This window comes from Crassostrea angulata, chromosome 3, assembly GCF_025612915.1.
Source record: "Crassostrea angulata isolate pt1a10 chromosome 3, ASM2561291v2, whole genome shotgun sequence".
Lineage (NCBI taxonomy): Eukaryota > Metazoa > Mollusca > Bivalvia > Ostreida > Ostreidae > Magallana > Magallana angulata.
Window position 1 is genome coordinate 31,671,919 of NC_069113.1, and position 144,179 is coordinate 31,816,097.

The following is a 144,179-nucleotide window of genomic DNA, read 5'->3' on the forward strand; positions in this document are numbered from 1 at the left end:
CTTTTAGATTTTGATCACAAGAAAATTACTATAGACAAGACAGTAAGCGCTGAAATATCCAGACTCCGAAGTCATTGTCAAATAGTTTATAAGCAGTTGCCTTCCACAAAGTCAAACATCTCAATTGTGTGCCACAATGCCAGATCACTTCACAAACATATTGATGAGTACAGAAATGATGCTCGCCTCCAACAAATAGATTTCATCTTTATACTGGAGACATGGGCTCAGCGCTGTGATCCTTTGGAATATTACAGACTTCAGGGATTTCATTCTATTGAATTCTATTCCAATCAACAAACTCCTCATAGACCACATTGTGGAATATTTGTCTACATAAAAAATGACAAATCTATTGACAATTATCAGTTCATTCAGGCAAAGGGAATGGAAGGAATAAAGATTACTCTACAGAATTCAGATAAACCTTTGGTAATTACATGTGTGTATTGCCATCCAACTGCTAATATTGACACCATATGTGAAAAACTTAACTCTATAATCTCACCTGTGAACACCAATGTTTTGATTGGTGACTTCAATATTGACCAGTTGAAACAAACACTGCAGCTTAAAAAACTCCTTTCTACTACGAATAATCTTCAGCTTGAATCAGTTCACTCTCGGGAGACAACAGACTACCATTCCTGCATTGATCACTCTTATATTACTAAGCCCCAAAATTATGAATATGGACTGTTAGAATGCTATTGGAGTGACCACAAATTACAGCACCTCTTTATTTAAGGTATGTAGGTATGTGCAATAAATGATAAAATAAGAAAATAAAATCTTTCCTTTTTAATATGAATATGGAACTAGAGTGTTCAAAGGCATGCATGTGTTGAGAACCCAAACAGTTCCATCTAAGGGGTATGGCACTTGCACGACAGCATCTTTAGGTCTCCTGCTTTAAAAAACAAAACTAGGTTAAAGGTCATGATCTCACAAACCAAAGCCCCCCCCCCCCCCCCCCGAAGGAGAGGGGTGATACTGTTTTACCCTTGTGTGTCTGTCGTTCTGGCAAATGCTGTTCACACAAAAGAAAACCCGGTTTGCTGTCACATTGACAGCTTTCCTCTTGTTAAAATATGACCTACATGTTACATGATGAATTTTTGTGCATAATTCAATAACTCTTGAGATCATGCTTCATTGTATTAATATTTGGCGGTTGAATATTTGGATCTTGTCGTGAGCTGAAGCTCACAATAGGAAAACCAACGTGCAAAGGTATAAATATTTCGGTCTTTTTAATAAGTTTAAAACTTGTTTCAAAAAAAAAAGTTTGACAATTTCTTAAAGGCTGGGTCTACCAAAAATAATTAAATTTTTAAGGGGGACCAGACGGACCCCCCCCCCCCCCGATCCATGAATGATATGTAGTACGTTGATTAAATTACATACTGATATCTATTTAGTGTGTATGCATATGACTACTGTTTAACTGATTAACTGTACATTTGTAGGAATAAAAGAAAACGCCTATAGTATCAAATAATAATCGTAGTTTCAACTAATACTGATTCGATATACCCGGTGTAACGACGAAAAGTGCCCCTGTAGAATACTGACCCGGGGGTCAAATTTCTACGGAGAAAACTGACCCAGGGTCAGTATTCTATGACAAGTAGGGTCCTTTTTCTACAGTAGAAAACCATTCCAGACCTGTATATCTACGACCCCCACACGCTGAAAACTGGCCCATCAAATTTTGACTTCGCTTAAAAACAACATCAAAAAGTTTCTACTTGAGAAAAAAATAATTGCAGAGACCAGTTAGTGTATTCCAACAAACACGAAAGGTCGCAAACTGGTGTGCTTTGTTCAAATTCTTATATCAAATTTTCCCCCATAGGAGAAAACTTGTTTCCTTAATTTACAAACAACACATGCAAGAAACTTAATTCTGATCAAAAGGTAACGATTAACGCATCGCTGAAACAAGTTATTGGAGGATGCAATTTTGCAGTGATTCACAAATGACATTATATTATGCTACTGTAAACGTATTATATTTGGCGTGTAAGATATTTGGCGGAAATTAGTTTATGAACAAGTCGGTGTAGATTTGAATTAGTGTATTCCTGAATGTGACTATTCTTTTACATATATGTACGACATTTAGCGATGTACTTGATTTAGCGGAAGCTGCATTCCGCCAAAAACGCTAAATAGAATACACAGCCAAATGTAATTACGTTAACAGTATATACATGTAATATTTCACATAATGAAATATTGTTCAAATTATTAAACATTATACATGTATGTATTAGACCGAATGCTTTTTACCTGACAGATCATACATTTTGCCTCAAGTAAACTGTAAAGGATTTCCCTTCCGGACTTTCTGTATGCAACATGTTGACGATGACTTAATTTTTTACTTATCGGCAAACATATCTCAATAGATGATATACTTTATTAACACTCAGTTAAGAGTTCACTTTTTCAAGAATATTAATAAAATAACCGCTGTTTTTTTCTAGATATTCTAGATTGAGTATAAAAGCCTGGAACACTTACATGTGTTTGCTAAATCAAAGGAGAGTTTAATGTTAAGTCAGAATATGCCGATATTAATTGCTAGATTCAGATGTCGTTTATACATGTAAGTACCGTGGTTATATTCAATAGGAGTCAAAGTCAATGTAAGGCCCTTTTTAGTGTCATTGTTACTTTGCGATTTGCTATCACTGTTATATACCAAAGTTTGCAAGTACATTTTAATTTTGATTACGATAGTGATCGATTTCAAACTCACACAGAATTATCTGTAAAATATTTTGTTTCTTTTGTTCAATTCTAAATTCGAAGTTTTGGAATTTGTGACGTTTATATTGACTGTATTATTATATTATATCAAGCACTGTATTTGTCTAACATATAATCTTCTTAGTAAACCTGTTGTAGCAAAAAAATAATTGTTCTTAGAAAAATCAAAATGGGATGATGCATGCAATCGTGGATTTAAGGAGTGGGGGAATTCAAACGTTTTAAGTTCACTCATCAAATTGACCGATAATAGGCATAGAGCCCCCCCCCCTTTGGCAAATATAATTATCCCTCGGATCCCCCTCACCCACCCATTTTTACCTTTCTGGTTTTTTTATGCATACAATAAGGGCGTGTTTTTTATTCATTCAGATTGATATCATACCTTTTCAGTCATGGTTTGACAATGTAAACATATGTCATTCCCCCCCCCCAACTCCCCTAACCTTTTAATTTTTTTTTCTCCTAGATTTGCACCTGTTTTAACTATCTATTTCTCTAAGGTACGTCTTTTTCTTCTGTTGCCTTGATTTAATGTGAGGGAAACATTTTTTAATCAATGTACTTTAATTAACTAAACGTGACTATATCTTTCATTTTTAATTTGAAAAATTAAATAACAGACTAAGATAACGATGATAAGCAATAACAGGTGATCGGAAAAGCGTACTCAAGCTGGTTTTTCGAACAATTTAGTATAAAACAGGCAATCCCTCACCCCCCCTCCGCCGGCCCAGCACCAACACCATTTTTCTACAACTTTTACGGAGAATAATGACCCACAGGCCATAATTCCTATGATGTAATCCAAGTATTCTACAACGAAGTGGGTCATTTTTCTACGTAGAAAAATGACCCCCGTCAATATTCTATTGGGGTCACTTTTCGTCGTTACACCGGCATTGCTGTCGCGTAACATATATCTTTTCCAATATGTGTTAGGTTTTTAATGGTGATTTTGGATTATATACTTGAATGATTATAATTGAGCTTCAAATAAGATTAAGAAATATAAATTTTAACTACCATTAACATATTTTGCAATACGGTATACAAAAGGATCTCCGGCACTGTTTTTTCATGGCAAACCATAGCGCGTTATCAAATAGGAGTTTCTTCTCTTAATTTTACTTATGACAAAAAGAAGGTACAACTGCCATAACTCAACTATAAACATATCAATTATAGACTTACGTCAACCCAATAGTAGACGTAAACTTACGACTGTTTTTTGACGTAACGTCATACGTACGATATTTTGTGAATAAGCAAAATCTTTCGAAAAAATCTTACGTCAAACTTACGTCTGCGATTAAACGTACGATTTTTTGTGAATAGATCCCCTGTTCTCCTGCCATGAATCAAATCTGATTTCAAAACCTGTCACACAGATTTCTCCCGCTTGCAATCAGAGATGTTAACAAAGGCCCACATCCTGAGGAACATCATTGATGATGTACTATATGATCTATTGAACAATGTGTTTTGTGGCTTTAAAGGGGCATTGTAAATTGTAAATAATATTAAAATCATTATAAATAATAAAAGCAGAAAAATAAAATTTGACCAAAATCGTGACCATGTCCCTTTAATTTCAAACACAGATGTTTAAAACAGAAGATAGAAATGATCAAACATAATGTCAGCCTACAGAGATATGTACACATATATGAACAGCCAGCATTCACATTCAGTGCGCTTCAATTCCTCTCATCTATAAAGACAGCACACCCCCCCCCCCCCCCGATACATCTTACACTCCACACCAGCCAGCTCTCCATGACTGAGTCACTCAACAAAGAGGATGTGATAGAGTCACTGAGTGCAAATCAGATCACAGATAGAGGAAACCAACGCGTAGGAAACCAAAGTCTGTTGAAACTGATGTCTGGTGCCGAGTTCCACCAATCCTTCACAATGTCAGGTGTTGTTCTTTGTCATCACATTTCCTGTGTGACATCAGACCGGGTCTGGGTCAGTGATAGAAACAATCTCACCTTGACAAACACAACAGGTGTCCCTCTACATCGTGTGGAGGATTCATGCAGTAATGGATCGCACACAGTAAAAAAAGATAATGAACTTATTTATATGGATATGAATTATGTATAACATCAACAAACTGTCAAACGATATGAAAACAACCACCACATTTATAGAGACTCTACATGGAAACCACGATGTGTGTTCTGGTCCCCGTCCACTGGGGATCTTATGGTCGGGATGTATAATAATGATACAGAGACAGGCAAGGTAAACCGGTACGACCAGATTGGACAACTAATACAAACCATACAACACGACAACACAGGACTGGAACTGTATAATGAACCTTGCTATCTAACAGAGAACAACAATGGGGATGTCGGGGTGTCTGACTCTGACATTGACTTTTTCTGTGGTGCTGTAGTGGTGACAGACCATGTAGGAAGACATCTTTTCTCCTACACAGGACATCCATTAGGACCACGACTATATCCACGTGGAATCTGTACTGACGCGCTGTCACACATCCTGGTGTGTGATGATAGAACCGTTCCTGTCACATCTACTGATAAGACCATCGGGATATCCTCACCACACAGCCTTAGTTATGATGTCAACACGGATCATTTGACAGTACGGTGGTTATATACAGGTATATCACCAGACAGGACGCTCTGACAGGTAAGTCGGAATCAGTATCATTACTTTTTGCATAAAAAGGAACCATTTGTTGTGATACAGATAAATTGCATGCTTTGTTGCTGACATTTGTAAGTGAACAAGAATGGCAAAACATTTTTTTTGGATGATAGTTTTTATGTGTCAAAATCTGACATCGCGAAAGAATTAATCATTGTGAATTCAAACACATTCATGAATTGTAATACAATATGTACATTAGGAGAATAAGTTAATAAGCAAGTAAAGTCGTTAAAAAGTCTTATATATATTTGACCGTATAGTACATCATTGTTTAGTATTGAATAGCAGAATATTGTAAAAAGTCTATTGAATGAAGTAATTGATACTTCAATTAAGATATAAAATAAAACTGTATATTTTACACTTCATATAACATAATATGATAGACTGTGTATTTATGGTGTTTGCAGATCAGAATCCAGCCGCTGCTGATGCGATGAAGTCACTGAATAAAATTCAAACCACAGAGACAGAACAAACACAGCAAGGAAACGAGTGTCTGCTGAAACTGATGTCCCCCCCCCCCCCGAGTTACTTCACTCTCTCACAGTGACAGGTGTTTATGGCTGTTTTCAAATGTCCTGTGTGACATCAGACCGGGTCTGGGTCAGTGAAAGAAACAATCTCATCTTGACAAACACAACAGGTGTCCCTCTACATCGTGTGGAGGATTTATGTAGTCATTTATATACAGGATCACACACAGTGAACAATGAGAGTGAACAGATTAATATAGATATAAAATAGAACATCAACAAACTGTCAAAGGATATGAAAACAACCACCAAATCTATAGAGAGAAAAGACTATACGTGGGTACCACAGTGCGTGTGCTGGTCCCCGTCCACTGGGGATTTACTGATTGGGATGTATGGAAAGAAACCAGAGACAGGCAAGGTAACCCGGTACAACCAGAGTGGACAACTGACACTCACTATGCAACATGACATATAGGACTGGGACTGTATAGTCTACCTATCTATATAACAGAGAACAACAATGGGGATGTCGCAGTGTCTGACTTCTCTGGTGCTGTAGTGGTGACAGAATGCGGAGGAAGACATCGTTTATCCTACACAGGACATCCATCAGGATCAGGACTATGGCCATTGGGAATCTGTACTGACGCGCTGTCACACATCCTGGTGTGTGATAATAGAACTAAAACAGTACAGATGAATGACAGGGACGATCAGTTCCTGTCACATATACTGACAGAATCACAAGAGATGGGTGAACCATGTTGCCTTAGTTATGAAGCCAACACTCACCGGCTCTGGGTCGGATCAGAGGGCAACAAGATATTTGTCTACAAGTATATATCCAGACAGGACGCTCTGACCGATAATTCTGAGTCATTATCATCAACATTGATTAAATATAGATAACTACGGCACACAGTCAGTATTAATTATAAATCAATAAGATACACGTACGAGACTTTTATCTATGGTATTTTTTTTCAATGTTCCTCCATTCTAATGCTGTTGTTTTAAGCTAATTAAAAATCAGTAACAGGTCATTGTAATTGATTACCTCAAATACACCAGTAGATAGATAGATAGATAGATAGATAGATAGATAGATAGATAGATAGATAGATAGATAGATAGATAGATAGATAGATAGATAGTGACATTTATGTGTAATCAATGTTTTGTCAGATGTTATTTGAATTAATTTACTTAAAAGCATGGTCAGATATACTAATGTAATCAAAAATATATGCAGATATAATAATTTGATTAAAATCAAATACAGATATAATAATGTAATTAAAACAATGTAAAAGCATGTGCAGATATAACAAGACTAGTTAAAACTTTTTCATTTTAATATATTCTTAAAATATATTTCTATCATATTAGTACATTGCATGATATCTATTAATTAACAGCTAACTGATGACTTGTTGTAGAAAAAACCCACACCGTCCTGATGGGGAGTCCATTTCCAACTAAACAACAGCCGTAGAATGGAGATACATGTAGCTTGGATATTGACAGGTTGTAAATGTTTCTGTATAAATCTAGTGTGCTCTCAAAATTACACGTTTTTGTCACTTTGCTCAACATATACAGCTGAAATTGACATGTGTGTAATTCACATGGAATGTAATAATGACGCCTGTGTATTTCAAACTTTTGGATATCCAAACAAGGGTTTATGTATATATATATATATATATATATATATATATATATATATATATATATATATATATATATATATATATATATATATATATATATATATATGAAATAAATAAATAGTTAAATAAGAACTAAGGATATCGTATTAATGCATGTCACTCTAAAATAGTTATTAATTAAAGAAAATTATGGGGACATGAACATTTTTTTCAAAGTTGAAATGTTTGTGATTAACAAATTAAGCAGTATATTTTAATTTCAATTTGATTAATGAATGTTCATGCAAACTTAAGATAGCCATTGTTATAAAGTTAAAAACCAACCTGTTTTTTAGATCAACTATGCCAAAGGTTTAACTGAGCTTTTCAAACCAAAATTTGTTCTATGTTCTTGTCGCTGTAATGTAACTTTTCACATTTTTTTTCTCTAATGGCACTGCACAAACTACAACTAAACTTTACAAAAATTATTATTGGGTAAAGAGGATTCAATTTTGTCACATGAAGAGCCAAACCCTCCTTAAAAGGGAATATAATTTTGAATTTTTGAATAGTTTCTGGCATTAATAAAACATCTTCTTCTTAAGAACAATTTTGTTCAAAACAGCTGTAATTTAGTAGAGTTAGTGTAAATTCATTTTTTGTAATATAAATCCACAGAGGTAGGGTTGAAACACAACGGAGGAAGTCAATTTTTTTTTACATAGAAATGTATAGACAAGTCTTCTATCCAATACGCCATAAAAGCAGTGAATTTTGTTGAACGTTCTTAATGCGTGTAGATTTAATATTATTCAAATTATGATCCCCATGGTACATGTAGGATGGGGCCCTAATGGCACAGGGGCAAATTTTTTACACAGGAATAAATAAAGAAAAATCTTTAAAAAATTATTTTCTAGAACTGAAAAAAAACAATTAGAGCTTAATGATCAACTTAAATAAAAGGTTGAGTGGCTTTGAAAGTCAAAATATACTTTACTAGTTTGTCTAAATATATCCGATATGGTACTCTAATAACAATATTAAGCTTTTTGTTGGCTTTTGCTGCTCAGGTGAGCGATCTGGCCCCTGGACCTCTTGTTTTATTTGCATGCTATTTTAGTTTTAATCACAAATCATTTATTGATTTGTCCAGTTTTTTTTTTATTATAGACATTTTATTTTTTTTTTACATTTAAAATTTGATGGACACAAATGACGAAAATCTCTTTATGAAGTGCCACTATTTATCTCTTGGATGTGACCACTATCAGGATTATTTGTATATTTCATGTTATGTCAATACAAATAATCATAAATACCGCTAGAGAAAAAAACCCCTGAAAACTATCAAGACCAGAAACTTATTTAAAACTGTATCGTTGATGTTTAAAAAACGAGGGGAAAAATTCTACAAAGTGACCAATATCACGACAAATTTCTTACAAAGGTATATATATATATATATATATATATATATATATATATATATATATATATATATATATATATATATATATATATATATATATATATAATGCCACAGATGCCGTTTACAAACAAAAGTGTTGTGTGATGGTAACTATTTGCGAATGGATTACATGTTTTATTTTTTGCTTTAAATACCTCTTACAGAAGATTGGCAGAGAGTTTCTGTTAAGCGACAAATAATTAAACCACTTAAAAGTAAATAATAAATGCCATGAACGCCATATTCACCGCTCTAGGAGAATAGACAAACTTTTCCTGGAATGGATCATCATAGAAGTCAATCATTTTTTGTGTCATCAAAAGAGTGTTTTTTATCTATGTACTTACATGTGCATTATGTTGAAGAGTTACATTAATTTCTTATCAACTTTATCTAAGACTTAATCTAACTTTATGTATTGCTGTATAACTTTAGATTGATTTTTATTTGATTGTTTATACATATACTCTTTTGTCTACTGTTTAGTCCTTCATAATCAAATTACTATCGACGTATTTACTAATAGTTAACCCTAAATAAAGCATAGTGATTGGTCAAATATGTTCTATTTAATTGTTAAATTGGTGTATATGTAACAAAAATTTTGATTATTATTTATGTTTATTTATATATGTTACTAACATAAGACTAGTATAATAAACAATACAGCTTTGATATTCTTCTTAAAAAGGGGAATAACTTAAGGGTTTTTTAATAACAATCGATTGTACAGATTTGATAAAGTGTGTACCTTGTGTTTAGTTTTGTTGCATTTCACAGTAAGACAGCGCTGAAATAGTTGGTCTTGTTTTCCGAATCGTGTTCGTTACAGGTGTTGACAAATATTAACAGTTGGAACAATTTAGGTCTGCTCCGTGTTTGAACTGATATGGTCAACTATAATAGCCAACTTATTGGTTCAAAAGTTAATGAATACAAAATCTATACAAACGATTTATTATAGGATTGACTCTATGTTTTTTGTTTTGTTTTGTTTTTTTGTTAATCGAGAAATGAATCTAAAATACGCATCGTGAACTTTATAAAAGCTTTCATTAAAAAGTATGCGATGCGGGTTTAAGTTTCATTTCTCGATGAGCAAAAAAAAAATATATACTGCCAATATTTATGATTCAATGTTAACACAAATAATGTATATTCAAGCTAAGCTTATTGTAAATGAGAATAATGTCTATTCAGCCTCTTTTTCTTGCTTTTGTTGGAAAGGACTTTTTAATTCAAACTATAATCTACTGCTTCATACACTTCTGCACTAAACAAATTCTAAAAATTTACAAAATGAGCAATAAAACGAAACCGAAAGTGACGACGTAAAACAATTCAAAAATTAACTAAGTTAAAATCACATCTTGTGTTTTATTTCCCGAATTTGTCTGGGGGAAAAAAATATAAATATATATATATATATATATATATATATATATATATATATATATATATATATATATATATATATATATATCTTTCTTTTATTTTACTACATTATTTGAGTCGACGTAAGAATGGAAGTAACAACTATTAATTGATAATACGTCGTTGAAATACCTGGAGTTTGAGTTGAAGACGGCGAGTGTTTTACTTTTTCACGTGCAAGTTTATGAACAAATTCTGCTTCATATGGTTATGAAAATAGAGGGATATAATCAACCATAACAAACGGGGAAATGTGATTTTTCATGCTAGTTGTCACCAAAAATTAATAATGTATCTGCGCTCTTCCAATTAGTCAAATAAAAATACTGTAGATTTTACAATTTAAAACTGATTGAATTGAATAGGAAGCAATAAAACAAGCTTTCTTGTAGTAAAAATTCAATATCAAAATTCAAAAATAGCAATTCATCAGATTATACATAAATGTATTTCTTAGCATAAGCAGCCTATAGTATTAAACAAATAAGATACATGTACAACAGTTACTGTAACTTAAAGGTTGAAAATTTAAATTTCAATAGCTATTAATTAATACGTCTATCCACCGATTAATCTACATTAATGACCTTCTAGTACATTTGTACATATTGCAACAAGTATTAAAATAACACATTGACTTTCTTTAACAGTGATTGTTTGCACCATAAAGAGTGTGAAGAATTAAATTATTAGTCAAAGGAAATTATGAAGCAGCTTCTTTTTTTAATTTAAAGATTTTTAAAAAAAAGTTTCATGTAATTTAAGGTTTGTTTCATTGATTTAACATAATTTATCCTTTCCTGAAAAAGTGATGGACTGTATCAAAAGTCCAATAATAAATAATACTTTGTGTCGCTGGTCATTTAAAGTGTTCTACACACAATTTGCTGGCAAAACAACTACATTTTTAGTTTCCTCTACTAATTGGTTGTAAAGTGTGTCAAGAGAGACAACACAGTTACATTTATGTTAAAAAATCAAGCAAACATCTGGTTTATCTTTCTTAAGAACAAGATATTTTTGATGGCGAAATCTTTAATACATTGAATGACTGAATAAAAAAATGTTTTTCAAGGTTTTTGAATTTATTTTATATGATTCAAAATAAACGAAAAATATCAAAACTTATCAAACAACATCCTCAATTATTTTTGGTAAACATAAATTAAAAGCTACGTATTTTTTTTTTATAACATTTCACAGAAAAAGATTTCCAAAGAAAGTTCTAAAACGCGTTTTAAGAACATATATATATATATATATATATATATATATATATATATATATATATATATATATATATATATATAATACTTTAAGATAAATATACCTGATCTGTGCTTAGTCATTAAAGTTATCTCACAAATTAAATGTTTTCGCATTAAACAACATATCCTACTGTTTTGTCAAACAGATACTCATTATTAAATCAATAACAATAACACAAATATTTATATTTTACAAGTACATTGCATATCATTATTGCAAACAACTGACAATTTTGATTAAACTGTTTCTCCATTTGTATTTTAATTTTTAAAATCGTTAGCTTCTTTTTGGCATTCATATCTACTCAGTCTCACAAAATGGACTTCATTTCATACATTGATAGACCATTTTCATCATAAACATTGTCAAAATGAATTGAGATTTTTTATCTCACAAATAAAATAGTACAAATTGAAGAAATTGTTAATTAAAGAAATACAACAGCTGCTCTTTGAAAGACATATAGTAACATGTTAAATATTACGTAGATCCATGCAATGGTATGTTCCTATGATCCATGTGGATACATCATGTCAACATATTCTAAAAAAAAAAACAAGTATCAATTACAATTACATTTATCAAAATAATCGAAAGTTTCTATTAATTTCACCAAAAAAATGCTTACCATCGTAATCTATTTTTCCGTCCCCGTTTTTGTCTGCTTTTTTCATCATTTCATCAACTTCCTTCTCTGTCAGTTTTTCACCCATCTTTGTCAGAACTTTTTGTAATTCTTCTCTAGATATAAAGCCATCCCCGTTCAAGTCAAAGACTTGGAAGGCTTTCTTTAAATCTGATTTGACTTCATCTGGCTTTTTGTAAGATTTCTTTAAGAATGCCATGAATTCATCAAACTCTATCATTCCATTTCCTTGAAATAAAAAAAGAATATTGTAACAACATTTAAATTCCATTAAAAACTTATTCTAAATGGAACTTAAGAGTAAAAAGTTATTTAAAGATTTTTTTCCCGGGGGTGGGGGGGCTGACGCAACAAAGCATTAAAGTACAATGTCAATATTAGTATATGTTGCTTATATGTATAGGTACACCATCTACAGGTCTACTCAAAACATTTAAATCCACAAATTTAAAGCCTTATCTTAAATCTTAGTCAGGTCGAACAAAGTATTAAAACATGTGTAGTAGGGAATAAAATCATTCCCCTCAAAGAGTATTTAATCTCTTTTCTTTATATAGTCCACTGGTATCTATGCACATGCCTTTTAATACACAAGTGTACGTGCACTTAATTGAGACAACAAATCTTATACAAATTCTGAGCGATATTGAATTATTGACCTTTTTTTCAAAATGCGCTATCTTTACCTACCGTTTTTGTCGATTTCATTTATCATGTCTAAAATTTCCTTTGCTGTCGGATTCAGACCAAGCAAACGCAATGCTGTTCCCAGTTCCTGGGCGCTTATTTCCCCACTGCTGTCCTTGTCAAATTCATCAAAGACACTCTTTGCTTCTGCAATCAAGGCTGCGCCAAACAAAAAAGAAATAATAACTTTAAAGATTTGTAAAATTCAGTTTACCATGCTAACTTACAAAGAACATGTAAACACATAGGGTCAAAACCTGTAGCTGATTGGTGCGAAGAAATATCTGACAGATCCAGCGACATTTTTGAATCCTGAAAATACAATCAGTATATCTACTGCAGAGTTTGCATTTTTAGTGAGTTCAGTGTTAAATTAAAGTTTATTTTTGAAAACTAATGCTTTAACGTTTGTTAAATTGAAAGTTATGAACATAACCAAATACTTACAGTTCTATTCTTAGAATCCTCATTAAACTTTCAAAGTTAACGCGTCCGGTCGAGTTGTTTAGTCTATATAAATTGCATAGAAAACGTCGGTTCCTTCATCATTTAACTTTTTTTTACACACAACCTGCTATCATTTACTAGTATATAATGCCTACCAGCTCTATTATGAGCAATTGTTTTCCTTATCAATTTGTGTTATGGATTGAAAGAACGATAAATATTAGGACTGCTCTACTTTGGCGTATTTAAAAGCCGGGAAATATGTAGTCTACTTTAAATCTCCCATGTTTAAAGTTCCTTACATCGTTACTAAAGTCAGTGTGATCGCATTGATCGTGAAGTCTAATTACACGTGTTTTCGCGACATTTGAATGTGAAAAATATGTCAAACGCATTTTAATTGAATAATGAATCATTTTTACACAAGGATGTGCTTTGAAAAAGTTTTTATCGATTAAAATTAATTTGTCAATATGATCAATTCAACTATAGTAATGAATTAGACATGTGACAGTAATACATAAATAAACTCAATGACACGATTTAACATCATTAAACATTGCGATTTTTTATATTGAAGCATATCCGAAAATTTGAAGCAAGTGTGACAAATCACTATGATAGGTAAAATATAGCGTTTTGTTTTGACTTGCAATTTAATTTACGTTATTTTTCGGGAATTGCCATTGCCAATCATTATAGATCCAAGTATCGAAAAAACATCTTGCTGAACAAAGGTTGATCTTATTCTTCCTTAAATAATTGAGCATCAATTTTAAGGATTTAAGCGACAAATCTCACATTTATTTGTTACGAAAAGCTGAGAAGCAAATATTTTAAACGAATTTACGTAACCAAAATATTCTTATGACATGAACACATATCAATTTAAGGCGTCCAAAAATCTACAAACCAAACATCATTCATTTACAGATAACACTACTCAAATCATTTACTTCGCAATCTTATCATAATCATTTATTCATATTTTGATGCAATATAAACTTCTATAAATCATATACAACATAAAAGAACTTGATTAAAGGTCTAATTATATATTATTAGAGTTGATGATTATCAACAAGTCAGGCGGTTGGTGAGACTGTACTTTGACATTTAAATGTGACGTCATCAAAATGGTTATATATCATACTTAGTATGCCCGAATCTCTTCTTGGAATGATACGTTTGAATTTTTTCTATCCTTTTGGATACATAGTATCTACATATTCTGAAAACCAAAAATGGGAGTTAGAGAAAACATTCTGGAAATACTCAACCAAAAGCAGCTATCAAGAAACAAGAATGCAACAAACCATATAACTTAATATTTGTTTTAACGTTACAATGACTTTGATTTAAAAACTTGAATGAATTTAACAGAATTCTATGAACATATCAGTTGAAGGTATCATAAGTGATACTTTAATCATAATTATTATTATAAATATTTATATAAAAATGTCAGTTCAGGGTAAAATATATGGTCATTTATTTAAATCAAAATAAATTTAATGGAATTACTAGTGTATGAAAACCATCCGTTGATGTTTTTTCTATGCACGCTGTTAGAAGTAGCGTAGATAATTACTTACAGTAACATTTTATACCAAAATGTAGAATTCCAGGACATACTAAAAAAACTTTTAGAACTTTAATCCCAGTTACCGAAATATCTGACGATAAAATTGTAGCTTCCTCATTTCAGGTATAATAAAAGTTTCAGAATAGATAGATAGATAGATAGATAGATAGATAGATAGATAGATAGATAGATAGATAGATAGATAGATAGATAGTAGGATAGGTTAGATTAGATTAATTAAAACAATGAAAATATTGTTTTCTATAAGACTTTAAAACATCGCTTACCTTCGTAATCTATTTTTCCGTCCCCATTTTTATCTGCCTTTTCCATCATTTCATCAACTTCCTTCTCTGTCAGTTTTTCGCCCATTTTTGTCAAAACTGATTGTAGCTCGGCTCTGGATATGAAACCATCGTTGTTAAGATCAAAGACTTGAAATGCTTTCTTTAATTCCATCTTCACCTCGTCCGGCTCTTTGTAAGACCGTTTAAGGAACGCCAAGAATTCATCAAAATCTATCATTCCATCTCCTATATATAGAGTATTTATGAATTTATCTATCTAAAATTAAATGCAATCATATTTCCCGTATTCTTTAAATTAAAAACGTTTTATAAACCTGTAACACCTCAACCATACAGCTCAGTTAAATAATGAGGATTAAAAAAAACCCCGAACACTTGAATCCTTGATAATTTATAAAACAATTAAAAAAATATATAGGTAAGTTTAAAGTTGAAAACGCACCATTTTGGTCAATTTCGTTTATCATGTTTTGCACTTCTTTCATCGTTGGATTCAGACCAAGCATGCGCAATGCCGTACCCAGCTCTTGTGCACTTATTACCCCGTTTTTGTCCTTGTCGAATTCACGAAAAACACTCTTAGCTTCAACGACCAAAGCTACAAAACATATGATTTGGAATCGAAGTGCAAATAAAAAAAAATCATATAAACGTTATTACAATAAAGATGGTAACAGCGAAATTAAGAAAGAATAGGATAAAATACCTTTGGCATTTTTGGATGAACAAATGTTTGACAAATCCATTGGCATACTTGATTCCTGGAAGTACAATAGCAATATGTATGATAAAAGTAAGTTTTAGATGTGTTCATATTTACAGAATAATTGTATTCATGATATTTAATGAGTATTAACTGATTTCTTAAAAATATAATTCATTTCATATATTATAGCATACTTGAGAAACATTTCTATATCATTTACTTTATCTAGATTTCTGTGAGATCGTCTGAGGAAACCCAGGAATTCGTCAAACTTTATCAATCCATCTCCTTTTAAATGAATAAGAATTATCATTTTGAAAATGTTATCTTAAGATAAATTCGGTTCTTTTTGCCGGTAGTAAACCTTTTGAACAGTTGCAAATATTACCACAAAAGTCATTCAAAGTTTTGTTAGATGTGCATCATTGCTTGTATACTACTTTAATCATTTGACAAGGCTTTGCTTTTTTAAGCTGCAAACAAACTTAAATTTTGCAAGAAAAATTTGTTTGAGAGGTTTAATCATGAACAAAAACATGTCATTACATGTAGTTATAATTGTTATCGTTCGGTAAATGAATAATCACTCAACATAACTATAATATATAATATCGTATATAGAATTTCATATAGCACTTGAATTATTTCAACTATCCAGTCACATAAATGGCCATAACGCAAATGCATTATATGTACACGTGCACTAGAATGATTATACTTTCTGACCTGCCAAATTAAAACAAAACTTCTGGGGTTTGAAAAATTACACGGTCAGGAAATATGAGGACACCTAAACATAAATGTGCGTTATATGTATATCCTTGTCTACTTTTTAGGCATATGGAACGCAAAATGAGGGAATATTATTACTATGGATGTATGGAATTGGATTGTACAGTATTGAAGAAACGGCTCAAGATAATTGACAACAAAATCTTTTTGGCAATAAATTCACTATTGATCATATGATACTAAATGTGAAATTGATTTTATTGGTACATAGTGTATGTTGGCATTCATATCTATATTTAAATGCACAAGAATCACTATTGGTCACAAAACTATAAGTATTTCAATGGAATAATCGGTAGTTTATATCATCGGATGTTAATGTTATGCTAAAGCACTAACGTATATGCAATAAACAAGATAAATAAAATACATCGCACAGTTTTGTTGATTTCCCAAATAGCAAGACATGAGTAAGCTTTACTTTTAGCAACCGCATTGTATTTCCGATTTATATTCTTACGCATAGGTAAAGAAAAGCGTAATTTGATTCATTATGTATGTCACTGTATGAATGTTCTACTTTCTGAGTTCAAGGCAAACGCATTCGAATAACGTTCTAGTAATCTACATGTAATCAAAGACTTACATGAGGACGTCGTTGCATAGTAAATGATATAGTGCAAGGCACAATGTGTGCGCACTTAGTAAAATTTGCCGGAAGCCTTATATGGACATAGCTGTGAAAGACCGAAGCCGATTAAAAAATAGTATTTGCAATAAACGTTTCAGCACATTATTCTTCCTTTTGAGTTAACCCTTTTAATTTCATTTCCAAACGCACCTTTTTTGTCAATTCCAATCATCATGGTCTGTACTTCCTCCCTCGTAGGACTCAGTCCAAGCAAACGCAGTGCTGTACCTAACTCCTGAACACTAATTTCTCCGTTTTTGTCTTGATCAATTTTATCAAAGGCACTTTTTGCTTCTATGATCAATGCTTCAAGAAACAAATATTGTACAAAAATTAACATTAGTCTGACTCAATATATCCTAAGGCGAAATGGTGAAGTAAGAGCAGAAAATACCATTGGTTGATTGGGTTGAAACATAATCTGACAGGGCCATCTTTGCTTTCGAATCCTAAAAGCACAATTGGTTTGTATATGTTTTAGATTTATCATAACAAGCTGATTACACTTATTCAGGACGGTTAAATATCGACAACTTTACAAATGTATCGTTAATACGGTTTGAAGACTTTTTGGCATTATAATAGTAAAAAACATTACTTTTTAAATTCAATTTGTATTTTTTTAAATAAAATGTTACTTCGCCTTTCTTCTTATAAGACCCTTTGAGAAATGCCAGAAATTCGCCAAACTCTATCGTTCCATTTCCTTAAATAAATACATAAAAAAAATACTGTAGTATAAAAATCATATAACATGTGTGTATTGATAGTATTTAAAATTTCCACGTTGATTGTTATAATTGTTTATTCGTAATCTGCACTACGTATAATTGGCGATTTTTCCCGAATTTAGCACAATGCCAATTTCATTACCATTTAGTATTAATGCTAAAGGAATGTTGGTCATATTAACTATTTGGTAAAAAAGTACTAGCCTTTGCATTTGTAAAAGAAATAAAGAATCTGAAGAAAAAATAATCGTGTTCAAAGAGCGTTTTATTGCCCAAAATGACGAAAAAATGTTATCAGAGTTCTTATTTTGAGTCGTAAGAGCCGTTTTACGTTTTTCTACCAGCTAGTTCAAGCTACCTGCGAGAGCAAAAATATTTGTGTGTTTTTATTTATGAATAATATTAATTCATTGCTAAAAAACATCGGAAGTCAAACGAGTACCCTGGCAACTGGATCATTTGCATGTTTTTCATTCATATGTTCATAAACTGATAATAAATCCATTTATTGACATATATATATCCTAAAGTATTGAAAGGGAAATGCGTACCTCAAAGTGTTACAAAATGACATGAAGATAATATTGACGAATTTATTCTACTTTTAAAACGCACCATTTTTGTCAATTTTCTTTATCACGTTTTGCAATTCCTTCATCGTTGGATTCAGACCAAGCATGCGCACTGCTGTACCCAACTCCTGGGCACTTATTTTTCCACTTTTATCTTTGTCAAATTCATCAAAAACATTCCTTGCTTCCAAATCCAAAGCTGCAAAAAAAATGGATTATTTGGTATGTATTAAATAAAATAACAAAGCATCTTAACTTTGGAATGGTAAAAGAAAACGTGAAAGAAGAAATACCGTTGGCTGATTGTGGTGAAAAAATGGCTGACAGATCCATCGCCATTCTTGAATCCTGAAAGTGCAAGCAAGTAAATGTATCTTACATATCAACCGTAGCGTGGTGTTTACATATGTAGTAATTCTTATCTGCGTTGATTTAGTTTTGTCAAAAACGAAAGTTCATTTTTCAATTCGCCCCAAACATCATATAAACCCTAAGAGTTAAAATTTTCAGTTTAATTAACTCTTAATCAAAGATACATCATACATAAAAATCCTTTAGTTTTACACATGCATGGAACTCGTAAATGTCGTAGTTTCATACTTACCAGTACTACTGTGCACTCCGTATCAATTCCATGTCAATTTACATGAATCCCTTTAAGAACGGATAATTTCTGTCAATTTTTCCATGGTTCTATAAAACCAGGAACAAAATTATGCTTTTCAAATCATTTAAAATCCTTTAAATTGCTTTGATATGCAATGTGTACTGTGCCCAAGGACGCTTAATCTCTCTCTATGTGTAACGTACATGTATTCAATAGCAAAGATAAAGTAAAATAAAAAACTCTGCTTCAATATTGATCGTGTGAACAAGTGTTTTGTTCATATTAAAGGTTTTTGAAAGGTTTGCAAGCAATATGTGTTCTATCCAAGCTCTTAAATGTTAGGCTTTACTTTTTAAAACGTATTGATTTATAACAGTATCCAATTCAATATCTCCTAACAATAAGAACCGCTTATGTGCCAACATTCGACCGTTAGTGTCGGTGAATGCCGTGTGTACATTAATCAGCCAATCGACTTGAACAGACAGCGATCATTTGGAAGCCAGTAAAAGGTTTGGAATGAAAAAAATCAGTTCATGAGTTGGGGTTTTTTTGCTTCTTTGTTTTGGTTGTACCAACCATCTGAACTTTGAAAAATTCTTCATTTGCTGATGCATTTGACAAAATATATCAAAATATATCTTAATATATATGATTTGATATGGCGTGTTATTTGATTTCATATGTATTAACTTAACCTCTCATTGTATTGAGTTAAAGGAAATGTGTGTTTCTGAATCTATTTATCCAAAGCTCACCGTGGTATATAAATGCATCTAAGATTTCGGTATAGTGCTACAAACACTAAAACTCAAAAAGAAATTCTTTGTCTATAATAGAAAGTTATCTAGAAAAAATGAGGTGGAAAATATATGTATATGTATAAAAAAAAATCTTACTTTCATTTGAATCATAAGTATTTCATTGACCTGTATGAAATAGTTGGCAATATCATCTTTTTAATCATAATTATAATGATATGTATGATAAATAATGTAATATGGTACGATATAAGTAATATATAATTTATATACAGATGCATTATACAAAATGGCCTCGGTGTAGTGGCGGTTTTTTTTTCTTTGTTTGGTCAAAGTCATATTGATTCAAGATTATTTAAAAAACAAAACAGACAATAATTGATTTTTATATCCTTTTTATTCACAAACATATTTAGAAATGTATGTATATTAATTCAAAAACATTTCAAAAGCAATTTAAAAACTTAAAACAAAAATTCTAACAGTTCTTGAAGATGAGTTCTTAATTCGTTATAGTGTGGGTGAAGTTTATTAAAAGGTAACAATTGTTATACTAGTCCATATATACATGTACATACAAATATATTACAACGAGTGACATGCATGAAGTAAATTGGAAGTGTAAAAAAAGATTTTAAGGAATCTGTTACACATTACTGCTATGCATTTAAAATTAAATTAATGTTTACTTTCATAATTATGACTTGATCCAATTGAGAAACCATTTTGTCCCATCAATGCTTAAAACACCCAATGAATGGCCAGATGCAAACAAATTCACTAAATGATCAATCATTTAAAATACCCATATATGTAATGTTTTAAAAAATAGACCATATGATAAATCATTTCATAATCGACGAAGTTAAAATTGATTGCAATTTGCAAAATTGCTATCCATCTATTCGGTCGATTGACACATCATGTTGACATATTCTGAAAGAAAAACAGTGAAATTATGGCACTTAAAAAGTCATTTCAGTTCTGTCTGAAAACAATGGACTATAAATTCAGTTGTGTTAACATTATAAATATTGGTTAAAGTTTTTACTAATGAAAAAGTCAATCCACCTAAAAATAAATTATTAAATTTTCATTTTACCATTTTTCATTCTTTTTCACTGTACAACCAACTCTGAATATATTCTCGTATATTTAAAATCACATTAAACTGTAATTTTAATGTTATTTTATCCAGATTTTTAAAAATATTGTTGTCCGCTGCCCAAACCTATTTTATTGTTAACACCATATTTGATCATATTTGATACGCTGACATTTTTTTATTGATTTAAATAAATGATCATTGCATTTTTTTAAAATGGAATTCATGATCTTTTTATTGGATAAGGTTAGAAAGTCAAGCAGACATAAATATTTTTTACCTTCATAATCAATTCTCCCGTCTCCGTTGCTGTCGGCTACTCGGACCATTTCATCAAATTCCTTCTCAGAGAGTTTCTCACCCATTTTTGTCAGCACTTCCTTAAGTTCCTCTCGAGAAATGAAACCGTCTCTATTTGCATCAAATACCTTGAATGCCTCTGTGAGATTGCACCTTATTTCATCGGGATCTTTATAAGTGTGTTTTACATATCGTAGAAATTCGTCAAAATCTAATTTTCGGTTTCCTGCAAAAAGAATTAAATTAAATAATGAAAATAACAAAATTTTGTCTATAACTTTTGTACACTAGCTGTATATAGTGCAATATTCTTCAAAGGAGACAAACATCATGATTCATGCATATTTAGAGATTACACATTTCATTTCATTGCATTCATTATCACAATCAATGGAATAAACCTAATAGAAAAATTATACTAATTTTTATATACCATACTCTGTCAAATGCATATCAGATCATACCTACTTCCATTAAATAGTTAAATATTTGTTTTACTTAGGTTTTTAAACTTATTATATTTCTGGCAGATATGAAAGTTTTCAATACAAAGAAATATAGTTCCATTACCATCACTGTCAACTTCGCCGATCATCGATTGAATTTCTTTGAGGGAGGGGTTTAAGCCTACTCTCCTGAGGGCTGTCGCCAGCTCTGACTCATCAATAAAACCGTTCCCGTCTCTGTCCAGATCACGAAACACTTCCTCAGCTTCTAATAAAGCAGAGAAAAGAAACCATTCAACGGATCTACAAATGAATATTATTTTCAGTGTAATCCTTTTCTTTTCTTTTTTATAAAAAGACGATTGTTCAACGCTGTTTTGTGAAAAATAGGATCATCAATTCTTTAAAAGAATACACATACAGTGAGAAAGGTATTCTCAAGAGAACATTTGTAAGTTACAACTTTTAGAACCCACAAAACCTTTTTTTAAACGAAAAATGAAAATGGTCGAAATATTTTTCCAGTGAATTATAGATAGAAAACTATTCTGCCCAAATGCCCTTATGTTTTTCTTTAACGGGGACCAAATTTGCAATTTCATTTTAAATCTTCAGTGTGTACATGTATATATGCCATGCTGAAAATTAGCATCGTTATCATTTGACATCAGGGACGACCCAATGGAGTAGTAATATTGCGACAAATATACTAAAAGTCTTATAGCTATAGGTCGAGAGGAAAATCAAATCCATCGGAAAAAAATCCCTTACCTTGTTGTTTTTCAATGTTCAAGCTCATTATATCCTATGGACACCACATATACCGACTTTTAACTTTGAAAATCTCTTCCAGCGAATTCAGAGCCTGCTGAAATATTTATTTCCATGTAAAGGATGTATCCAAAACAAATGTTGTTGAGTTAAAAATACACATATCCTCAATCATTACGAGTACTTACCACTTTATTGTTTGCACAATGTATTGAACCTGTCTGTTTTTTATCATGCTGGTCTTATATTATCGGATGGCTTCATGTTCCGCAAACAAACGAATTTTATTGTGGTGACGTCACTAACAACAGGCCCATGTTAGCAAACTAATCCCTTGAGTTTGGGATTTAAATTTTCGCTCGACCTTTTTTATCCATTTACCTGGGTGTCTTTTCATTAGTGAAATGTATACACTTTTAAATTGACTAAATATCGGAAACGTAATAAAAAGCATAGATGTACTTGCATATACACTGTAAGACATTGAACCGGCTTTTTAAACAAATTTATTGCTATCACAATTCATATTGATAATGTTTATCATGGACAGAGTACAGTGTCAAGCAATAGAAACACGGGCATTTACATTGGATTAGGTATTTAATTCCGATTTAGAAAATATTAGGTATTTTTAGCTCGATGCAGTTATATTCCTGCCATATATGTATTTACACGATTATGTAAAAATCGAACCCATTTTGCACTGAACTTTTCTTTAACCATAAGAAGATACTATTTCCTCTAGCATATCAATTTTTAAATTTAAATGCGGTGCATCGCCTGTCACTTGATAAAAGCAGTTACATACTATACTGTCTTTCATTTGGCATCTAGTGAAATTTCAGGATACTAGGTCTTCAGTTAAAAATACAACGAACAAGGGTGGTGATAATTATAGATATTCGTACTAACAAAAATACATGTATTTGCGATGTTGTAAAATTTAAACTCTAATTTAAGTCGTTTGAATTTGAAGTTAAAATAATTTGACAAAGGTATATTGTAGAAACAAAAGTAGTACAAATATTTTTTATAGCTGTTTAATTTGTGCCAATGAATATCAAGAATTTTTTTTATTTTCTTACAATGTAAGATATTTAAACGGACAAGGAAGCTTTCACTAAAGTTACATGTAATTGTTTAAGAATTTAAAAAGGTCCTAGTATATCAATTGTACTTGTGCTCAAGAGTATATGGTGTAAATGAAAATGAAATGAAAACTAACAGAAGCTGCTGCAAATAAAAACCAAACAATACAAAGATTTTTTTTTATTGTTATAGCATGAACAAGGTACATGCATCTGATCGGTTCGAACAATTTATGCTATGCAACTTAAGATTCCGTTTATTCATTTGTAAAGTATTCACCTCTCGGACATCATTCTGCAGAACTCTGGAATTATAAAAAAAAAAAAGAACTCATTTAAATTAGTCCTAATAACGATAGCTTACTTACTACAGCTAAGACAAGTTCATGTTGGTCTTTTTTTAACAGTTAGACAATGAAAATTTACTAGCATTCCTATTTCAATCAGGCACGTAGCATCGTTTTTGGAAGTGGGGGGGGGGGGGGGGGAGACTCGTCCGAAAATTCTTGACGAAAATAAAAAAGAGGAAAATTTACAAAATTATAAAATATGAAGAAAAGGGGGTATATCGTTACTTCAGTTTCAATGTTGAATTCCTCATTTTCATTTCAATTTATTACATTCTCCAAAATAAGTAGAGGGCAATCTCCATGATACTTCAATTTTTCCTATGTAAATTATGGAAAAAATGTATATAAATTTAAGAAGAAAATGCCTGATGCAAAAGTGGGGGCCCTTGTGATGTGTCAAGCAAATGTAGAAATTACTTTTCATTTCTAATGTCATACCTGCAATGCATGTAGCCTTCACAAGCGATTGTGACTCGTGGTATTTTTGTGTCCAAATTTTTGCTTGAAATTTGACGTGTAAAATGTAATAACATTAATTTGCCGTAAAGTACATGTATATTATGCTCTTTAACCCACGGTCGTAGTGCACCTCTTCTGGAGTTGAGGCAAAATGTACATGTTTTGCAGTATAAGACTATGATTATCGTTTCGAACAAGAAACTGGAGAGTAGTTCTAGAAAAAAGCAATATAATAACCTTGAGAAAAAACATTTCTGCAATGCTAGCTATCTAATATCCGTATGAAACATTGCACTTTTCAAGTTTACTGAATCATGTTATGAATTATCCGTATATTAAAAACTTTTTAAAATATTTTGAGGGAATACATAGTGGAAAAGTGAGATTCAGATCAAAAGTGAGCTCGTCTCACTTTTATGGCTCTTGGGCCAAGTTCTCTTAACTCTGACATAAAAAAGACTTCTTCTTTTTTTAAAAATTGTTCATTTTCCTCTAATGCGCTACGTCCATGAATTACATGTATAGATACATTTATAAATAAATATCAACATGAATTTCGCGTGAAGATCAGGACGTGATTTGAATGCCCACTCTACATGAACTTCGTGTGTGCATATAATGAAAATGTTTTACTATGCTAAATTTAAATCTGATACAAGATCTTGAAATAAAGCATGTAGCATTCAGTACCTTCATAGTCGATTTTTCCGTCCCCGTCCGTGTCTATTGCCTTCATTAGTTCGTCTGCTTCCTCGGGTCGTATCTTCTGACCCGTTTCGGTTAAAATGTTCCTTAACTCGGTCACTGTAATGCATCCATTATTGTCTTTATCAAACAGTTTGAACGCTTCACGAATTTCATCTTCTGTATTCGTCTTTTCCAATTTCTTTGCCATCATTAAAACGAATTCTTCAAAGTCGATGGAACCATTCCCTATAAAAGTGAAAAATTTTCATTTTTGTAATGCATATACCTATATACATGAACTTTTTAGCTGGATGTATCATTTAAAATTCAAAACAAAGATGCAGAAAACAGCGGTTAATCATTAGAATTTACATCTACCGAGTACAATTCCCTCTATTTTTTAAGGAAATTTATTGTTAATAAATATCTCTATAGAAACGTACAGGACTGAAATCTACACGCCCCGTTTATCGACTGGTCGAAACCTACAGCGACTGAAACTGACAGGATTAATATCTAATGCAACCAAAGAAAAAAATCACGGACTGCACGAAATACATGTTATCATGATAATTTTATACTCGATTTCCATTGGAGACGATTTTGCTGTTTCTTTTAGCTAAAACTTACTGATGCACGTATGCATTAACGGTAATTTAGTTACTAGTAATTCAATTTACTTTTCACAATCAATTACTAATTTGTTAAAAAAAATGTAAATATACCTAAAAAAAAATGCTTAATTTAATGATCACGTGTGTTGTGGGTTTTTTTCTGCAATGTCGCCACCTTCATGTTCCGCATGGATCACCAAAGAAAGCATTTTATTGTTTGAATATTTACATTTTTTCAATGTCTTTGTCTGTGATAACACTATAAATCAATATTGTAACAGATAGTCTAATACAGTCCATATGCATCAATAACTTTTTTATTTGTAGGTTCCGCACCATTGCTGAAAATTATTGAAACAAAAAAATGCTTTCTTTGCTGCAAATAAGTTTAAATTTACACAGGGTCGTTTTTTAAAGTGGTGGGGGGGGGGGGGGGGGGGACTAATCCCAAAAAAGGGAAAAGGTTACTTTCCAAAATCCTGGAAATCCTAATCCGTGAGGGGGGAGGCAGGTATACTTTTCACTTCAATATCACGGTTTGTTTCCTTAATTTTCAATTCAATTTTACCTGGTCATAGAATAAATTAAAGAAAAATCTTTGCTGCGCAAAAAGGTGGGGTGGGGGACAACCCCTCCCCCCTCCGATGCTACATGTACGTGCCTGCTACATAAATGAATTCTTCCGATAAAAAAGACGGACTCTCTTACCGTCTTCGTCTACACCCTTGAGCATGTTTTCTAGTTCAGCATCGGAGGGGTTCTGTCCCAATGACCTCATCACCATCGCCAGCTCATTGGTGGATATCGTCCCGTCCCCATCCTTGTCGAACAGGTTAAAGGTTTCCTTGAAATCTACAGGGAAAATATTAGATCAAAAAATAAGGTAGCTTTTACATTTTGACATATTCCTCTCCCTGTCTGTCTGTCCGTTCATCTCTCTCTCTCTCTCTCTCTCTCTCTCTCTCTCTCTCTCTCTCTCTCTCTCTCTCTCTCTCTGTGTATTCGTGTATACATATAATTTAAGAGGCTTTACTAAGTCTTTTAAGTCTTGCATGAAGCATGAATGAAGTAAACTGAAATAAACCTTTCCCTTTAAAAGGCTGAAAAGAAGGACAATTTCAAACAATACAAAGCCATACAAAGTTGCATCATTAGTTCATAGTATCATTTGATCGTATGTGAACCTGATGGCATGCAAAGGTCACCATTAGGTCAAAATCTATTTTACCTTGAGTCATTGAAGATGATTTCAACAGATGTTATAAGGTTTCTGTCCGCAAAAGTTGTGCATTTAAATTTATACTCTCATTCCTAATATATAATTATATATTTATATTATCGGGTTTTTTTCTGTTTATCATTTCACTATTGCAATAAACAACATGTACGTATAACAAGTTCATTTCAGAAGAATGTCTTAATTTAAAAATTCTTACCATTTTTAATTTCTGCCGATAATTGATCTACCTAGAAATACAAACGATGTAGAAATGAAGTGAATATCAATGATTCTGAGAAAACACTGCATATGGATAAACGCATTTTAAACAACATGCAATCAAATGAGTTCTCAACAGATGCTTACCATATTAAACGCATTTATACTGGCCTTCTTCCACCAAAACAAGATTTCGCAAGCTCATAAGAATATAGAAACTTAACAAAGGTTCCTTTTATCTGTGCTATTTAAATAGTCTTCTATAGGAGAATATATATCTTGAATGACACAAAATTCTATTTCTATTTAAATCTTAGCTTAAGTCCTTCGTTTCACCTGAAATGATACTTGTTGATTTCAAAATCCTCTCGCAGAGCGTCTGTTCACGTGTAAAAATATTTACAAATACGAGAGACCCACAACTGGTGGCTAGCTGTAATTGTTACATTTTCTGAGATTCTCAACTTTTTTTAAGTGGATTTTTAATTTGTAGGATCTATAAGTTAAATTCATGATATATTGTTTGATTAATTTATGAGAGTTTTTTTTAGGGAGGTGGTTCCTTTTTTTTTAGGGGGGGGGGGGGTGTCATAGCTGCTAAGTATACAGAATTTTAAAGCTCTATAATTGATCTTACAAAAGCGTGTAATATTATAGAAATCAATATGATTATTATATGAATTAATCTTATTATCATGGAGTGAAATTTGAGTAACTGTTATCTATTCATAAATATACCTTTCCCTTTGTACAAGACAATAATTCACTTCAGTTATAATTGCTTAATTACTTTATTAACTCTTACACCTCACCTTTGATTTAATTGACTCACTCATATTGAGGTTTTACTCTATGACATATGTCACTCGTGCTTAAGTGCTAATTTCTATTGTTTTCAATTCTTATTTATATTGTGTTATACACCATTGTCGACAGAGAGGGATTAGGGTATTTTACCCGGGACTGCTACATATACTTTGTAGCAGTTAGATCCTGCGTACCAGCAACCGAGCGAGTTTTCCAAGAGCATCAACAAACGCCGATAATACAACCCAAGAGCAATAGATTCAGCCGCCTTTTACGACCATATACCAACGTCGCTGCTTTTCGAGTTTTGGACATCCCAGGACTTGCACGGACATACTCTACGCCTGGATTCCATCCAGCATGTAACAAGAGCGGGATGACGTCATCCTACGAACACTTGTTCTCGTTCTGTGTGTTTCGTGTGTGGATTTCTTTGCCATTATGCTAATATGTTCTTTTAAGCGACCGATTTATTGCATTCGAATCCTAGGAATATTTTCCTGGTGTGGGGACCGACGACAAAGGTTCGTTTTAAATATGGTTCAGCCCAGAATGCCGTGTTGCAGTTGTGGATCTCCGCAATGTAGAACACATTTTGCATATTCCGGCCAAGACCTAAGCAAACGACGCTGAGATACAGACCGCACATTCCCTACAAATCATTCCGATGATTTTTAGACGAGGACGTCTCATTTTTCGAAGCGCGAGGGAATTATCATGGAGTGAAATTTGAGTAACTGTTATCTATTCATAAATATACCTTTCCCTTTGTACAAGACAATAATTCACTTCAGTTATAATTGCTTAATTACTTTATTAACTCTTACACCTCACCTTTGATTTAATTGACTCACTCATATTGAGGTTTTACTCTATGACATATGTCACTCGTGCTTAAGTGCTAATTTCTATTGTTTTCAATTCTTATTTATATTGTGTTATACACCATTGTCGACAGAGAGGGATTAGGTTTCGGATTGTTCGGGTGTAGTTTTTGGATTCCCAGAAATCACCCATACCGACCTAAAGTTCAAATAAAGTGTTTTTTTTACCATCTAAAGCATTTCAGTTTTATTGTCGCCGGATATATAGAAACACCATATTTTCCCCGGTGATATTATTACAAAGATTTTTCAGTTACAAATCTTTAACCGTACTACATGTATACCAGCCAATTAAGTGTAAACATCCTTTATCATTTGAAGTTTGATACTAGTATCAAAATATACCACCACGAAACCATTTTCAAAGGGAATCAATAATAAATATACATTGGCGTATGTAACTAAGTGAACTTTGCATGCATGCTGGCGCGCGTAATTTGCACGTGCAATGAAAGGCTTGGTGAGAAATGATATATCAGGGCTCTCAAAATAGTTACATTTTTACTTTGAAGCTGTTGAGTAATAAAAGAATGATATCTCTTTGTTGAATAACCTCGTCTGTTCGCATTTCAAAATCGGTTAAAACTCATATTTAACAACAACAAAAATAAACCAAAAACATCGGTTATTAATGTTTGTGTTGTGTTAAAATTTACGGACTTGGTAATTGCAAATACACCATAATCAAAGTTATATTATACATCAAAATAAGAGGACATTTACCTAGTAAATCCAACATCTATAATTATGATATGACATTAATTTGAATGCCTACATTGTGTAACAGCCACGAGTTGCGCTCATAATGTGATTGCATTTCCCCATGTATTAAGAGTATCTATTGAAAATGTAGTATGAAATTTTTTATTACAAATACCATTTTGTGTACAATAATTGGTGCATATCATACACGCATGTAGCATCCGGGGGTCCAGCCCTCCTTCCCCCCAACGTTTTTCTTTAGCAGCAGACATTTTTCTTTTTCATATAAAAATTGAAATATCATGGAGACCCCCCCCCCCCCCTTTCGCGTTTTCGGGACTATGTAATAAATGGAGGTTAAAATAAGGAATTGAAATTGAAGTTACAGAGAATACCCCTTCCTCCTTAGAATTTTCATGATTGGACATATTACCCATTTTCCCATTATTTTTCTTTACTTTTTTACTGCTTGTGAAGATTATTTGAAGGAGACTGCTCCCCCCCCCCCCACACACACACACATTCTACGTGCCTGTCATTATATCACTGAGGAACAAAAAGAAATAATCTAAAACTTGGTTTGGTTGATGTAACACCCGATCCTTCTAACAAAGGTTGGAAGAAAATTTGCAACCATATGATACATATAGAATGCTGTTGCCCTTTTCACAAAAAAGCATTAGTTTTTTTTGTGAAAAGGGCTACTGGATATTTCCATTTCCTTCGCATGATACTATTACACGAACCAAAAACCAAACCAACGTTGTTCAAAACATAAGAGCATCAAACATACATATAGACATGCTGTTTAAAATCGTAATCAAATAGTTTGAAATTTAAGTGTTTGTGTAGTTTTGTTCTGTTTGTGACCGAGAAAAACTAAATTCGAGACACAGAAATGTATACGGTACATGCCTGCATGCCCGTATTAGTCTGAAAACGTTGCCGTCTGTATATAAGTCGATGTAAATCAGCCCCAGTGACTATTCGGTCTCTGGTGTATGGCAATAGTTTTACCACATAGTATACACATAAAACTTGTGTCTGAGTTTGACGACATTATACTAGGTGTGGTACAAGACTCCAGCGACCCGCCAGGCCCGGGCAGGGCTGGGTTTACGCCCTCGGCCCGGGCGAAAATACGTGCCCTGAATAGTCCGGAGGTTCTTCCGCATAAGCTGGTGGCTTTTTGAGGACTGGTTTTAGTTCTAAGGGGAATAAGTCACATTTTATACCTTCTTTGTCAGATAGAAGAAAAGAAAATTTGTTTTCCAACAGCAGCTAAATTGAAATTCCACGTTAGGATATCCATACGCAGAGATATGGATCTGGTAGCAGGTCACAACAATGAAAGCCGGAGTACGCACAAGTGAAGTACGTTGAAATGGTTACGATCACGGATTTTGTTTATCATTGGAGAATGAGCACATGGATCCAAATCAATCGCCGCTATGCAGAGACTTTGATTGAAGGCAAATTGTGAATCTGAATCAGTTGCAACAAACTGCGCAGTGTACATTGACGCTTTTTGTTATAGCCCTTCTAGCTTCAGCTTGTTTAGTTACGTTTTTAATTAAATTTTCATATTTATTTGCACTCTTTTTTCTTTGAAAAGATTTTTTGTTTAGATTTTTTGCTTTCGTAGTTTTGTTTGCTTTATGAAAGTGTTTTATTTTGCAGATCAATATTTATGTAGAAGTTAATTCAATGTGCTTAATAGCTTGTTAATGTACTATGCCTGTATTGTGCTTTTTTATATCTAATTTGACTACATTTATTTTTATCATACTACTTTTTTCAGTTTTGTTTAATTTTTTCTAAATTTAAGATTTATTGTTTATTCCATGTTTCATCAAAATGAAAGCACTTATTTTTGTTACTGGTAAACTTATATTATACTGTGAAATGTACAAAAGGAATGTCGCTTTGTGCTATCTGGACAAAAGACTTTAGAGATTGGACGAAATCTTAGAATGGAATTTGCGGAGGGCGAAGGAATTTGGAGCACTTCTAAAAAAACGGAACAAATTTCATATTAATGCAGCACTAACAATTTCCAATTCAAGGGAAATACAGGATTGCTAGCATCCAAGCACATGTGGACTGTATATTAGTGCCAGTTGTCAGTAAATAAGAAAGACGATAAATAAATAGAAAACTAGAATGTTTTTGTCTTATTGCTTTTGCTCTATTTCAAGAGTTACTTGTATTTATGTAATGATTTGCTTGTATATTTGTTTTTGTTTTCATTTTTTATTTGGTTGCTTTTCTTCTCGGCGGTGTTTGCTATTGATAATAAACAGTGTAGCACTTTTCAAGTTGGTTTTTTTTTCCTTCCGTTTTAAATTTCGATCAAACTGAAAGGATGGATTTTGTAGACTAACAGAGAAAGAGAGAGAGAGAGAGAGAGAGAGAGAGAGAGAGAGAGAGGGGGGGGGGGGTTCCTCAACAACTAGTGGATTTAGCTGCCAGGAATTAATCGGCAAAGAAATTGCAGTGCAGGGGTACTTACATACTTATAATTTCTCCAAAAGGTTTCATATCAACAAGTGGAACGATAATTATTAAAGAGCCCCTTATAACATCCGCCATCAAATTTTGAGAGAGAGAGAGAGAGAGAGAGAGAGAGAGAGAGAGAGAGAGAGAGAGAGAGAGAGAGAGAGAGAGAGAGAGAGAGAGAGAGAGAGAGAAATATAACTTAAAAATAACTATAACGTGCATCTGAATTTATTTGCCCTTCTGATTGGTTATTACAGTATGAGTCCAAATTTACAAGACAAGATGACAGTATTGTTTTTATACAGGTAAAATACTAGTAATTTCCGCAGGCTAGATACGAAGCAAATCTTGACAGCTTGAACATGTTTAATATCATTTTTCAAATTTTTCGTCAAGAGGTTTTAGAGTTAGATAATTGATAACTGTGTTTATAACAAAAACTTCAATTGCTTAAAGGCAACTGATTTAAGTGCAAATACAGGTTCAATATTTTAACATAATTTTTGCGTGTTTTATCACTATCACTATTTCAAATTAGATCTTGGACACTGGTACATGTAATAATAGGAAGTAACTAACACTAAGGTTTTATTTATTATTTATCGGCGATTATGAAATTTGCCGGTATTTTTTATTTTACTACATGTATATATTATCGGGCACGGCATCCCGAAAATATAATCGGTGTAAACAATGGCTGTGTTGGGGTGATACTAAAACAAGTCCCACGGAGAAAACAAGTCCCACGTAAGTCCCACGTAAGTCCCACGGCAAATGCGGCTATATATCGATATAATTATGATTGATTATGATTAAATATGATAAAATAATATTAATTCACTCAACAAAATATTTTTATAAGCTTTTATTACGGATTTATCGATGTTGGTAAAGATAGATAACTCGTACGTAGAATTCGTACGACAGTAGAAGAAATCTATATACCCGCCGTTTATTGATGGATAATTTAAATTTTCTTCAACAAAAAAAAAATCAAATAGCAATAAAAATGACTTTATATTCATTTCATAACACAAACTAAGTAAAAGTTGGGTAAGTAGACAACTTCACGCAGAATGCATTCGCCCGCCGAGAAAAGAGCACACCTGCCGCTTACCTGATGGGCGATCTTAATGTTTTACTTTTATTTTCTAACTTAAAAAATGATCATATTAATATTGATAAAAAAAAATACCACATTAATTGATTAACACTCACTAAATTAGTAAAAATCATGAAAGTAAAAAAAACTTTACGCAGAATCCATAATCTAAACAACTAATTGCTAATTTTTTTTATTTTATTTTTATTTTTTTGTATGTTTTGTATGTTAGTCTTTTATTTCATTGTACTTAAAAATGCATAGATAAAATTATTAATTTCATAACGCAAATTTAGAAGAAAAAAAGCGCGAATGACTTAAAAATAAAGGGAAAACTCTAACATAGAATTCTTACGACTGTGGGTTTAAAATGCACGCCTGCCATTTATAGTTGTGTCATTTTATTTGTAAATTATTTCAGATGGCTGTAAAGTTAGAATTCTGCCTTATGATTATGTTCAGAAGAGAAGTTTACTTATTGCTGTGATTAATTTATCATATTACATGAAGTTGGGTGATACGAGTTTTATGTATTCCGTATAGCACTCCTTTTAAGTTTGACCCAGTTCTGTTCTCTCTAAGAACTGTCATATGTTGTAAATTTTGAATTTACTGGATGGGTTTAAATACAAAATTTACACATGTTGGAAATTTTGTATTTACACCCACCCAGTAAATTCAAAATTTACAACATGACAGAACCATGCGTTCATTCAGAGTATTTTTTGGGGGGTAGGGGGGTATTCAGGTTTGTCGGGGGAGGGATCGAGGCATACTTTTGGTCATTTTACGATGAAAATTTACGAAATTTGATTTTTTTTCCAGGGGGGGGGGGGGATTCCACCCCATCCTCCGAATCCCATCTAGATCAGCTCATGAAAAGTCTGTTAGTGGTGAAAATCTTCCTAAAAGTCAAAGAAAAAATCTTGCATCTACTCCAAAAGAAAAAAGAAAAAAAAAGAATGATGATTAAAATAAATATTTGATGGAAGTTCATGAGTTATACTAACATATACATGTAGTGTTATTAAATTGTTATTGTCAGCAAGAACATTCTAGTCTACGGCAGCTTACCGTTCACGAGACTGTTCCACGATCTTTGGGTCTAAAGACCAACTCCGTTTTAAATGTTTTTTTTCTACATAATGAATGAAAAATCGTGTTTCAATCATAGAAACCAGCAGAGAACGTCATATTTTTCGAAACACTTAAGATAAAAGAGAAGGCTTTGAAAACATGTATAAATATATAGTTGTTTGCTTGTCAATTTTCAGCAAGGAATCAAACTGTTTTCTCGAGATTTCCATTATATTCCCCCATTTTATTCGGAAACCTATGGAAATCTATACATATGTTAAAAGTAACTTTCTACTGAAATAAATGTTTTCGACTTCTTATTTTATCGAATTATTCATAACTGCTAGAATCACTCAAGCGTATATGTATACAAGTATGTATATTTATAAACATGCATTTCTTTCTCTCTTTCTTTGTCTTCCCTCCTTCTTTCACTTCATCTCTTTCTCCGTCTTCTCCATCCATCTCTCTCTTTCTTTCTCTCTTCATGAACGGAAAAACCATACAAACATCGAGAGAGAAAAATACTTATATATATATGTAGTTGAACCTGAGTTTAACTGTTCTAGTAAATGTATTTTTTCAATACAATTAAATACATTTATAGAGAAAACTATCAAGCAAACGGGATTGAATGTGTAGGAAAATAAATAAATAGCTATAGACATGCACAAAAAAATCTGTGCCAATATATCAATCATTTTCAAACTGATAGACATATTTTAATATTTTTGTAGAGATTCAGTAAGAGTTCCACTGCAACATTCACATTCTAAATGTTCGAAAAGCAAAATGTCGTTCCGACAATTTTAATGAATCACACTGAACAGAATGAATCGAAGGTCGAGAAATGTTTTACATTTGATAAAAACAGGGACGTATATACTAAGTATATACGTCCCTGATAAAAAGAAAGTCAAGAATAATGCAAGAATAATGAATGGCTGCATTACCAAATATTATTGATTTTTTAATGTATATACATGTATTTATTGACATGTGCATATGTTTTTCATACGACAAACAATCATTCACTTCACTTTCCCTCAAACGGTTACACGCAGAGTTTTGTATAAAAAAAAAAAAGAAGAAGAAGAAGCGGGGGGACCATTGTCACAATCTGAACACGAACACGAATGAATGTATTTTTTATCTCTATAAATCATTTACTTATTACAAAATAACTTGCTCATTATTTCCTTTACTACTTTACTATAATATTTGGGGCTAGTGGAAGGGGGGGGGGGGGGCTACATGTCCAAAGATGATTGGTGATCGTTGGCTCTACCTATACACGTGTATATATACACTATATACACGTGTTAGTTTCTTGTATATTCTGTGTGAATTGAACGGTTTTTTTGTCGCTTAAGAAACAATAGACCTTTACCTACCTGTATATTGGGAGACGACCGTGAAGCACACCGTGTACACAACCCCCACCCCACCCCATCTCTCTCTCTCTCTCTCTCTCTCTCTCTCTCTCTCTCTCTCTCTCTCTCTCTCTCTCTCTCTCTCTCTCTCTCTCTCTCTCCTTTTCTCAAATGTTTTAGGTGACTAGGAAAAATAACAGTTATGAACGAGTAGATCTACGAAACACATAAAAGTTATGTTTCAAAATACTATGCAGTCCACTTTTATTATTCCCGTTGATAGAGCAAGGTTGCTACATGCAACAGAATTATCAGAATTTCTGACACCCAATTAAAACTTATATGTAATCTTTATTTAATTGAAGACGAATAACACTCAATCCTTATATATCTCATGTACACTTACACTGAACACTTAATCAAAAAATATTATAAGCCATCAGTGTTTTAACTAGTCAAACTTAAGTATAATTTCTACAGTACATTCATAACCGTAAACATTTAAACATGTGTGTTACTATCTTCGAGAAGCTTATAAAATACAGAAAAACAAAATTGTTTTTGTAAAGGAAAGTATAATTCATTATTATTTACGAAACAGACCAGACATATATTAACCACGAAGATTGCCATACAGCTTAATTATTTGATGAATATGCTTCACGGAGCATGTCAGTTTTTTTTTTTAATTTTTTATATTTTGTACGCATTTTTCCTTATTAAGAAAATGTACCGTTGAAGTGCATAAAAATAAACGATATTTCATATGACATCACAATAACTTATGAGGGTAATTTTATGAAAGTTTTAAGTTGAAGAATTTCTAACCGTTTTATCGCCGAACTTGGACGAACAACGCTTGAAAAATGAGTCAAAAACTTTGACGTCTGTTATATTTATGGACATCTTGGAGCACCGGGCCGTCATTTAATTTTGTGTGCACGCAGGAAAATCTCCGATGGAGATCAAAGGGTTCTTATATGAATGCTACTATATTTTTTTTTATAGGAAAAACGTTTACAACTTGAATCACAGAGGTTTAAAGATGGAAAAACTGGGTTTTTTTTAGCCCTTGCAGCACCCCCCCCCCCTCCCATACAGCCGGGATCTTGCACTTATAGATTTCGCTTATTTACCTCATCTAAAGTCGAAACTGCGTAGACAGAAATTTTTGGACCTAAATGATTTACGATATGCCACAAAAGGCATTATACAAAAGCTTGACAAATAGTGGTATGAACGTGCATTTTATAAATCGGTTAAATGTTTTAAAAAGTGTGTGGAACTGAAAGGTGTTTACTTTGAAAAAGAGTAACATGTTTAACTTTCAGTTGTTTGACGTCACCTGACTTCGTGGAAATATGAAATGTTGCTCCATAAATCTAATTCACGCAAAGTAAAAATCGCTGTATCTTTTGGAGAAAAAAATTAAATTCATATGATTTTTTGCATACTTATTTTCAAATGGTAGTCATTTAATAAAACATACGCCATCCTACAAAGTTCACAGTAATTTTGCCGTAAATCACTGTCTGCGAAGTTTTCTAACAACCCTCGTACAGTTGATTAAAAAAAAACTAAGGTAATGAAAAAATCATATCCATTGATATAGGTAGGTATTCGACAAGATTAATTTAAGCGTACACATGTACATTCCTTCAGGCTTGTGTGTTTGATTTGAACATATCTTATTGTATACATATATATCAGATACATATACAAATGGTTTGGACACAAGTTCTGACAACTTACTAGGTCTTTACCATTTTTGTGTGTTTCGTATAGACTAGTTCTTAAATCTTTCACTGTATTATAATTTATCATAAAAGCCATAGTGACAGGCATAATAATTTTTTGTTTAAAATATGATCATTTTTAAGTTAGAAAATATAAAACATTAAAATAACCCATTAGGTAAGCGGCAGGAGTGCTCTTTTCTCGGCGGGCGAATGCATTTTGCGTAGGAGTTGTCTACTTACCTGATTTTTACTTAGTTTGTGTTAATTAATGAATATAAAGTCAACTTTTTACTGCTATTAGATTTTATTTTGTTGGAGAAAATTAAAATTATCCATCAATTAAACGGCGGGCATATAGATTTCTTCTGCTACCGGATGAATTCTACGTACGAGTTATCTATCTTTACCAACATCTTTGATTTTTCGTCGATAAATCCGTTATAAAAGCTTAAAAAAATATTTTGTTGTGTGAATTAATATTATTTTATCACATTTAATCATAATCAATCGTAATTATATCGATATATAGCCGCATTTGCCGTGGGACTTACGTGGGACTTACGTGGGACTTGTTTTCCCCGTGGGACTTGTTTTAGTATCAGCGCTGTGTTGTGACTGCGAATCGGATTTAATGTGAAACTAGTAGATCATATCGTCACAAGCTGGCAACGATGCAGTTACAGTCAAATAGAGTTTTTTGTTTTGTATTTTACATCATTCTCCAGTTTAAAAATTCTGCAGCGAGTGACCTTAGATGCGAGGACTTGTTAATGGGACAATTCTATTGTAAAGATCCAGTGATAGACACGGAAACTCAAGTAAGGTGATTTTTGAAAGTGTGTATGTAATTGGGTTATAATAAGTTGTAACTTTGTAAATCCTTATTTTCATGTGATGATGAAATCTATAATGAAAAAAATAAAACACATTGTATTATACTTATATAAACAAATAACCTCTCTCTTTCTCTCTCTCTCTCTCTCTCTCTCTCTCTCTCTCTGAGAGAGAGCTTTTCATAACAAACTGAGAAGATATACTGGTACTATCATCAGTATAAATTTAATTTTATTCTTGGCATTTTCAGGCAGAAATTAACTGTGATCCAGAGAAAAAGACCACACCAACTGAATGTGTTGTCGCAGAAGGAATAACCTGCATTCCCCAAAATTCAAACACACTTTACACATTCAATGGAACAGAAGTTGGCTTCTACAAGGAAGCTCCTTGCAGATGGACGAATGGTTACAAGTTCGAGACAGCATTACTCCTTTCAGTCTTTCTTGGGATGTTTGGGGTTGACAGATTCTACCTTGGGTATCCCGCAATAGGACTTTTAAAGTTTTCTACTCTGGGGTTTTTCTTTCTTGGACAATTGATTGACATCCTCCTGATAGCCCTTCAGGTAGTGAAACCTTCGGATGGATCCGAATATATCATGAACTATTTCGGAGTTGGTCTGATTCATATTCAGGCAAATAATGACACATATATTAAGCCTGACGAGTCGTGGAATATGTCATGATACCAGTTGAAATAGATTCACTTAATATGTAATATATTTTCCCTTTTGAATGCTGGTTACATCAATAAGAGATTTTTTTTTCTCCAAGAATATGTGTACTTTACAATTATTATGTAACATTTGATATTTTAAAGGAAATCCTGCATAGTTCTATTTTGATTTAAGCAATGTAATGTAATCAACTTTTATTTGTGTTGGTTTAAATTCAACAAAACAAAATTTGAGACAAAGACTATATATGAATTTCAATTTCCAACAATTGGATTGTTTTGCAGCTAGATAGATTTGTGATGAAACTGTTCTTGCAAACATAGAAAATTTAATAATCTCAGAAATATAACTTGGTATGCAATTATCAGATATCGTACTGCATGATAAGTTTTGATGGTTCTTAGCTGAGAAAATTGATGTGCGAGTCTTTTTGTCAGTCATAATGCATTATTCCTTAACAATGAACATTAGTAACTTTAAAACTTTAGTTAAGATATTATCTTAACGAAAGTTGATGTGTAGTATTTGTTGGATAAGAACATGTATGAATTATGAAATTTGTGATCCCCACCAACATATATTTGCATTAAAAAAAGTGTAAAACTGAGGTTGATTCTCTTTCTCACTGCTTGGGCATCCTGCACTGTACAGACTCACAAAGTACATGGAAATGATGAGCAGAAAATTTTTTATTAAAATTGAATTGAATTTTATTTCCATAGGTTTGAGCTATGTCAATCATATCGTGAATAGACATGTGTTACATTAAAAATTTAATTGAAAATCAAAGTATTCGGGACTTGCCCCAAACAGTTAGTCAAGAATACTTTGATTTTAAGACTGTGAATAAAATATTATAAAAATAGTCCACTGAAAATTCGTTTGAGACTAGTACAGTGCACGTCAGTATTGTTAGTACTAAAATACCATTCTATGAATCCTTCACATGGCTGCATTTTTCTCAGGTGACTACTAAAGCTTATGGTTCTTCTGTAATTAATAAGCTATTTTTTGCATTGGGGTTTTATAAAAGAACATGTTTTTATGGTTGATAAATATTGTAATGCCTTGGGAGATATAACTCAGTATATAATAATAGTACACGTATACACGATTGGCAATTTCTTCTTGCTTCTTAAAACTGATGTTTTATGTGAGTATATGTAAACTTGTAATAAAATGAAATGAGGAAATCGAAGTTTGATAACTTGTCAATATACAAGCACAGGATAATTCACAGAAGAGTTTTCGTTCTTGGAAAAAGAATTTTACTGTGCAATTTATCAGAGATGTCGAAACATGTAAATAAATGCAGAATTTTCTTCTGAACGTTCGAGTTATAAAATTTAAAGACCTGCACGGGGCTAAAGTGCAAGTATACACAATGTCATCATCGTGAGGCCTTTAAATAAAACATCTCCAGGTTTTTATACCTTCATCGTACATCTGCATTGCAATGCTCTGTTGTATATTATCAAACTGTTCCTTGCTGTTTATAATTCAACACGTTCATGCATTGTTAAAGTGTCAACATTGTTTGTCATTTGTCTAATAGACATGTACAATGTACTTAAAGTATACACTTACAAGAATGCACTTATAAAAATACCATTTTTATAGGAACAATGTTTCTCCGGTTGTCACTGGCTCAATAGTTTCTGGAGCTTTATTCTGTCCCTTGTCGCCGTGTATTTAACACATAATTTAAAATTCCAAAAACCTAAGACCATTACAGACGAAGGCTTTATTAGTGCGACAATTCTACCATTATTCATGGCCTTTTGATATCGTATTGCAAATTAAAATGGTGTACAGTTTTCTAAGTTCTTAATTGAAACCCAAAGCTTTGATATACATGTATTTGGAGGGCTTTAAAATGTTCACACTATGCACCAATGCGACAACTGATTTTCACCCTTTTCTTTGCGAAATAATATTGTATCGCTAACTTTGATTTTTTTTCAGATTGCGATATGTAAAGGGAACTTCACGATTTTTTTTTATGAACTTACGTATCCGAAAATACAAAAAAAGTCTGTCAAAAATGTAAACTTCGTTATTAAAGGGGGGGGGGGGTGTGCTTGCTTTTTCTGTAGTTTCAAAATCAACAAAGGTTGATATAGGGGTGCCCAAAAATCATCAGACAGAAAGAGAAGTATCGCAAATATTTTCAAACTCGCTTTGTAAGATATCGTAAGTTCATAAACGACGCACATAACAATTAAAAATTTCGGTAGATAGACTGATTGTATTTTGTTTTGGTTGTATGGTTTTTATTTAAGATAACACAAATCCATACACATTTTTGCATTTGTCAAGTATAACAGGTATAAAAGATTTCAAAACGAAATAATATTCACATTTGATATACAAAACAGCAATTAACATAATTGATGTTGGGTTTTTTTTCAATAATGCATTGAAATGAAATAATATGTCTACGGAGGCGTCAGGGTATGTAAAAACATGCGTTAGTTGAATTAAAAACTCTCTCTCTCTCTCTCTCTCTCTCTCTCTCTCTCTCTCTCTCTCTCGTTATTGGGGTTTCATGCCACCTGCCAACATGGCCGTAAATTCTGAAAAAAAAAAACGAAAGAAGACCAATGTCAACATTAACTGCAAATACAATGTAACTATAAATTCATCGCTGATATGAATCTAGCAATGCATGGATAATATAATGGACTGAAGTCTTATTTTCCAATATTCTTTTATCAATTCATCTAGCACATAAAGCACAAATCTTAATTCCCATGAACATGCATATATAAGGTATAAAAGCATTGAAAACAAATAATGTAAGGAAAAAAAAACACAGTCCGTGGTAAGTACACTATAAACGAGAAAAATATAGTTATTTAATTTATTTATTCAATGTCAAATTTAAGATTCAAATTCTTCATCTGGCAAAACGTACAAATAAATTTTTGAATTAAAATAAATACATTTATATTCAGTTAACCTTTAGAGTACTTAGGAGCAGATTATACAGATATTGTGTCCTATCCTTTTTGACATGTATTTTTTATAAAATAAGATGTGGATTTCTACTCCGTAAAAAACCACAAGTGCATTTTAAAAACAAGATACCCTCGTAGTCAATCTGTCCGTCTCCGTCTCGATCCGCCTCCATTAACATCTCGTCTGCTTCGTCATCAGACAGTTTCTCTCCCAGGTTCGTCATGATGTGACGTAATTCTGACGCCGTGATGTAGCCTTTGTTTTCTTTGTCGAAGACTTTGAATGCCTCCCTGATGTCATTTTCAACGTCCACCTCTTGCATTTTTCTAGCCATCATTTGTAGAAATTCATTGAAATCGATTATTCCATTTCCTGATATAAAAAATCAATATTGGTAAACTTTTTATCAGTAATTTGGAATTTACCTTCATTTCTTTTACATATACATAAACAACCCTGTTTTTTTTTAATCATGTCATCAAAAATTCATTTATTCATTTTGTAGGTCTCATGTTTTCAAATTTTATTTCAAAAGCTGAGTGTAGATCGAGCATATCAATTTCAATTTTACTTCCTAACATTTTGGACTAAATATATAAATTTTTAAATGGATAGGCAATTTATATATTTTATATGTCAATGGTGTGGACATTTAACACAAATGCAGCTTAGCTTCAGTACGTAAAAAGTAAAACCCGATTGCATTAAGACATGTACATGTATCTGAGAGTGGGGTAACAGATAGATATTGATTGGTTATAATACTTCTTGAAATATGACTAGAAGTTATATTGAAAAAAAAAACAGGACATGAGTTTAAATTTTGCAAGTGGAGAAATAATCCAAGATATCTACTAGATCTACCAGCAGTTTCTTAATGTCTATATTTAAATCTAATCACCATCAACATCAATTGCTTCCACGAGGTCATCGAGTTCCTCGGGGGACGGATTTTGCCCCAGGGACCGGAGAACAACCCCAAGTTCCTCCGTGGATATAGTTCCATCACCATCTTTGTCAAACACACGAAAGGCTTGACGATACTCTGTTGAACAACAATTAATCAACTATGTATAAATATACTAGAACATATGGCTCATTTCAGACAGCTAGAAAATGCCATTAAATTTGGACACTTTTTAAATAATTTACAGCCGTACAAAAAATGAAATCAGTATTTACCTTCTACTTGCTCCTTGGTAAATTTTTCCTTAACAAAAGAAAAGAGAGATCAATTCATTAAAATGAATTTGCAAGCTGCTAATTGTGGACATGTTAGTATTTTTGAAATAATTAAAAAACAACCAAAGCAGAGTATTATGGAAATAGCATCCAGTTTTTGACACGAACTGGAAACAGAATGAATTGCGAAGGATGTAAAACACGAATTTGTTTATTTTAAATCTAAAATACGGCAAGTTACTTGAAAATTGCATATATTTGATGCCATCCTTTAAAAATGTTTGTTTGGAATTGGCGCCTGTGGTTTTCTAGACCAAGGAGGAGGGAATTTATATACATATTTTTGTTTTTCGAAGTTTAACTACTCAAAAATTAGTAAAAAATAAAACTCTCAATAAAAAAAAGACTCCATTTTTTTGCTAATAAAATTTTACCAGCGGGGGTATTACAATGTGGCGGGAGGCAATTTCAAACAAACAATAAAAATCATTGTGGCCTGACTTGATTTTATACCTGATTTGTTTTGAACTGTCGAGGATAGATATGTATTTCAAACCCGAGGAAATTCACGTGAGACTGACACGACATTGAAGCTAATTAGTAGCGTTTCACGTATATAAGTTGAAATTTATGTGGATTGCTTGTAGGGAAATAACCAAGCGACTGAAGTTTAAAAGGTTTAGCATTCAAGTTTGAATAAATTTGCTGTAATAGAAGTACGCGATAATTGTACACAAATTATAATTGCCTCGTATTCTTGAGTTTATAATAATGTTCCGCTTTAAATCCTTTAGGTATCTGGGACTTTATCATACCCAATGAACTTAAAACACTGGTTTCTTTCATAAATGTTAAAAAATTTAACTGTCGAGGTATCATCTCTATTTTTCTTCGCACATTTCACAAATTCTCACCACACAAGAAAATATTTATAAATCGAAAACAAAATTCAGTCTATATAAAATTGACGAATTGCTACAATAGAGCCCCATAGTGTTCTATAAAAAAAATCAACGAGATTTTCAACTTGAAATGTTTTACTGTTTTTACTTACAGGATCGTAGTCTTCCTCAATTTCCTCACTTTTTTGAGCGCTCGACATATTCGCAGTGCGCGAGATGAAAAGGGGGGTATAATTTTAACCATAATGAAAGTTTTCATAAAAGATTTTTTCTTTTCCCATTGAATTATACACTTGTACCACTCCAATCGATCAGTAAATCAGCCAAAATAGCCATGCATTCAAATCTTATTTCGTACAACAAAAACACATAAAATAAAGAAATGGCGGTCGGATGAAAAAAATAATTGACGTTACTTACCATTTTGAATAGCTATATTGAAGGTTAAATCCCGAGGCACCCTGACTGTTTTCTTTTGGCATTAAAATTGGCCTATATATCTACAGCGAAAATGGTCTGTTACTTCATTAACAGATCGAGTGATATACGTGATTTTTTTCTCCTTCACCCCTCAGTTCTCAATAAGGGCCGATGATGAAAATTATATCTTTTTCTTTCTTCTCTCTCTGTCTCTTTAATAATTTTACATAACATTTAACAACGTCATGTTGTTTCTTGAAAGGTGGCGCATTATATTATCAATCGCTGTGCTTGGCGATGACAATCTACGTTTCAGAAGACTTCGGAGATTTACAGAAAGATTTAAAAAACTGAAAAATAAAAATGTATACCCAGTCCAGCCCACCGAATATATTTTACTTTTCAAAATGATGCCAAATTAAGCAGAAGAAATTTGAACATACAATAGGAGCGATTTGAAAGGGGAGAAATCATAAAAATATTTGCTCTCCTTCCTGTGTCTCCAGCGAAACTTGATTTAAACAACCTCAGTTTGCAAATAAACAAGGTTTGTATTAAATATTCAATGCACACTTATTGTTTACATTTGGGATGAAGCTATTGTAAAAGGATCTCGCTGTTTCGTTTTAAATGAATACATTTTAGAGATTGTTGCACCAACAAAGCGGCTGGATATATATTAAAGTCAAACCCATTTGCTTAAGGATTAAAATTTCATTTATAAAGTACTTTTAAAGTTTGGTGGTTTAACATTGTACATCTGTACTACAGATGGTACACATTGCAAACGCTCATACATGTATCTACATTTTGCACATGCAGGTCGGATAATTTAAATATCTAATAAAATGATTGATACTGTGGGTTTTTTTAGGGGTAAAAATCCCAATAAAACCTTATATGATTAAAACTGTCATTCGATCACAACTGTAAATGACCTAGCCTGGCCATTCAGCCACATTTCCAGTCATTTCAATCCCATCCTGTCCGTGAAATGACAATTTTATCTCGTTCAATCGTCATCCCCCCCCCCCCCCCCCCCCGAACAACCCAGTTAAAACACTACTAGTAACGTGAAACAAATACAACAAGGAAGACATGATCGAAAACATTCATTTATAACATGATTCCGGTTTGTATTATTGATAAATAGGATTCTTTGTTTCACTTCGATTTATAATGCAACATGTTAATACTGTAATGATCCTTCCATGGTGTACAAAATACTAGTATTACACGCAATCTGGACTTAAAATTTCCCAAACTTTTGTCATTGTCAAACAATTTTGATTAAAATTTAATGTTCAACACAATAACAATAATTGTGAAACTGTTCTGTATAAACCAGGTAAGAAACACTATACATATCAATACATGTTCATAAAAAGATAAACAAACCGAACAGAAAAAATACGATTAAGATAATTATATGAAGTCAATGTGGCATGGTGATAATTCTGTTGATGTTACATATTTCTATTAAACCTCTTCTTTTTCTTCTTCGAAATTTTTCTGCATCATACGTTCAAACTCTAAAATATAGAAACATTATGATGAGGGGTAAGACCCGCTCTGTATAACTGGCCAAGGGCCATAAAACTTATACGAACTAACTTTTGATCCCAGTCTCACTTTTACAAAGGAGCATAAATGAGTGAAAAAGATAAGAATGAGTTCAAACGTAGGTTCGTCCGCACCAACACAGACTAGATGTATTTAAAAATATCGTGGGTCATTTAAACTTGAAGTGAAAACCGACCCTACAGTACAGGCAACGCGGATCCCGTATTGGCCCGCGTTACCGTCACGGTATTTTTATCGTTCCCGCGATACACCATCGCGGTTTTTGATCGCGGTATGGATTGCGACCGTGATGACCCCGCGATGGTGTGATTTACCGTTATTCCTGGTGCTGCTTGTTGTTGTTACTTTACCTGTACTGTACATTACAGGCAATGCGGGTCGCGTAAATCCACGTCAAATATGCGACTTCAGATTTGAGCATAACAGCTGCATTGTAAATAAATTGTGGTCCATATTATTATAAAATTAATAAATTATATTTAAGAAATAGAATTTCATGAAATCGGAAACTACATTCGAATTACAACATAACATGATTATTACGCAGTTAAATTTTGTGATGTGTAAATAAGAACACACATCTTTGTATTTGACGTGCTTATTTCAGTTATTATTTCTATTAGTTAATAATCCTGTTTTTATAACAATCTTAAAATTAAATATTTTCATTAGATGAACTCGTATCAAGGCAGAGCAATTTCATCTTCTCGTTTTATAAGTTGACACGCATAGCGCCGTAAACTGTCAATACTTGTGTATGTTTTAAATTTAGAAATGAACAAATGTCGGGAATCAACTAACAAATTTATTTTTCCATTCAATGATAATATTATCATTCATATATAAAGTTGGTGCTGCGTGAAAGCACATGGAATCATAACGTGTTATCAGTATGCGTCATATAAAGTTTAAGTCACGATCATTTTCTGTGTATACATGTAGTGATTAACAAACTCAGGGTAGAAAACAACATGCCCTTGAGGGTTTTCACACCTATTCACGACAAAAGAAAAAGTCTATATCGCGTACGGCTTCGACTAATCGCACAACACCTTACAGGAGAGAGAGAGAGAGAGAGAGAGAGAGAGAGAGAGAGAGAGAGAGAGAGAGAGAGAGAGAGAGAGAGCGTTTAGGCGTAATTTAACGTACAATTATGTGAAATATACTAATATCCAATACTAAATATTCATAAAATTAGTATTCATAAAAGAATATATATGGTACACTGTGATTGAATCCATCATGCAATTTCAGATTTGAGTCCACGTGCTGCACCTGTCAATCAAATCAGCCCGCTAGCTCTACCACGTGTTTTCTCCATGATAAAGTTTCGTTCTATTAGTTTTATTTTTTATAAAGAAAATATGAAGTATGTTTAGCAGTTAAGTTTTTTTTTTACAATGTTCGTGATGCATGATATACTGTGTTTGGAAAGTTTATTTCGTTGTGTTTTTTCTCTATCGCTCGTTTAGTTTATAATGGAGGATTTTTGCGGGAAGGAACATCTTCAACACGTTTAGCGGTTAAAGAACGCTGCAAAATGAATTATTTATTTGATTTAACTATTAGTAAAATTGTTTGATATGCATGTAGAAACCTTCTTGGTCAATCGTAACACAGATTATCTACCTGCCTCATTCCTGTGTATTCTGTGCGTACAAGCGTAGAGTGATTTCCTGTCAGTGCGACGGTTTCACACCTTTGTGTAAAACAGTAAAACAATTAGGACTAAAGTCAAATAAGTTAACTTCGACAGTCATAAAGCGGTGGGGGGAGGGGGGGGGGGGTAAGGTTACGATAACAGGAAACGGGTTTACATATTTGTAGTAGCTTTCAATAAGATTACATGTACATGCACACATAAATTTTTTTTTTATCGGCATGAAATATCAACAGCAAAACTTTCGAACTATGTTCTTAATTTCTTTGAAATGTGTAAGAACATAAGAACGGTTTAACAACATTTCCTTCTCAAAAAAAATTATTCAGTTATTCTGTTAAGAGAGAGAGAGAGAGAGGGGGGGGGGGGGGGCTCGGTCGCGAGCGAACGCTAACCTCCGTAACGGCGGGTAGCTGGTACACCATCACGACACCATGACATGGGATACCCACAATATCTTTCGATTACATAATTTTATGTAACTCTGGGTATCTCTAAGGCTCCTTACTCTATTTGTTATATTTCAGTTCAGAGAGATACACGTTAATTAGATTTTTCGCAATACAATGGGGCGTATTCGAAGGTGGCAAAGAAGTTGATGAGAAAGGAGAGGCTGGTAGACACTCGGTATCTTCCATCTCTCGCAGCTTGGCCCTCATGTCCTGCTCACATCCAGCATGCAAGACCAAAGCTCGATCGACTACCTCAGGCCGGCCCCACTGAACGTCATACTTATTTCCACACTGAATATTCAAGTTAGACTAAGTCTTGAAGAACACACGGCTTTAAAGATTGTCGTCGCAAACGTAACGCTCTAAAAAGTGGGAATCCTCGCGCAATGACAAACGACGAGTCATACATGTACCTAAAGTAACGCAACACAAATTCACTAAAACGTGAATTCACAAAAATGTTCTTTACACGTAGAAGACCTTGTAAGAAATGAACGGTACGTACTAAAAATACCGGGTTGGTAATTTTATAGGAAGCCCTAATTTTTAATCACTTGCTCATCATTAGTTGACACGCATGGACTTCAACAACAAACAATACAAATGTAGGCGGACCAATTAATTGTTAAGAAAACACAATCACACTGCGTACACATTTATAATTATATTGGCAATTAAAATCATTTCCTGATAATTTTTGATTTAACGACCTTTTTAAAATATGATAATGGATTCGAAAATATTTTATTTGCAATTGCTGCACAAGTATTGAATTAAATACTTTTATAATTTATTTAATAGCTATGAAATAAAAAAAAATAGTAAAAAAGACTCCAAGTATTTCGATTATAATCCCTGTCAAAATCTGGTTAAATATCGTCATTAAATATAAAGAAACATGCAATTTATTTGTCACTCGGGGAGATAACTCCCGCTTGTATACGATACTTTTCCATCGATAATTTTACCGTGGCGGGGACAGGTAGATGATGAGTTTACCGTGATGGGAACGCGGTATACCTGTCTCACCTGGCCGATCACCTCGATGTGTTTATACCGTGACGGGGCGCGGGAAACACGGGATCCGCGTTGCCTGTACTGTAAATCGTAATTTTAATTTTGCATGGTATTAATACCTTACAAGGAAGCGAACAGAATTCATTTCTTTCAATTTAAAAACCAGGTAAAAAAAGAGAGCAAACAATTCAAGAAAGGAAGTCACACAAGATTGTTCATTAACAAATTTAAAATGCAAAAAACGGGATTACTTGTATGTCACTTATATTGGATTGAAAAACTGAGCAAATTGTCGTGAAAAAGATTCACTTTTTATCACTCAGCCAATCAATGAATCGATCAATCAATAAATACCTGCGTAATTGATCCTCCCATCTCCGTCTAGGTCTGCCTCCTCCATCATTTCGTCAATGTCAGAGTCTTCCAGCTCGTGTCCGACCAGGTTTTGCATTCCCATTTTAAGTTCATTCCAGTCAATGAATCCGTTTTTGTCGACGTCAAAGGTTTTAAACATATCGTTTACCTCACCGACAGCAGCAGTTTTTATGGTCATCAGATTCATAAATTCGTTCATGTCCAGATGTCCATTTTCTGTGATTCAAATTGGATATCTCTATGGTGGGTTTTTTTTTTCTCAAAAAAGAATCTTCTTTATATACCATTGTAAAATTGAAATTACTCAAGAATTCTTATTGCTGTCTAAGAAAATTACCGTACACGTTAATATGTTTTCAACTTATGGTTTAGTTCAAAACATGTCAATTGATGAAATGAAAATCCAACAATATTTAAAATAATCTATAAAATAATACAAACCGTCCTCATCAACTGTTAAAATCAAGTCACGAATTTCCACTTCGCTGGGATTGTGACCCAACTTCCTTAGAGCAATTCCTAGTTCTCTCTCTGACAGAAATCCATCGCCATCTTCATCAGCCTCACGGAAAGCATCTAAAAAAGTTGAATGACGTCTGAAACTGTGTATGGATATTCAATATAAATCAAAAGAAGGAGGGAAACATTTTGTTGAATTTTGTTCATGTTTTTATTGTTAATATTTTGAATCTACCTCATGTACATACCAATGTAGACTTCTTGTGCAAAATTATCCGTCTGTTGAAAATAATCAAAGAAAAAATGAATTACTTACTCAGTTAAACTATTCATTAATCATACTAATGTACCCAGATTTATAAAATGATACAAACAAATGTCCAAATACGATGTAAATGCAACTCTTTGAATCTTCGATTAGACCACATTGAAACAACATGAACAGATTTTATACTAAAGTGTAGACGACCTTACTATTTTGATAATTCCACTCAAAACTATAATATACAACATACATGTTTTACAACAGTTTTATTCAATACAGTTATATAAATCATTACTACACGTGTACGGACGTTGATCTCACCTTATTTTTTTTGGCAGGGAAGGTTTTTTTAAAAGCTGTTAATCTGATTATCCTTTGACTGTTAAATGTTCGACAACTAAAGACACTCTATATAATCGTTTCAGGTATTTTTTTTTAAAGAAATAACTGAAATTGTGAGGGATTTAATTAGGGAAACATTTTTTGGTTTAAAATTAATACTGATACTTGTTACATAACAATACATACTTATCATCATTTAACATTTACAAAATGCCTATAAGCAATCATGCAATTTGCTTTTATTTGATGGATTTCAATTTTCCCAAAACTTTTTTTTTTTAGTTTTTAAGTGGGAAGGAAATTAATGTAATTGTTGGTACAATGGTAACGTTAAAGATAATTATTGGAATTTTATCAACAGGTCGTCAATACTTACATCATTTTGCTCCTATATATGAAAATATAGCAATATTATATTTTTGGATTACATTAGAAAGATGTTTATTGTACCTTACCAATACACTTCAACAAACTGTAGTAGCAAGTTTTAAAAGTAAATTAATTTATGAGGCAAATATTCAACTACTTATGCACACAAATGTACAGAGAAATATTAACAGCGGTTTTTGCAACTATTCAATGACATTTTCTATTCAAAACGCGTACACTGTTATGCTCTAGTCTCCCCCCAGTACTAGTATACATTGGATAACTTGATTCATATCCAGAATTTATAGAATTTTAAAACATTAACAACAAAGTTAAAACAGGACTCTTTGTATATCAATATAAATTGTAGTATCAATGCATTAATCATTTATTATATCTTCTACAAAACTGGTTTTTCATTCAGCCAATAGGAAGGTCAGCAAACAAACATTAATAAGAATAGGGAATAGTAGGGCTACAGAAAAGGAATACGATTTGTTAAAAACAAAAGTAAACGGTTATTGTAATATAACAAAGGTTTATTGTAAACAAGGACAAAGTGAGAAAAATAAAACATCAAATAAGGAGTATATAACTCACGTCTAAGTTGGACTGATCCTGCAAAATTGGGACATTTGCATTCAGTTAATTTGTTCAATATTTGAATATTTTAATACATTTTCTCCTATAAGATACAATATCTAATTTTAAAATTATACTTAGATAATAAATTAGATAAAATCATCAGAGTTTGCATGTATTCTATTAATAAGAATTTTGAACATTTTTGAATGACACTTCCTTAGGCTATTATATAAATTTTCAAAGAAAAAAATATCAACCAAATTATAGCAATATTAGGAGGTTGCTGAGGGAATGGCTACATATAATGTTATATAAAGACAATTAAGTTTGGAATCGACATTGATCAATAATAACATTTTACATAGTATTATTATATTAGTGTTTTGCTTCAAATAAGGCATATTATACTGTAAGTTTATAATTAAGATTCATGTATACATGCTTATTTTTATTAAGGACGATCATAAGAAAAAAACCCAGGAATTTCATAAAAAGGAGAACGACTTGTTAGACGCTTCTTTAGACTCACTTCAGTGGGATTTTCGACCTTAAATCAAATTATTACCATATTAAGTACATGTATGTTACATTACAAATGCAAGTGATAATAGAAACAAGATAATTTCAATTAATGTATTTATATTAAATTGTTGACCTAGCCTTTTTTAAAAACACATTACGTTATATTATATTCAGTGGGTTGTTTTTTTTTTTACCTTTAAATAAGTTTAGAGATATAAAATTAAAGCTTAGTTTAAAACTTTTAAAATAGCATTAAGATTTTCAGTAGTAAATTCAATAACAAAAGATACTGGTTATTCAAATTTTGTGTTAACATTCTTACTTTATTTCAAAAGACAAAACACACTTGTTACACAAAAAATGACGCACTACATGTATTAACATAATGACAAGATTTTGGCCTCACTTGAGTTTGGTTTTCATCCTAAAGAAATAAAAATAATAATGAAAAAATGAGAGAGGAAGTCGTGGGTCATTATTGATTATTCCCAATAATGATTAATCAATGTATTATACCTTAAGCTTTGCTTACTTTAAAACAAATAATACTAAAAAAGAGAACTAATGAGAACTAGTAAATTTAGTATTCCATTGATGTGATTTTTATAATCACAAAATGATTGAAGCATAAGATAATAATACATAAAATGTGGAATAGTTAACGAAAAACATTTTTTTAAAGTGGTGAATATGGATGAACATGCATATGCACATAGGAAATTGCCACCGGTAAAGAAAAATGTCACCTCAAATGATTCTATTCGAGTTCAGTTGGTGAGAAAGTGCATTTTCAATAAATACCCTAATCTGTACACTGACACATAGAAGGCATTTTTACCGTCAGATAAGATAATAGACATAAAGATCATTCTCTGAATAGAATCAAGTACAGACATACTACATTCTCCCCCAATACACGTTTAAAGAATAGTAACAGAATGCGCATTGAAAGCCCTTAGACTTCGAGGGTAGATGCTTTTTACTTACGAGAGTAAGATACCCCTCCTGATTAAAGATAAACGACAAGCAATTACATAAAAACCATTTTTTTTAAAAATCCCTTTAAATTTGAAACGACCTTTGTGATATGACATTGTGACTACACTTTAGTGGCTATAAAACACTTATTATTATAAAGTTAAATTGACCTACCTTTTTTATACAGTTTGTGCTTAATCCATCTGTGTAGCATTTTATGGCGTGATAAAGAGATTAATCTTTAATCACTTTGCCAAACCTATCCACATATATCTAGGTTTATTTCATAACTTAGCATGAAATATTTTTATGATATTTGAATGCTTGAAGAAATACCAAATAAAACATCTTTGTCTATTATTTCAAGTATCGGTAAATATTACAGAAAAAAATCTTAATAAAAATTCAGATGATGATTAAGTTTATTTTATTTGATATATTTTGATAGCATGTGGGCATTTCATCTGTGATAAAATGTTCGATAAAAACTTTGTTGTATTTCTTTAAATATTTAATAGATTTGTTTTACAACATAAACAAATAAATATAACAAACTTTAAAGTACAGTTAATATGAAGCCGACCCAAGTTTTATTAAACAATCTTTCTCATAACCTTTATATATATGTGAATAAATATGCATAATAATCATTATATAAACTTGTACTCACCATTTTCACGACTCAGTCCATACCATGGTATCGACGACTTCGTGCTGGACTGAGACAATGTAGGTCGAGGGAATTAAACCCTTACCACGCGGTCTAATTCGGCTTAACCTGGAGTATTTTTATGAAAAGCTATACCGGTTTTGTATTAGTATGTTCCGGAACAATTGGAACCTTTCCATGAGCAGTGTCTACCATATGTTTGTTTTCATTTGCGATCAGATAGATCGACACTGTTTCTTTGTTATTATAAAACAAATAAATTTGAAGTACATAATATCTGTATCGTCTTAATAAATTCTAATGCGATTATTGTACAATAAATCTCTTGGATTATATGTATTACAATCATCATATTGCACATGTGCATGTATTTCATCTGATTAACTTATAAATAGATAGAATCATTTTTTTGTTTAGGTCTTTCTTAAATATTTAAGTGCTTATTATATTTGTAATTATCCACAGTTGAAATTGTTTAATTCAGTTTATTCTAATTTATCTCTTAGCAAACGATTTTTAATTGTCACATTCTACCCCATTAAATGTACTACAATAAAGTTTTACTGCAGGTTTTGATATACAAATAAAAGTAAGAGTTTGATTTGTTTCTCCATCTTCAGCTTTTATATCAAGCACTATTAATAATAAACTACTCTAGTAATTCCATAATATTTTGAGTGATTAATAGAAATACACAAGAAGTACAATTAAAATCGGTGAAAGAGGGAAAATCCACTTATAATTTTCACACGGAAAAATTATCAAAAAACAAAATCAGATTTAAGATTTATAATGGGAAAATCAGACATTTTAACCATTTGGAAATCATAATACCTGGCACAATTTTTCAACTTTAACATCCGGATACTTCATGTCTGTTGCAGAGCACATTACCTGTGGACTTTTCATCTTTAGTTGTGAATTGAAACCAAGCTAGAGGCGACGTTTCACAGTGGAAATCTTGGGATTTTTTTCATACTTTGAATGTACATCGCTTAAACCCTGAGGTATTTATGAATTTCAAGCACTTAAGCAAATCGTGCATCGAAGATATTTTGGGACAGACTATATTACTATGGCATAATATCTTTATATCTAAGTATGGTTGTACCAATAACATTATTATTTTCAAAAATATTCTGGTTTATACTTTAAAAGTAATGCTTGGTGGCAAAGTTTTGTATTTTGTATTTTCTTGGGTAAAGCTCTGTTGAAAGACTGGTCGCCAATAGGAAAACATTTACACCTTTATAATTTTAATCTGTTTCTCTTACTCTCATTTCCACGTTTACTTTTCTTAGTTAGGATGCACCAAATTACAGTTGTCTAAGATGTGGGTGTATTCTTATTTTTTTTTATCATAAAAGGTTATAGATAGATGACGTCATTTTATATACTAGTATATGTCCTAATTAATAAGATATAAATATGAGGCATTGAAATATACATGTCTTTTACGGATACCAAACTTGGGAAAATGAGTCAGACATTGTTCGCACAAGTCATCTGAAATCTAAATGCAAGTTAAATTAAAATTGCATTTGATGAGGAGTGTACACATTTATACAGGTTTTCAGGCTTCGCGTGAAAAATACAATGAATAAATGAATAAATAAGTAAATGAATATAGTTTATTGATCATTTGATCATAAAAAATAACAATAACAAAGTTATTCTTATAACACATATACAGATACCTTGTTCTATAAATCGAATAATTATTACGTATATATAGAAATGAAATACAAACACCAAGACCTTTGCTTTTTTACTCTTTTGTTAATAATTTCACAAACTCTGAAATAGAGAAAAACACCAAAAATTATTTTTAACACAACACAAAGAAATTTAGCATGCACTATATTTTTAAAACATTTTTCAACAACTTTTTGTATTTCAAACTTTTTATGAATAAAACCTTAACAAATATGAGGGAAATTTTCAGAAAGCGTTTATCCAACATTGCAGTTCTACATGTACCCGGGTTCTAAATATTGTACACAACTTTTTTGATAGCTTGAACTTTTCAAAACGCCCTTTAACAACAGAAGCTTATATGACTTCTCAGTCTCTGTTTGTTGAAGCAGAACATACCTTTGTATTTGACTTTCCCGTTCTTTCCTATCCCCGTCATTGTCATCATTTCGTCCACGTCACTATGAGACAATTTCTCTCCTAATGTTGTCATTACAGACCGAAATTCCTCCATTGTTATGTATCCCCTTTTTTCATCGTCAAAAATCTGTAAATGAAGAATTTCAATCAGACATTTTGATATTTTTTTTATTAAATTCTAGTAAATACTTTAAAAATGTATTAACCGATTAAAATCCTTGATGTATCAAGTATAATGAACTTCGACCTTGTCAGTGAACGGACAAGTGGTTTTGTAAGACAAAGAAAAACTGTTTACCTCAAATGCCTCTATCAATTCTTGTGGCGAATCTATTGGCTGATTCATCCGATTAGCCATCATAGTGCAGAATTCTTCAAATTCAATCTCCCCACTTCCTAATACAATATGGAAAACAAACAGTAGCCTGCATGTCAAAGGTGTTAACGGTTTAGCATACTAGGATTAATTAGGTCTTACATTACAAATGCATCGGGAGACCGTTAAAGGATTTTAAGATTGCTTTTGGTTGGAAACTCAATGACAAACCCCTTTTAAAGACTTAAATGCAATCAAGTGAAATTCAATATTCTTTTCCTTTTCTTTCTTTGTTTATTGCGCTTAGTTTTTAATACGTAATGAACTATGTAATATTGCTTAAGCCCGGTGTAACCTGACATGTTCTTATAGAAAACTGATCAGCTATGAAGTCGTAATTAAAGACCACCGCCCCAAGACATTAACCTGGCATTTAAAAAGGTGTACTAAATGACAAGATAAGACGTTCTGATATTAAATTCCAAAGAAAAGCATCTTACGACTGATATGATAAGATATAATTTATCTACCATGCAGTTACTTACAGAGGGGTCTAACTTAAGACGTAGAAGAAATGGATTTGTATTTTCTTTTGAGATTTCCAAAACCGTAATATCTTAAATGTTCTTGCCTATCTCATATGATATTCATGACAAAACTTAAAATGTATTTTCCCCGAAAAAGTCATTGGAATCAATTCATTTAATTCGTATTTATTCATTTATTGTACATGTACATTGAATATACAGCCAATTCAGGAAATTGCAAACTCAAGCTATATACATTCTATCATAACTTAATAGGAATTTTCGAAACTTACATGACTTAAATGAAATCTTCAAATGGTCGTTTTTGTCACTACATTTACCTACCATCTTCATCTACCTCTGCGATCATTTGCCGGAGTTCCTCTTCTGAAGGTTCCTGTCCAAGTTGCCTCATCACCGTCCCAAGTTCATCACTGTTCACTGTACCATCTCCATCCTTGTCGAAAAGGAGAAAGGTTTCCCGAAGTTCTGCATCACAACAGACACGTTGCATGTAGTACAGTGTACAAAATGTAATCAGGTATATTGTTAAAGTTTTAGGGAAAATAAAAACTATGGTTCCCAATTCGGTTTTACCGGTAGAGAACTTAAAGCCATTTCGGGAAAAGTTTCAAAAAGATGCAAACTTGTGGGTTAAAGAACATTAGGTAACGTTATCTTAACACCAGGGCCATAAAACTTAAATATGGTCATTTTATATCTCAATCTCACATTAACAAAAGGAATATAACAGAAAAGTGAGACAGGATTTGAATGTTTTCTCTGTTTTATGACCCCATCCCAGTAATTATACTGGTCAACGTAATGGATCGTACAGAATTATTGATTTATGTTCCGTTGAATTCTTTGATCATTAACAAGTATAAAAACAAAATGAGGCATATTTTCAATGATCATATCTGATAAGGAAAAAAAAGATTTACCTGCGATTTGTTCTGCTGTAAGAGTGTCCTGTTCGTAAAAAAATAAATGTAACATGAATTTGATTAACGAAGTTTTTTTAGACATAAAACTATGTCAATAGATATTACAAACTATCACAGATAATCTACCTTAACTTTCTTTTTCTTTCGACCCGACGCCCTATACGACATGTTTCAACCCAAGGAATATAAGTAAAGAAAACTTCTGCCGATCTTGTGGACAATACCTATTTCCCCTACCATCCTAATGCAATTGATTCGTTGTCGTTTGACAAACCCTCGCTAAATTTCAATATCCTTTGTGAAAACACGAGAATTTATTCGTGTTTATATTGGTATCATCTTTGTTTTTGTAGAGATAAGAATTTTTACAATTGGAAACTATGAATAACTTAAATAAAAGAAAATTCAATTGGGGGCTTAGAGTAACTTGAATGCTCATCAAAATATTATTGCAGATTTAATACATGTAAAATTACTTACCATGTTAGATGTTTTCAGGACAATTCTTTTTTATGTAGCTTCATTTCACAAACTCTGTTAGGATTTGTTTTATGTCTGTGTTAATAAAAAAAAAACCGGTTGCCGCTGAGAAAACTTCACAGTTGAACAGTTCTGATTTACTCCTCTTTTATCTCCAAGAAGAATTTAAATGACTCTATCAATACACATGTGTATTTCACTAGCGCCTGACCCGGTGTAACTTGATAGACAATTTGTAGCTTTTGTTCCGTCGATGTTGATTTTGCAAGCAAACGAGATTAACTCTTAAAGTCTTCTGACTGCACGGAGCGTAAATCCATTTTAATTTCCTATTGTTATTTATAACCCCTTGCACACGATGCATGCATGTTTGCCTTCTGGTAGAATATGCATAGAAACCTTACCAGCTGGTGGTATACGTATATGAATATCGAATACCAATTGTTCTCGAGTTTTTTATTACTTCAACACGCTTCAAGATATCAAATATTGATATATTTTCGATTTGTCGGAAATATATAATGTTTCGATGTCAATATTATCGATCAATGTGTTGTAAATCCAATATTTCGCCAAAAAAGTATGAAAAATATTAAACGGCAATACATGTATTTACATAGCGTTCAGATTGATAAATAAATGTCTACATAACTATTGTCCATCCAAACAAATACATGTTCGAAGTTTTGAAAATCACAGTCAGTAAATGATATATTTATACTTAGAACCATTTTAACAAGGCCTTGGACTTTCAGTAGGACGTAGTAATTTATTTCTTGCGTCAAAACAAGTTCAAAATGACGCTAGTTTCAAGCGAAATATACACCGATTGCGTAGTCTTAACTCTGAAGCCAGACAGATCTTGTTGATTTCAAAGAGCCACGGCTAAGAAGCTAGCAATGAAATAGACATGCCTACGTCACATTGCTGTTTGACACAGTTACCCAAAGTCCAAGCCCCTGTTAAAATGGTTCCATTAACTATCAATACGTGGATCACAGGAGCATGTGCCGACACATACTGTATGTCTTTAACGCCGATATTCCATTTCAGATAGCAAAGGGGACAGTCTTTTGATACGTTCTTAATACTGAGTCCCATGTTCCATATATTGTCTTATAAGGACGTTCACGGCACTGCCCGCTACAATCCCTTTACTCTCACACTTTATGTTTGGAAATAAGCAGCAAATGTGATTGAGTAATGAAAGAACGAGTCAGAATAGGTAATAAGTTTGTTTTTATGACGCATTTTACTTGAAACAGTAATAAATAACAAAGCACTGCATAAAAAAAAAACCATGAAATAATTTGTTGATGGATGTAACATAGACATGATTTTTTGGAAAAGTATAAAATGGAGACTTCTACAAAGCTTGTTAAAAGTAGATGCTAAAAGGTTGCTTTATCACAAGCATTGCAGGAAATTTGTTATCATACAGTCATCCCTGCACGCTTTTGAAAAAATCCAAAATCATTTTATCCTCTCTCCCACGGCTGTTATAACACAGTCGTCATTTTGATGTTATATGCTTCACAAAATCTGGAAAATAAACAAATTAAACAAAAAATAAAAATAAAAGCTAACAAAAAGGTTGAAAAGAGTTATCCTTCTTCAATTACTCTTCCATTTTAAAAATCATTTCATATGAGCATGTTCAGTAAAAGAAGACTAGATAACAATTTTTTTTATCAGACGGTTTATCTATTTATAATATATTGATCCACAATTGCAGATCAAGAGATTTTTAAAAGAAATTTGTTGGGAAAATGAAGGCAAATTATATTTGTAATATTGTATAGCATAAGAGTTATTAATATCTTATCTCTATGTTTATTATGGTCGTTTAATCAATAAAATTAACGCTGGTATTCAAGATACCTTTGTACCGAATGTAACCGTTGCCTCCGAGTCCTGTGTCAGCGATCATTTCATCGACGTCATCGTCCGTTAGTCGTTCTCCTAAAGTCGTCATTACGCTCCGGAACTCAGCCACGGATATGAGTCCACTTTTAGTCTCATCAAACACTTGGAAGGCCTCGATCAGCTCATCAGGAGAATCCGTACACTGCATCTGTTTGGCCATCATTTGTAGGAATTCGTCAAATTCCACATCACCATTTCCTGAATGAAAAATATGACATTGGATAAACCATCTTTCATTAAATATTTGGGATATTCCTTTAAAAAACATTTCATGATTTATTGTTGTTGATAACAATTTTACAATATGACCTGCGAAAAAAGAAAATTATTTGATTTATTTAAACCATTTCAATACTTAGCTCTTATTCTAGATTCTAGTCTTCAACAAACTTTTAATTTCAAAATGGATCAAATATATAGTATATAACCGTTTCCTAGTTTTTAAATCCCGAAAGAACAACGTTAATGGAAGTAAAAATCGATATACGAAATCATTTTTTCCAAATTATATATAAAAGATATTAGATATTCTTCTTGTACCATCTACATCAACTTCAGCAATCATGTCCATGAGTTCCTTCTCTGTGGGATTTTGTCCCATTGATCTCATGACCTCTCCCAGTTCTTCCGTGCTGACCGTTCCGTCGCCATCTTTGTCAAACACCAAAAACGCTTCTTTGATATCTACAGCAAGAAAAATGAAAATATTGGTTCTAATGGAGGTTCATCTATTTCATTATCATTGATTGCTGATGAGCGTTTTCCCTTAAATGTAGTATCGTGTGTTCTGTAAACTGCTTATGTACGATTGTTCTTATATACTCTAATATAAAACATCTAATGTGTGTTGTTAATATATTCTCAGAAATAATTATTGTCATAATATGAAGTATAATGGTAAACAACAATCTTAAAATTAAAATCAACATATTTGCATACGTATATATTGAACATTCAATCTTATATTGCTGGGTTTTTTCTAATGTGTGTGTGTGTGTGTGTGTGTGTGTGTGTGTGTGTGTGTGTGTGTGTGTGTGTGTGTGTGTGTGTGTGCGTGTGTGTCGGTTTGATTTTTTTTATTTTGGCCTTTTTAAAAAATATTTTTATTGCTTTTTAAAATTCTTTTTGTATAGCGTATAACAGTAAGTCTCACTATTTGACACTTTTAAGTAGCCACATTGTAACAGAATCAAGAATTCATTCCACATTCAACAGGAAAAAAATCGCTCAGTTTGCACGTCGATTAACTATTCCGTGAAAAACATGGTAGTTTTTTTTTCATGCAATTATGGTACTTTTATATGAATTTGATGATTTTGCAAATATTGCTTTGTTATAAATGAGGCTCATAGAGAAGTGCTTGCAGGCTACATGACGTCACAAATATCAAGGACACATACTTTGGTTGAGGTTTTGAAAAGACTAACATTGACTGAATAATTGATAGTTTACCTTTTTCATCAAAGCCACCTGTGCCCTTAAGTCAATATCTGTTGCACGAAAAGCAACAAAGAAACAAAGTAAAAGCATTAAAAACACCTAGAACAAAACCGGGTTTTTTCTGTGCCAAAGCAATAGCAATAAGTCAAGTTTCATAAAGAGATTTTGTCTGGATTTGCATGCAATACTCGTACGGAACTGCAAGAATTAAAAATCAGACTTGTTTGTAGCTATAACGTGATCACAAGATAAACTGGTCTGTAAAGTGTCGTATACAAATAAGGGAAATGTTAAAGAAAAGATTTCCAAATATTTGTGATGGGATTTGATACTTATACTCTTTTGTAGTTATCTGGGTTTTGTTTTTTGTCGTCAGATTTTAAATACAGCTTAACCTTTGTGACAACGTGAATGATATAGAACATTTGACAAGTCATTTTAAGAAAGAATCTAAATGCGTATTTCATGTAATAAAACTTTATGGAACAGAAAAGTGTTTTTTATAATTTCAACTGGAAATGCATGTGACGTGAAATTCCAACAAAAAAGCTGTGTTAAAGCAATGAGTATATTCGTATTTTATGAAAATAACGTAATCCCTGCCAAAAGTTGACTGAACAAATTATGAGAAATATCATATTTACACGTGTTTGAGACATATTCAGGTAGAGGCCCCACTAACCCCTCCTCCCCAACTATTGTTACATTCATGTCAGGCATTTCAATCAAGTGCTTAAAACATATTACCATTTATCTGTTCTTCTGTGAGGTTCTCTACCTGAAATATAAGTCAAACAGGTTTAATAGTATTCATGCAACACTACTACTCAATACCAATATTTCAAATGGCACAAGATATATTTTGTTTAACATATGTAGTACATGTGTAAAAAAGCCACCTTTTAAGAATATCGCAACATGACATTTTAAAGTTACACCAACAATTATTTTTCACACATCAATACTAGAATCAATGTTGAAAATATGTATTAAGTTCACAAGAAACACATTTAAAAATTTTGAACTTTATAGTACATTGAATATACAGAGCCTGTTTGTGTACTATTTAATTAACCACTCATATTTGTGGCGAACGTTAGAACCTAAGCTATTAGTTAATATTTGCAGTTGTGGTAATGGTTCTGAAATATGATATCCGTATGCATACCTAAACATGTTTAAGAATAATTACATGTGTAAAATATTTAAAAATGAACACCGACAACTGCAATAGAAATTTATACTTACCATGTTATTGGGTTCATTTAGTATCCCAGCTAAGAGATTTCACAAATACTTTTTTTCTGCTAAATGTTTATTAACCGATCAATGGCAAAATAAAACTAGTCGTCAATTCTTTTTGTATATTTTCCTTTCTCTCAGCAATCGATGACGATTCATTTATAAGTACGGAAAACCAAATAAATGTTAACGAGGGGTATCACAAGTGAGAAAAATCAATCTACCCTCTTCTGCCGCCGTTGCTCTCTCAAATGGTGCCATATCCATTCTGTATTACAACTTTCCGATACAAAAGCATTATCAATATTTTTCCGAACGCTTTTCCGAGTAACACAATAGAAAATGTATTGACTCGGTTTAATTGATCATTTAAAGGCACCGATGAAAAAAATTAAAAATAAATTCCTCAATATTGCATTAAATTGAATGATTTCAATCCGAGGATTGTGCCACCAAGAAAGAGGAAATCTAAAGAAAATTGCACTGGTCATAAAAGTGCATACAGTCTAACAAACATAAGAGGTTCTGTCTCGAACGTTTACTCGTCTTAATTCGTTGGCAAACATTACCCAATAGCTTGTTCACCAATGTATGCAGGTATAACAAAAACTGTAAAGATTGTCAACATTTATTTTCAATAAACATATCATTTGACATCTTTTATCGTCAATATTCAATTACGCCACTTTTATTCACATTGAAAGACATTTAATACCGGTATTGCATTGATTCTATTTCCTCTTTTTTCTCTGCATATATTTGTCACAGATGTCATTTTTTTTTCTAAGCCTGTGTAATCAGTTTGGTGTAATCTGTAATGTAAAATTAATCAGATTATATCTCGAAGGTTGGTATGTCTGCCAAAACATGCACAACAGGTGGAGAAGTATCATTGTATTTAGGGAGCACCAGTATACAACATTCTGAAAATATCTAATCAGTCGAAAGTTACGTTATTATATACAGAATACTACTAATTTCTGAAAATTTTCACATTTAGCATTTAATGACCTGATTTTCAGTCGACTTCATGGCAAATGGAGGCACCAAGCTTGCAAGTACCAGAATCTGTGCTTTGGTACACAACAACTTTTTATTGTGCATTTTTGGTTAAAGTTTGAGTTTGAGTCAAAAATGTTTAGAGAAGAGATAATACGCTCCTGACAACGCTTTTACTTATATATGATTATGCTACCTTGATCTTGGACCCAAAAAGTTGGTCTTTGCATAATCTTTATTCATTAACACTCTTTGGATGCAGTTTGGATTGGGTTAAGAGAAAAACATGAATATGACAAGGTTTTCACACATATATCTTTTACAACATTGTCGAAAAAGCTGGAAGTATTGGTCCAGATCATTGCACACATTTTCTTTAAGATCTCTTATGGTGATTCGGACACAACAAATAATAAAGAAATGATTGTGTAAAAATATCTTGTACAGTCTATAATATTGATTATAAGATTCTTGATTCAAGCACATGAGCCTTTGCCTTTTTGTCGACTGAATGTAAACTGAAAGGTCTGAAAATGTGACTGAATGACTGATCATGAAGTATGCAATTCAGTAACCATTCAGTCACCGTTGAAGTTGATTGAACGGCAGGGCTTCGTCCTATCAAGATAACTACACACATTTACAAACAAAAACTGAATAGTTTTACATGAATAATTTCCCAGATGTGGTCAAGGGGAGAGACGTACGGAGACTGATCACTTCAAGAATCTTTTCATCAAAGCAGATTTATAGTTACCATAAACGTCTTTATTATCATATATGTATATCTAATGAGCTTTCTACCTTCCAATATAATAACTTCATTGAACAAAAGTTAAAGCATATAGAAAGTAAAAGTGCTTTGATGCATTGATTGTCAAGATCACCCGAACTTGTTTTATTATTACCGTGAAAATCGACCTTTCCTTTACAATCTAGGTCGACCTCTCGTATCATTTCTGTCACCTCCTCCTCTGTATATCGTTCTCCTAGATTGGTCATCAAATATCTCAGCTCCTTCACCGTAATGTATCCGTCGCCATCCCTGTCAAAAATCTTGAACGCCTTCTGTAAGTCTTCTTCTAAGTCGGCCTGTCGCATTCGAAAAGCCAAAACCGTCACAAAATCCTCGAAGCCGAACTCACCTATGTACGTCAAGTAAAATTTAAATAATAATCTTATAAGTGGGACTTTTTTCAGGCAAGCTAGGATACATCCCCTTTCGTTTGTTGTAGAATAATTTTTTTTCTAACTCAATATATATGTATGCATTTTCAAATTTTTAATTAAATTTCATTTCTTTAAACTCTTTGCATTCCGTACTCTAATGGACTGGCAATATGGTGATTTCTGTTATTCTTTGTGAGTGGCGTGATCATATTGCAGTGGAAATGGCTTTCAATTTCAAATCTAGTTTACAGACTTGACATACATTTTGTGTGATAGCTATAGAAGCAACTTTTAAACGAGATTTTTGTTGTTTAGTCTGTTTTATCACGTGGAATGATTATTTATCATTGGATATAATTTTTATTGAGTAGTGTGTATTTTAACGTTTATTATTTTTTAACTTTGCTGCACATTAAAACGTTTTTAATTACACGCAAGTTCATTCAAAACAAGATTTTAAAAAGACCTACAGGTATCACAAACCATTTTATTTATATTAACGATTATATGCTCTCAGCCTACCATCTTTGTCCAATAGTTTCTTCATACTGTTGATATCTGAGCGTTTGGCCGTGGGGTCTATGCTTTTAATTATCCCTGAGAGTTGGTTTATAGAAACCTTTCCTGTTCCCTTCACGTCTAACATCTCAAAGGCGGCTCGAAATTCTAGATATCAATGAAAACACTTTGCTTAGCTAGGATTAATTAAAGAGAAGTTCAACTTTTTATTTTCAATTTTGAATTTCAAGAGTTGAGCGTCTCAATGCGAATTGTGATTTGTAATATTGAAGTATTTCAGAATTGGTTTAAAAGGTCAACTTCAGTCTCTCTAATTTTCCTTTATGAAATTGAAATAGAATTCAAATCTCATATTGTACTTTTGAATGCATAAATTACATAATATACTGCAATTTTAAAACGATAACTTTATAATATAAGTAACCATGAAACCATGTACATACAAAAACGTACTTTGTATACCTCTGATTTAATTGATTTCAATTGTAAATACATTTTCCATAAGGGAAAAATAACAGTCTATATAGATTATCAATATTTGCTAAAAGAAATTCAATTAAAAGCTAGCATACCTTCAACTTGTTCATCCGTTAATATTTCGGGCCATATGTTTGCCTGCAATGGTAAAACAACAACTAAAACATGTTTGTTGCATATTTACACAATTCATTAACTATGAACACAGGATTCAAATCAATATAATTGTAATGATCCGTTGACAAATTATGTCTTACCATTTTTCAGTCAATGAAATGTACCTTGCACCCCTCTCTATCTCATGTCTGATACCAAGGTCATTGTTCTTTGACTGAAGAGGTGGGTAATCCCAAACGACACACAACCGGAGAATCTTGTCAAACCAAATGAGGAATTTCGAACTCTCCAACTCTACATGTACACTATTTATTTACAGAGAGCACCATGCTCCACGGGTATTTAATCATGATGATTTTTAATCAATTCAATTTGGCTTTTGCAGTCTCGACGACTTGCAATGAATTTTTTTTAAACCCAAAGTTTTTCTTACATCTTGAAAAGGGTGTGAAAGACGTACATGAAAGATCGCCGGTGAAAGAGAATAATCAATAATAGAGGGTATTTATTCGGGACGGTCGCAAAGTTAAACAAGATCTGTCTAAATTACAGGGGGTTTTATTTCGAATTGATCCTCTCCAAAATCCCGGTAACGTATCGCTCTACAATTTCAGTTGATGATAAATTTGAAATATTGATTGTTATTAAATTTTTGGATCTAAAATTTGACACGAACTGAACGTATTTATTTTCTTATCTACAAATGACTGCAATATCATGTCTGCAAGCGCAAATGTAACATATCATTTACTGGGTTTTTTTTTTAGATCTGCATATGTTTTGTTTTTCAATTGTCAACAGTACCACAAGAATATTTAATCAAATATTGTCAATAATGTCGGATGCAAAAGGCGATTGTGTTTCAAGGTAAATTACTAAAAGAGATGTAAGGAAATCATTTTTTTTTCTATACAGATAAAACAAACCAACAAATATAAACTTAATGAGAACAGATAGCTATATACAATATTCCCATTGCTGTACAGAAATATATAAGTTCTAAAAGAATTGTCAGAGAAATTAAAAGGTATTTTCTTAATATAATTTTTAGGAAGCAACTCTTTTTTTCAACTAAAATCAGTCAATGTTGTTTTTATAGTAATGCCTATATTCATAAAATTCATCTGTATTGGTAAATAATTTCATTTTCATCGACAAATCAACATATTATGAATTGAATCCAATTATAAACATTTACTGGGTGCAAAAAGTGTCCGTATTGTAATATATTGTTTTGTTGAAGTGTCAATATTTCAAATCGTCAAAATTTGATATGAAAGAAAATTCTAGTTATAAAATACTCCCTGATTTTCCTCTACAAACAACTTGATGAGAAAGGAAGGTTTAACAAAATGATGAATAGACATAATATAATAACATAGAAAATATAACAAAATAATATAGCAGAGATATTTTTACGATAACTCTGACTTGTAATATACTTTTTATAACAGACGGATAATTATATAGTTTACTTTCTTAGACCAAAACAAAACAATCATGGAATTATACAATTTTATAACACGATACAATGATATAAAGCTGATTAATGAACCTTATTATCAAATATTGACTTTTATCTAATAAGGTAATGCAAAGTATGTTTGCTTTGAACTACACTGTATTTTTTATTCTTCAAATTATAGACAAAAGAAAATATGAAAAATAAGATGATAAAATTAACTTTATTTTACAAAACATATTTCATGATTTATATATAACAATGTATCACGTATCACAGTAAGATATAATGAAATGCCATGCAGATCAGTTTTACAAACAGGCAGCACATATTAACATATCACAGCTGCAACACAGTATAGTAAAGGTCCAATCATCACTGAAATGAATTGCACTTAACACGTCACAAACAGGTTTAGTTGCGTACTTTTTGACTTCCTTTATGTGTCACGTCGTCGCCACCATCATCTTGACGAAATCTGCCATGAAATATAAAGAAATGAAAATCCACATATTTTCACTTTTCCTATCTAATTCTTATTAAATTCTAATTCTTATTATTCAATTCAACTGAGAAGTGTTTGGCATTCAATTCAGTATATACAAAGCAAATCCTATTTTGAGCTCAATATCATTTCCTATAGTATCAACCCGGATAGTTTTCTGCAAGTAGAGTTACCAATGGAGCCAAGTACACGTAGCTACACATAAATGTAAACATTAAACCCTCTTGATTCCCAATAATTTCAAGACAAACTACAGACTATTTTAAACCATATTTTTATCAGTTAATCATTTTAGTAATTTTCTACATGTATTCATTCGTGTTAAAAATTTATTATAATTTATTTAGAAAATATCAGTTGTATGTATACAGGTACCTGTAACGTTAACCATGCCGTCTTCGTCCATATCCGCCTTCGATATTAGCTCCTCTGCTTCCTCTTCCGTTATACTGTTGCCCAGAGCTGCCATTGCTTCTCTCAGATCGTTGGCCGTGATCTTGCCACAGCCGTCCATATCAAACACACTGAACACCTCGGCCAATTCATCCTCTGTCATAATCTCTGTCTGGTCACCCCTCCTTGCCATGATTTCCATGAAGTCCACGTAGTGGATGAATCCATTGGCTACAAAAGAATGACAGTTAGTTGTGAATTCATTGGCCACCACTGGAAGACAGTTGCAGCTATAAGTTTAAAATTAGATGATAAATATGTTGGCTATAAAAGAATGAAGACAGCTGCAACCAATATTAACATATAGTGAAGAATTTTGTGGCTACCAAAAAAAACCCAGTTGAAACTTGAGGTTTTAAACCTCGTTCTTCTGGTCTGAAGCATTTAACAATAATTGTTTTGTTTAAACTATGTCTTTGTATTTCTTACTCGAGTTTGGTACTTATATCTAACAAACAAACAAAAAAAAGATTGCGAAAAAACAATAATTTATTTATTGTGATACTGTTTGTTAAGATATATTCCCAAAAACTTGAAACATTGTCTTGCTTATGAAATGTTCTCTTGTCACAGGATATTGTTTAGAATACACAATGAAAACACAAGATCCAATCATATCAGATGGTCAGAATTGACATATACCTAGAGAGCATATGATGTCTTTTAAAAAGAACCCTTTTTTTTTAAAAAAAGAAAGATTTTTAAAATAATATTATTGCATTTTAAAAATAAGAAATATTTTTAAAATAATATTATTGCATTTTAGTTGATGAGCATTTTGAGAGAGTTTCATCTGAGTGTTCTTTATATCTTACGTTAGATTATAATTATATTATTGATGTACTTGATCTAATCACATTCAAATAAGTTTATTAAAACTATAAGGCCTGTACGTAAAAGTTTACATGTACATGTATATAGCTTGGAACTACTAAAACTTATATTGCATGCAGTATACAATGTTGGAAAAGGTTTTAAAAATTCAACATTGATTTTCGCTACTAGCAATTTGAAGTAAAGTGATCCGAGAAACAATAATTTTATAAAAATTTAACAAAACTTGAAATCCTACAAACATATAGATCAATACTATAGCTACTACAGACTAACCACTTCTGTCGTATTCACGGATCATGGCCTTGACATCATCTTGCGTGACCTCTTGACCCAGGGCCCTCATGACTTTCTCAAGGTTCTCTACTGATATCGTTCCATTCTTGTCCTTGTCGAATCGCCTGAACACGTCTTGGTACACTGGAGATGGTTAGAATATATTGAATATATGAAGAAGTTTTTTTTCTTTATGATTCCATGCAATCTAATTAAAACTAGACTTGTATAACCGCTGCTTTGCGATATGCCAAACGAATACTAGTAGAGTTTCGTAAAGGAGCGGATTTACAAGTCTTATTTTAATAAGATTGGTATGATTCGTAATGGAAACGTTGTATCTTTCATGATACAGTAAATATATTCAATATCATCATTCTTAAACCCGCGTTGATGTTAATTTTTCAACACACCTCGTTAGAAAAAGGGTCTTATACATCTCTTTACAAATCATGGAAGATTCTAAGTTTTTTTATTTGCTTCTTAGGGAAAAAGGCTATATTTGTATTCATCATTTACATTGTTGGTCGTTTCTTAACAAGTGGCATAATAATAATTATAACATAATAAATGATAATATATATTGATAATAACAAAACGATATTAAAGTGTATGTTGGTATTTACTTACATTTAATTTGTTCGTCTGTAATTACAGGGTCCTATAAATAGATAGCAACTGCATTACATTTTGCAAAACAATCAGAACAATTAATTTTTGATCTTAAGAGTATTAACAACAACAAAAACTCAGCACATTTCAATGATGCACGTTGAATGGCCTAATCGTGCCAATGATAACTACCTTTTTAACGGGTTTCTTTTTCTTTTTCCTAACAACCTTTTTGGGTGGCATCCCTTATACTAATCGCCCTTTGCAATGAGAACTAAAATCCGGTGCACTTAAATTTTTTTGAATACAATGATTTACCCAAGAACGGAAACCCGAAAATCAGTATGTTTACAGAGTCTTCTTTCTGAGCTAGACCATTGGGTGTTAGGGTACGGACTGATTTCTATAGACCCCTGGTAAAGTCCTGGCGTTCGTGCTGCCTTTCTAATCTACTTTTATCATTGTGACCCCCCTGATAATCTGAACTAATCATAAAGACTTGTAATAAATCTAAATATGAAAGAACCACATACAATCTGAAGTAAACAAATATGGCTTACCATAGTTCCCGTAATCGTCTGGAAATCTTTACTAATGGTGGCATTTCAATAGCGAACAGGTCGAACAAGCAGGAGTTTAAATCCCCCTACCAATGGTGTAGGTACACGAGAGACGGCAAAAACCGGTTGTGTATACAGATATTGACAAAAGATCGATACCGATTGACACAGATCAACACAGGCTCGTTTTGTTGACATTTTATTTTACAAGGTGGATCCTTTTAATAAACAAAAATGGGTCCTTTACACATACATGTGACACCTCTCCCCTCCTCTTCTCCTTCCAGTCAAATTTTAATTTGTTTAAGTAGATGAGATTTTTAAAATATATTTTAATCATTTTATAATTCACGTTGCAGCTCAAGTTGGTTTGGAAGCATTTGTTTTCCCCCTTATTTTCATATGATTTATTCTCTGGTCTTGAGGAAGTGACTGATTGTCTCGGCATATTTTGTTGCTCTTTTCTTCAAACACTTTCAGTGCTTAGAAAATTTCGTAGGGTGTTTGGGTTGTATCAAAGATTAATTACCTGGTCCCATCAAAGAAGCATTATTCTCATTCAACTGTTTAATAATTAGAAATTTGCTATACATATTTCACGTACTTGCTGCGAATTTGCTATTTTGCTATACGTTTTTGTACAGTTTCAATTTACTTTCCGGTAGTGTGTGTTTTATCTAAATGTGAATGTTTTGTCGACATGTGTCTAATGTTAATGAAATAGTGCTTATAATCAGGAGACTTTTTGAACACGAAAGGCCTTCATTGTATGTATATACGCAGGTTGGAAGAGTTGCGCCTCTTTGATGTACAAGCTCGCTGATCCTACACATAATGACACTAATAATGATTTTGGATTTCATTTATTTGTTTAGATATGCAAAACAAAGTGCAAGGTGGTAAAGTTTCACTAAATACTTGTACAACCCCCACCACCACAAAAAAACCCCACACCTACCCCCCCCCCCCCAAAAAAAAAAAAAACGGACATGTATTTATGACTGATTAAGAAATATTGTCATTTTTTGCCAAGATGTGATCGGTACATGTATGTTTCAACACAATCTTATTAAAATCAGATCTTTCATCTCGCTGTTTGTTAAACATGTATATGGTTATCACCCGTGAATAGATCTAACGCAACACCGTTCAGGTTAACCATATAAGGAAACGAGCGATATGAAAGGTCTATTTGGTTTCATCATAGCTCCCGGTCTGAGAAAATTCGGATGGACAACTTTGGAGCTTCAGTGCCACACATTGAAAAAAATCGTGTATTTATAGCGCACAAAAACGTGTGCTGGTTTTGGACTGATTAACCTTATATATGTGCAAATTCTGTGAAAACAATTAGTACCATTAAAGTTTTCATGCAATTGATTACTATTGTGGTCTCTTTACTTGTCATGGACTTTCTCCGGAACACGCTACCGACCTCGGAAAATCAAGTATGTTATATTTTACATCGAGATCAAGAGTCGCCATTTTTACATGTAAACAAACTGCACCACTTCACTTTACGGGGCCGATTATTTTCAGAGGCAAAGTAAAGGGACGATATCAGTAATAAATTTCATGAAGAATTTAATAGTTCTAATTGTTTTCACAGAATTTGTGCATAAATAAGGTTAATCATTCCAAAAGTAGCGCACTTTTTTGTGCGCTATAAATACACGATTTTTTTCAATGGGTGGCACTGTAGCTCCGAGGTCGTCCCTCCGAATTTTTTCAGACTGGGAGCTACAGACCTGCAGCTAGTTTCCTGATAGTTTTCTGTGATACAATACAATGTTGCAAAACAAATTAATATCATAATAATTCTTGATGTTTCATTATAAATTGCTGTGACTCATATAATCAAATTTGATTTATGAATTTTGCATACGAGAGATTGCGATAAGTACATATGTATCTGTATCATAACAAAAAAATCATGTACTGTAAGTCGCTAGTTAATCTTTACGTTAGATGTAACTTCAAACTCTCAAATTCGATCAGTTCGAAGTAAGAGGTGTATGATTAGGTAACTTCATGTGTTCTTGTACTTCTGATATAGTAAAAAAAAAATCATACAATTGCTAAACACAGAAATTCATTTGATTTGTTTTATTTGGATAAAAAGTTTGAACAATCAAAAACACTACAGCTTATAGGATAAACATTGATTGTATAAATTGGATAATGATTTTTTTCATTTTTTTTTTCAATAAAAACATTGCACTATCAAGTCTAATAATTCAATACAACTACAGTGTTCTACAATTTTCTTTGAAAATACATAAATTGTACATCTGACTAATAATTAACATTTATCATCATTATCAGAGCTTATTGAGTAGTTTCTTTCTCTATGGAAATAGCATGCGCTACACGAGAATTTAAAATTACCTCCTATATACAGTTAAAAAGGATTTTAAAAGGCAAAATATTGTCTATAGAACAATGCTAAAACAAACTGTATCGACGAAAACTGAAAACAAACGAAGCACACTGGGACTGAGTCATTGAGTTATTGCGGCAAAAAGGCTTAGTGATGAAAAATGTTAAATGCTTTTATCATTGTTTTTCTCCAGTCTTTGAATAATTGATGATTGTACTCTCGTGTTACCATTGATGCATTGATGCTTGGGTGGTGGAAAGAATAATTATATACAATACATTTAACGTAAAGGGTCTCAAATTCATACAGACTATGACACGTAGATAAAAAAAAATCCCCAAAAACATGTTCACACTAGAAAGTGAAAAGAAAAACACTTTTACGATCAATGTTTTGCGATACCAGCAGTGTATTGAGCAGTATGGTTTGTTGATATTTCATTTATAATTAAAAAAAAAAATACACATACTAAATATGAAACCTAAATTGCATTCACTCGCGCAGTTATTGATTCGACCGTAAATTTGATCACAACAAGATGCGGTGTACCGGTATGTGATGTTCTCTCAGTCTCCCTCCATTTTCATCCATGATCTAAAACTTCGTTAGTCTAATGATAAAGTCTCTTCTATCGACACTCATACAAATAGGCTTTTTCTTTTTTTTTGGTAGCAAAGGGGTTCTTCTATTCTAGCCGTCCTTTTTACCAGACGCCATCATTTTGACAAACTCTGGAAAAAAAAAATCCCAAAACACCGGTTTTATAACATATTTTGAAAAATAGTTATATATATTCCAATAGCAGTAAAACAAATGTCTTATATGAGAATAAAATGCTTTAATAGACAAGACAAATCTACAAGTATATATTACATATATGTACTTAAACAAGTGCATCGAAATCATGCGAAAATCTAGACGAAGGAGGGCACCGAAGCTGTCCTCCCCCTTTAGATGGTTTTTTTTTAAATTACTAGCATCAAATTACAAGAAATAGCCATCATACCCCCACCCCTAGAAAACTCATGCCCCTTGAGTTAGTTCCTCAGACTGTATATATACATGCAGTAAAGCTCTTAAGTTACTCATTTGCTCTCTGTTTTGCGGGGGGGGGGGGGGGGGTATTGTATCTAAGGGCAAGTGTGAACACCTCCATCCCACCTTTGAAAATATCCTGCATATGGACCACAAACCAAAACAGTTTTATATCAACAAAAATATCTTTATTGAGGACCAAACCACATGAACAAGAGACACAAATATAATCAAAACTTGTTTATAGAGAATATATAGATTTTTTTTAATAATTTTGTTTTCATCATTTCCTGTTTTGATAAGTTTGTAAAAGGGAAGGAATCTGATAAAAATGATAAACAAAACAAAAACCCCTCACATGAAATAATTTTATATAATCTAACGACCGAATCACACGCAAAACCTTCACATAAAAAAGAAGAAAAAAACATGACTACTGCTATTGGAGAGAATCAACACGCAAAAATTAATTTACAAAATGTACGATAATGAGCTAATGCATTTTGTGCATTGCATAAATCAATGGGGAATTAGCGCCGCGATCACTCAACGACCGACAAACGGATAGCAGTATTTAGCGTCATATCCATCGAACAGCTTTGAAAATAATTGTTTTTGTGATAAGTTTACTGTCAGGGTCGAAGAATGAATGCATTTCGTTAATTAGCCAGACCTTGATATCCATAACTATTTGCATAAAAACGATTGTTTTTAAACACGATTAATTATCACTGAGTTTTTAAAAAAAGGGGGGGGGGGTAAAACAAACTGCCATTTTGAAGATTAGTATCACAATGCCAAATGAATAATTTCTGTGTCATCTCAATATTGATTTGTATGGAAATCGGCAAATGTTGGAATTTGATATATGCACTCAATAACAAAGCAATTTTTATCAATATTTAAAGTGAAGCATTGTTTAATATTGATGAGGTGCCATTGTTGGCCATATAACGAGTTTGCTTAATATGGAAATGTTAAATCAATTCTTAACATCTCAATAACGAGATTCAATGCCAATGTCATATCCAAATACTAATACAGGTACGTGTCCAGCATGGAGGGGATAAATATTGATATCAAATTCATGTCCATTGGATGGAAAAAACTATAAAATGTACATAAATAACATTTTCTGGAATAATTTACTCCTTTTACTAACGCCATCCCTTTCACTTGCTAGAACATAAAATGCAAATTGTGAAGAGAAAAACATTAACAACAACATTTGTTACCAAAAAAAAAATCATCGATAATATTATAGCCAAACTTCAGCTACTAAATACAGGGAAATATTCGCCCCTGTTTTATTTTTCGCCCCTTTCGCTCGCGTTCTCAGCATGCGAATTAGACGTAATCCAATGTCTCATTTTATCCCTCTTTAATTAAACATTCCTATTCTGGGCGAGTTTAAGACTGGGCAAAACTGTATGCGAGTGTCAGAGAGCGAAAATAACACTGTATACAATATCAGTTCAGAATCACGATTACAAATTTAAAACTTCCTGGCAGAGACTCAAAATAAACATTGACAATACTTTTTTTTTTTTTAAATTTCAACTCTACCTTCGTAGTTGACCTGTCCGTCCCCGTCTAGATCCGCCTCTTTGATCATCTCGTCCACTTCCTCGTCTGTGAGACGTTCCCCGAGACTTTTCATCACGTGACGTAGCTCGGAAGCGCTGATGAACCCATTGCCGTCCTTGTCGAACACCTTGAAGGCTTCCTTCAGTTCCTCTGTCGTGTCAGTATCTCGCATTTTCCGCGCCATCATTTGAAGAAACTCGTCGAAATCGATCGTACCACTTTCTGAAATAAAACAGCGTACAACATTATACGCTATATTTTGTACCACTAACAATTTTTGGCGCAATGAGTTGATCGAGGTCAGACTCCTTATTCAGTTATGAAAATAATTACTGAAAATTTTAACCGATAATGCTTTAAATATTTCAACTTTCAAAATAGCATTATAAGCTTTTAAAACACCATCCACCAGACCAATTATTTTTCCAAGAAATAATTCTTCATATATCAACACCCTATGGAAAGCAATGCATTTGTTTTAAATAATCATTATTTTATAAGTTGCTTGATCTGTTTCTTAATTAATATTTAGACTTTAATGTACACAATGTTAAGATTTCTTCCTTCTTCGTTTCCTTGTCATTTTGTTCATCATGAATACAGTTCATCCGGAGTGATGATCTACCCAAAATCGAAAGTTAAACAAACCCATGAAACAGCAGTAAACCACGCACCAAAAGTTTGATAATGCACTTAATGTGTAAGGTTGAAAATTCAGAAAAGTTAAATGTAACCTAAAGTCTCAGTCGTGTTTATAAAAGTAGAAAATAAATTTTTAAGGGCTGTGTCATCTATTTCCTCTTTCTAAAGGTATTTTACAGGTTGTCATGATATCACAAAAGCATAGCTATTATGTGTTTTAGACCATATCCGATTCTATTGTTGGTGATATTTTTTAATACGAAGAACACGAGACTCAAAGATACTTTGAGCGTATTTGATATTTGATATTTATATAAGGAGAGAACGTGCGGAAAAATTCCGAAAATTCATCCAATACAGCTATTGAAGGATTTTGTTAAGTAATGCATCGTCCACCATAATGTTTTATCAACCCAACCTTAGGTTAAAAAGGGAACCCGATTCTGCATTGTTCCAGATTCTACACACTAAAATTGATTTTTGTCATTTATCCAATCAATATAGAGTTCACATTACAAAGGTGCAGATGTGACGGCACTAAAGCCGTGTCAGAAACACTGTAGAAGGCAAAAATTGTGATCTGAGACTCAAGGTCGGCCATTATATCGAGCCAGGCGGTACGTTGTTGACATACCATCATAGTCTACTTCGTTGATCATGTCCTGCAGTTCGCCCTCTGTGGGATTCTGGCCCAGACTGCGCATGACCGTTCCCAACTCCATTGTTGTTATACTTCCGTCACCATCTTTGTCAAAAAGGTTGAAGGCCTCTCGGAACTCTAAATCAGGCAAATAATTTTTTTTGATAAATAAAAGAATTGATTACTCTTTTTGACGTTTCATCTTGTGTTTATTTTTTTTATATATCAATATCTCAAAAGGAAATGGATATGAAAAGATTTTATTTCATTTAAAGCCACTGTATAAAATAAAATACATTTACATTTTATTTTTATGATCACCTTCTGCGAATTTTCTATACAGCTGTTGCCATAGTAATAAAGCATACTATCAAAAATTCAGATGCATATACATGACGTGCAGAAAACTAAAATTTAGTCTCGTGTTTTACCTGCAACTTGTTCGTCTGAAAGTTTGATTTGCTCTCTCTGTGCCTGCAAAAATACACAATTTCAATAAGACTTATTACGTATCTTTTATAATTTCATATTTTAGAATAGCCTAGAGTAAGAAATATGCTGCATGGTAGCACTTCCTTAGCAATAACTATATGTATAGACATGTACTGTAACATCTGGCACGATGGTCAAACCAGCAGACGGGCCAAAACAAACAAAATTCGGTTTCCACGTTTTAGTATATAACCCTTTAGTATATACTTTAAAAAAGACCATCTATTCTTATCAGGAATTTTCTTATTGTAATATAATTTTTGACAAAATAATTACCGTGTTTTTATAATCTTTTTGCGTTTTACCAAATAAAACTTTTCTAATTGATTTTAAAGAAATGTATAACCATGGAAGAAATTTTATCGGTTACTTGTTGATTGAGCAAAAAATATATATAATAAAACATTGAATCGGATTTTTAAAACAAAAACATAGCCAACGTGCATAACCAAAATTAAAGAGCTTTAAGCATGACTATCAAAGTTTTAATTGTATTTGTTTGTTTTAATTTGATAATCCACTACATGTAAATGGGGGGTGGGGGGGGGGGGGGGGCATCAACATGATACCATTTTAAGAGTGTAGTTCCTATTCCAAACGAAAAAAAATAAGTGGTAATGCAGTTTAATAACATCAACATTTTATTGCAACATTTGTTTTCAATCCTCGTCTCTCAACCCACCCATCCCGCCCCCTCCCCCCCTTTTGAAGTATCTTGGCTAAAATTTTCCTATAGTTTTTTCTTGGGGATGCTGATGAGTCCAGCACAAGAATCTTGGCAGTGCAATCGAAAATGATTGAAGTTCCGGAAGATAATATTTGATTACATAATTTTTTGTCGATCTGGGACCGAACACTTATTTCATCTTGGCCGACGATGGAAGGTTTAGTTTTTATAAAAGGGTTAATAAGTCATAAAAAGACCGAGAGATGTGAACGTCGATAACTACAAGCGCCGGTACATGATAGGGCCAGGATGGTGCTGCAAAGAATTGACCTTAACCATATATAGTGTATGTAGTCTTTTGGGAGCGTGTTGGGGCATATTTCCAATTAATGTCCTCCGGCTGCGTTAAATTCAATTATTGGCGCCTCTGATGCGTGAAAGTATGTAAGCATAATTTGATATAACAATAACATATTATTGATTACAAAAGAACACGAGAAAGCCCAATATGTATATGTCTGGGTCCATTGCCATGTCGGTTATTATAGTGAAATATACCTTTGGTTTCAGAGCATCTAATATTAATGATAGCAAGTAGCGTTGATCGATTAAAGAGCTATCATAAATACCCAGAATTCCCTACAGGATATGTTTGTGGAGGAAATACTTTTATTTCAGATCCCCAATGAATGGTAAACATAGATTAATATGCCCGGTTTATTGAAAGCTCCGCGCTCGATCGATCACGTGACCGTTCTGTTCGGCCTGTTAATGAAAGTTTATTTTTTGCGCGAAGTACCAATCAGACACACTTGAGTACGGGCTAGCGTGACAATGGAGAAACATGATCGATCGCCTAAACGCAAATAAATGTGGAATAAACTATTAAATATGCAAAAGTTAAAAGAAAACGTGCCAACGCAAAATTATGAGTTGTTATCCTATTTCAGACTGAAAAGTTTATTGATCATCTCTCTCTCTCTCTCTCTCTCTCTCTCTCTCTCTCTCTCTCTCTCACCAATTAGCCCAAAAGTATTCGTTTCGAATGTTTCTAGTAAATGAATTATGGCTCGAATGTTATATCTCCTCTTAATCTTAAATGTAAGATGTGAAACTTCTCAAAAATTCCAAATTTAAACGTGGGAGTTTCTAGGGGGTTCGAATATTTGCAAAATCTAGTTTTGGTGGCAATGCAATAGTTTCGAATTCAATAGTTTCTTGGAAGAAACAAAAATAAGCACATGAAAAATATTGATTTTATACACCCAATGTGTTCTGATTAATGGCACCCATGTTATTAAAAAACAAAGATTTATCTCATGAATCAAATAAGGAACAAATATTCAAGTTAATTTTTGTTTCCCCATATCATGTTTTGTCGAAGTTTTTTCCGTTAATATATTCTATTGTTTTTCCTTGTTACCAACTAACTGATCGGCCTATCTAACCTCAATGCTATTCATCACTTTACATTTTATTTTTTGTGCTACTTAAGGTAGAACATAATTAAACTTTATTTCTTATAGGAAATATTAAGCTATCACTTGGCCTAGAATCTCTACATTACTGTTATAACGTTATTGATATGGTTTTCAAACGAGTCATTTATCGGGAATTTTTTTCTGCGCAATAAGTAAGCTCTCTTGAAAATTAAAATTAAACCTTGCCAGATGGATTAATATCGATTTTTAAACACTTTTTTCTAAATAACAATACCTTGCAGAGAAAAGACGATATAATGAGACAAAAGACGAAGGTTTTTTTTTTTTTTTTAAAAAAAATACGTTTTTGTCATCAATAAGGTAAAATAATGTGAAAAAGAAAATACATCCATCACAAAAGTAAAGAAAATATGTCAACGTTAACGTCTGCTACAACCAGCTGTCTCGGGCACCCTGGTGATAAAGTGATTAGAGGTTCGTTTGTTATTTGTGCCTGGATAACACCGAATCGATTCTGCATTAAGATCTTATAAAAAGCAAAATGTTACAGTTGCAGCAGTTTTTTATTTTTTGTTCAGCAAACAAATTCGTAACCTAGAGTCCTAACACCACACGTTCTCCGAATGTCGTTTCTTTTTTTCCTCCACCGAACAATGGGTTACTTATATGTATAAACACAGAACAAATAGCCTTCATGCCTTGGTTTTGACAGTAAGATTGTCAGATCAATATCAACCTTGGACTGCCTCGCCCAGCCCCCCCCCCCAAACACACACACACTTTCCTTTTACTTAAAAACATTAAAATAAATATTGGCAAAAATTCCTACTACTTATTTTGCCAGATTTTTTTAGCATTCAAAAAAGACAGTAGTAGCAAAATACTACTGTATTGATTAAAAATAACTAAGTTTAAATAAATAAAAAATCTTACCATTTCGATAAAGTGACGATGGTACTAGAATAAATCTTTGTGTTCACTTTACTAGCTTGAACTGGAAACAACTAAGCCACGAATGCTCTCGTTCTATTATCAATAACTGTCACAATGCGACATGTTCTATCCACATTAATTATACAACAGCGTTGGGCCGCACTCTACCTCCCTGGCGCACCCGAACTGAACGCGACCAGCATCAGATAGAACGAGGCTCCGGTTCAGAGCGTCAGATATTGATCCTGGCTAGGTATAGACCAAACTCCAGGCCTCCATTGTTTGTCGCATAATTAATCAAACAAAAACAGATTTCGGCAATTTTTTGTTCTCTCTTTTCTCTCTCTCTCTCTCTCTCTCTCTCTCTCTCTCTCTCTCTCTCTCTCTCTCTCTCTCAATGTTTCTTTTGTGTATCAATATGCTTGACCAAATATCACAAATACATCACTCAAACAAGCGTTACATGCCGGTAATGGGGTTGATTGTCAATATTCGACTAATTACCGTAAAATCAACAAATTGAACAGCGCCTGTTTTACGATCAAATACGGGAAGTATCAGAAATCATTCTTCGTCAATTATCTTGTTCCAGTTTATTGCTGTGTGAAAGGACGAGGCCATGGAATTTCTGATTGATCATGTTGAAATCTACATTAGTGTTAAGATGGCTTAATGATGGAGTGGCATACGACACAACGATTTATATTAAACTAAGTACACATTTTTAAGTGTTGACAAATCAAGATATACCGTAACGATAAAATTTCTGTAATTTTATCTCATCTTCGTAAGGCACGGGATCATATTTTCTTTTGAGCTTTACGTCCAAAAAAAAAAATACCTGCTTACAATATAGTGCATTTTCTGAGGGTAATTTTGCAGGTGCAACAAAAATTAGCCAGAATTATTCCCACACACACTGTTTCACATGTATTCAGACTGAGATTCGTTTATGCCTATCTAGACTGTAGGTCAAATATGTTATTGTAATAGTGTACGGGTTCAGGATCTTTTATTTACATCTATCGAGTATTTTCTCCTCGATTTCAGAAGAAAACCGGTTGTGATTCATAGCTCTATAGAAACCGACAGGACTGAAATTTACATGATCAAATCTAACCAGTCATACGATCTGCACGAAATAAACTCAAATTCCCTTATAAGACGACTTGGCTACGTCTTTTAACTAGCGTACTAATTTTACTTTCTTTTTACGCTCAATCCATTTATTGGTTAAAAAAAAAGATGTAAACATAAACAACACAATGTAAATCCTATCATTGATGATTAATGATACATAATACGTAATTTTTTTCTGCAATGTCACTATTTTTACTTCCTGCAAGAAACGCAAAAGAAAGCATTCTATTCTTTGACTATCATAGCTAAGAATATAATTAAAAATACATGTATATGGAGAAAAATAAACAAATCGTGTTTCCTTGACAAATGTCTCTGTTGCTGGTTTTTTCTTTTTATATTCACATAGACATGGCATTGTTATTAGGTGTTTTTCAGACTGTATAGGGACGTCGTGGCTACCGCTAACCACGAAGCCACACATAGATGTTTGGTACCACCACATTACTACATGCACCAAGCCGTTAAAGGGACTTAGATACGATTTGAGCTCAAAATTTTAAAAAGATTCATTTTCCATTTTTATTGTTTAGAATGATTTATATGGGTATTTGGAATGCTTAGTTAAAATTTGAAAGTCAAGTATGGGTATTAGATGAAAGTTATAAGCAAGATACAGAGGTGTATATTCCTTGTTTTGTAAACAAAGCTCGAACATTGTTCTTCTTTACATACATGTATGTGTTTAATTGGTACAAGTTTCGACCAAATGATGCTTTCTCCTGTTGATAATATTATTTATGAACACATTGAATCAGTTTGCTTTGTTTGCCAAACGTCATTTTGTCAAAGAAATGGTAATTCCATACTTCACATTATTTGTAAACAGAGCTTTGTGTGGTTAAACAAATAAAATGCTTTCTTTGGTGATTCATGCGGGTTATGAAGGTGACGACATTGCAGAAAAAATACACAACCACAACAATAGCGGGTTATGTAATTTTTTCAGCAATGATCGCTTTCTTCATAACCCGCATGAATCATCAAAGAAAATATTTTTTTGTTTATATTAAAAAATGATAAATTGAAAGTAAAAAGTGCGTAAAATTTATGAAATTACTGTTCATGTACATCAGTTCTACAGCCAAATCGTCTCCTATAGAAATTTGAGTCTGGCATCATCATGATTATTTCGTGCAGTCCGTGATTTTTCTTTGGTCGCTGTAGGTTTGGATCAATCGATAAACGAAACGTTACATCTCAGTTGCGGCCTCCGGGTGTATGGAATACAACCCGGGGAAAATCCCCGTACACCCTTGATTTGGCCTATATAACAAATAATATGCTGGAGAAAAACACATTTTTATACATTACAAACCGTATTGCACATGCATATGTAGTTAAGTCCACAAAATATGCATTTAATGAGTCGTAACAAGGCGTTTAGTTAATATATTACACGTTTGAATTTGCCTGCTATTTTGTCGGAAATCTCACTCCAAATGTTTCGGAATTTCATCATTAACATGGCGACCGTAAACAGCGAAATTTCAAACGTGTTGTTAAGAGTGGCAGTGATTTCGTTGCAAAAACAATTAATGTGTAAATGGTATAAAGAGCAACATAGTAGGTATATGAGACCAATCACATGAACATTAAGGCGTTATAAAACGCGATTTTTTTTTTCATTTACTATGAAGCAAGTATAGGGACGAATTCTATCGTTAAACCGAATCCGTAGGACATCTGTCATTTTTACGATTGAACATTCTATCTAGCGTTGAAAAGACCTCGATTTATTTAAGAGAAATACATAAAGAATTGGAAGTTTATCAACAACTCCTACATAGTATGGTTATTCAATGAAATTTGTGTCAATACTAAATAAGGATATCGATAAAGCTCCCAAAAGCCCCCATCCCATCCCCAATTATGCAACCCCCCCCCCCCCCCCAAAAAAAAATGGTTCACAACATAACATGAAAAAGAATTATTAAAATAAAATCTGTAACAGCTTATATTGTAATACTTATTAGGTCGAAAGTTCACATTGACTGTGTATATTTATTGAGTGAGCTCATGACATAAAATGTCCTTGAATGGTATTAGAACTGTTGGGGTTGCGGTGTGAATTCCCCATTGTCACTAGAAATGAATATAGTAATTATCGAGATCTTGATTATCCTGATGACTCAAGAGTCATTTCAATTTATTTCTGAATTTCTGTAATAAGATTGTAGGACACGTCCAGTTGATTGCAAATTAATTAGTTGATTGCTTTGGTTACTATCATTTGTGTGTTTTAGCGATTAGTCATTGAATTATTAAGTACATTTACATCGTCATCCATATTCAGTGACATCACGACAATCAGAAACAGACGACACTTCCGAGAATTTTACGTCAATCGGTAAACGTTTGGTTGGTTCAAGTGGACTTGGTTTCCGTTCATATGGAGAGAAAAATATTGGCTTTGTTACTTAAGCGCAGGTTCTATGAGAGATCCAATGCTAATATCGGAAAACATGATAATAAAATAAATAAAACTGAATGAAATGTGTGTCAGATTTAAGTTCTACATGAAAACTTGCTCCTTTAAAAATATCGTCGTTATCATCATCATTATCATCATCATTTTTTTTGCAAACAGTTGCCTGAGGATCATCAAATGGTATTTTCTGATTTATATTGACTTTTATTATATCCGTGTAAAAATTCTTCTACACAGTTTTATTCAACAAAAAGTCGAACAAAAAGGTCTAACAAAGGTGTTCACCGGTCTAGATCTGCCGTCTACACCAGATCTAATTGTAATTCCTCCCCGATCTTGGCGTGAGATGGTGCTTGGAATTATGCATCAGCAGTAAAGGATAAAACAAACCAGTTATTCACTGGGATGTAGACAACATATAATTTTTTGGACCTTCAAACAGAAATATTGCCCTGTCTGTCTTTTGGTCCAACAAATCACATATACATGTATTGCCCTCATGTTGACTGAATGGTGCAGTTGCAAAGTAGTTGACTATCTACAAGAAGTTACGTCTGATTTCTACGATGACAAATGCTTGCAGATAAATTATTATCTTCATTTTCAATTCATTAATTAAAAATTAATTTGTTAGCTGCTTGTACAAAAACCTTAATTTGTATCATTAATGTTGTCAGAGATCAAAATGGAGCTACTGGAAATTTAAAATCGGAGCTAGGACTTTCGGTGGGATGTAACCGTCCAGCTTGCTTATGAAAACAAGCTGTCAAAATTCATTATGACCCTCTTGCAAGGAGAAACTCGTCGATATTCACAGACTGTCGAAATCGGAATTTAAAACAATCTGCTCTGTTGAGTGAAACTGGCGCTGTTTCAAATAAATATAAATCCCTGGTTTAAGTCGGACAAGTGGTATTGCGTTCCATGTATTCCTATTCTCGGGTGGGAAAAGTATGCCATTTTTTCTATTTTATTGAAACCCAACACTTTTCAATGACAATGACAATTTCAAGGAAAATTAATAAGTAACCCCATGACTGATTTATAAAATGTATGGATTGATAAATTCTGAATTTCACTTGCATTTCGTTGGCATCATATTTAAGTAGTTTCCAACCCTCTTGAGATTTAATATTAACAATTCAAAGTAAGATTTTTCAGTTCGCATATTGCAAAAGATATATAGTAAAGCTCTTAAAAATATCTTCGTGTTGTGATTGAATCATCACATTTTACACACTTGTTGTCAAAATGCTATTTCAGTGTATGTCAAAAAGTGCAAACTGAATCTACTAAAAAAAAAAATTCTTTCAAATAATAAAATCTGACAAAAATAACAGAAAACCTTTTTAAAATATGTCTTGTTTTCAATTAAATATATAGAAAAAAAGAAAAACTGGCAAAGACCCCGCCTTCGGTTCCAAAAAATGTCATGCTCGAGGGTCGGCAATGGGAATAATCTTCCATTGTCTCTAAAATGCACCTTTGGGTACCCCTCTAATAGCCCCAAAAATAGGACAAAAAAGTCCCGCTCATAGCTTGCTCGTGTGACTTGCATAGAACTGATTCTATTGATAGGGGAAGAAGTGAAGGCGCCTGAAAACCATTCCTTTAGGTTGATGGGGCACATCAGTCTGGCTCCACCGTCACCAAAATTTTCAAATCCTTCAACTCATTCCTCAACTCAAATCATGTAAAGAAAAGTGCATAAATTTGAGGTCAAACCTCAGATTTGTGGCTGAGTATTGACTTGCGGAAAATTGGTGACGACGGAGCCTGGGAGGACAGCTCATCTAAGAGAAGGAAAACTAACACTCCAAACTTTCACTACCTTGCACCCATACCCACTTTAGAAATTAGAATTGCTAGTTGAAGGAAATTATTGATTAAAACAAAATTAATGGGCGGATTGTGCTCAATATCCAGGGATGGAAAGCAGTCTAGGAAGGAAAATTTCAAAATCAAACCACTTTTCCTCGAAGATGTTTGCGTAGGACCAACTACCCTACCTTTAAAAAATCCAAGTCACAGAGGCATCAAGGAACGGGGAACGGCGATGCTGTACATGAGAGATGAATTATATAATAGAAGTCGCAAGACTGACTCACTTTCTGACAAATATCAGACTCGCTAGGCCTAATTGGAAGATCTAAACAATGTATGAAGCAGGAAGAACAGCACAAGTAGCAAAGGAGATGGAGCATTACAACATTTGTCTCCCATGATTGAGTTGATGACGAAAAGAAAGACTCCTTTTACCAACAACACTTGATAAAGCAGGAAAGAAAGATATAACGAAACTCTGGGCGACTACAATGCGAAGACTGGAGCTGAAAACACAGAAACAATGAAGTCGTGCGTACACAAGGACGAGGATAAATGAACGAATACGGCGAGAGACTTGCATACATAAGCTTCCTTAATCATTGTGTAATAGCATAAATCATCTTTCCTCATAAACAGACTCACAAGGCCACATTTAGATTCCATGAACATCTGAAAGAAAACTAAATTAACCATATTTGGATCAACAAATTTTGAGGAGCAGAAAATGATGTCAGGTGATGAGAGGAGCAGACAGTTTACGACCACAAGGCTGGATGAGATACCAACAAGAGGCCTTCAAAGCTGACTCAGAGACATCTGTTAACATTTTAAACGGTCACTTTTGAGAGATCTGGGAGAGGTAGAAGAATCCAGAAGATTGGAAAGAAGGCATTCTTATTAAGCTGCTAAAGAGAGACTGCAATAACTACCGCGGGGAATTACTCTCCTGTCAGGGTCTGGCAAGGTCCTCATAGGAATTCTTCTCGAGAGAAGGAACGAGGCAGTGGACTCACAGCTCTATGACCAGGAGACTGCTTTTAGATGCCACAAATCGTGTGTTGACCAGATAACAGGTTTGCGTATCATCATCATGCAATCACTGGAATGGAAGTCGAAGAGTCATTTTGGAAGATACTGAGCCACTATGAAGTACCAGAGAGACTCGTATCACTGGTCCGCAACACCTACCAAGGCAGACATACAGGGTTGCCCATGATGGCCAAACATCCGATTGCTTGGAGGTTACACAGGGGCTCGACAAGGATGTTTACTGTCGCCATACCTCTTCCTCTTGGTTATTGACTGGATCATTAGGACTACCACATCAGGGAAGAACAACGGTATACCGTGGACACCCGTGACGTAACTCAACGACCTAGACTTTGCTGATGCCCTGGCTCTCCATTCACATAACCACAGCAAAATACAGGGCAAAACAACCCACCTAGTCTAGCGACACCATCAGTAGGAACAGGCCTAGGACCCAAGATCAACTTTAAAACTACAACTGATGAAGATGAATACTGCTGACAAAACACCGGTCGTAATAAGTGATGAGCCTATCAGAGAAAAAGGAGGAGAAACACATGTGGGCGGGACAAAGAGGTAAAGTTTAAGACACAGAACAGACCTTAAACGACACAGCCCAGAACCGAGTCCGTACGAGGACTGTACATCGATGACCTATATCCCTCACGGAACGACAGGCCTAAGTAAGTAAGATCCCACCTTCATCAGGTCAAAGTTTGCTTTCCAAGTCCAAGCTCTTGTTACAACAGTTCTATCATACTAGTAATATCATTTCGAAATGCATATATATTTTTAATATTTGTTCAGAATAATCTTTGGTAAAAGTTTGTGAAAAAGTATATTTTTAACTCACTTTCATACAACAGTACTTTCAAACAATGCGCATATATACATGTAGCAATAGTTTGCGCAATGTTTACGGAACCTGAACGACTTGAGAGAAAATGAATTTCGATCTGATGTCTAATATTCTTCATAGCGATTTGTTTCATCAAATTATAATTGCTTTCTCGGCTGAGATTCGACTTTGCTTGCTATCTGGATTGACATCATCAACATATTGTTCATCTTTACATTGATTGGAAGTGATAAAGTTTTGATTCTTTTTTTAGTATACCGGTATAATGCAACAAAGGGAAAAAAGGCATTTGAAAAAATACAATGTAATTTTGCTTGGCAATTCTATGGGGATATCAATTGACCAAACCGTATTTATATCCTCATAAAACTCAAAGAATAATTCCTTAATTAAAGGCCTGTGATTTTTTCTACAACTTCATTTTTCATTTAGATAATTATCATCTTTTGAATTTGTCGTTTCTGTTTGTTTTGAGCATACATGTATTTTAATGATCAAATGAATAGAACAAGAATCTAGGAATATAATTATTTTGCCTTAAATTTTGATTTTGGGTCTGATTAATGTACATAAATCATGTAATACTTTGTCTTTTAATTGTTTGCTTTGTTATATACAGTGAATTTAGTTAGTATGTGTGAATTTCTATTTTCTGCTGTCTATGTGTAGCACTCGAGATACTATTTTGTCTTGTTTTTTAGTCAATTGGAAAATATGCATTATGGTAGTACTGAGCATGTACGTACGTACATATTCTTTAATCGGAGCAAATTTGAAGGTTGATTTTCTCAAATCTCGACTTAAATTTTGTTCATATAATGCGTAATGATCGTCCTGATTAAAAGACAAGCCCGAATCAGCGTGTTTGTATTCAATAATTTGTTATAAAATGATCTCATATGTGTTTTGGAGACAAGTTATAACAAGGACAACTTAGCGGCATACCAACCAATGATTTTTAACTCGTGTAACTTCAACCGTATCTGGTTACATTTCTGCAATAGAGACAGATGAAATATAAGAAACTCAAGGGATATATGAAAAATTCCTGAAACAGAGATACATGATTGGTATAATACATAAAAAATGATTAGCACATTAACCTAAATACTTACTGTGAGGGATTACATGTACCATGATCTCGGGGGTAGTCACTTCTTGAACATTTGAACTCGTATTCGCGGCAAACTTGAGCTAACAACAACACGGTGCGACCGTTAGGGGGAGCAGGACCTACCCATATATTGCATCAATGTCCAGTATGTGATTTGTTTTTTTTTTGGAAATAATCAATAAACATCAGATAATTTTTTTGTGAGAGGGAGAAAAATATATATATCTAAGTAACCATAAAACAGTCCTCTATTTTGTCTGTAATATGTAATTTGTCTGTAATTTGATCAAATCTATAAATGATTTTTTTTGTTTCTTGTTGTGATCTGATTTTTGATAGTTTTTCTCCTGATTCATGAAGTTTGTCTTTTACATTGTTTATTTTTGCATACTTAATATATATATTGTGTGTAATTTCCTATTTTCCAAGGACTTAGGGTGCTAAAAGACATGAAGAAATGCTGCCAAAAACTTTTTCTTCATGAATCTGTAGGTTTAGCTCGTTCTTTTTCCCGCACACTGGTTCTTAGAGCTCGCTATAATTATTTTTATGAGGTTTCTACTTCACTGTCTTTTAAAACGATGATTCGACAGTTTTAATTTCAAGGCATAACAACCATCTGCAAACAACAATTACTTATTGAATTATAAAGTCAATTGGAAGAATGAGATGACTTTCTGTACATGTATGGCCACCCTTATTAGTCCTTTGTCGTATGTCAGTTGTCGTGCGTAAACTTTTCAACATATTCTACTTCATATCATAAATGTGTGTACCAAGTGTAGGCAGGAACATAAATTCCGGGTGTTAGGAAGGGGCCCTGTTTGTCATACTGTAAAAAATAAGTGTATTCACCTGTTAAAATATTGAATACTACAGAACTGAATATCTAGCACTGCAGTCAAACTACAAGTTGTATAAGAACATGTGTATAAGACTATAAGTACTTTAGGTGCCTTTGCAAAATTTCAGACCCAAAGGTGTTCGGAACTCTTGTGTTTCGGCAGAGTGCTATTTGATAGACATGTATAACGAATTGATACGTTTTGTCTAGAAAACTTTGTCTATGCTACCGAAGATAAAGAAGACAATATAAACTCATAGGCAGATGTATAATGATGAAAAAGGTTTCTTTAAAAACATTTTGATATGTATTGCTCCTGTTTTAAGAGTTTTTGAGCCTGTAGTTTGTAGTTTGTAAAAACAAATCTTCAGATGCCCAACACGAGCCGCCTTACATTTTCTTCCCGATGAACCACGTTTCCATTAAAAAATGGTTACAATTCCGCAAAAATGGCCCAGTGGTCATACTTGTAGGCGTTCGACTAGAAACTTACGTAAAAAGGTAGTTTGTTTGAGCCCCTCTGTGGTTACTTGACGTTGTGTGTTGTGTACTTGAGACAGGACACTTTATCTGTGTTGTCTCAGTCCACCAAGCTGCAATTATTGTGACCGGATTTACAGTTTCTCAAGTGAACTCAATGGTCATGGCCATTTTTAGACTGTAATGATATCTTTTAAAAGAAGAGCTCCATCAAATTATAGAAAATACCCAATTTAAAAGGTAAAGTAATGGATTTTTTCTTATTTTGGTCATAGTTTATAGCTTTACAATTCATATCTTATAGTTTTAGGAAGATGAAAAATTTGTTGACCTGTAGCCTCCTTAAAGGCTGAATTATACATGTTCTAACAGTACATAACCAATAAGGTCAATGGGTCTTTTGTCTTATTCTTGGAAGTCGAACGCTTTGTATCATTCATGACTCACTGACTCATTTCATAATACCTTAATATAACCATTTCTATAGAATACCTAGTACAAGGAGAATAACTCTAGCAGCGTACGGAATTAAGTTATTTTGATTTATCAATTAAGGAATTATCACAGAACGTAAAACGATGTGTAATTTTTTTATACAAAGAGCAAAAAAGAAGGTCTGAAGTTTTGTTTAAGGTTATTTGAAAAGGAATGGTATGTTTCTTCAACTAAGAAAAGTTCTGTCTTATGTTTTCATCAATTTTATAAGCATCAATCTTCAAATATATCTAATCGAAAAAATTAAATGCTTCCTGAATATACCAAATATAACTAATTCTGTTACTACAATTTATTAAGTTCCATAAATCCAAATGAACCTTTGATATTTATACCATGCATTAATTCACACCAAATTTAACTCCATTGTGTTACTTGCAACCAAACCATATTTTCCACTTTCTCATAAAAAACGAAAAATCTTAAAGGAATCATGGTTTCGAAAATTATCTCTAATTAGGGAATATGAATGGTCGTTTACTTTATTAAATCTCAACAACAGGTTTTTAATTTGATACTACAACGAGATCCATGCATATCATTGATGAGAAGGTGATTGTTTCCTATGGGGTGATGCACCTTACAGCAGTGTACTTGCGTCAACGGTTTCAAGTCTTGACCGTACTCTCGAATAGAAAGAGGAGAACTTAAATTCCATCTCGGGTTCGAATCATCAATCGGACAAAAGTCAACTGAAGCACTCCCAAAATCACTCAACACAGAAATAGCTTACATGATTTATATAAAGTGCATGCAGTTGATTTCAGTGCTTAAAAAACGCGTAACAAAAAACTGTTACAAAACAGTCCGTCAGTAATATCACCCCTGCGAATGTGTTCGGAATGTTTTCTTTATCGTTGCTTAGTATGTAATAAATCCAGAGGTGCTCGAATGAAAGTTCACGAGACTTTACCGAGATTTGTTCAGTTCCTGTTAAATTTCGAGCGGAAGTATAAATGTTCGGATAATATTCTAAAAATCCTACTTTGATTTATGTTGAAACATAAAAATCTTTTAAGATGTATGTTTTGCATGAAAACTTAGTATATAGAGACATTTTCAAGGAACATTCTGCATTAAATAGTATAGTCTGTTTCACTATTGATGCTATTACTAGGTCAGGCGCGGATCGAAAATTAATCCTCAGGGAGAATCTCTACTAAGCATGTTAATTGTTACAACAGCAGACAAAACCTATTCTTTGTATTGTCACATATATTTCTAGAACACATTTTATCCACCAATTAATGAATATAAAGTTTAAAATCAATAAACCTTTAGATTTTATATTTGACTACATTAAGTACCTAGATTCTATGAAATAGACTATAAACACGAGGCGCGATTTTTACTGCGAAACTGAAAGGGTCAAATAAACCCACATGGTCTAAAATTTAAATGACAATAACATTCGCAGGGGTGAATATGATAACTTTCTTTTTTCCCCTTCTGTTTTTCACCAACCAAATTTTTTTTAAAGTTTCCAGTGAAGAAAAAAAATTTCGTCACTTGGGGCTTGAATCCACGTCGTCTGGATTTCAATAAACCTTTGATTCGAATTTCATCAATATTGGCTGCTCATGGTTTACAAATGTAGTGGTTTAGAGTCTGTACTTTGTCCTTGATGAACTGTCTGAAGCCAGGTATTGTTACGACGTAAACAAGAGGATTAAACACCGAGTGTAGAATGGCGATACTAAACAAAGTAGAGCGAATAACGGCACTGACCTGTCCGTCGAAAAATCCCTCCACGAGAAGGCAGAAGTAATAGGGACAGTTCAAAACAACATGCAATAAAACAATGATCGATACCGTCTTTAGTGACTTCAGATTTCGATTTCTTATTGTGTAGATAAAATTGTTCGATGTTTTAAATCTCTCGTTGTTAGATGAATCTACTTCCAGGCGTTTGATATCAACTGAGTTATCGCTCTTGTCGCCTGAAGAATGGCTTCCATTCTGTACTTTGATTGATGATTTTGTGTTCGATTCTTCCCGAGATTGCTCTTTCCCTTTTTTCAGCGATGTCTCTGATTTCTCAGATGTCTTTACTGGGAAAACACAGATGGGTTTAAAATCGGGCCCATCTAAGTTATTTGTGTTTGATTTTACTTTCTTAGTCGCTGTATTTGGTTGTTGAAAATACTCATTTGAAGGGCCAAAGTCAGTATGAAATTTAATATCACCATTTTGTCCATGATGAACACATAGACTTCTACCCGGAAGATGGTTGTGTTTGTCATCGCCTTCGTCTGTTACAACTTCAGTATCATTTTTGGAAATAGCCATTTCTCGAATGGTCACCAGACTGCTGTTGGAGACATTGCAGTTGCATGCTTCTGTATTTGATCTGGTTGTTACACTAGGTGGCTTAACATCGATGTTGGGCCCTGGATGAACTCTTCTTACTAACCGATGTGGTGCATACAGCTTAAACCCAACAACGATGTACATGGCAATCAAGACGAAATCACAACACAACAGTATCATGCTGTGGATTTTGAAGTACAATTTGTAATTTTCTTTGAAGATATTGTTCACATTACATAAGATAGACGAAGAGTCTTTTCTTACAAGCACAAGAAAGGATACAGATGTGGTTAATAATGCAAGAAACCAAGTGAAAATGATGACCAAAATTGCATTTCTGAGTTCAAATTTGAACACAGTGAGGTTGTTTTTATTGATCGCATAGTATCGTAGACACCCAATGATGAGAACATGGAACGTGGAGGCAAGCACACAAGTCATATATCCTGCCAGTGCCACGGTACATGAGTCGTAACTTACGGTATAATCGTTGGCCATGTACGAAATCAACGGCCGAATAGACACCCCTGTGAGAAAATCTGTGAAAGATAGACTTATGGTGGTCAAATTGTAGCCACTTTTTCTGAGGCGCTTGCTGAATAGAGCAACAAAGAAGACGAATCCATTGAGGAATATGGCCATACACGTCACTATTCCTGTTGTTACTTTCCCAACTAGATTCAAATCTGCGCTACTGCAGCACTCAATCAGGGTCGAGTTGTTCGTCATCTTTAGGTCATGTTCGATGTGTGTTCTACAATGAATAAACATTTCTATGATAAACAGTTTCAAAAGGATTGTCTCAACATTCAACAATTTTGTGAATATGACTTTTTAGATTTAGGTCACCAAAACAACAGGAAGTGATAAGTTCTCATATGAGCTCTACCCCTGCGTAAACAACGTCCTGATATAAAAAAAAATCATCGCATGAAATTATCCTTCTCATTTAACAATATATTGACTAAGTAATCAAAGATAACTGTGCATTCTCACCCTTTGTATAAAAAACCAAAAAACACGGTTACGTAGTTTATTATTTTTCTCATAATACGTATCTCTGTATTTCTACATATTTACGGTTTTACCCAAAACACCAAAATATCAAATGATATTCGATACGAATACCAGTCAGTACTGTCGACGTATAAATACTGTTAATGATAGCCATTTTAAGTTCTTTGATTTCTATATAACTTGTACAAAGTTCGAGACGATTGTAAACGAAGGGGTTTAAACACGTTATAATGCTGGGTAAAAGATCAAAATAATGGAAATATCAGTTCATGCCGTCTTAAGTAACTATACGAATCGGTACAATTTCCATGTCCATGATGGTAAATCAAATCAGCATTACAAAGTTGTAACCAAAAAAAAACTTCTTGGTGTATCAACATTAAGTTTATATCATTTTTTTATGTTACGAAAAAATTCATTATGATGGGAGAAATCGATATGTCGAACAGTATTTTTGTTACTATAATAATAGTCTGCCCCTAAAAATATGGCTGACACGCAAGCAATACCACACCGGTAAGATTGGTACATTCGGAGTGGTGGCTGTGCATAGCATCAGGTGGTGGTCCCGTTACGAAGAAAACACCACGAAAGTAAGGAAACTTGACACTTTTTATATGTATAGGCAGGTTAGAACCAAAATTTAAATTTACGGAATGAAGCAAACAACAAGCTGCTACCTCCGACTGTTAAAAGTTGTCTAGTAAGGTGTTTTGATTTATCAAACTTGCCTTCTCACCTTTATGGGAAACAAAATTATTCATCAAAAACGACACTCAGACAGTTACATTTGTAATATCTCAATTGATTATGAAGTAATGCTGTAAATAATTAGCGTCATTTGTAAATCCTCAATCAGTATATCTGTTGATGCAGGTTTGTAGCTCCCGGTCTGAATAAAAAATCGATTGGACGAGCTGTGCGATACGTAATACATTTCCTTTTGGCAATTGCAATTTACTACTGATATAGTCTTTTTTACTTGCCTCAGAGTATCTTTAACACCCTAACCGAGCTTGGAAGTGAAAAATGTTAAAATCAAGTCGCCATTTTCACATGCAAACAAACAAACATTACTTCACTTTACGGGGATTGTGACGATGTTTAAAGAATATTAAAGGCAAGTTAAGTGATGATATCTGTAGTTAAATATCTGTTGATTTTTTAAATCAATTATTTGTACAGAAATTGTTTAAAAATAAGATTAACCAAAACTAGCCGAATTTTTTTAACACGTACGAGCTTCAGTAATCCATCCGCATTTTTAAGACCAGAAACTACAGACCTGCAGCTATATATTTTTCTAATGAAGAACATGTAAATTAGGCTCCAAAAGCAACATGTACAATGTACTCAAAAAATATTTGAAAAACCGAAATGTATAAATATCACGAAAAAATGAAATGTTTTACTGAGGGGTGAAAATTCGATCTTCCTAAACCAGGAGAGTTATGAAAAATTATAGTTAGTGATTTTCAGGAGGATTTAAGAATTCCTTAAAAGGTAATGCAAATATTTACAGCAGCATTAATTTGACTCACTATGGGCAACCACTGAAAAACGTTTCCTCTCTCTTTCTCTCTCTCTCTCTCTCTCTCCCTCTCTCTCTCTCTCTCTTAAAAGGATTCCTTCAAGCCTTTGTTTACAAGGATGCATAATTTACAAAGCTTCACCCCTAATTACTCTACTATTAGAACATTGGTCTATCCAAAGCTGGCAATGGAATAATCTGTCTTTTGGTAAAAACCATGCGTCTTCAATGTGTTTCATCAAAAGAATGCACTAGTTTTTAAATATTTCAACAGTTCAAATTCTATTTGTGCACTTCCCTAGATTAAAACAAACCTGATGGCATTTAAGCACTTAAACATTTACTTGAGTTGTTTGACACTAAATGCGAGATCTGAATCAATACAACTTATAGATAGTTGTATAACCCGATATATATATATATATATATATATATATATATATATATATATATATATATATATATATATATATATATATATAATATATATATGTATATATATAAATATATATATATATATATATATATATATATATATATATATATATATATATATATATATATATATATACACACACACAATGTATATAAATATATATATATATACAATGTATATATATATATATATATATATATATATATATATATATATATATATATATATATATATATAAAGCACTAACAAACCAACAACACTCGTTATCTATAGTGTCGGATCAAAAGATACACGGTTATAAGATGAGATATAAAAAAGCACTAAAAATAACCAACGACACGAACAATAAAGTAAAATATTGTCAAATTTTCGGGACGACCCGTCCCTTCTTCAGGACAACAAAATAAAAACTACATATGAAAGAAGAAAAACATCTACAAAAGTAGCACTAAACTAAAAACTAAATAATATATAAAAACTAAAAAATGAATAAACACCGGATCAAAACGTGGCAGCTACATCTTTGTATTTAAGATTTCAAGCCCGAGAAAGAATAGTCCCGTCCGACGCAGCGGACGGTCTGTGAAGAAGTGCTAGAAGATAACGCGAACGAATTAATTTGCTTATTGGGGGTTGCTGTTAATTAAGTTGTACTAGTAAGAGAATTCGTAGTGAAGGTTTGCAGGGAAGATAGGCTCTGTAAAAGACCGCATAAATATACATAAGAGTGTAACACTCCTCTTTTTTATGATTATGTCCGAAGATGTAAAAATTTCCTGAAGCATTATTTACCAAAAAGAGAAACGTCCAAGTAGATAATTAGCATCAACTCTTTAGATCTCTTTTATGAATACCTTAGTTACACAAAACATTTAAAACCAACATTTCTTTTACTGTAAATTATCAGAAAATTATGCCCCTGATAACCTTCCATGTTCAAAGACAAAACTGCAATCCACTTTGCTGCTCAATACAAATTATTATATAGTATACAAATATATACGTAGTTAAACTTATACAGATGTTGAAAGACCTTGGGTCACGGTGAGCGTCTATCTGATTGTAATGGAACAAAAACGGTCTTCAGTCTCATACCCGGTGGACTATCTACATTTGTGATTTGTAATACCTCCCAATGGTGTCAAAAACACTCATTAAATCGATCTAATTTCGCATACTATTTTTGATTACACACCTATATTCCACTACCCGCTTAAGGATTCCTTAACGAGAGCTCTATTAATTGTTATTTTCACAATACAGTTGAGTGTATAAAAAGCTTTTGCGTGGCTAATTCATTCTACTCAGCAGTCAGTGTTACATGTACTGATATGAATAATCGAAATTTACAGCTTCAGTAACTTGTTGACTTATTGTAATATGACCGCGGGTTTTCAGCAGGATTGAAGCAGTTCATGAAAACAACTTGAAATATTCACTTACAAATGAAGGCAGGGGTTAAAGACAGAAAAATGCATGTTGATTTCCAAGACGCTAAACTTTATAGTCAAAAATGGAATAGACAGGATACGCCAAATTACTTTTGCTACAACTACCCAAATTAAGACCATGATTCTCTCAGACAAAATGGTATGAGCCATCCTACTGCATATAACAATTAATTTGCCAGTAACAAATTGGAAAGGATGAAAAATTATGAAGGCAATGGGTATAAAGTAGTATTCCTTGTACATGTATATTGCAAATTACTAGATCTCGTGTGAATATCATATTCAGATGATAATTGATATCATTTTGATTGAAGGTTTTCACGGTCTATCCTCAAACATGCAAACTGATTTGATGTACAGAATTATTGCAATGGAGTGACAAAATTCAGGTACAGTAATAACCGCTGTACTCGTGATGGCGACTATATGCGGGTGCGGTCCAGAGGCGAGAAAAAGCACAAACAAGATAGGAAAATCTTATTTTTATTTGAATATGCATTGACAGGTTAAAAGCAAATATTGAATTTTACAAAATAAAGCAAACAATCCTACTTCTACCGTTTAGTTTTCTGATTTCTCAAACACTCTACGTTTTTTTCCGGGGGATCGAAGATTTTTATTTAAAATGGCCAATATTATGACGTGTAAAAAGTTGTTTATTCGAAAATCTTGTGATGTACATTCAGAAATCTTGTGATGTATGTTCAAAATCTGGAGGTGTATTTTAGAATTATTGTCTTGGGAAGCATGTTAAATATCTTGTAATGTATATTCAATAATCTTGGTGATGTATTTTATGTTCAATATCTTGTGAAGAAGACTTTATATCTTTGGATGTATGTTCAAAATCTTGTAATGTCTATTGTATAATCTTGTGATGTATGTTCAATAAATTGTGATGTATGTTCATTGAATGTTCAATAAATTGTGATGTATAATCAAAGTTCTGTGATTTATATTTCCGAGATTATTGAACATAATTCATTGAATTATATATTTTTGCTTTTCAACTTAATGACGTTGAAGGTTAACAATGGTGTTCAATTTCGATGTCAAATTCAACTGTTATCCTGCCAAACAGGCACTATTTATTTTATTATACTGAATGTCTTAATTTAAAAAAAACTATACTGCTTTTATATAGGAATGACTTGAATTTTACGCGGACTGTACGCGCATAGTTTCCGCGCGTGTACATGTTACTATTCGTTGTGTTACCCGTTTCCAATTGTGTAACTAACGCTTCGGGTAAAAGAACGGAATATAAACTGCGTTTGATTCAATCAGATTTCAATTTTTGATATAAAGTATAATGAATTAATATACTTATTATTCAGAATATGGATATAAAAATATAGATTTGTTCATGTTGCATAATTACACTTGAGCGGGAAAAAGTTGATAAAATACGAAATACACGAAGATGTTATTCAGACTCGTCATGATATAATTACACAGATCTGAGAAGACAACTTAAGATCTGTCAAGTTGACTGTTAATTTAGCGTTTATATCGCATCACTATTTCTGTCAAATCAACAAGAATTCTAAAAATTGATTCTTATTTCATGGAATAGTCGACTTATCAGTTTTATGTTATTCTAGAGAGAGAGAGAGAGAGAGAGAGAGAGAGAGAAGAAAGTGACGTTGTTTTGTCTGATCCTTTTGTCGACTTGCCAGAAAATATATGACGATAACTGGAAGGCACAAAATGGGCTTGATCACATGAACTTGAACATGTCGACAAAAATATCAGAAGTTAACAACAAGACCTGATAACAAATCAGAAAACTGATAATAACTATGCCATTATAATGTAGTTGCTTTATACTGTATATACATTTAGAACGAAGATTTCCAATTTTTTTTTACAAACAAGTACAACTGCTTTCTTACTTAACTTAATTAAACAACAATGATATACTAACGTACAAATTGTAGATGTAAAATAGATCTTGTTCAGCAAACAAAAGGTCGATATCATGCTGTCTATATAACATATTCTAGTGCAAATACACATGCAAATGGTATCTGGTGTTCAATCAATTGTCCGGACAGATTCGGACAAACACATTCGTTTTGCATTGAAGACAGTCACTCATCTCCTGTAAGGTGAAATTCTCTGGGCTTTGTACAGAGTATAATTTAGAAGAAGGACTGCGAACGATAGCATTGTCTAGCCGCCTAACTAAAAGTCATTTTTTAAAAAATGTCTAATTAAAATTAATTTTTTATAATAATGTAAAGATTTGTGTATATTTTCATTAAATATAAATGATTTGGTAAAACAAAGAGAGATAACTTTGTATTTTTGGTTAAAATAGCTCATTTCATAATAGAAATAACGGAAAACGGAAATGTTTTTTAAAACATCTTCCCCCCCCCCCCCCCCGTGAAACAAAAATTTCTTTTTAGGGGTTTTAATTATTGTTATTTGGTATATTTTTACCAAAGGGTTTGTTGTTTCACGGAGGGGGGGGGGGGGACGTATGTATACAGACCGAATTACATTCCAAAAAAAGATTTTTGCTTTGTAAATTTTCGAAAACTAATTAACAGATATGAATTAAAATGAAATTTTATTTTAATATATATCGTAAATATGTTATTATTCAGTTTTTATGCACATATTGGCCGCTAAATAAAATTTCCCTCACTCATAGAGACCGATTTCAATGAAATTTTTTAGACCCCGCGTTAGCAAAACCTTTGTTTAAAAGTAAATAATTTGAATACACATTTTATTATGATATAAATTGATTAGGATTTGATTATACTTTTTAGTAGAAAACTTAATATCTGAATATCTGACAGAAATTCCGAAATATTTGGATGTAAAATGTAGGCGGGAATGGGCGTTAGCGTTCGCAGTTCTTTGAAGACGGACGTTTAAATCTAGATAGCGCTTGTCATTAATAAATAACTTTAGAAATGTGCGTTTTCTTTTTTTTATTTAGATTATTAATTTTAATTACATTAGTTTAAAAAAATCTTATGTAAACTTTTTACACAAAAAGTGTTGATTTACGGTAGAAACATGTAAGATTTTATTTTACTATCAAAATATACATGTAGTCCTCGAACAAAAAGTGAAAATTCACATATTCTGAAGATTATACTAGTATATAGAATGGACAATTAAGAAAGTAAACAACGTTTTCATATTGATGATCATGCAGGGACATTTTAGACAGGAACTCAATATACTGTATACAAAATAATTTAATTAAATCGATGACATAAAGTTTTAACTAGAAGTTATTTCGAAACAATTATGTTTCAAACTTTGTTATATAAGAACATGCTACAAATATATCATTTTTTAAAGATGATCTTCAAACTATCCAGCACTATCACTATAAAAGATCATTCAGTTTTGAAAATACGTACTTACCCGATACGATGTTTGCGAGTTAAACTCTCTAAGCGTGGGGATATTCATCCGATTCTTCAAGCTGAGTAACTGATATAACAAGGTATATTGTGCTACGAGATTTTATTGATTTTTGTCAATTCTTTTCAATCGTAAGCCGAGTTTGAGGAAACGAAATATGATATGATGATACATTTTCAATATAATTTTCTGTATAAAGGATTACATTTATTTAGATACCAACTATAAATAAAGATTTTAAACGAAGACATTTATTACAATTTCGTTGCGAAACACAATGTCAATAAATCATGTTTACATGTAACAACTATTTTAAATTAATTCAAGAAGTATTTTACTTTTTATTACATATATTGGATAAATACTTTGGGTTAGATCAAACAGTACGAAATATGCCTTACATACATGTTCTCTCCTTACAAACTTTTGCTATATAATAAAGCCTAACTTTGGACTAATAAGCAAATGGACTTACAGTATCTGATCAATATATTTCTGTTGATCGTATGCCATTGTAGCTAGAACCATTTTAACAAGGCCTTGGACTTTCAGAAGGACGTCTCTGTCTATTTCTTGCGTCAAAACAAGTTTAAGATGATGTTGGTTTCGAGTGAAATATATATGTACACCGATTGCGTAGTCTTAGCTCAAAAGCCAGACAAATCTTGTTGATTTCAAAGAGCAATTCCTATGTGGCCTACAATGAAATATACAGGCCTACGTCACATCGCTGTTTGACACCAACTACCAAAACTCCAAGCTCTTGTTAAAATTGGTTCTATAATAGAAGCTGCGATGTAAACTTTTCACATTTATTTTTGATGCCTTTAGTCTTAGTCATTTTCAATCAAAGCATTCTTGGATGAAGGGTACTAAACTCAGACGAATGAAAAGACCATGTCTCTAAAGTGAATTGAATATATAAAGATAAATTAAATTAAGTGTATTAAATTTAAATTATTTTTCCCAGGAAAATTACTCTCCAAATGTCGATCCATCTACTTGGATGCGTCTTTTGTTCGCTACAGAATTCTAAAAAGTTCAAAATCAAACTCCAATAATTGGGCCTATTGAGGAATGTTAATTTAAGGGGAAAACTGGACAACAAAAGTCAAAGTTAGAAAATATAAAATATGTAACAGAAAGTTTGGAACTGCAACAAAAGTGAGTAATGTTACCAACGGAACTCCTGGATTTTTTTTTGAGTGTGCGTTTTGTTTTGTTTTGTTTTGTTTTTTGGTTCGTGTTTTGTTCAGAAACTTCTTTTTTTTGGGGAGGGGGGTTACTTTGCGTAAACAGTAGCTTTTTTTAATTTTTTTTTAATTTTTTTTTTTTTTTTGCAGATTTTACCTTTTGTGAAAAATTTCATTTGAAACCATTTGATTTGTATTTAAAAAAAAAAGAAAGATGTGAAAACAACAGTATCAAAATTTAATTAAAATATTGTTAAAATATCCGGGCAGGGTACTGTTCTGTCATGTGTCGGTTGAAAGGACGCAGATGGCTCCAGGATAAGGTACATTGTACGACATTACGTAGGTTGAATGTAATCAACTGAACACAACATTTGATAAATTTTCTATGATGTACATCTAGAAAGCTGTCTTGTTCAAACATTGTAGGTTTATTGTTTAGGATGGATTTTGTTGTTGCTAGGCATAAATTATAACTGTTTCTTACAATATAAAAAATTTTCTTTGGCGATTCATAGTTGCGACAGCAGAAAAAATATACAACCTGCGTTTTTATTTTTGCAATGATCACTACCTTCAATACCCACAGGAATAACCAATTAAAGCATTTTAAAGTTTATACAGGGTGTCCAAGAATACCCGATATCATTTACCAAGTACTCTTTGAATACTTTTTGATTAAATTTGTTTAACAAAATATCAAATGCATTTTCATAAATATATATGATGTAATTTTTTACCCACAAATTTCACTTACATTCATAAGTTTTTGACAAATAATTTAGCAGTGTTTATAAAAACACAACAAATTTTTATTTAAGAGAGTGCTCGAAATGTCGTCCTATTTTATGAATGTCAACATCAAGTCAGTTCCTCCCAACAGCCACTGTAAGGATCCCATTTTCTCAATTCTGCTCACTGTTTTAAGAATATGTTGTTTGTTCGGCGGTTTTCCTCCAAGGTACTCTTTTTTCATAATTCGTTCAACTATATCTGAAGTTAGTGTTGGATAAAACATTTTTTAAACGCAAATGCCCACCCTCCTGTCCTATTCGTCTTGAATAAAATTCAATTCAACCAAAGAAATAAGATGCAATTTTGTGATGTGATAATTCAAAGAAAAGCATGTTTTTCTACCCAAGCTTTTTATAGGAAAAAATCTAAGCAATTTTATTTACCTTGTATTTGTCACAAGATGGCGATTCAAATGTTTTGTTAAACTGTTTTAATCCATCAACTCATATCGTCATAGCTCAGTGGATAAAGTATCAGGCTTGTGAACTGCAGACCATGAGTTGGAATCCGCTTGGGGCTTTTCTTAATGTTAATTACATGAAATTTTTGAAAATATAATTTTTTATCCAAAATTGCAATTTTTTTTTGCCTCATGCTATCAATCATAACCAAGTAATAATTTTCTCTGATTTAAGAAACTATTTCGAGGTGCAGTGAGGCACCTTAAGCAAATTAATGAATAGATTGTAAATAGCAAGTAAAACTAACTAAATTATTGTTATACTCACTGATTTATTGTTATGGTACTGTCCTTTTCAAAAATTTAGATTACAAATGTTGATTCCCAATAATCTAAATTTTTGTAAAGGACAATACAATTCAGTATTAAATGCTAATTTTAAGATGTTGCTGGTCCTTTAACACATTAATGCTGTGTAAACAAATTGAACTCCGCGATAGGGTCCAACATATAGCGCTTAAAGTACAGATCCTTCGGTCACTCTCTAGGAATATGTTTCACATCAATTCCTTAATTCCTAGACTTCTACTCGTAAATTCAAGGAAAAATTTTCAACAAAAGGGGGAGTATGTCACTGGGTTAACAGGTGTGTGACTGCCAGTTAATATATGTAGTTTCAATAGCTCAGTGGTTAGAGCGCTGTCACGGTACGCCAGAGCCTGAGTTCGAGTCCCGGTTGAGACTAGAGTTCTGACTACCTGTTACATTTGGCGCCCAGCGTACAAATCACACGGTCGCTTACTATAAACATTTTCAAAATATTTCCTTAACTCTCGTCTTTAAAAAAGGCTTTTAGGCATTAATATACACTCTTAGTCAATGGAACAGCCATATTAATATGTTATTAAGTTCGCTTCCGCTACTAAAAATATAGTGCTAAAAACTGAGAAAAGAAAAATCTGCTTACGAACAAGAAGATATGATTTAAAGTGCAGATCAAATAAGTTACTGTAAGTTTGAAAGTTCCATTTAATCTTACATTATAATAAATACATTCATTATTTGTGTTCTTGGCGCATGAATAGGCTAAGTGTACTCACAGAAATTTGTCGCAGAATTCCTATGCAAACATAAAGGGAAATATACACGGCATATAAATAATATTCAAAAATGTACATTAGTACGTTAGATAAAAAGAATAGCCAAGTCTTCTTATATGGAAATTTGAGTTCTACATCATCATGGTTATTTCATGCAGTCCGTGTTTTTCTTAGGTTGCTGAAGGTATCTACTGATCAATAAACTGGTTTAAATTGGATGGTGTATATATCAGACCTGTCAGTTTCTACAGAGCTATGAATTACAACCAAAATTCGTAAGAAATAGGGGGAATCATAGTAACATTGAATGTAAATGATTCTATAATGTTTGGGATGTATATCGTCTCAAACCATGCAGTTCATATACCTATGACAAAAGCGTTAAAAAGATTCAAAGAAATACCTTTCAAACGCGCATGGTATTTCAGTTAGTCCAATAACAAAGATTCATTATTAATAGAAAGCTGTAGGCATTTCGTACATATATCAGAAAAAAGCGAAATTAAATAAAAAACGAAACGGAACGAAATCTACCAGCGTCAGAGGAGTCTCCAGTTATTGCATCTGCTGCTTTGTTGCCAGGAAACCAAGATTGTTAAAGTTTCTTGTCGTAGGCAACGTCTCCGTTGCTTTCATGATTATTCAATGTAATTAAAATGACAAAACACAATGGCAAAAACCAATCAGACATTAACGCATTTGGATTTAACAAGGACATAAAATAATGAACTGATTTAAAAAAAAGTCGTGTTATGATTCTCAAAGTAACATTTATTTCAAAAACAAAATACACGACGTCCTTGAAATGTTTTTTTTTTTCAAGGAGGGCTCGATGGTCGGTGGCCATTTTGAGACTGTATTTATCTCCCTTAAAAAGAGATATCTTTATAATGATATAGGAAAATGTCCAAATTTTAAAATGTAAAATATATAGATTTTCGTTTTACTAAATTATAGTTTATAGTTAAAGAAAGCATCTCTAAAATTTAAGGAAGATCTGATAGCTAATTGGTTGAACATCCAGCCACCTTAAAGTTATGTAAGATTATACAGTAGGATTGATTTTGATAATGATTTAATGAAGAACTTTGTTATATCATATACAGCATGACAACTGTCTTCGTTATTGAAAATAGTGTTAGGTATTATTTGATATCTTCATGAATAAAGCATACGGTTTGAAAACGGCATAATAAAAATACTTCACAAATTATTAACATGGTACAATCAATACTTATGCCAGAAATTGTCGTGGAAACCATATACATTTCCAATCAGATGTAAAACGTACAGAATGAAAAAAAACAATATAAGATAAACATACTTATAGCAAATTAGAACAAGTATGTTCTGTTCCTTAATTCAAACCAACACAGATACAGCTTCATATAATTTAGCTTTTAAAGCATTAATATCATAATTTGGTTTGCGTGTCTGCTTTCGAAATTATTATTTTCCATTACAATGATAAAGAAAACTGAAAAAAAAATCATTGCAAAGCTAGCTTCAGCAGAAAAGCGTTTCTCAGTACTTCATATCATTTTTGTTTAATAGTCTCATCGATACATTTTGCTGCTGAATAAATAATTCACAAATTAATGTTCTCAGGAAGTTTTGCTTGTATATTACACCTCAAATCCATTTTCAATCTTTAATATACATAGTAAATGAAGAAGATGTGTTTCTTCTCCCTCAGAACGTTCGCATTGATGTTTCAACTTCATGGAACATGCGATACAAAATATATAGTAAAAAAGACGATTCCATTTCCGTTCACTTGCTTAGAATAAGTTTGACGAAATCTGAAAGAATCAAAATGGTTTTTAATTAAGGCATAAGGAATCATTCCTTAAGTATTATGAGGTGATCCATAACGGTATGGAGTGATCAAATTTAATAAAGCTATATGATAGATTTGACCGTACTTGGTCACCTAATAATACTTTAAGAATACTTCCTTATTACTTTAGTCTGACATGCATATGTTTATAATTTTCAGCAATTGAACAATTAAATGTGTAATAAAAGTCATTGATGGCCTATATTGGACCACACATTACAAACTCGATTCGTAGTGTTACATTTTATCTGAGATAAAGACACTGGATGATGTAAATATAAAAAAATAGGATCAAGTAATAAAGATAGGATTTATGAATGTATCGATTTAAGCATATATTATCAAGTGGTTATGTAGAAAAAAATTGTTTTGCTTTAACATAGATCCAACGAGATAAATGAAGTTGATTCTCTTCGCTACACATGCATATGACGGGGATTCTTACATAACACGAATTTATTCAACAGAATGCAAGTGAAAGTACAGTGTCAAAATGACCATTGCAAATGTACAGTTATTTAAAATATATACAGAAAGTACAAGACTAGTATGAACCAGTTGTTGACTATTGATTGCCTACTCTGGACAAACCTTCTAATAAATAAAAAGGACTTTAAAACTCTAGATCGTTAATTTTTGTAAAAACATTGAAAGTAATGAAGGTGAAAAAATTATACATTTGTATAGTATTGGGGAACAACCTTTTGATTGTGGTTAGACCCAAGAATCCAGAGTGTACATATTAGATTTATTACCTTCATAATGAACCTCCCCCTTCCCGTCGTCTGCTTCCTGTATCATTTCCGCTACTTCTTCATCTGAAAGTTTTTCTCCGTGGTTTGTCATTATTTGTCTTAGCTCGATTAAGGTGATATTCCCACTGCCATCTTTATCAAACGCTCGAAACGCCTCGCGCAAATATTCCTCTGTCTCTGGTGGTTCCTTTGTTTTGACGGCCAAAATTTTTATCACTTCCGTAAAGTCAAGTTTGCCATCTGCGTACACGAAAAACCATGCAATTATGAATTTCAATCTGCAAATTTGTTTTTCGAAATTAATGGTCTTTTTTTAAAGCAACTACTATTTACCAAGAAATATTAATGATGATCCATAAGTTTTTAATATGATATACTATGCATTTGATAATTAAGTATTTTAACCTTAAATTCTTAATAAAAAGCATATTTTTTTTGTACAGTCCAAACAACAATATACCAAAATCAATAATGATTTTAAAGAAAATATTTAACATTTGAATGATGTAATAATGTACACAAATGTTTCAAAACTAATGGTTGTATTTTCAGTTCCCATTACCAAACCAAGCCAACCATAGATGTGCATGTGCTCAAACATGTAGTTGTTTAATAGTATTACCCCAAGTGTTTGCTGTAATATGCTAGATAATGAACCTAAAGGAACTGTATATAATTATGATTAGCAATAGTCGTTGAAAAATTTGCATTATTTAATAACCAATGGATGAGTCAAATTTTTTTTCTTTTTACAGATGCATGTTCTTTTGTGTAAAAGAGGAATCATTCAGAAAAAAAACTTCTCAGATGTATATTTTGCAATAACATAAATGTATTTTAAAAAATTCCTTAAGCAATTCGCAAGATTGCTGAAAAGAGATGATTATACATGTAAGTCGATATAGGCCATTGTCTTTTTTTTTTTAACTCCAGCGACACATACATACGGTCATGAACAAACACATTTATATTATCATATTTCCCGTGATTATAGTTCAAAAAACAAATTCGGATGATAGTTTAAACTTCCCCTTGCACGAATTCCTCGTCAATTCACACCCGATGCACGCTATTACATAATAAGCCATCTACATGTCCTTGCATGTAGTAAACCTTATAGATCGTTATGATCTTCTTTGAGTAAAGTCGCTGTCAGAAACCTATTGTAAACCGTATACAAACTTAGAACTTGGCGATGGATAACAAAGGTCGAATAACGGGTAAATCCGATTAACAGAAGTCGAATAACAGGTAAATCCGGTTTAAAAAATTGAATTAACAGTTTAATCCGGTTAAATAAAAAAAAAATCGACCATCCCTTATTTCTTTTTAGACTCGAACTAGAATTAACGTTCTGTATGATGAGATAGAGTTGGTTAATCAGTTTAGCCAAGACAATATATATATATATATATATATATATATATATATATATATATATATATATATATATATATATATATATATATATATATATTATACAAGATTACTTTTACTCTTGGGTGTTATTTTCTCTATAGAATGTCAATCAAATATTCATCTTCATTTCTGCGTGTAGATTCTTTACTCACTAAAAGATAATCGCATGCCCATAATAGAATAATTGTATTCGATTCGTTCATCCACGGGATTCGTATATCTACAAATTAGGTTTTAAGTTCTGTGAAAATACAACGTTGTACTTATACCAAATTAAAGAGGAGTATAACTCATATAAAGTGTCTTCAGAACTGAAGAAATGTGTTCGATAAACAGATTATAGCCTTCATCAATAACAACATTGTGCATTGTCATTTCATTACTACCCATCTACCTCGTAATTAATTTGTCTAGGAAAGCAAAATAAAATTCTTGAAACAAAATGATACCTTCCGATTCGTCTTCAATATCTAAGGACAAAGAGATAAAGTTGATATTTATGCTTGGTTTCGTGTCTGCCAAAGGATCATAACGCGTACAAAGACACCAGGGTTCAAAAGACTTTCTTGAATATGTTTGTCCTTATTTAGATATTCACGATTAATATCCATAATCGTGATCTAACCTAAAAACTCACCCAAACACACACATACACAAGATTAATCGAGTAGATCATAGCTAAACAAAAAACCTTGAAAACCTGGAAAAGTGAAATATCTATATTAAATCTCTCTTTCTCTCTCTCTCTCCAAATTGGTAAAAACAAATTACGATTCTCTGCTACACACTACCGACACGTGGGGCTGGGAGACTCCCTACTCTTCAATACTATTTTGAAAATGAAAAAAAATAAGCTGAAACACACCTTTTTTATCCCAACCCCCCCCCCCCCCCTCAAATGCATATCATTTCATATCTCCGATAATGTACCCCGTCTCTACGAACTATTTTTAAATATCGCCCACAAAACACACACACACATCGCCCACAGTCGGAAAACGCGAGGGAGGGGGGGGGGTTGTTCATGCCCTGGGTGCCTGCGTTATATACCGTTACAGCCATGAATATAAAATTTGAATTTACAATTCTGGATTATTCTTTACATCGGATGACCTTTAACCTTACCGTCCACGTCTCGGTACTGATTTATTAGGTCCTCTATTTCCACTTCCGTCGGATTCAGTCCCATCGATCTCAGTACCTTCCCCAATTCCCGTACGTCTACAAACCCATCACAGTCCTTGTCAAAGAGACTGAAGATTTCTCGCATTTCTGACAATTATCAAAAAATGAGTTAAGAATAGAAATCAATTCAATATGACCGTGCATAGTAAAATTTGACCATTATCCTTCAAAATATCTGATCAAATTTGAAGAGTTTTATTTCTATATTTTGATCATCAAGAATTCTTTAAAAAAAACATTATTCTAAACGTATGCTGTATCCTTGTTCTTGTTCAAAATGACGTTATCATATCATAGGGCAAAACAGAGCGCTTTTCTAACGTACATGTATGTCATAAATACTACTTAAACTCCATATTCCTTTTTTTAAATTGATATGATAGCTTAGATTTGCAATGCACTCAGATTCACAATTTTTAAGAACAAGAGGCCCACAGGCCTTGACGGTCACCTGAGTACCATAGCTCTTAGATTGACTGTCAGAGTGTCCTATATTTGCATTTTAAGCTTCACTTTAAAGTCTAAACCCTAATCTGAGACACCTGCTACCCCGCTTTTATTCATTAATATTTAAAAATAATCATTCATGAAAAGGGGAAAGGGTTTGTGCAAGAGTCAGAGGAATCTCAGATTATCTATATCTTAGCCTGGGGCCAATAATTGTAAATTTTGGTAATAAGAGTCCTGCGTTTTAATTTTACTAGTATACAATACACAGGATATCAAAGTAGATTTCCTAAAAAGAACATATTTAATTCTATATTGCCAAGTGACAATTTACCATATAGTTTTCCAGTTAAATTTGTTAATGTATGACATACAGCCATTGCCCTTATTGAAAATTCATATTCAATATATGGTCATATTTATCCCCCACCCCATTAAAAGCATCAACTTTAACATTAGGATATTATATATGAACAATTGATAATTCATTACAATCTTCCACGACTTAAATAGTACATATTCTGAAAAAAATATCATTAAATCAAAACATTTTCACTATGTTGCCATATTGGCCCAGCCCAAGGGCCTGAATCCCTGTCTCAGAGACCCTATATGTCTCAATTTCACAATTTTGGTAGAAGACTTCATGGACATCATAACAATGCATTTAGTTGTTCTCAAATTATTGAGAAAACGATTTTCTATGATTTAATAGTTTTACACCGTGAATGGCCATATTGTTCCTACCCTATAGTCTGATGAACTCCTGCCTCAGGGGCCCTGAATTTCATAATTCAGGTAGAGGACTTCGTGGACATCAAAACCATAAATTCAGTTTTTCACAATTATTCATGGGAGTAAGAAGATTTTCTAAGATTTTTCTAAATTTTTATACATTTACATTTTCACCATATGGCAGCATTGGTCCTGCCCTAGTTCTGAACCCCTGACCAAGGGCCATGAATTTCACAATATTAGTAGAGAGCTTTATGGACATTATAACTATGCATATAGTTTTTTCCCAAAATTTGTGGGAGGTAAGTAGAGAAGAATTTTATTTTTAAAATGTGGCCTTTTTCAGCATATTTGGTCCCGCCTATGAGATCCTGGGGTGGTTAAGCCATGAATTTCACGATTTAGATATCTTTTACCATAGAGATGATTCACACCTAAAATGGTAACATTTGGCCTGGTAGTTTTCAAGAATAAGCTGAAAATGTAAAAATGTTAACGTATGGCGGACGACGGATGACGCACGACGACGGACGAAGACTGAGTGCAATAGATCACGCGAGTGATTCAGGTGACCTTAAAGTAAGTACATGCCCAATGATTGCATCGCTTTTATTCCAGTTTAGTGTAACTGTTACGTAACTAATTAACTAAATCATTTCCTGGCCCGTTAATTTTATCCTTATATTAATGTTTTAACTAATAAAACGGGAACACGTGCACTTCACATGGTAGTCTGTATTTATAGGGATTTGACCGTCGCTACATGCTTTTTTAACTATTTTTGTAGTTGTGATAAATGAATCATTTTCCTTATTCCTATAATAAGAAACGTCTTGCCCCCCCCCCCCCCCTTTTACCATGTAATCGTTATCAAATCGAACGGGAAAACAGACCATATTTGATTGGAGAAGCAAAAAAAAAACCCATAAATATCTAACTTGTAATAATTTGATGAGTTCAGAGCAAATGAGTCAAAGATGAAAAAATAAATCATGTTATCATTAAAATATATAAAAATTTAAAGTTTGAATTCCCCCCGCAAGACTGTCGTGTATAGAAAACTATCATGACTGTTGAATTAATACACATTTGGGCGATCTTTAGTACATTTATGAAATTTTAAATATTGGAATCCAATAACTTAGCTCAGTTCAAATTGAACACATTTGTTTTCACTGATTGTGCAATAACACATATTTATACAATGCATATAAACCGTGTGGCTTTATGCTAATAAACTATCCTACTATACACCACCCAAATTCACATCCTATTTACTCATTATCGAAAAGCTTGCCATGTCTTTTACACATACTGTTTAAGTTTTTACTTACGTTTTTTGTAAACCGTACATTTAAAAAGAAAAATGTGTTTAAAACAATTTTAAAAGAAACAGGTTTAAAACTTACCTGCGATTTGCTCTTCTGATAAATTCTCCATGTCCGTCTACCAAAAAAAAATGGTAAATCGCCATTTACATCTTCATACCAAATTCAAAAACTTTTTCGATGTTTAACCGCGTTATTTACCGATCCTAGTATCTTAAAGCTCAGATATAAGCTAATTTCAAATTGATTTCAAGTGTTCCTATTTGTTGAACAAACTTGCAATATCAATAATGCATGTAATATATTTGTATAACTCGCTATTTGATTATTGATGTTTTTTTTCCTCGTAAGACCTAAATTCGTTTGCGAAAAAAAAAAATCAATTATAATCGAGAAAATAACACGAGTTTAATTGATATTCAATTCTAGCGTAGTGGTTTTGATTACACAATGGAACCATTGAAGTCAATATACAAATACTTACGGTAAACTATGATTATGTTTCCCTCCTAAAGAATCTTTTTGGCTCCGACATTCTTCTCCAACCGAGGACGAGAGATAGGAAATGGCAACGAAGCAACAATTTTTTTTACCAAATTGGGCACATTATGTGTCGCATTGGGCTTCTTCTCTTTCTGTATTATTTTCTATGCGAGACAATATCGCTATTATTTTTCTTCAGTCGATGTATGCACACACGGACACACAAAAAAAAATCCAATTGCTACCGACCATTTGCTTTCTATTGTCAAATAAACGGTTTTTTTTACGGTGTGTAATCATGCAGTGTTTCCAAATATTGACTCTATGGCAATAACAGTATGCATAACTTGATAATAGACGTGGTATTTTCCCATAAATGTTTATGTGTGCTCTTGTCTGATAGAAACTGCACTTAGCCGCTCTATTGTTGCCCCTTTTTTTTAAAATTCTTATTCAACTTCAAAAAATACCCCCCAAAAATATATATCTGTTACACTTTAGAACCTTTTATAATACCGCGCTCGCCGATCAAAAGAAACGATTTCATGTCCTTTATCTTTACAAAGTCATGGACCCCGTCTTCCCAAGTCATTGTTAGGTCTGAAAATTAAGATTTGATTAAAAAATCCGATCATTAAAAGAATGTAATGAAGAATTGAGATTAGTTGGTCAGTAATTAAAAAAATGCGTTGACCTAGATAATTTCTTTGTAATTCGTTTAAATAACGTTAGTTAGCTGTTGAGAGGTTTGCATTTCTGGTCTGGCGTGCTCAAAAGAAACAATTTGTTTAGAAATCATTACCTGATATACACTGCAAAATCGACTGGAACGCATTTTTATTTATAGACAAAGCTACCGTACATACAATGTTATCTTTACCTATATCATTCGTCTTTATTTATAAATTTTGCAACTATTTGAAATGAAAAATTAATAAGATTGATAATCGTTTAAGCTTTATATGTTGTTGAAACACCGCGCGATTAAGGTGTTCATTGCACTTTACAACATTAACATTTGTCCCAAACTTTTTATATAAAAAAAATCGAATTCACATACAAAATGAAAAAAATGAGGAAAAAAGAGGGGGAGTGGGGGGGGGGGAAGCAATAAAAGATACTATTATACTTTATTAGGAGGTTAGAAGGCAGAAAAAGAGGGCACTTCTTTTAAAATTCATTTTTATATGTGTCAGTTGAAAAATTTGTTTCCAAAAGTCACAACAGTCAAAAATCTGTGTTGTTTCTTGTTTTAATTGTTGCTACACATAAAACGATCTTGATTGGGTGCAAAATAGTCCACCGTAGACTTCATAAGAATAATGCAGATATTAAGAGAATCACTTCACATTAACATTATCAACGTAATTTATTATTGATAGCTGAAGAACAGGAATCGGCCTCTTTAATATGAACTCCTTTACCGCGTAAAGTCAGTTCGGTCAGGTTCATTAGGCGGTTAAGGGGGCTCGATGATCACATGCATTTGAAGACTTTGTTGGTCTCCTTAGGAAGAAGAACTTTACATAAGATTATATAGAAAAACATGATTTTAAAACTAAACAAAATCAGGAATACATATTTCCTAAGTATAAGGAGTATAGGTTTTGACAAACAAACAAAACTACCTGAACGATAGATTTGATGGGTAATTTGTTGCGCATCCAACCTCCAAACAGTGTCAAACCACTTTAGTACAATTTCCCTAAGAAGTTATAGGTTTTCAAAACCATAGTCCACCAGCTGAATCGGTCTCTTTTTTGACAAGAAATATTTACGGCTACTAAAACTATATTTCAACACTTAATACAAGTAATATACTTTACATACACAAAGTGTATTACATGTAGTTTATCTTTATCAGTCATTTCACTACAAAAGATTAATACATGTGATGCGTTTTGGGGGCGAGTAAATCTATCCATTACAATTTTGGGACTAATTTATGACTCTCAGTTTTGTTCTGTAACACATATTGTTACCTCTTACATGGTTTTTTTTTTCAGAGATATGAGAATGCTTAAAAAAGTATGGTTTGCTTATCAATATACACACTAGCCTGTATAAACTAAAACCGGGCGTTACACAGATTCTCCAAGCCATGCTGTACCAAAATGTAGAAAAAATGAATGGGTGTTGTTATTTGATTATATGTATGTAGTGATCGATATGTACACCATTTTATAATTGTGTTACGACGGGACCATTACAACAACAACAAAAACAACAACAAAGACAACGATTGGTTAAAATTTATTTGAATAAAATAATGGAATGAATTTGACATCAGATCTATTATTTTTCAACATAAAATATAAATGCGTAATGGAAATCAACGGATACAATGTATACATCTTGTTAAAATTGCATAACGTTTTCACTTTTAAATAAATATAAACTTTGAAATACATGGAGATGAGCCGCTCTTCTTTGCAAAAACACCCCCATATTTTATTTACTCCAGATCATTGGTTCTCTCAAACAAATACACTCATTCATAAGCAATATTAACCTATGTCTAATGATAATATCAAGAACACAAGAAGACAAGAACTTTAAAAGTCTTTTTTTTTTTTAAATGATAACTACAATTCAAGACAAACTTGACTCTTTGTGTGCTTAGATCTTGAGGTTCCCTTAACTTTGCCATCCGAACTCTTGAAGGAACCGATGCGTCTTACAAGTACAATATAGTCCTTCCACGGCTCGAGTCATGTTGATTTTGTCGGAGAAAAAAAAAGAAGATACCATCACGTATTATTCGACGTAGTGGAAGGTTTTTCCATCATGCTTACGAATTCTGAAAAAGATATTAACCATTTGTATAAATAAATGTACTAGGCGACCCTTTTTGGAGACATTTTTTCTTTGGTTTTATGGCCAAAAACTCTAAGCTGCTTTTGACTCGGTGTGAATGAAATGTTTTCTAACTCAATTTTGTTGATCTATCAATAATTCATATATATCAAACAATCACATTTTAAGCATTGATAAGTCAAACGACCGAGAAGAAAAAAGATAATTGCAATCATAGGTTCATATTATGTTCAGAATTTACAAAAGATCTGTGTTAACCCTACTATTTTATAGATTTAAGTTCTGAATTATTTAGTATAATGTGAACCATAAAAGAAGTAGATAAAGGTCGTTATTCGACGTTCCTTTACACGATTTTTCGGTATATGTTATGTAAGTGTGTTTAAATTGCTGAATCTTTCCTGGAGGGCATTCACACAGGAAATTTCTTGCCAATAACAGAACATTATATATATATATATATATATATATATATATATATATATATATATATATATATATATATATATATATATATGGACGCGAGATACTAGTTTTGTAATACATGTATCACAGAAAGCGCCAGTTGTTCGAACAGAGCTACATGTAGGTGTTACTCTTTGCATCTGACACTTTCATATATACGTGTGACCGATTTGTTACACAAACAGATTTTATCACTTTTCTGAGACGCTTGCAATGAATATGCTTAGATTTAGAAATCAATGCCAGTACACGGCATCATTATAAATTATTTTGATTTTGTGATATTTCATGTACTACCGATAAACAGATATTAGTTACTAAATCATTATTCTATACGAGAAACAACAATGCAATTAGTAGAAATATTCAATAATACGGATGAAAAATGTCTTAGTTTGAAAAAAGCAATACATTTTTACGATTATTTGAACATAGTATTGACGTCACACATACGTCAATTTTATATAATGTTTAATGTATTCGTATGAACGACACGACAAAGGCTCACCCACCCAATAATTTTACTGCGCATCTCTCTCTCTCTCTCTCTCTCTCTCTCTCTCTCTCTCTCTCTCTCTCTCTCTCTCTCTCTCTCTCTCTCTCTCTCTCTTACCCCGGTAGTTGACCTGCCCGTCTCCGTCGGCGTCCGCCTCCTTTATCATCTCGGCGATTTCGTCGTCCGTCAGTTTCTCCCCCAGGTTGTTCATCACAAGGTGGAGCTCCTCCTTGCTGATGTAACCGTTCCCGTCCTTGTCGAACACCTGGAACGCCTCCCTCAGTTCCTCCTCGGGATCCGCGCACTCGGCATGTTTCTTGGCCATCATGTGTAAAAACTCGTCAAAATCTATAGCACCATTTCCTAAAAAAAAAAGGAAATGAAACACGTGCTAAACATTGTAGATTCGTAATTTAACACGATGCCGAATGCAAAGGGCGACATAACAGGGATTTCTCTCGTCTGGCATTGTTGCCAAGCTTAGCAATTATTATCTGCCGCATGTTCACTAACAATTTTGCATCATCAATAATAAAATAGCCAAACAATAAACCTATCAAATATGAAAACCAACAGTTGTCATGTTGGATGTTTTTATATCGTAAGAAATAAAACCATTTTAACAAGACCTTGGACTTCCGATAGGGTATAACTATCTACATGTATTTTTACATCAAAACAAGTTAAAAATGACGCTGGTTTTTGAGTGAAATATGAATAAATCGCGTAGTTTTAGCTAAAAAGCCAGACAAATCTTTTTGATTTCAAAGAACTATAAATGATTTGCCAGCAATGAAATAGACAGGCCTACGTCACATTGCTGTTTATGCTATTTATACAACTACCTAAAGTCCAAGCTCTTGTTATAATGGTTCTACTCAATGGTGAAGAATATGTAACATGGAAAACGCTGGGTTCTTGAATTATTTGCTATCATTCTACTAAGAACATAAAGACAAATGATTCGGTTTTAAACATGCATCGCAATCGATATTAATTTTGTGAAACATGAATATCTTGTACTGAATCCGTTGCTATAGTAACGAAATTATAAAATAAGAAACATTAGATATTAAATATTAATATGTTTTAAAAGTTATTTTTGAAAAGGGGTAATGTTAATATTATAATCTACTCACACAAGCATTTTTATGCAACACGAAAGTGCTGTTGCTATAGCAATTTATGTGTTGAAGAAATATACGCATTTTTTTCGCGAAAACTCCATGGCAAAATGCATTTTTATTCAGTATGTGTGAAAGTTAAGAACATACTTGATCTTTCTCAACATTTAATATCACCGGATTTTATTGTTCAAGGCGCAACTCCATTATTATTCAATCTTATATATGTAAATATATGTAAGAAATATGTCTGCTGTGAGAAAAAGAGGAGGGGGCAGGATCTTGCAAGATCAGATTCAATATTATTTCATAATGGAATGGTGTTTCATTAAGAAGGTGCTATTTGATTTACAGAAACTACATCGATTTTCCAAATATGCATGTGTCAATTCCATGCATATACATGTACGCTCTATTGCATTTTTCTCATTTCTTGCTAGTAAATAATAAGGTATTAAACATGTAAAAAAGATAATAATTTTCTTATCTAAAGTACTTTTTATTCAAGCACATTTTCCAGAGCTTTTAAGTGGCGTCAATTTTTCAAAAGTATGACTGTCACTCTATGACCAAAGAAAATATTTATTTCTTTTAGATTTTTTACGTCTTTTGATACAATATACTAGTATACAATGTAAATAGAAATCTTAAGAAATGTTTGAAGACCAATAACTTCTTAATAATCGCCATCGATATATTCTTGATTAGTTTCTTCATGGGGTGGGGTCGGTAAAGCAACCTTCATGGAATGAAAATCCTGATGGCGTCGCACACCCGCAACAGGTGAAGCAAGGAGACTGCAATGTGCACCTGCTTTCAAAGTAAAATTGGGGTGTTCTGTGATGTGTGTGAGTGTGTGCGAGATGCATTGTGCGTTAGGGGGAGAGAGGGTACGGCGGAAAGAGGTTTCCCGCGTCTTTCTGGATGCAAATTATATATCTGTTTCTAATGTACATTGTAACTTTTATTTCTTTTATACTATTCAAATAAGGATTGGAACAATAACCTATATTCGAAACTTTACATACATGTATTTTGACAAAATTATTCTCATTTAAAGGACATAATTTCGAATTCTTTATTTAAAGGTTATCTTTTTCTCTAATACATGTGATGTGCATGCACCTGTTTTGCTTTGGGGGGTTTTTGTGGGGTTTTTTTTTTTTTTTTTGGGGGGGGGGGGGGGTTTGGTGGGGTTTTTTTTGGAGGGGGGGGGGGGGGGGTTGAAGGCACATTGCAACGAGGAAGAGGCTTAGGGCCTTTCCCTTAAACGTTTATTATTTAGACAACTCTGGGTTGTTGTTTTTTTCATTGTTATGGCAGGGGTTTTCCTTGCTAAGTTTTGGGTCCGTTTACAGGACCCATTCCCAATCCAAAAATTACCGATATATTCCCAAATCAAGATCCATTTTTCCCAATCAAGTGTCAATATTTTTAAATATCAGAACATGTTCTGCTGGTATATAAAATGCAACTTAAACAGATTTTTTCTTCATATGTGTTTATTACTGAGCATAAATAATGGACCAACTAGGGGTGACTTCATTGAAACATTCGCTTTCCGTAACTTCGCCAGAATTTCCTCATCCTGTGCATTAATTTCAACCGATGTTATTTGCATTTATAGTGATGATTTTATTAAAATTGGTAATTTTTAATTAGTTAATATTTGTGCCAATTAAATGCTAAAACTATCATAAAATCGTAAATCTGCAGTTATTTACAAAATTAAACTGTATATTGGTTGTAATTGGGTCAAAGGGTAGGACTAATACCCCCAAATGCAAATATCATTGCCATATTGCAAAGAATTATTTTATTGCATGTTTGTCAATTGGCTTACATAATAAAGAAACATTTCATCTATAAAAGGTAAAAATGCAGGATTTTAATTAACTTTTACAAATTGAAAAACTTCAAGAAATTTGGATGAAAAAGTATTTCTTTTAATCTTTGAATGTAAGTGTGTGTTTGCTTCTATTTAATTTCAGTAACACTTATTATTTAAAAATTAAGTGTAAAGTCTGTATATATCATTGTTACATAATAAAATAAATTAAGTCTTCCAAACTTCTCACTAATTTCTGTGGGGAAGAAGTAATAAAGTATGAATTGTCTGCCATAGGTTGGTCCTCAAATAAAACTAGTAATTTTTGTAATTTTCCCAATTTGAACAGTTTACGCGTCAATTTTCCCAATTCAACGGACCCTGGACCCAGTTTAAAAACAGTAAGAAAACCCCTGTATGGGGGTTCTAAGACTTGCCTATAGTTTTCTTTTCAAAAACCAGAACACAGTTTAAGTGTTTATGTGATAAAAATCGTCAGGACTAGTAAATATGGAAAGGAATTCCACATATCTCCTGATCGTGATAAAACATTTCCGTGTGTATCATGTAGTTGATAATACATTTAACTAGATACTGGTTTTAAATTGGAAACCGGGCCGACGTTAATATTATAACATCTATCGTAACTTACTCTCATGTGCGTCAATATTTCATTATTTATGAAACAGTACACTACTTTCATACAGATAATACTAGACACCCCGAGTAGTCGACCGTGCAAGTGTCATATCAATTACTAGTATTATCGAATCTCTTCTTTTTCCAGTAACAGTTAGAACAATTGCAGGTTAGGCTTCCCTGTTGTTGTTTTTTTACCCAGCAGCCTTCATGAGAAAATAGACTGTACCTCATTACATAATTATCAATCTTAATTCTTCACAGTTTGAGGTATATATTTACATCTACCAAATATTAGTTCCTCTATTTCTTAGCTCTATAGAAACAGCCATACTGAAATCTGCACGCCCTCTTTATCGATTGGTCGAAATCTACAGCGGCTGAAACTGGCAAGAAATTGACAGGACTGAAATTGACACGTCCTGTTTATCGATTGGTTGAAGCCTACAGCGAAACAGAAAAATCACGGACTGCACGAAATAATAATCATGATGATGCCAGACTCAAATTCTCACAGGAGACGATTTGGATGGGGTTTTTTTAGCTAATGTACTTACATTAACAATAATTTAGTGAATTTTACTAACTTTTCATAATCAATTTATTGACAAGTTAAAAGAAAAATGTTAATATAAACAATAAAATGATTTCTTTGATGATTCATGCGGGTTATGAAGGTAGCGATCATTGCAGAAAAAATCTACATAACCCGCTAACACGATGCAATGTCACTACCTTCATATCCCGAATGAATCACCAAAGAAAGCAAATTATTGTTTAAATTTGTCACACTTCACGGCTTGGGAATACGATGTGTACATGTGGTATCGGATAGCGGTCTATTTTTATGTTTCTGATAGATTTGATCAGAATATGCAATTTAACTTGACGTCTGGAACTTTTGCCATTATTTTTTTTCTTCAAAATACAGATATATACAGGAGCTTTATTTTTCCCGTCTTATTTGTTTGTTTTGTATTTTTTTTTTAATCATATAGATCTGTATTTTGATTTCTAAAAGAAGATTGTCTAATTTCTGGGCTTTTTTACGCTAAACTCTTTGGCTTTTTTTTCTAGCCATCATATTTATAATGAGAGTACTGATCATACAATCATAATGATTTTAGCTGCAGATCTGTAGCACAGAGAGGGGAATTTGAGTTAGCTAGCAAATCTAACAAACCCAAATTTCCCGTAGATCTACAGAGTTGCAAATTAGCAGCTATATATTTCAGAAATACTATATTTTTTACGCTAAACTCTTTGGCTTTTTTTTCTAGCCATCATATTTATAATGAGAGTACTGATCATACAATCATAATGATTTTAGCTGCAGATCTGTAGCACAGAGAGGGGAATTTGAGTTAGCTAGCAAATCTAACAAACCCAAATTTCCCGTAGATCTACAGAGTTGCAAATTAGCAGCTATATATTTCAGAAATACTATATATACCATCTTCGTCGATCTCCTTGATCATATTTTCTAGCTCCTTGACGGTTGGCTCCTGACCCAGCGACCTCATGACCACGCCCAGTTCGCTAGTGGTGATGCTCCCATCCCCGTCCTTGTCGAACAAATCAAACGCCTCTCGGTATTCTGTTCACACATACATGTACATGTAAAAACGTTAAAAAAAATTATAAATAGGATGTTGTTTTAGAAAATAATTATGTTATATGTTGACTCAGTTTCTGTAGAGAGTAAAATTGTCATCCCCAAGTTCCTAGATCCCCCATCCCTAAATGATGCCCCCCCCCCCTATTCCCTTTCTATAAACAGATGCAGAAAAGGCGAGATAATCCTTTTTCCCTCACAATACTCCGTACTTCGACACGCTATTCAGACACAATAACCATTTTTCTTTCATAGTCTTGCGGTTGGCCAATATCTCCTTTTAACAATTACATGTAAGTAGATTTCATCAGTAATCTTTCTTATCTTTATTCACAAACAACAAATAACTGCGAAGGTGCATGACGCAGGAAATTGTGGTTTTCTGGTCGAAGTATATGTAACTTAAGTTTGCAACATTTAAAAAAATAACCACCTTTAACATAAGAAACTTTATCAAAGTAGATTCTCTTTTTATTATTATTTAGGCAGTTAATGTCCGCAGGTTTCCGACGCGATAACAATAGCATAATCCAAGCCCCGAGGTCTCCACATCCCGTCAATATCAACAATGTCACTTACCTTCAACTTGCTCCGATGTGAATTTATTCGTCTGCAATATAAAAAGACCATTCACTTAGTCTATATACGTGAATACATGTATATAGTATAAACTGACCTATATTATTTCGGTGGTAAGTATACTATAAAAGGTCAGCTGTAAGTAATTAAGCCATTAACTCGATGCTTTTATATATCCCTAAGGCTGGACCCAAAACAGAAAACATACACAGAGGAGTGTGAAGGAAACGCTTCCCTTTTTTGGTGTAAACTCCGATATTCTCTCAGTACTTTGATTCAAAGAGGATCGCTGTACAAAAAAACCCACACATCCCTTGTTCACTTAATTTTTTTTTATCATAACAACCTGCTTTCGCAAGCTGGATATTCGTTTATGGAAAAAGAAAATTACACTTACCATGACTGTAGCGTAAATGAGCAACAATTTGGGGGTTATTTTTTAGCAGTTCCTGTCCAAAGTTCACTAACTGACAATGTGTGGATACGAGCACATTCGCTTTCACTATACAAGATGCAAAAGGGTGATTGTACCTCGAAAATATTTATCCGAGTCGAGCATGCAGGAAACAACACATTAATTTAGAAACCGGAAATGTACACAATGTTCACGAGTTTCAACTGTGGAGGAAAAATAAAACGTATATTTCACCGAATCAGTTTCTCCAATGCAAACGCATATATGATACAGACTAACATTCCAGATTTCACAAGGGGGTACATTTCACCGATAAAACATTCTATATTTCGTCCCTAGAGTCGGCTAGATGTTTGTTTTCATGGGTAATGAACGGCCATAAATCAAGCGTATATATCCGTGGTTGCGGCGATCTGGCAATTATCAATGAATTTCACTGTTATCATGGAAGGCTTTATGGAGGAAGTATGTTTACAAAATTCCCATATTTGTCAAGCGAGTATTTTAAGGCTTTTTATATTATGCATGTGTATGCATTTGGGGCTTTAAACGGCGGGGTTTAAAAGGAAACTTAATCGGGAAATTTGCATAAAATTGAAAATAGATAATATGCATTGTTGCAAACGTTCATGTAAGAAGGGGATTTTTTTTTTCAACAATGGTAACATGACTACGCTTTTCTATTTAAATATTTGAACAATGTGAAAACAGCACCTTGAGCCTATAACTCTCTTGTAAGATGTAAAATTGATATATTTACATTATTTTATTTTTAAATATTATATTCTCTTTAGTTTCATATCAGGCAAATTACGTTGTTTAAGCGGGGTTTTAGTCTGTATGCGTTGCATGTACTTTATCAAATAACACTATATACCGATTGTTTTAAACGTTCGTTCTTTAACCATATATGTATTTGTCCATATTTAGTAGAATATAAAAAAAAGAAATTTCTAATAATACATTGATTGATAGAAACTCTCTTTTTTATGCGCAGGGAAACGATTTTTCTGACAGAACTTTCTCTATCTGGTTTTTTTTTAGGTTCATCTAAATAATCAATGTTTAGGCAAAACTTTGACATTTTTATTAGCTCTATTAGCGTATGAGGTTTTGATAAAGACGCACCTCTATAAAAGAAAAGTCAAGTAAAAGTCCACGTGATTTTAAAAATAACTTACTTTATCCGTTCATTATTTCCCACTTTTATACACGTAAACTGTTAACTTTTAATAGATAAAAATTTTTATATTTTAGTGTCATTACGAGAAGAGTGTAGATCTAATGCAGTGTTGGATAGTTTACCCTACATTCACCAGATCTGTTCATAACTCCATAAACACATTTTCATGTACTCTCAGATGGTTTCTTTAAAAAACACAAACTTTTCAGTTAACTGTGTAACTATATAATCCATTATATAAATAGTGCATGTTTGGGAGGGTAACAGTTGAAATTGACACCCCGAGAAAACCATGGTCAACCGACGCGAAGCAGAGGTTGACAATGGTTTTCGAGGGGTGTCAATTTCAACTGTTATCCTCCCAAACAGGCACTATTTATTTTGTTATACTGAATGTCTTAATTTTTAAGAAAAGTTCACTTCTTTTATAGAGGAATAACGTGAATTCTACAGCGAACCGTACGCGCATAATTTTCGCGCATGTTACAATTTTTAATGTTACCCGTTGCTAAGTGCGTTGCTAACGCTGAGGGTAATAGAAAGGATTATGAACTGCGTCTTAACCAATCAGATTTCAGTATTTAACATGAAAGTATAACAACACAATATGGTGTCGTAAAAATTGCGTACAACATATGGTTGAAACCATCTTCGCTAGCCAAGAGTGTCCGATCCGCTTTTCTCATCTATTACCCAGGTATAGTGCAGTAGTAGAGAGCGCTAGCGAAGATAGGTTGAAATGTAAACTTAAAATTCCCATTTACATGAATGACAAATAAACGTTATAAAATCGTAGAAGAAGTCTTAATTCGTTATTTTTTTTCGGTCCACATTGCCACAAATTCTGAAAATATAGATGTGAAAGTATTTAAATATATGTTAGATGTAAAATTCCTAAAAGGAAAACATATACGTTCTCTTTATAAACCTGTAAATGTTGCACATTGTTTCATCGAAACTGATTACTAGTAAACGGTGACTCATACTGATAGCTAGAGATTAAAAGAAAATTACATGTACATGTAATTTATTATTGAACCTTGATATGTAAATGTAATTACATTTTTTGTGTTAATCATGAGGACTAATTTAATTCGGGTAAATGATATAATCTGTTGTGTACATCAATGGGTAATACCTACATATAATTGCTCCATTTAAATACAATGATCCTGTGTTTCAGTTTAAAGTGTTTGTCACTAAACTTAAATTGTCAAGTTAGACATACAATTTCAACTTATTTACGTCCTTCTAAAACTCTTTAATATTTCTATAGCAAAATATTATGTGCGTTTTTATGTTCATACTAAACAGTGATGAACTATTAAAATGTTTATTATCGTATTTCCAAGTTATTTTCAAACTTTCTTATTTTTTTCTCTCTGATTTCGAAAACTCTGATCGAATTCCTTATTTTCCTCACTTGTACCCTTTTTATCAATTTATTTTTTCAAAATTTCAAAATAATACACCCCTTCCTCTGTCCCCCACATGCATAATGTCGCATGATAACAATCGGTCTTCATTTTTAGAAATGACCTTGAGGAGGTCAGTGTAGTGACCTTGATAGTTGATGAGCCCGTCCCAGTCAGCGTCCGCCTCCCAGGTATTCTCCTCCACCTTTTTCGTCCGTCAGCTTCTCCCCCAGGTTCGTCATCAAAAGTCGGAGGTCGCGTACTTGAATGAGTCCTGTGTTGTCCCTGTTTAGCACTTTTAACGCTGATATCATCTCCTCTTTAGAGTCCGTATCTTTCATTTTCTTGCCCATCATTTGAGGAAATTCCTCAAAATCGATTGTTCCGTTTCCTGTTTGAAACGTTATCGTGATAAAAAGCAAGCATTCACTTTAATTTAATACATATTCACTTGATAAAGTGAAATTGTTTCGCATTACTTTCACTTGGTTTTTGAATGCAAGAATAATATGCACTGAACATGAACACACTGAATGTAAAAATTTCGAAGTTAAACTCTCGCGAGACACGATTTACCCGTATAACCACCAAAAACTCTTTTTCTAAAAGTATAGTAATTTAAAATTTACCATTTTATAAATAACCGTTTCATTCCAACGAGCACATGTAATAGTAGTAATTTTAACTAAGTTATACGTGATTTTACCGTCAACATCGACTTCCTGTTTCATTTCCTGTAGTTCCGACTCCGTGGGGTTCTGACCCACTGACCTCATAACGGTCCCCAACTCTTTGGTTTTGATGATCTTGTCCCCATCCTTGTCAAAAAGCCTGAAATCTTCCTTGAATTCTGCAAAAATTAAACGACATTCATCCGTATGCATGCATCTGTATTGTTGCCTTTTCTTATAAATTGGGAGATCCAAATATTTATTCATGCATACCTAAGATTTGTTCCTTTGATAATTCTGAAACCAAATCCTACAAAAGGTGAATTCATTATAACTACTAGTATAAACTTACTTATATATTATCATAAATTATAACGATTTTCTTATTTATAAAGGGTTAATAATGATCATAATGCAATCATGTCTGACGATTTGAAAATGATAATGATGAGAATGTGACTTTTCCCCATTAATTTACAGAAATATATTATGAACAATTTGGTGTAAATTTTGCTTTTGGTAAGTATAACACAACAAGCAATGACTGCACAACAATTTCTTAAAATATTTTAAAAACTGATCATATAGGTGGAGTTTCCTTTTCTGTGCATTCAACACATTTTTTAACAGGCTCTCCTGTGGCCCTTTTATGGTAAAAAAAATGTCATAACCAATCAGCTAGTGATCTATACATCCTCAGCTAACATTATTTTTAGTGACAGGGAAACTTTAAAATAGATTTTTGCCCACTTCTTTTCTATATTTCTGGAACCACACACAACAGGAACCAACTGGCAACATCAGCTGCAACCGTAATGGCAGAATATTTTCAAGATGATCAAAAATTAAGGGTATACACTGAAAAGAATGTAAAACTGCCCTGTCAGTAGAGTACAACTATGCATATACTTAAAAAATAAGATGATATCTTTCGTGATTCATGAGGACTATGAAGGTGGCGACATTGCAGAAAAAATTCACATAACCTCCTTCATAACCCGCATGAATCATCAAAGAAAGCATTTTATTGTTTATATTTACATTTTTCTTTTAACAAATTAATATAATGATTGTAAAAATTAAGTTAAATTCACTTAATGTACATCAGCCAAATCGTCTCCTTTAGGAATGGAGTCTGATATCATCATGATTACATGTACTTCGTGCAGTCCGTGATTTTTTTTAGGTAACTGTAAGTTCGACCAATCAATAAACGGGGCTATGAATTAATTAAAGTTTCCGTAAAAGTAGAGGGAATCGGGCCTACTCAGTAATAGCTGCAAGTCTGTAGCTCCCGGTCTGAAAAAAAAATCGGATGGAGGACCTGGGAGATATAGGGCCACCCATTGAAAAAAAATTGTATATTTATTGCGCAGAAAAACGTGCGCTAGTTTTGGACTGATTTACCTTATTTATACGCAAATTCTGTGAAAACAATTAGTACCATTAAATTCTTCATGCAATTTACTACTGATATCGCCTCTTTATTTGCCCCAGACTTTCTCCGAAACACGCTACCGACCTCGGAAAATCAAGTATGTTGAATTTACATCGAGATCGAGAGTCGCCATTTTTACATGTAAACAAAGTGCACCACATGAATTTACGGGACTGGTTATGGTGTTTAAAAGAGCCGAGGCAAGTGAAGAGACGATATCAGTAGTAAATTGCATGAAAAATTTAATGGTACTAATTGTTTTCACAGAATTTGCGTATATATAAGGTAAATTAGTCCAAAACTAGCGCACGTTTTTATGCGCAATAAATATACAATTTTTTCAATGGGTGGCCCTGTAGCTCCCAGGTCGTCCATCCGAATTTTTCAGACCGTGAGCTACAGACCTGCAGCTAACTCAGTAGATGTAAATATAAATAGTTTTTGTGTGTAGTAGGTTAGGAATTCATAATGAGCAAAAACATAAGTGTCGGATAAAATCTAATTCTTCGCATATTGAGGTACAGATAAACTGCTTTTATAACCATTTTAACAAGGCCTTGGACTTTCAGTGGGACGAAGCAATTTTTTTCGTCAAAACAAGTTAAATATGACGCTGATTTCAAGTGAAATATACACAGATCGCGTAGTCTAAGCTCAAAAGCCAGACAAATTTTGTTAATTTCAAAGAGTCATGGCTAAGTGGCCTACAATGAAACAGACAGGCCTACGTCACATTGTTGTTTGACACCAACTACCCAAAGTCCAGGCAAGCTCTTGTAAAATGGTTCGATTTCATTTTTATATGCTGCAAGAGGGGTACCAAGATTGCTTATGCATATATATCATGTACATCACTGTCTTAAAGATAAACACTTAAACACCGTTTGACACCATGATACCCAAGAAAGCTTGGGTAGACTACTTTTATCATCAAAAGTCAAATATACGTAAACAAAAAAAAAAAAACAAAATCGGTGGTCAAACTCAAATGTTTCCCAGCATTATTTGATATTACATTTAATTTTTTACAAACACGAGTCAAATGAACCTTATTTTCAATGAGGTTTATCATATTTTTTCTGTGTTTTTTTTGTTATTTTGTTTGGGTTTTTTTCTGTTTTTGTTTTTTTGTGTGTGTTTTGTTTACAAACTAACAAGTACTTGCAGGCAAAAACAGAAAAGAAGTCTCTGTTTACTGGGTATAACGCTTTTTTTTAGTTTGGGGAAAATCTTGTTAGGAATTGTATCGACAACATTTTACTGGGCCTGAGGTATCCAATCTCTTACTGGCAGGTAAACAGGGACCAATACCACCGATTTGTCAACCATTAACCAAAAGGAGCTACCAAATCGTCCAAATTACTTTAAGATATCTGACTTTATCTGTCCTGCCTACAAATATTAACATACAAAACACAAACATGAATAATTATGGTATTATAAACAAAATTTATTAAACACTACACGTCAAGTGATTGCACAGTGCACCTCGTGCAGTCTTGGATTATTTACCTTACATACACCAGTTATTTTCATAACTCCATAAAGACAATTACATGTATTCTCAAATGATTTTTTAACAATGAGATGTTATACACAACCTAATCATGTACCTGTATAATCAGTTACATTTGCGCAAGCATTACAGAATTTTTCGATGCATCAAAAATTGCGTATAGATGGTTGAAATGTAAACTTGTAGTTCACATTGTAGATGAATGAGAAATAAATGGTATCAAATTGTAGAGATGTCTAAATCCGCCATTTTATCATCTTTTACCGGTCATCATTGCCACAAATTCTGCAAAAAAGATATGTTAAAATACGTACGTTAAAATTGCTAAAAGGAAATCTTAGTAAGACGTTTTATATCTCTTTATAAACATGTAAATAATACACATTGTTTTATTGAAACAAATAAATCATAGCTACATGTGTAGAAATAAGACAAAAATATTTATTACTGGACCTTGATAACTCTATGGAATAACAGTTTTGATAATATCATTATCTGCCCCCTTTCAAGATGAACTATATGATTCTGTTAAATGAAATAATTTATATCTAATAACACTCAGCCCTTATTTTTAGAAATGACCTTGAGGAGGTCAGTGTAGTGACCTTGATAGTTGATGAGGCCGTCCCCGTCCATGTCCGCCTCCCTGATCATCTCTTCCACCTCCTCGTCCGTCAGCTTCTCCCCCAGGTTCGTCATCACGTTCCTCAGGTTGGGTCCGTTAATGTAGCCTGTGTTGTCCCTGTCGAACACTTTGAACGCTGACTTCAGCTCTTCTTCGGAGTCCGTGTCTTTCATCTTCTTGGCCATCATTTGAAGAAACTCGTCAAAATCGATTGTTCCGTTTCCTTTTTAAAACGTAAAATATACACATACAAATGTATGCAAGAAATGACAAAATTGATTGGTTAGATAAAATATTGTATATAGTCATGCCTTTTCTATATAATAATACCTGTAAATTCAGTGCACATATACATGTATAACGGGTTTTTAAAAAAAGTTTTTGGGGGGGTTGGGGTGGGGGTTTTTTTTTAGGGTCTATTCTTATGCATTATTAAGGAAAGTATGTAGCCAATTGTATATCTTGTAAATTTATCGTGATAAAAAGCAAGCATTCACTTAGACAATACTCATTTGAGTTCACCTAGAGTGAATATAAGTAAAATTGCTTCGCATGAATTCCACGTGATTCTGAATGCTAGAAAAATAATACGCACTATACAAGACTACACGAAAATCTTTTCATGTGAGTGCTCTTTACACGTAAAAATTGCCTTAAAAATTCCAAGAAAATTTATGCGACACAATATACCGGTATAACTGCAAAGAAGATTCTTTGCTAAAAAGCATAGTGATTAATTAAAAACTTTACCATTTCCTAAATATCAGTTTCATTCCAACAAGTATGAGATTTTTACCGTCAACATCGACTTCCTGTACCATTTCCTGTAGTTCCGACTCCGTGGGGTTCTGACCCAGTGACCTCATAACGGTCCCCAACTCTTTGGTTGTGATGGTTTCGTCTCCATCTTTGTCAAATAGGCTGAAAGCTTCTTTGAATTCTTAAAAATATATTTTAAAACGGTATTTATTCGGATGCATGCGTATTTTGTTGCTTTATAAAATGGGAAAACCAAATATTTATTCGTGTTTACCTAAAATTTGCTCCTCTGATAATTCTGCAACCAAATCCTACAAAAAGGTGAGGACATAATCATTGTTATTTCAACCTTACTACATGTACATATCCTAAAGTATTACGATATTCTCATTCATACGGGTAAAAAAAAATATAATTATTGCATCATGTCTGTTGATTTGAAACAAAAACCAAAACCTTTCCTCTTATTTTAGTGTTTAACAAATTACAGGACTATTTAATATAAATAATATTAAAATATAGATTTTGAATTTGGTAAGTAGGACACAACGTGCCATGGATCCATAACATTTTTTAAATTTATTTTTTTTTAAAGTAAGTTGGTGGAGTTTCGTTTTCTGAGGTGTCATTAATATTATAGAACAGGCTCTACTGTGGCCCTGTTATGAAAAAGAAAATCTATGTCAATAACAATTAGCAAGTGATCTAGCATTCCTCGGTTGACATCAGATTTTGGTGACAAAGAAACATAGTTTTCCGCCTACTTCTTTCATATACTGCTGGAAAAACACACAGCAGAAACCAACTGATAACATCAACTGCAACTTTTAGTGAAATTGCAGATTTTTTTTCCCAAGATGATTTAAAACATGTATTTACAAAGGAGAAAATAAGCATGTATGCAGCTGACTTTAAACGGGAATAGCCCTTTTATCACGGGACATTCGAATGTAAAATTTTGGGATATCGAATTTCAAGTCTCTACAATTTAAAAGAAACTTTGATTTTGACTTCATGGACACTTTTAAAAGCATTTATTAGAAGCAAAGAAATGTGTCGGTTAAAATCTGATTCTCTGCATATTGGGGTACAGATAAAATTCTTTGATAAATTTTCATATGCTGCCAGTGAGGTAACAAGATCGTTTTTGCATATGTTGCATTGCTTGGTGTTATATTGCTTTCAGTCTTATTAAAAACACACCTTCTAACACTATGATATAAGAAGGATAGGCAGACAACTAAAAACTCCAATAAAGTCTTATATCAAATTCTGGAAAATTAGCATTGTTTGATAATACACTAAACATTTTACCAACACGAGTCAAATGAACCTGTTTTTCAGTTAGGTTTACAGCATTTTTCGAGTTTGTTTTTTTAGTTTTGTTTATAAATCAGCAAGTACTTACAGCCATAATGGTTTAATCCAAATCAGTAAAGAAATCTCATGTGCAGATCTTGAGACGAAACCTATTGTTCAAATCCTCTAGCGACACTTAATCTAATTCTTGACTTATCATTAGCTATAGACGCCTGATCCGATCATCCGTTTAAAATACAACTATTAGTTGGTGGCTCAATTACTTCGGCCATGCATTTAAATCAAAAACCATCAGCCCCAATGGATCATCCAAGACTTTAGTAAATCGTTCACTTCAGAGATTAAAAAAAATTATAACAGATCGATAACCAGAAATCGAAAAAGTTTTGGAGACAAGGGCCGGGAGCGTTGGGGTAGTTTAGTTTTTCTGTTCACTGGGTATAATGATTTTTTTAGTTCGTGGGTAAAACCATTTAAGAATCATATATAATTGTCCATTTTATCGGCAATATTTTACTAGGGCTGAGGTTTCCGATCTCCTACTGGCTGTGTAAACACAGACTCAGGTTAATACGACAGATTTGTCAATCAAGGACCAAAAGGGGCTACCAAACGTCTTTTTTATGTGAGAAAAGAGGGTATATTAATGGCTATATCATACGGCCTTCATTCCCGGGATTAGGGGACAGTCACTAGTAGTAAGAAATGTGGGTTATCTGTACGAATATAGAATTTGGTTATCCTGGCTCTACCCTGTCTTTGTTTGACATGATAGTGGTCGATGTTTGATAAAGAATGGTGTAAAGTGGGGTCTACATGATGCATGCGTTCTTTGGCACTTCTCAATTTTTGAATTTATTTTCTCGGAACTTGTGTGAAGGTTTTACTTTCAAGGCCAGTAGGCTATCAGAACATTGCCCTTTTTTAACAGATATTGCACGTCTTGATAATTTTTATATCCATCTAACATTTCTCGAGTGCGGATAAAGAGAATATTTTCCTTTAGTATCATAGAAAGCATTATTACAACCTTTCTATAGAGTTGATTACATTTTGTCCATTGGTAAGTTACTTAGCTGGTGACCAACAATATTCTTCTTTTACCAGTAAAAAGAGAAGTAGGAAAACTTCCCGTAATTATGTATTTCATTTTTCTCCTCTTCTACCCTTATTTTTTTTTTTTTTTTTTTTTGGGGGGGGGCTATTTTGATGACTAATGTTAGATTCTGTTATCAATTTTTAAAGCAATATGAGCTGCGTTTTCATGTTGAATTTTTTTTAACGAAAATGATATTTTCTACTAAAATGACAAAATATATCATGGTTTTTAAATTTCTGTTAGCCATATTTTTGTGGAAAAAGCCGTTAAGAAGCCTTAATAGGAGCAAAATTGAATTATTGTCTTCCTGTACAAAAATTGATATGCTATATACTCGCAGTATTCCTTAGAAGAGAAATCTTTCTTCTGACAAAAATTAATGATTTTTAAAATCTTATTTATCATTAAAGCTTAAGTTACATGCAGACTTATTCTAGCAGCTTTTTGCAGCAAAATAAAATTCGAAGAAATACAGCTCATATTGCTTTAAATAAGATATGGTGTCGATAATGTACAGAAAACGTGACGTATTTCCGCTTGAAAACCGACATTGTCGCAAGCTTTTCAATAATGTAATTTCGTCCGAAGCTATCTAAATGTAAATATTAGATTGATGCGCTGTCTGCATCTTCTTTTAAGAACAAAGTAAGACATCAGAGATGAATTATACACAGAATGGACGGAATCATTTATTCACATACAAGTTTCATTCACATAACAATTAAATCTCTCATTTTCACAAGTTCTCGTTCGAATTCATACAGAAAGGATTCTCTATTGCAATGTTTTGCTACAAGCGCATCGATGATCCAGATTCAAGGATTGGCGTCATTCATCATGGCTACAAATTCTACAAAAAAAGAAGATTTTTTTACTTGTCTAGACTTTGTATTTTGACAAGAAAATTAATTTTCATATCAGAGACAAAAAATTAAACATTGGAGATAATGTTACATGAGAAAATAATATACTTTTTTAATTATTATCAGTATGACGTAAAAATGTGTTAACCTAGACTTGCATTATTAAAATCTACATGAAAATAATATCAAATATGTCAGAAATTGAGACGAAACAATATAATACATATTAAAAAAAAAATTCAAAAAATTGAGGAGATATATTTGATATTCCATTATCTTTAATATATAGAATATTATATTTTTGACAGTACTTCAATTTGTGCAACAGGGAAAAATTAAGATGCTATCGTAGATGACCTTGCCTATGCTCGTATATGTACATGCATGCCCTAGAAAACTTTAAAACCTTTTTTTAAGAATAAGGAAAAATTACACGCCAAGTTCGTATTGAACACCACGTTCTTGTCGATTTTGATTGACACTTGACATTTCATCAAGTATCTCCGTATATATTGAATATATTCTCGAACTTAAGTGTTATTATTTTTTTTACAAGCAGATCGTGTTAGCTAAAGCAAATTAACAGTACTTATCTATTACAGAGGAGAGACATATATAAACTGAATAGCTAAGATCGACTTATCTCGTGAACAATTACTTCCGATTTTTTTTCCAATCTAGGGATATTTTTTTACCACGCACTTTTTTACGATAGAGCTGGGAATTTTTCCACGAATTTTACAAACCACGCAGTGTCACATTGGCTTGTCGGTCCTTATATGGGCAAATCCCGATTTTAATCAATGAAATGATTAATTACTTTCCAATAATTGCCTATTGGATTACGGAACATCGATTTCCATAGTAACGGCTTGGTCACGTTGCCATGGGTACAATATTTATCTATTTGTTTTATCGTATACATTTGGAAGAGACTATCTCATAAATAAGAAGAGCTAGGGAGAGGGGGTCATCACAATGTTCTATATATACAATGTCCGTACAAGTATAATATCTGATCTCACGATCCAAAGACGTTATATTCTAACGGAGCGCTAAAACCACTGTAACATGAATATCTCAAGGTCGCTTGTTGTACAAAATAGAAGTTACAGTAGCACCCAAAAAAAATAAATAGCGACTCCGAAAACTTCAAATCGTCATTCGTCAAACACAATTTAAAACTGTTTCTTGAATGTAGTCACGAGAATTGATTAATAATATTCTAGCAAAACACACTCAATAAGGAAACTTATTCTCTTGAAGTTGTATATCTAGCTAGAATGAAAATACTGCTCTCTTGAGGGTTTTTTTCTCCCTCAATTGTTACGTAGGAATTTAAAGGGCCGAAAATGGTGTCAAAGCTTTATTGAAGAGATTATAAATTCCTCCATACGATAATAGGTGTTGATATGATGCCACATGCATAAAAGCCATTTACTCATCACAAAGTCTGGCTTCAAGGGTTAACGCTACGATGAATAGCAATGAGCGGTTTTTAAACGTGAAATCTGTTATCAATTCTTTTCTATGGCGATTCACCTCCACATTATGCATGCATTTACATACATGTCAAGCTCATTTTTTTTTTTTGAATTACATACACACACCCGTAGAGGTTTTATCATACCCGGATTGCACTGTGTTAAATGATGTATACCGGATAGGTTTACAAATGAAATGAGGTTTAACATTTATTGACAAGAAATTTTTTCAGATTGAGTCAATAATCGTCCCGAATACTCAAATCAAACAAAGTCACGGATTTTCATTTAGTCAATTTCTTTTCGCATGTACTTGTAATATGGTACATCTGTCTAAGGGATTTAATTTTTTTTTAAAAGCATCAGTTTCAAAATGGACTTTAATGGTGAAAAATCTGATAGTAGTACTATTATTGGATGCTTGTCTCCAGTTCTGTGTTTTTAAGTCAGAATAAAATTCGTATCAATATGTAATACATCCTCCAAGTGATTCATAGTCTATGGAGAAACAGTCATGAATTCATTGATGATATTGAAAATGTGTTAATGTGTAAAAGACGGAACCATAAAACCAGAGAAAGTAATCAACGACTTGCCTTCGAAGTCGATTTCTCCGTCGCCGTCCAGATCGGCCTTGTCAATCATCGCATCGATCTCCTCCTCTGTGTAGTCGTTAGACATCATAGACATCATCATCTCTTTGAGTTCCGATCGATCAATGGATCCGCTCCCGTCCGCGTCTATCTCCTTGAAGGCATCGCGCAGCTGTTCTATGGGGTCAGTTGACCGCATTTTGTGGGTCATGATTTGTAAGAAGGCTTCTAAGTCTAATCTACTGCTACCTGCAAAATGAAAACATCAAATATATTTAAAATGAATACCTAATTATAGATGGTAATTAAAAATTACATATAATTTAATGCGAATACTTTGCTAATTTAAGATATAGAATATTTCATTTTTTGCACAAGATGTTTCTCTCTCTCTCTCTCTCTCTCTCTCTCTCTCTCTCTCTCTCTCTCTCTCTCTCTCTCTCTCTCTCTCTCTCTCTCTCTCTCTCTCTCTCTCTCATACATCCTAAAAATTCACACAATAATTTATACTCTTTCAGAAAATATTTTGTTGCATTGTTTGTTATGTTTGATAATGTAAAAAGTCGTATATATATGAACATGTTCAATGACATGTAACTACAATAGTTACAATATAGCCTTGCTACCTTTGCACATCGTCTCAATGATATCTTTAATCTCGTCCTCTGGCATGGGCTGCTCCACTAGTTCTAATAATTCTTTCAGAATATCTTGATGAATAAAGCCCCGCCCCTTTGCGTACATTTCAAAGGCCTCGGAGAAATCTAAAAAAATGCAATGCATTAAGTATAATTTGATAAAATTCAATTACGCAGAATCCGAAAACAGCATGGCCATTTTTTAATATTTATTTGCCCGTGATAACACTACGTATCGATTTTGTATTATATAACCCATAATACAAATGACGCCAAATTGAGGCGCCAGCGGGGTTTGCTTATTTAAATATTTAGTCGTACGATGGCTTAAAATTATATAAATATAAGTAATAAGGAATCATTCTTTGAATATTATGAGGTGATAATTTCGGTCGGGGCGTGATCCAATCTATCATAAAGCCCTTCCGGCTTTATTGGATTTGATCACGCCCTGACCAAAATTATTTTTTATTTATTTATTTCAACTTTGAGCAATAAGCTCATTAGCATTAAACATAATTACATTTATAAACATATGCGAGGCACGCAAAATGCGAAGCCAGTAGGCTTCAGAGTCTCTAGTCTCATAATACTCAAAGAATGATTCCTTTATTCCTTTTTCACATACCTGCAGCCATATCATCTTTTAACTGGTACGTCTGCAAAAGAAATTGTAAATGATGAAGAAAAAAACACAGAAGGCAGATATTATCGAACAACCAAAACAGGGGTTTAATTTACATGGTTACAAACACAATTACATATTTTTTTTAATTCAGACAGACATTTGGAATTAATAGATTTTTTTTTTAATGTGTGTTTTAACGGTGAATGTTACAACAGATTTACATTTAACAATGGGACAGCTTGTCACAACCAAAACAATCATGATGTAATATGATGCTGGTATTATATACTATTGCTTGCATGGTGAATCTTGGTAGTTCAAACAGTTTGAGGGTGGTTACAAAACAAGCAATAATGATAGTTTTTATGTGGCATTAGGCTCAGGTTATGTGTTAAAAGCCGAATATGTCAATAAAAAACGGTATTTTTGAATTAAATTTTTATGGTTAAAAAAGAAAAATGAAAGAAATTCTGCCTATTATTCCTTTTTATTGCCATCTAACAATTAAATATCTTCAAACCAAATATTTTATGCGGTAAAGAAAAATACCATCATGCAATAAAAGTTGTCTCCCGGTAATGATATAGGATAGATCTTTGATAAAGTGAACACATTATTTTGGGTTGCCATTAACTAAAAAAATAAAATAATGCATCACGAAGCACCATGCCCTGTTGAGATTGCCTTTAATGATGATGACATTTTTTTTTAAACTTATGTACAATTAGCAGTTTGACAATTTCAAGTGAGAAATGTTGAGTACATGTATGTGGACAATTAATTAATTGTTACGTGTAAACATCTATACATAACAAAATAAAAATCGACATAAAAAAGTTAACAAACAAATTGTTAGCAGTGCAAAGTAAACAAAAACATACACAATCGTGCTCAAAATGTTTCGGCTTTAAATGTGGAAAAAAAATTAAATGACGGTGGCTATTAAAAAACACAACAATAAAAAAACAAGGGAAATAGGTTCAACAGATCAATTTGTTCTCATGTTGCACAGTGAATATGAAGCAAAAGTTCATATCATTCTAATGGCGATATATATTATTCATTTTTATATCGACCAAAAACGGCTTTTACATATGAATGCAGTAACACTGAAGAGCAGACGATTCAAATACAGCCGATGGTTCCAATAATGTATCGTTTTTAATACTTTCAATTTGCCTACGTCCAATATTTGCTTAAAGTATAAACCCGTCATACAATGTCGTGCATACTGCCAAACCAATTTGCATGGCAGACTTTGCCGGGAAAACACATTGTTGAATTTTATTCATTAATATCGATTTAACTCAAGATATATATTTTTTATAAACACAAGATTTTGAATACTGAATACACATACGGGTCCCTGAAAAAAAAGAAACTATGGAGTGTAAAAGGGGAAGAGATAAAGGATAAAAATATTTACGTATATTTATAAAGAAAGCTACAAAATAAAAAGAATTCAAAAAATATAAAATTGGTGCTTTGAAATTCTTGTACCTGTTCCCCAAATGGATTCGTATTCTAGAGTAAAAACACAATATTTGGTTAAATGAACATTGATTTTTTTTCTTTACAAGACAACATTGTAGCAATGTTTCGATGTTTGTGAATCGGATTTAAACACACTGAGAAAATAAACATTGATCTATACTTACCGAAGAGGACATGATTTCGTCAAACAAAAAGATTGTTGTCTAGTATATTTCTACCATGTATAACCAGTCACTGTCAAAAGAATGTTGAGTAACTATGAAATAAAATGGAAATGTAGAAAAAAAAATGGAAGATGAATCCACCTTTGAAAGAATCAAAACAGATCGATGCCTCGGTTGAATGACTTCGGTTCAAGCTTATACGCGATCGGTGGATTATTGGGTATTTTTATCTTTACCAATCGAGTAAAGGGCTTACAATGCTCTCGATACGAGTCGTTGGTAGTTATCGATATTAGCTTATTAAAATGCCTTTTAAGATGACAGATATAATTCCATTCAACGGGTGTGTAGTGTGGAATGGATTTAGTAAGTAAAACAAAATCTGACTTACGTATATGAATATGTCCTATTTTCCTACATCCAACATGGTAGGGAAGTCGCGAATATCAACATAGATTTCCGTTTCTATGTATGTTTCCAAACAAAACCCAAATCATTTGTCAGGTATATACAGAGCGAAGGGGATCCGAAATCACTGGACTTTAAATTTTATTCGGCCATTCACAGACAGTATTTATAGCGTGGACGACTTTTAAATTTATTATTGTTAAAAATAAAAATTGGACGTAATTTCTTTTATAAGGAGATGGAATAACAGAATAGAAAACCCTCCGTTGGTATAGCAAGTTAATATACGCTTTATACACGCATAGTTTCACCTGAAGAATCATTCTCTCTCCTTTTTTTTTAATTGATTTGTTGGGCATGCAGAGCTACGGAAGAAAATCAATCTATAGTGAAGTCAATATTTTTTCAGTCTAGCTATGAGTGAAAAAAGGTGAACGGTTCTAGATTTTTTTCAGTGTACATGGTAGTAATAATTGCTTCTATCATGACCATACATATGTATATTTATTTTCTTTTCAAATTTATCTGCCATTATCGAATTCGATGTACAATGAGACAAGTATTTTAAAACACTGATGGAGCCTACTGCTACTTTCAAAAATTGACCGCAAAAAAAAAATCCGATAATAACTAATTCAAACACATGAGTATCGGGTTACACAACATATTTAGCATACTTTGACCTAAAATCTCCGCTATAGAAATACACAGTAGAACATTTAACTATGTTAAACTTCGATTTTATACTTGTAATTAAGCTGACCCTTTTTCAATTTTTATTTTTTCAGATTTATAATTTACCTTAATGACAAAAGTATTTCAAAGTTTGTAGGTGACACGATGAACGTTCTGCATATATACACAAAAATATTCAAATAAGAGTTTTCATTATTGGTCCTTTCTTAAACGACCTTTTTGCACTTGAATTCATTTCATTTAGGTTTAAGTCATATATATAGACTCTCTTCTTTTTTAGTGTGTACATGTGTATTATGGATAGATTAAGTACATGTCTACGTTAACAACATTGTATACATGTACACGTGCATCATATATAAGTTTTTTTATGCTGTAAAATGAAAAGAATATATTCAAGAGATTTGTAGTCAACATTTTATTTCAAATAATAACAAAAATATTGAATCAAGATTTAACAACGCAAATTACATTGCAAAAATATTATTATATCTTAATTTCAAACATTAATTTATAATTTCCACAACACAAGTACAATACTAGGCCTATATACAATTGTTAAATCATTCCTACACAACTCACTCAATTCAATTAGCAGCTGGTTTGGCAAATCGTCCTTTAGTCCATGAATTGCTTGAATCCGTAACACATATTTACAGAATTGTGCTTGTTCCTCGTTATGTTGTGATATCAAATTATTCCGTCATCACTTTTATAAATTCTGGAAAAAAAATGATATAATACAACTATTTTGATAATATTTAACTTGGACTGCTCTATGATTTAATATGATACACGTTACTGTTATATCATGCTCGTATTTGAGCCCTGTAAGAAATTTTCCAAACTGCGGAGGGATATAACATTGACCAAATTAAATCATATGCATTTTAGACGCCAGTTTTCGAATGTACCTATACATTATACATATTTTCGAATGATACATAATACATAAGGACTTCTGATTGTAACGCCAACATGCTAATGTTATCAAATAAATATCGAGTTGAAACAGGCTTCTTTACACTGGAAAAAATCATCACAAATCAAGATAAATGTATATTGTTATAGTAAGCATTTCATCCAGGGGAAATTTTAATTAAAAAAAAAACCAGAACTGGCGTGGAGCGAGATAATCCCATTTCTACCATGGCAGATGTCTCGGTACCTTGGTATACTCACTGAAATCGACAACTTACCAATGTAATTGATATCACCGTCTCTTTACTTACTGGGATATACAACTTACCAATGTAATTGATACCGCCATCTCCTTCCTTACTGGGATATACAACTTACCAATGTAATTGATACCGCCGTCTCCTTACTTACTAGGATAGACAACTTACCAATGTAATTGATACCGCCGTCTCCTTACTTACTGGGATAGGCAACTTACCAATGTAATTGATACCGCCGTCTCATTACTTACTAGGATAGACAACTTACCAATGTAATTGATATCACCGTCTCCTTACTTACTGGGATAGACAACTTACCAATGTAATTGATATCGCCGTCTCCTTACTTACTAGGATATACAACTTACCAATGTAATTGATACCGCCGTGTACTTACTTACTAGGATATACAACTTACCAATGTAATTGATACCGCCGTCTCCTTACTTACTGGGATATACAATTTACCAATGTTATTGATATCGCCGTCTCCTTACTTACTGGAATAGACGACTTACCAATGAAACTGATACCGCCGTCTCCTTACTTACTGGAATAGACGACTTACCAATGTAATTGATACCGCCGTCTCCTCACTTACTGGGAAAGACAACTTACCAATGTAATTGATACCGCCGTCTCCTTACTTACTGGGAAAGACAACTTACCAATGTAATTGATACCGCCGTCTCCTTACTGGGATAACCAACTTACCAATGTAAATGATACAGCCGTCTCCTTACTTACTAGGATATACAACTTACCAATGTAATTGATACCGCCGTCTCCTTACTTACTGGGATATACAACTTACCAATGTAATTGATATCGCCGTCTCCTTACTTACTAGGATATACAACTTACCAATGTAATTGATACCGCCGTGTACTTACTTACTAGGATATACAACTTACCAATGTAATTGATACCGCCGTCTCCTTACTTACTGGGATATACAATTTACCAATGTTATTGATATCGCCGTCTCCTTACTTACTGGAATAGACGACTTACCAATGTAACTGATACCGCCGTCTCCTTACTTACTGGGATAGACAACTTACCAATGTAATTGATATCACCGTCTCCGTCTATATCTGCCGTTTTCACTGCCTCTTTCGCTTCCTCGTCCGTCAGTCGCGGCTTGTCCCCCATAGTGGTCAGGATTAGGAACAGCTGATTGGAGCTAATGGACCCGGTTCCGCTGTCATCGAACACTCGGAACGCCTCGCGTATTTCATCCTCGGTATCCGTTTCCTTCATCTTCTTTGACATCATTTGAAGGAACTCGTTGAAGTCTATTTCCCCATTACCTGGAGTAAATCAATGGAGAAAGTCTCTCGTTAAAAGCGTACGTTTGATAGAAACATCTCCGGCACACATACTTCTTAAACACTCCAAAATAATGTACAGCTACAAGTATAATTGACACAAATATATCTTCAAAGATACATTGAACACGATGCTTTCCAGTTTTGCATTTATGATATTGGAGTATCTGCTCTCTTGCTGAATCCACTGTATAGAGAAGAAGAAGAAGAAGAAGAAAAAGAAGAAGAAGAAGAAGAAAAAAAAATAAAAAAGAAGAAGAAGAAGAAGAATTGTTATCTATTATTCAGAAGTGTCTTACCATCTTGATCCACTTCGTTGATGAGTTCCTCTAGCTCCGCCATTGTGGGATTCTGACCCAGGGACCTCATCACTGACGCCAACTCACCGCCGGAAATGTTCCCGGAGCCATCTTTGTCGAACAGGCTGAACGCCTCCCGAAACTCTGAGAGAGCAAAAAGAAATGAAATCTTTTGTTACGTATTTGAAAATATTCTTCAAACTTTTCAGATAAATCAATCAATAGAGTTTTTAAAGACGAAACAAAAGAACCACAGAGCATATGTACAATGCACGTGAAATTAAAAAAAATAAAGTAAATATCAATATGCTCTGCATGTAACGACATTCCAAATTTAACATAGTTTTGACGTTACTTGACTTAATAGTCAGATAAAATACATTTGGTAAATTAATTTATGAAAGTTACATGTCCTAGTTCATATTTACCCTCGACTTGATCCTCTGTCAACGCATCCTGAAATATTATCAAAATTATCATAAAAACATGTTTTAAAAAAAACCGTGAAATATAGCCATTTTAAGTAATAATATCTTAAGAAAAGGGGGGGGGGGGGGTTCCTAAGGATAAGGAATTAAGGAAATCACAACATAAACAAAAACTTACCATTTTTTGTGCTTCAGCACTGAACTATTTACAAAATATTAAACAGCATATGAACCGATATAAGTCGGTGCTGATAGTGAGATACTCCCCGAATGGAACGACAATGGCCGGGCTCTATTGAGGACTGCGCTGACTCTGTGTTAAGTAACCCAATGAACGATGGTTATCTAATCCCAGTCTTTCTTTTGTTTTGCCCCCAGTTCATTATATCATAGGATTAATCTCTTGTCTTAATGACAAGTTTTAATGAATATGTGGACGTTTAGCAATGTTAATTTAAAAAAAAATTAATAAGAAAAGAAACATTATCCTCTTTTTTCAAAAAAAGATCTATAGATCCTTTTTCCTTTGGTAAATTGCATGCTAATATCTAGTTACAAAATTGATTCTTAATGCACATATTCATTGTACATGTATACAGAGTTAAATAAACTTTACCTATGTCTTATATCGTCCTAATAACTCAGAACCACTACATGTGTCATCATCATTAGTTATTAATAGAAAATTTATAACCGTCTTTCTGTCCAAACAAGCCGTAATTAAAACTGAGTGAATAAAATTTTATATCAATAAATTGATATTTTCTCAAACTAATTTACACCACCGTCATGCATTGTTACGGTCTTTGATTTAAAGAGGGTCTTTCATTTTTTTTCAAGGCTAACAAAGACACTTTCTCTCGATGAAAACAAATGAACGAGAATACCTACCGACTATCAAAAGAACTATATTGATGATTTGACTCAGTAGTTGACAAAAGGCGTTGTTTTGAAATTCATGAAATATTAAAACAAACAGCGCGATAAACAAGAAAGTGATGTCGTGGAAATTGATTAGATTGATTTTTGGCGGTATTTCAGTGAGAGATACACAGACATATCCAATAGTGAGAACATATAGGATTTCCTGATGTATCGGGGGGTAACTTAAAAGTGAGTAGATGCTGGACTTTGATTCTAATGAAACATCCATTATATCTATTTCCAGATATGACAAATAGAAAATCATTGA

At 32.9% G+C, this 144,179-nt stretch overlaps 9 protein-coding genes and 1 pseudogene across 11 annotated transcripts in view; 1 reads left to right on the forward strand and 9 right to left on the reverse strand.

The window, feature by feature from the left end:
- Nucleotides 1–11,812: 11,812 nt before the first annotated feature.
- Nucleotides 11,813–27,788, reverse strand: LOC128177059 (uncharacterized). The gene is made up of 19 exons (XM_052843582.1): nucleotides 27,653–27,788; nucleotides 27,504–27,534; nucleotides 26,776–26,919; nucleotides 25,457–25,699; nucleotides 22,223–22,366; nucleotides 21,633–21,878; nucleotides 21,299–21,318; nucleotides 19,173–19,227; nucleotides 18,923–19,078; nucleotides 18,215–18,282; nucleotides 17,971–18,025; nucleotides 17,727–17,882; nucleotides 16,374–16,441; nucleotides 16,154–16,208; nucleotides 15,890–16,045; nucleotides 15,427–15,672; nucleotides 13,111–13,266; nucleotides 12,403–12,648; nucleotides 11,813–12,317 (listed from the first exon to the last, which is right to left on the reverse strand). Exons 1-19 carry the CDS (start codon nucleotides 27,653–27,655, stop codon nucleotides 12,283–12,285), a joined length of 2,283 nt encoding a protein of 760 aa, XP_052699542.1. The 5' UTR covers nucleotides 27,656–27,788; the 3' UTR covers nucleotides 11,813–12,282.
- Nucleotides 27,789–33,074: 5,286 nt separating this feature from the next.
- On the forward strand, nucleotides 33,075–40,399 carry LOC128177052 (TM2 domain-containing protein CG10795-like). Its single transcript, XM_052843574.1, has 3 exons — nucleotides 33,075–33,093; nucleotides 38,292–38,506; nucleotides 38,773–40,399. The coding sequence occupies exons 2-3, from the start codon at nucleotides 38,360–38,362 to the stop codon at nucleotides 39,208–39,210; spliced, it is 585 nt and encodes a 194-aa protein (XP_052699534.1). The 5' UTR covers nucleotides 33,075–33,093; nucleotides 38,292–38,359; the 3' UTR covers nucleotides 39,211–40,399.
- Nucleotides 40,400–41,434: 1,035 nt separating this feature from the next.
- On the reverse strand, nucleotides 41,435–45,068 carry LOC128177054 (neo-calmodulin-like). Of its 2 annotated transcripts, none has more exons than XM_052843577.1 (5): nucleotides 44,399–44,556; nucleotides 43,345–43,372; nucleotides 43,064–43,207; nucleotides 42,292–42,534; nucleotides 41,435–41,777 (listed from the first exon to the last, which is right to left on the reverse strand). In XM_052843577.1, the coding sequence occupies exons 1-5, from the start codon at nucleotides 44,444–44,446 to the stop codon at nucleotides 41,737–41,739; spliced, it is 504 nt and encodes a 167-aa protein (XP_052699537.1). In that variant the 5' UTR covers nucleotides 44,447–44,556; the 3' UTR covers nucleotides 41,435–41,736. The 2 variants fall into 2 exon arrangements, with proteins under 2 accessions (XP_052699537.1, XP_052699538.1); XM_052843578.1 differs by lacking the exon at nucleotides 44,399–44,556 and adding an exon at nucleotides 44,667–45,068 and having other exon boundaries at nucleotides 41,436–41,777.
- Nucleotides 45,069–45,770: 702 nt separating this feature from the next.
- Nucleotides 45,771–58,104, reverse strand: LOC128177062 (uncharacterized). The gene is made up of 10 exons (XM_052843585.1): nucleotides 57,976–58,104; nucleotides 57,847–57,874; nucleotides 57,248–57,391; nucleotides 56,358–56,455; nucleotides 56,039–56,186; nucleotides 54,080–54,180; nucleotides 50,462–50,492; nucleotides 50,196–50,330; nucleotides 49,734–49,970; nucleotides 45,771–46,198 (listed from the first exon to the last, which is right to left on the reverse strand). The coding sequence occupies exons 1-10, from the start codon at nucleotides 58,015–58,017 to the stop codon at nucleotides 46,146–46,148; spliced, it is 1,017 nt and encodes a 338-aa protein (XP_052699545.1). The 5' UTR covers nucleotides 58,018–58,104; the 3' UTR covers nucleotides 45,771–46,145.
- A 2,056-nt stretch (nucleotides 58,105–60,160) lies between these two features.
- On the reverse strand, nucleotides 60,161–70,860 carry LOC128177061 (calcium-binding protein LPS1-alpha-like). The gene is made up of 9 exons (XM_052843584.1): nucleotides 70,554–70,860; nucleotides 70,380–70,410; nucleotides 69,750–69,893; nucleotides 68,562–68,810; nucleotides 65,629–65,772; nucleotides 64,858–65,081; nucleotides 62,443–62,473; nucleotides 60,796–60,939; nucleotides 60,161–60,453 (listed from the first exon to the last, which is right to left on the reverse strand). Exons 1-9 carry the CDS (start codon nucleotides 70,602–70,604, stop codon nucleotides 60,176–60,178), a joined length of 1,296 nt encoding a protein of 431 aa, XP_052699544.1. The 5' UTR covers nucleotides 70,605–70,860; the 3' UTR covers nucleotides 60,161–60,175.
- Nucleotides 70,861–73,012: 2,152 nt separating this feature from the next.
- LOC128177056 (calmodulin-A-like) lies at nucleotides 73,013–81,046 on the reverse strand. The gene is made up of 5 exons (XM_052843579.1): nucleotides 80,740–81,046; nucleotides 77,637–77,679; nucleotides 77,200–77,343; nucleotides 75,903–76,145; nucleotides 73,013–74,032 (listed from the first exon to the last, which is right to left on the reverse strand). The coding sequence occupies exons 1-5, from the start codon at nucleotides 80,740–80,742 to the stop codon at nucleotides 73,992–73,994; spliced, it is 474 nt and encodes a 157-aa protein (XP_052699539.1). The 5' UTR covers nucleotides 80,743–81,046; the 3' UTR covers nucleotides 73,013–73,991.
- A 24,288-nt stretch (nucleotides 81,047–105,334) lies between these two features.
- LOC128177057 (calmodulin-A-like) lies at nucleotides 105,335–113,094 on the reverse strand. The gene is made up of 6 exons (XM_052843580.1): nucleotides 112,778–113,094; nucleotides 112,375–112,411; nucleotides 109,724–109,870; nucleotides 109,048–109,068; nucleotides 107,180–107,419; nucleotides 105,335–106,386 (listed from the first exon to the last, which is right to left on the reverse strand). Exons 2-6 carry the CDS (start codon nucleotides 112,403–112,405, stop codon nucleotides 106,358–106,360), a joined length of 468 nt encoding a protein of 155 aa, XP_052699540.1. The 5' UTR covers nucleotides 112,406–112,411; nucleotides 112,778–113,094; the 3' UTR covers nucleotides 105,335–106,357.
- A 3,468-nt stretch (nucleotides 113,095–116,562) lies between these two features.
- LOC128176841 (uncharacterized) lies at nucleotides 116,563–132,024 on the reverse strand (annotated as a pseudogene).
- Nucleotides 132,025–133,444: 1,420 nt separating this feature from the next.
- On the reverse strand, nucleotides 133,445–139,185 carry LOC128177053 (calmodulin-alpha-like). Of its 2 annotated transcripts, XM_052843575.1 has the most exons (6): nucleotides 139,036–139,185; nucleotides 138,645–138,714; nucleotides 138,487–138,510; nucleotides 136,987–137,017; nucleotides 136,347–136,484; nucleotides 133,445–135,969 (listed from the first exon to the last, which is right to left on the reverse strand). In XM_052843575.1, exons 2-6 carry the CDS (start codon nucleotides 138,654–138,656, stop codon nucleotides 135,671–135,673), a joined length of 504 nt encoding a protein of 167 aa, XP_052699535.1. In that variant the 5' UTR covers nucleotides 138,657–138,714; nucleotides 139,036–139,185; the 3' UTR covers nucleotides 133,445–135,670. The 2 variants fall into 2 exon arrangements, with proteins under 2 accessions (XP_052699535.1, XP_052699536.1); XM_052843576.1 differs by lacking the exon at nucleotides 138,487–138,510 and having other exon boundaries at nucleotides 139,036–139,183.
- Nucleotides 139,186–140,424: 1,239 nt separating this feature from the next.
- LOC128177060 (alpha-actinin A-like) overlaps nucleotides 140,425–144,179 on the reverse strand; it is a 22,120-nt gene continuing 18,365 nt past the window's right edge. Inside the window, exons 10-13 of the mRNA XM_052843583.1 lie at nucleotides 142,988–143,015; nucleotides 142,560–142,703; nucleotides 141,994–142,242; nucleotides 140,425–140,469 (exon numbers count right to left, since the gene is read on the reverse strand). Of these exons, the coding sequence (XP_052699543.1) occupies nucleotides 140,444–140,469; nucleotides 141,994–142,242; nucleotides 142,560–142,703; nucleotides 142,988–143,015 (447 nt within the window). The 3' untranslated portion in view covers nucleotides 140,425–140,443. The remainder of the gene's footprint in view (nucleotides 140,470–141,993; nucleotides 142,243–142,559; nucleotides 142,704–142,987; nucleotides 143,016–144,179) is intronic.

Bases quoted from the DNA above. Each gene is read 5' to 3' on its own strand.
- LOC128177053 (XM_052843575.1), bottom strand. The intron at 137,018-138,486 runs GTACAAGAATTT...TTTCTTTTGCAG, and splicing joins CGAATCCATTTGGGGAACAG to ACGTACCAGTTAAAAGATGA. The intron at 136,485-136,986 runs GTATGTGAAAAA...GCATTTTTTTAG, and splicing joins AAAAGATGATATGGCTGCAG to ATTTCTCCGAGGCCTTTGAA.
- LOC128177062 (XM_052843585.1), bottom strand. From the start codon at position 58,017: ATGTCGTATAGGGCGTCGGGTCGAAAGAAAAAGAAAGTTAAG. The intron at 56,187-56,357 runs GTAAACAGTTTT...CTTCATTTACAG, and splicing joins AATTGATAGAGGCATTTGAG to ATTTTTGACGATGAAAAAAG. The intron at 50,493-54,079 runs GTATAGCTTTTC...TATTTTCAACAG, and splicing joins AACATACTAATACAAAACCG to ACGGATAATTTTGCACAAGA.
- LOC128177052 (XM_052843574.1), top strand. From the start codon at position 38,360: ATGCAGTTACAGTCAAATAGAGTTTTTTGTTTTGTATTTTACATCATT. The intron at 38,507-38,772 runs GTAAGGTGATTT...TGGCATTTTCAG, and splicing joins TGATAGACACGGAAACTCAA to GCAGAAATTAACTGTGATCC.
- LOC128177059 (XM_052843582.1), bottom strand. The intron at 22,367-25,456 runs GTACTGAATGCT...CTGCTTTATTAG, and splicing joins CGGAAAAATCGACTATGAAG to AAGCTGAGGAAGTGTTTCGT. The intron at 12,318-12,402 runs GTAAGCATTTTT...TTTTTTTTTTAG, and splicing joins CGGAAAAATAGATTACGATG to AATATGTTGACATGATGTAT.
- LOC128177056 (XM_052843579.1), bottom strand. The intron at 77,344-77,636 runs GTAAAACACGAG...TGCCTGATTTAG, and splicing joins TTCAGACGAACAAGTTGCAG to AGTTCCGAGAGGCCTTCAAC. The intron at 74,033-75,902 runs GTAGAGTTGAAA...TTTTTTTTCCAG, and splicing joins CGGACAGGTCAACTACGAAG to AGTTTGTCAAAATGATGGCG.
- LOC128177057 (XM_052843580.1), bottom strand. From the start codon at position 112,405: ATGGAGAATTTATCAGAAGAGCAAATCGCAG. The intron at 109,069-109,723 runs GTAAGGTTAAAG...CTTTGTCCTTAG, and splicing joins TCAGTACCGAGACGTGGACG to ATATTGAAGACGAATCGGAA. The intron at 106,387-107,179 runs GTAATAAATCTA...TGATTCTTTCAG, and splicing joins GGGGGAGGTTCATTATGAAG to ATTTCGTCAAACTTATTCTA.
- LOC128177061 (XM_052843584.1), bottom strand. From the start codon at position 70,604: ATGCCACCCAAAAAGGTTGTTAGGAAAAAGAAAAAGAAACCCGTTAAA. The intron at 65,773-68,561 runs GTACCTGTATAC...ATTGATATCTAG, and splicing joins CGGCATGGTTAACGTTACAG to AATTTCGAGCCGCCTTTGAG. The intron at 60,454-60,795 runs GTACAAGAAGAA...TTTTTCATTCAG, and splicing joins TGCTGAAGTTGATGTAGATG to GAAATGGTGATGTGGAATTT.
- LOC128177054 (XM_052843577.1), bottom strand. From the start codon at position 44,446: ATGTCGAGCGCTCAAAAAAGTGAGGAAATTGAGGAAGACTACGATCCT. The intron at 43,373-44,398 runs GTAAGTAAAAAC...TCTTTTGTTAAG, and splicing joins TTGAGGAAGACTACGATCCT to GAAAAATTTACCAAGGAGCA. The intron at 43,208-43,344 runs GTAAATACTGAT...GTTGTTCAACAG, and splicing joins TACCAAGGAGCAAGTAGAAG to AGTATCGTCAAGCCTTTCGT.